Raw genomic sequence first — 111,510 nt, 5'->3', positions numbered from 1 at the left:
TATATCGGATAAATTACCACTCCTTATAAAATTTTAAGATACTCCCACTCATTTGTACCACTTCTTCTAAAAGTAAAATGACCCATTTAATTTTGGAATGTTGCCTAATCCGACTTCAAGACCCAGGGTTTCAAATCAATTAGAGTAATTCAAATACTTTTCAAATACGATTTTACAGTTCTCGTTTGTTATTATTTGGTTGCATATATGATGGTATGAATAATCCCCCATATGTGGAGGTCCGACTTTTTATTTTGGGCTATCATTTTTTTATCCTTACATGGATCACATGTAGTCCTAATCCTTTTTCGATTTTTTACATATATTTTTCTTTTTTGTTTTTTTTTTTATGGAGTAATTTTGATCCAGATTTTTCTTTTTGTTTTTGCGTGGAGTAATCTTTGATATAAAATTGAATTATTATTTTTTTTAAAAATTAAATTATTAGAATGAAACCATCATATATTTTATATCAATTTAACAACTTACAAATTTAAACATTAAAGACTATTGTTTTAACCAAAAGAAAAAACACAAAAGACTATTATTGGCAATAATTTCTAGTTTCCATAAACGTTTGTTTAAAAATTTATATGGTGAAATTTCTGGAAAAATAAATACATATATATTATGAGTAATATGGGATATTATATAGTAGGTAATAATTATTTATAGTCATCAAATCTCATAAATAATATAGATTTAATAATTATAAATAGTTGTTGCCCATCAAATAATGGATAATTTTTCTCGTAACAATATTTTTATTTATATATATATATAGGAAGAAATTATGATAGGCGTCCGGATATGTACAAAAAAAATATTGATTTTGATACGAATCCGCATACAGACAGACTGCTCTATAATTTCTCTCTCTCTCTCTCAAGAAAAAAAATGTTAAAGAGGAAATTGCAATGTTTAATTCCCAAGGGTACTTAAGTAACTAACGTTTTATTCATACATGGCTTGAAGCTAGAATGCTTGGAAGGTGATCTTAGGATTTTAAAGGTAAATTTTGCTTTGGATCGTTTTGTATTAAGGTCAAACATATAATTGTCCCAAACCTTTTTTAATTGCAACTTGCAAGCATTAAGCAAAAGATGAGCCCAGCTAAAGCAATCGTGAATGATGACAAAATGACTACCGAGTAGAGAATTCAATGGCACACAATAACACATATCAATGTCATTAAAAAAAGTAAAAATAAAAGTGAAAATATTTTCCACCAAAAAAAATAATAATAATAAAATAAAATATAAAATAAAAATGTCTCCACTTCCCATCACCTTTTTCTTTTTGGGAAAGCGTAACCGGAGAAGTTTCTCGGAATTAGGCATAAAGGTGGTTGGGCAAAAGTTAGGATAAGAGCCTTTGACCGATAAATAGAAGGCAGTACCTGGCCCAATTTTTGGAAAAACAATTTCGAAGTAACAAAAGGATCACTTATTTTCTTATTTAAAAATTAACCACGAACCACATTATGGTTTTATTTTTTATTTTTTAACACATTGAAAAGCATACTATTCAGTTTGCTTAACTTCCTTCTAGGTTATTCTTAATACTACATTTTTGGTTTCCAAATAACATAAGCAGTATCAATTTCACAATGAGAAAGATATATAAACTATCACTTTTATTTTTATCTGGTATCAAATTCTATCAATTAACATTGAATCAAAGCAAAATGAAAATTCATCACTGGTCGTTCTACAGCTCAAATTAATCAATATTTTGTAAATTAAAAAAAAAAAAGGGGAAAAAGTATAAGGATGACTTAAAAATAAAGGTGGTAAAAAGAGGGTCAATTCATATAGCTGAGAATGACTATCTTCTTGTCCCATGCTTTGCCATGTGTAGAAAAGCAATGCAATTTTCTCCAATGCCGTGTAAATCATGACAATGTGCAAAGGCGCAGAGGACGCCCTTTTATGTACATTTCTAGCTGTCATACTAAATAATGCCACACATCTGTGTAAACAGTGAATATGTCACACAAAAAGTTTATCCACAGATTTCTATATCACATTTTGTGTAATTTTTATATGACTGGTAAAAGTATAGCCGCCTCAGAAAAGAAATTTCATGTTTGAATAATTTAATTAAATCTGCCTAGCAAGTCGTAGATCCAATAACCAGGCTTCCATTGCATTGAACTTCTTAAATGACGTACGTATCGGTTTTTAATTAGAGGAACATGAATACAGATAACGAAAGGAAACATAATTAAGTTCAAATCCGTACCTTTTAGAAGGTCCCCCATCCTTTATAACATATATAATGTATAATTAAAGACTGGAATTATTTGATTGTTAGATAATATTAATTCATTCATCTACTATAGTAATAAATAACAATAATAATAATAATAATAATAAAAATAATAATAAAAATAATAATAAAACAGTAATAAATCGAAAGTTGTTTCTAACTATTTCTTGGATGAAATGATTAATTGATATTTTTCTTTCATAGGTTACAGCTTTAAGGGGCATGAGAGAGACAAATAGAGCACTAAAGAAAAAGATATGCCCCTTTCTATTTGGTATATTCCAAGTAATTTTATAAAGTCATTTAAGCAGCCAATGGAAACCTGACAAGTTAACAATATAAAGTAACAAGCTGCTAGATCTCCTAATCCATCCATAAAAAAATAGGAATTAATTCTCAATATTTATATTCAATAAGCATATCCAAAACAACTCAAAATGTAAATATATCTTGAACTAGTTTAAGTATTTTCCATGTATGGTACAATGTGGATTATAATATTCTATTTCTCTGTTTCTCATGCTTATTTCATGAATGATATAATATCATCTTATTTAAAAAGCATATATCAAAAAAACCAAATAATTATTAAACAGAAAAAAGAGAGTAATGTACATTTTCTCAGCAAGGGTGATATTTTATGGTTATAAGTTAGATAAAAATAGAAACCAGAAAATAAAATAGAAAATCTGTACCCATACAATAGAAACGTAGTCTTTATTTAATAAGACTTACTTTTTAAGTTGCACATCTAAGTACAACAGTACCCAAAAAAAAACACAAGTACACTAGTACACACATGACACACACATATATATATATATATATATAATATACTCCGAGAGTACAGTAACATATATGCTTCCACATACTCTTTCTTTTACTCAGTCATAGCTCCTACCATTTCCAAAGGAAAATGAGGAGACCCTCTGGGGCAGAAAACAACCCTGTAATTAGTCCCAGCAGGGCATGTAAACGTGCTTGTTGGATCATCTTGTGGATAGCTATAAGCATCTGGGCACCTATCTTTGAAAAACCTCGAGAAACGGGTCGGTCCGCAGCTTCCTTGCCCCTTTGTGCAGCAATATTCATTGGTCTTAAACACAGTGCACGGGTTTTGGCAACCTCCACCGGTTCTCAGTTCCTTCGGACACTGTCCATTGATATCAGCGGTGCACCGGATTCCTCTACACCCTCCTGATGTCGGACTGAAGTCCATCGGAATGTTGAAGCCGTCCACGAGGGAGATATCGAAGAAATCTTTGTTGCCAAACTGGTTGAGAGCGTACTCTGCCAAAGTGTTTGGTGGAGAACCCCAGCCTTTGCATTGAAGTACACCTCCACAGTCACCAGTTTGGCAATGGCCTCTGCCGCTTCCGTCAAAGTTACACTTTGTTCGGCCCCAGATACGAGCCATGGTGGTGCCTGCAGGCACGTTGAGAGTCCAGCTCTGACCTCGATCTAGACGCCTTCCACCTCCTGGGCTAGCAGCAGCCCAGACTGTGTAAGAGCATTCATTTTTGATGAGAAAGGTCGCTGCATGGGCTGAGATGAAGAAGAGGGTGAAGAAGAGGAGGAAGTGAGCTAAGGAGGTGATCATCATGATGATGTTTTTTGCTTAATTTATTTGTGTCTTTGAAATGGTAATGGATATGGGTTTATATAAATGGAGAGGGCGGCTCTTGGCTGTGTGTTCATAATGGCAGGTCTACATCTTCTTTAATAAAAGGTGGAGGCGGCTATTTCTATTTGACCACCTTATATTAGCTATGGTATCTAATTAATTACCTACGTCTAGATCTAATATAATATGACAAGACGTGTTCGATATTCTATATATATATGTATTATATCTATATATTAAGTTGTTTTCCCTTTCAGTGTGCAAATAACACGTATAAATTTAGAAGAGTGAAAAAGTCAACAAAATATGTGTCACAAAGTTAGTTTTAAGGAGATATTATGAATAAAGTGTTTGGGAAGATAATGGATGACATGGGGATGTTTCAGACCCAGTAATCATCACATATTCAGTCTTTATTTGGAAAAGTATTTCATATAGTTGGTATGAATTGTAGATGAGTTTGTGTCCCAAATATTTATAATTGAATGCTTAACAATTATTGTATGTAGGTCGTTTATATGCTTTATTTTGTGTGGTGCATAACTATAAATTATTTTGTTTACATATATTACTATATAAAATTATATTGAATGTGACATGGAATGACGTGACATATCTATTACGTATAATACATGCTCCTTCATTTGTTAGTGTTACATCAACACAAGCTGCTAGGTTGCTTCTTCTCTGTGAATTATTAATGTTATATGGTTTCAACTGCTTATGAAATACAAAATTAATTAAAATCATAATCAGAAACAGCCCCTTTGTCCCGAGACCTGCCTTCTAAATTTATATCTTTTGCTTTCGTTAGATTTTTAATATTGAACATTTAATTTTTTAATTTTTTTAAATTTTTTTAATTTTTTTAATTTTTTTTTTTTTGCTTGAATCCAATGAATTTTTCTTTTAAAAAAAAGGTTTATCAACTTCCTGTATATTACGTTGAAAAAAATTCATTACCTGGAAAGCATGATGTGTACATATGCATAAAGAACACCAGTGGATAAGTAACGCCTACTTGCTTTTTTATTCATAAAAAAAAAAGGCCCATTTGCTTTCACCAAAAATTAAAAAAAATATATAAAAAAAATAAAATTAAATAAGAGAATCCCTACCATTTATTTAGAAAAGTATCGAATTTTAAAAACTTTGCAAAAATAAAAAAAAATTATTTAAGTCTCATACTTTAAATGCAAAATGATATTAAAAATCAAATTTAAAAACTAATAAGTAATTTAAACAATTTAATACAAGAGTGCAACTTTAGGCAACTTATTCCATAAAAATAATTTATTATAAAATCTTCATAGAGTGTTGCCAAAATGCATCCCTATAGTCCGCAAAGACATTCAGAAAAGGCTTACTCATTGTCATTATGTGAAAGAAACAACAAATAAAACAGTGAGTTTAAAAATAAACTAGTAATTTCTGAAGCTATAAAGAATAGATGTGCACATGTCTTTCATTCAAATGTAGATGAATATCAGCAACATAATTTTTATTATATAATACATGCGACATTAATAATATCATGCAATAACCATAATAAGCTTATAACTTATTTCATATTATATGTACAATATCATATGCAGGAAATGTATTTAAGACATGCAAAACTTCACAATGCATATAACACATGTCTTATCATAACATAATCAAACTTATTGGATATGATATCATAGCATATAGTAAACTTAAAATTGAATTTTGCATAAGGTGTAAATTAAACACTCACTTATCATATCATATCTTTATTTCATCTATATTGACATACATAATCATTTCACCTTCCAAAACCTCAGTTTAAAAATAAAAGAAGCCATTAGTCAAATCATAATATTATTCCGTGCAACTTACATTATTGAAGTAGACATATTAGAGGTTCTATGTAAAAAAATTTAGTCCAATAAGAGCACAAAAACATACTTGACTCAAGTTTACAAAAAATAAATCGAAATCTGGAAAATAGGTTTCAACACAGAACATGTTGCTATAAAATCGATTACTCATAGAATAAGAATTACCTAGTTTTGAAAATTTAACACAAACTGATAAAAACTTTAAGCAACCAATGTGCTGAATTTCAAAATTTTTAAAGTTCAAAATCAGGTTCTTAGTTTCGTTGTAAAATTCCCATAGATACACACAAACTTGTAAAATACATTAAAAATCAAATATAAGTCCAAACAATGTGAAACATAATTTTAAATTTTCCTCATAAATGTCTAATTTATGCAATACAAAAATTAGGTTAAAATAAGAAGCATAAGAATGTCAAAAAAAAAAAAAAAAATCCTCAATACCAGTTACTATAGTAAAAGCAGCATCATTTCGAATTTCCTTGTAAAATAACCAAGTTTCAAAAATTGTAAACAATTCCACACAACTACCAATTTGATAAATTTTAACTCAGAAGAAAGGTTATAATTCTATTATAGGAAAATAATATGCTCATTGGTCAAAAATCAAATTTCAATTTAAATAAATTGAAATCCAAAGTTTCCAAATTTGATTCATAATTACAAATAGTGCAAAAACGAAAAATCATAATTAATTTTAGAAAAATCATTTGAAAGTGATTCAAATTGAAGAATGTTCATTGAAGATTCTAGTTGCTATAGTTAATATTAAGTGAAATTGACTCAATTGATAAGCTACTCGTGTCTATAGAAGGAAGGGCACTGCTATAGTTAATATTAAGTGAAATTGACTCAATTGATAAGCTACTCGTGTCTATAGAAGGAAGGGCACGGTTTTAAGACACCAATATTAGGGGGGAGGATTTTTGTAATTTGTGTATTGTAATTTATGTGTGTGTATGTAGAAAGTCAGAGTTTTGAGACACCGACATTGTTGTTGGGGGCGGGGGTTGTGTAAAATTAATAAATAATTTCTATGGCTAATTTAGTTTTGAAAAATAATTTATTTAGAGATCAAAAAAGAGGTCGAAACAGATTATGTTCATGTGAGACATAAAACAGTTTTTCATTTAAAAGCTTTGAACCCCAACCCATTTTGAAATATCTAATATAAATATCATACATATAGCATGAAGAAACACAGTAACATATAGTATCAAATCTCAATCCTTTCGTCATAAAACACAAATTTAATTGCATGCTTAACAATGATAAGATACTAGGTCAAAGATACATATAAAATCTAATCCTTTATAACAAGAATAATTACTTTGTTCACAATTTACAAATCAAAATCCCTTCCTCGGTTTTGATTTCCAAGGAAGAAACTAAGAAACAATAACCAAAACTAAACAAACCTTAGCTCTTAGACTAGATTGGAACATCTAGAACCTTAATTACAATTCCTCAATTTTCGATGATTCTTCAACCTTCTTTATTCTTCCATTGGAAACCCTCAAAGAATCTGTCAATATTTTATTTATTTATTTATTTATTTTTTCCCACTTCTGTGTAATCTTTTTCTTTTCCTCTTTAAGTTTTGTTTTGAATAAGCAAGAAAAACAAAAGGAATAAATCTTAAATATCCTAGGATTTTCTAACCCTTTTTCATCTAAACTAAGAGATAACTAAAAGAAAATAATAAATGTTTCTTTTTTATTATCTTATACTAATTAATAAAAATAAAAATTTAAAAACTTCTTTTTCCTAACCCAAAAATTGTCTAATTCTAATAACCATATACTTATGGGTTATCTAGGTCCAAAACCCATTCAAAATCAGGTAAACCTATCAATCATATCGCAATCACTAAAATTACCATAAATTTCTCTAGTAAAATTGAAAAATAGATTTGTAAAATTATGTGGAAAGTTGACTTCTGGGTATTTTTGTGCATATGTAATTTGATAAATTTGGAACACCTACCCACATTAGTGTGCCGCTGTCTTACTCCACTAATATTATCTTTAATTTAGCCACTTCCACAAGTGTGTCATTTTCTTATTTTACCAATATTGTCTCTAATTTAGCTATCCCCACTAGAACCTCACTCTCTTGCTCCATTGATATTGGCCCCAATTTAGCTAGCACAATTTAGATTATATAAGATTTTTGTTCAAATTTTCTAAAGGGTCATCCATCTTAGGATTACTCTAGTTGGAGCATTGCTTAACTTTACCATTCTTTCAAACTTTGAATCTAACCGTTTAAGAAAAACCTTGGTTATTAAGAGAGTGACTATTTTTTACATTAAAACTATTATCATTTCATATTTAAACGATGTGAGATAGGATACTAGGTTGCCTGGCAGTTTGATAGCCTATTAGTACCTCACACCCATTCATAGTTGTCATCACAATCCATCTTAGCATATTGTTTACTATATTGCCTCTTTTTGTCTCACATTTTTTTAGCGCTCACAAGTCTTACAAATTCTACTTTATAGCCTTTAGGGAAAATCAGAAAGTCAACCCATTTGCATAAACTTAATCTAAAACTATTTATAATGCTTATCTAGGTGCCAAGTTATAAAATCACTTGTCAAATCCAACCCCAACCACTTGTACATTTCTTTTTACATTAAGAAGTCTAATTTCTAGTTTCACAAAAATAAACACAAATAAATTAATAAAAAGGTAAAAGACCATTATACCTCTGCTATGTGCCAATAGGTGAGGGTAAAATCATCTTTTTGTAAAATCACACATTACAACACATAAAAACACTTCTAAAGTAGAAAAATTCACTAACATTCAATGCTTCCTTCTTGAAAACTTACAAGAATTATGAATCTTACAATACCCTCCCCCTAAAAAGAATTTTGTCTCCAAAATTACTTATTATGACCTTCTTCAAAGACTTGGCATGCTTAGTCCTTATTGCTTGTAGGTGCATATACTCAAGCTTGAGCTTGATTATCCTTTTTGTTTAACTAAGGATAGTCTTAGATTATGTGTTCAATCTTCCCACATTTGAAACAAGCTCTAATCCTCTCATAGCACTCTCCCTTATGCTTCCTTCAACAAGTAGCGCATAGAGGAATTTCAACCCAACATATCTTGGTTCCTTGTCAGTTGCACTCTCATTATACACCCTTTGATTGTTATTGTTATGATTTTGAGGCTTCTTTTTTTGCATTTACATTGGTCTCCTTCATTGCACGCTCGCTATCAGCAATGATTTAGGCTCTTTACAAAACATCCTTATAAGTTGCAACATAGCACTACCATAGCAGCATAGTTTCGAACCACCATGCGTTACTATCGTTTAATTGGGTCACATATTAGCTTTCTGTTTGGGTCAGATCCGTCCCTTAAATTTGCATTCAAGACTCTTACAGGTGATTCAATCAAAAAGAAGAAGAAAGAGATCACCATGCCCAAATGGTCATCAAAGCGACTTGCTGGACTTGAAACTGAATTGGCAATTGGCTCTCTTGCTGTGAAGGAGAGCTTAAAAATGCAACTAGAAAGTATCATAAAAATGAAGCCACTCGAGCTGTAGATTTGGCAAATGAAACAATCCATACGCTTGAACCTGTTCTGGAAACAGAGCTTGGGAATAATTTCTCTCCCAATAAAGAATCTTCAACGCATTCAGATCCATCTAGAAAACAGTTATATAGTAGAGCTTGCAAATCGTTTCTTTGCCAATACAGTCTCCTTGTGCAAGAAGAGCCGTCAAACAAGCAGCTTGATGCTGGTCCAGAAACAGAGTTTCCAAATTTTGATATAGAACATTTCAATGCAGGAAGAACCATCAAACAAATAGCTTGATAGTGGAAAAGATGTAGAGCCTGCAAATTATTTCTCTAACAATGTAGACCTTTCAATGCATGGAGAACCATCCAGAGGACCTTGTGGATCCTGAGAAGCAGCCACAAGCCCAAGGTCAGATTCCAGATGTTGAGAAGCCAGACCCACAAGTTGCCTTTTCACTTAGAGATTGTTGGTCCTGACCCATGTCTAGTTTTTGCGTTCAAGACTCTTAGAGGTGCAATACCCATAGAGGATAATTTGGTTCAGGGTTACTTCCAGGAACCACGCGATACCTCTCACACCCAAAGGAATGGTATCGAAGTGATATATCATTACACTTTGATTCACTCGAAAAATATGCTCTGGCCAGCAGTCGTCCTCGAATTCTTCATTCCTGCCTGCAGGAAATGCAAAATTGCCCAGTTGCAGTGGAGTTCATTATCAACAACATTGCTTGGAGAGCGTTAAGGATTTTCATGGAAATGTAAAATCCCAGAACGAAAACCCCATGATAGTGCCTGGATATTTATCAGTTGTACTTCTTTAAAATTTACCTGTAGTAATAAATAGCATCTAAGTCCCACCTTCTGTAAAAGTTACTGTATCTTGATTCTCATAACTGCTGCAATCTAGAGATTTTCCCTTCTGTCCTATTGACAATTGAAACTATCATATGCTTAACACTGAACGGAAACTAACGTGAAATGTAGTAATAGGTGAATGGGTAAGGAATATTAGTCTACTATGTCCATCGAATCTGGTTTTCTTGGTTCAATTTCTCACAAGTTTTGTGTTTCAAATAATGTATAGTTTGGTTTCTGATTGTTCGCTGGTTCATCAACAACAATCTGTAAATAATGTGAGGAAATTTTCTGATTGCATGGAAAACGGCAACCAAGTGAAATCTAAAAACGTATGCAAGTGAAATTTAAAAAAGTTTACACCCACGATACGTAACTCAATATAACTAAATTACAATTATTCTATGATGCATATATCTGCAAGTTTTGACTTGTGGATGTCCACGTCCGACAACATATTACCTGATGTTTATACAAGTTTTTAACCTGCGGATATCTGCATCTGCATCGTTGAAAGACTAAGCCAAATTAACTCCATATTTAATATAAATAAGTTCATGAAATCACGCCCTTGTAATAAAAACCCAAATAACCAAAGTCTGTTTATTTCCATTTCAACAACATATGATTTGTTTCATAAGGAGTCCCACAGATTTAAGACTACTCTCTGTATGCTGATTCTTTCCATCCGCCATAGCTTTGCTTTTCGATAGCATAATCCCTATCACTCTGTACCTAGATCAACATGCAACAACAAGCAGGTCAGTTCACTTATCATTACCAACAGACACAGACTTCAATCCTGATAAAATGGGAGAAATTAAATAAAATTTGATAGTAATTATTATTATTATCGTTATTATTTTTTTTTCATTTTTTACTTATCAATATATAGTTATTGAACTAATATGTTTTATCTTAAGTGATGGAGAATAGAAATACCATAGGCGTGAAAGTGAGGGCAAGACGAATCTCTCCACTGTATTGTTGTTCCTTAACAACATTATATGAAGTTGGTGGGAGGTTTCCTTTTTCAAATACAGGATTCAGTGGAATGCTGCAAGGTTTGAAAAAAAGATAATAAAATAAAATAAAATAACATAAAAGATCAAGTTACCGAAATGTCGAGCTACAGAGTCATGACATCTTTTTGCCACAAAAGAATTTGGGTAATGTATTGTTATATACAATTTACTTCATTAAGGAACAAAAGTCTAAGAACATGAAAGATATGCAAGACGAACAGAACAATGTAATAGCATCTAGAATTACAGAAATCATCAATCAAAGATATGCAGTTTTGACAAGCAATATCGGAAAAAAAAAAAAAATGCTGCAACCTGGTAGATTAGAAGTTAAAGATCTAATTTTGTAAAGAATTGTCATTGGTGGACTCACGTTGCTTCTCCCACAAAATCATCCTCGGTGCCACTGTCACTGTCCATTATTTTCAATGTAAGCTCTGAAACGCCATCTGAAATGGTGAACACGAAAGTCTCATTCCACTCTGGATCGGACCCTTTCCCTACATTGATAATATTTGTCAAAAACCAATTTGTTTCTTCTGATATACACAACATTAATCCCCACTTTAACAGATCAATACAAAGGATTATTTGGTAGATCATATGAAAAATATGTGATTATTTTCTTAAATTATTATGTGTTAATTACCTGATGCAACAGTGCTTTTTTGCTCCTGAGTTCTGCAAATGAGGATAACATAGGGATCCATATTGTTCCCTGCTCAAATCAAATATATAATTCAATTCAACGTTAATCAAGAAAATTGAAATTAGAACAATGGAGGAAATTTTTTTAATTTTATTTTTTCATTCTTTTTGCGACGATCCAACCATGTGCTGGTTAAATAATAGACAAAAATAGGTGATTAGGAAGACCATTTCACATCTAAATTCCAGCAAGAAAATCTCCAAGGATTTAATAAATCTTTTAACATTAATACTAGTATATATCTCATTAGTTATAGTAAGTGAAGTGGGTAGGACTAAATAATCACAAAACCAAAAAACGAAAAACTGATGATCATTATTTTTCATATATTTTTCCAGTGGTTTCCCAGCTACCAAACAGAGCCCAGATCTATAACAACAACAATTAGAATAAACCCAACCGAAAATCCGGTCCATATCGATCCATATCGATCATGATATGTATAATATGACAAATCCAAAAATGTTAAAAATGACGAGGCAAAACTTACATAGGAAATCGGTGTTTTCAAGACCCTTGGCAGAATGAAGAACAACTTCGAGGGTTCCTTCAGGCATTTTTTGTTTTTTTTTCGGTGGTTGAGGAAACCAAGGCAGAGATCCCAAGAGAGAAGATGAAAAAAGATCCAAAAGATGCAAATAGACTCCCAGTCTTTTTCTTGGACCTCTCCCTCTTCTGGTAAACGTGAGTGAAGAGGAATCAATACGGCTGAGAACAAATTTATTTATTTATACGACATTCCAAATTCCTAGTTTAATAATGCAGTTGGTTGGTTAGGTAAGTTTTCACTTCTAATACATTAGAATCGGTTCAAATAAAATCCAAACCCAAAAAAGTCCGTTTGTGAAGACCATAGACATAGGAAGTCAACACTTCATCGGCGGATCAAAAGTCATTTTTTCAATGTGGGTGAAATGGAAACCTCGATGTTCTTGGACCGATCGGGCGATGCACTAGTGAATTCATACACCCAGAAAACTTGACCCCATTGATATTCTAGACGCTATTAAATTTATAATCCAAAAATAAAGCTTTGCTATTTCTGCCAAAAGATCAAAACACAATTTGTTTTTTGATGTCAATTTTCATTTGGCTCCAAGCCAAGGGCTTCCAATCAACTAAAGCAATCAACTAAAGCCGACCAAGAGCATAGTTTCAGTGGTTGAGCATTTCTATGTATATTATACTATAAGTGATAGGACCCATCCCGGGAACCCTCTCTGGACCTCCCGGGTGATCCCGCCTAGTGAAGTCCTACTGGACAATCTCTAAAAAATACCCAATGGAACCTCACCTTACAACGTAGATAATCAACACCAGTATTAACATTAATACCTCAAATATAAATATATATATATATAAATAAGTCCACAACCGGTCTACTGTACTACAGGCCATAACAACACACATGAGTACTATGGTTTTTACTGAGTTCCATATTTAAAATCAGAGCATTCTAAGAGTGTCAACAAGGTCTATGAGTATAAATAAGAAATAAATAAGTCCAGAAGATAACAATAGGTAAAGAAAGGATAAATACGGCTGCTGTAGTGGAAGGAAACAAGCGGTACGCTGTGCGCGAGATAGACTGCTACTAGCTGCCTGGACCTAAGGGAACGAATTTAAAACAATAAAACGTGAGATAAAGAATCTCAGTGAGTGGCATAGTATAATAGAAAAATAATGATTTATTTCCGAAAAATCTTTCTCTCAAGACCTCTCATTCCAGTCGTTGAAAAGTTCCCCGTTTAAAAATCATTTCACAAAAACCCAAACTTGTACCCCAATTAATATCATGAAAACCGATGCTCAAAAGTATGAAGGAACGATCATTGTAATATTATGAAATGTCTCAAATCATGATATAAACATTTGGGCATAAAATATAATGAATACAGTTCCACCAAATAAATATGAAAAAGTAGAAATCACCACAATATTTGTAAGTCAACAATATATATAAACATATACAATGTACCATACGATATACCAATATACAAACCGTGGGATACACCCACCTCACGACCCTCAATATATGAACGGTGTTGTGGAAATAATAAATAACCGTCGGGACGTACCTAACCTCACGGTCCGTGGCAATAATAAACCGTTGGATGATACCAACCTCACGGCACCATGGTAATAATAACAAACCGTCGGATAAACCCGACCTCACAGTCCGTGGTAATAATAGATAACCGTTGGATGAAACCAACCTCACGGCACCGTGGTAAACCCAGCGCGCTGTAATATAATATAATATAATACTGATCCAAGGTATTGGCATTACACGGTATATCAATTTAAAATAACCAATACAGTATACATGAAACAATCTTGTAAGATTGTATATATACTTTTCCAAACAATACTGTATCATAAATCATAATTTAACATTTAAACTTCCACCGCTTAATTAAATCCTTCAAAATCTCAAAACATCATTTCATACGAAAACCAGAAATACCACAGTGAAATATATTCACCATAAACCAATTTTAAGCACATAAAATTATAAAATATTTGATCGTGCTTAAAATTATATGATTTTCAATCTGATTTCTCAAACCAAATAGTTTCCAAAATGATTTAAAATCTCAATTTAATTACCAAGATATTTAAATACCACAAGTTCATTTATGGACCTAGTAAAATTGAAAATCACTTAAAATATTCTCAAAAATCATATAAAATAATAATGCATATATGTGAAGCAAATATTTATATACGCATAAAACAACATTTCAACCAAATGATATATACGTAAAATATTTAAACCACATATATATTATACTATATACCCAAATTGTTTAAAAATAATATAACCTCTCACAGTACTATAGATGCTCACGCTTGCTCCTCTACAGGATCACCTCCAGGCTCAACTCGAGTGACTGTAATATAACAAAATATTCCTCAGGCTCCAAACAACTAAACCAGAGACACTTGTGTGACCCAAATGTCTCCAAATAATTTATAGTACTATAAAATTACATAAATTGGACGCCGGACAGTTCAATTATACCGCGTGTCCTTAGGATCCGGTACCCAAAATTGGGGATTTTCACCCGGAGCCTAATCTTTCGAAATTGAACTCCCAATTAGGTCTTAATATTATCCAATTTCACTAATCTAACTTCAATTCTAACTAGTCTATCCAAAATCGTACAAACACAGTCCCAATTTCTCCAAAAATTAACCAAATAACCCCAAAAATAGGAAAATTATCAAACGACCTTCAAAATTCACAAATTATATGTCAAACGAAAGCCCAAGAGACAAGAAGTTCACCAGTGGTCTTACCTTGGTCTGGTGACTCCTCCGGTGATTGGAAAATTGACGTAAAGGTTCGGCCGAACTTGAACTTGAGAGATCTCTCAAATGATGGGGATTTTGGCCAATCTAACCACGGAAATGGACTCAGAGGGGTCGAAAATAGTAGGACAGAGGTATGGGTAGAGCTGGGTTGGCCGGAAAACACAAGAAAAGAGGAGGGAGAAAATTTCCGGCCGTCGGGCTTCTCCGGCCCGATCTGGGTGCGTCCGGCGACCGGTGGCCATGAAATTTTGAGGCTGAGCTCGCCTCTGTCCCTCGCTTCTCTCTGGCCGGCGCGTGTAGCATGGTGGTGGCCGCCGATGGGTCAAACGGCGTAAACCCGGTTGGAGGTAAAAACGGTCGGTTGGAGCCCGTGGGTATGGGGTTTTTTTTTTTTTTCTCGAGTTTTTGGAGAGGAAATGAGTATTTTTGGGCTTTTTCTTCCTATATGACACAATTACCGATACGTATATAGAGCCTAAATCACTAACAGACAAAAATTGGGGACTGGTTTGGACACTGATATAAAACTTATGTTTAAAACTTCTCAGAACCATAACTTTTTATCCGTAACTCGAAATTTGGCGTGCCACCAGTCTATGAACTCGTAACGATGAGATCTATACAATGGTACCTTAGTCAAACCAAAAATATTAACTGTTGAAAAAGTTAACTCGGACCCATATATTGTTCACTTGGTCAACCTTGGTCAAACTTAGTCAAACTTATTTAATTATGTGCATTTTTTGGTACAGGGTGTTACAATAAGAGTATAGAGATATCAGAGATTTGAGATAATTTGTAATTTAAAAAAAAAAAAACTAAAACCAATATTTAAAATTTTGGTATTGATAGAAATATTGAAAGTTTAAAATATGACAATTTCTATGGAAATATTGGAAGGTATTGAATGTTGATAAAAATTCATAAAAAATGATGGAAATTTATTTTAAAAAATAAAAATTTTTGTTGAAACTTTATCAATAGCTTATTTAAACAATCAATTATCAAATTGATTATAAAAATTACAAAAATATTAAATAGATATTATATTTCTCTTAAATAATTTAATTTATAATAAGCTGTAATGATTATAAATAAACTATTATTAACAAAAATATGAAAAAAGAAGAAATAAATATTTGATACATTGTTTATTAATTAAAGTAAAACAATCATTACAATTACATTATATTTTATAAATATAATTTAAAACTCTAAGATAATTGAAAATTATTAGTATATTTTTTCATTCTCATTTTGAGATCTGAAATATGAAAAGTAATTATGAAAAAATATATCTCCTTAATAATTTTTTATGTAATTATTAATATGTTAACCATAAGAATCTTATATTAAATATATTTGTCTTTGATGTTTAGTATTATATATTCTATCATTTGTTTTATTTTTATTTGCTTAATATTATTAATTTAAATGTTATCAATATTAATTTTATATAATATTGTATTTTTCATTGTTATATAATTAATTATTAACTTATAATTATGGGATTCTAATGAATCAATCTTATACAAATTGTAACGCCTTGATCCGAGAAAATGTTCCAAATTAAATTTTTGACAAAGTTTGATTAAGGTTGACCGAGGTTAACTAAGTGGATCCTATGGTTGACTTTTTACTGTGGCAGGACTTTCATGTTGACCGAGGTACCATCGTAAAGTACTTCTCGACATGAGTTAGTAGATTTAAATAAACCATTGACTACATAGCCTTTTCCCACAAACATCCCAAATTTGGACAAAATAACCTTATCTAACTCAAACACTAAGCGAAAACTATGTTTTCTTAGCAGCGATCTAGATACCAGATTCTTGCAAATGTCTGGAACATACAGTGCATTATTCAGAGTCAGCTCTTTCCCCGAGGTCATCTTCAGGATTACTTTGCCCTCACCTTGGATTTCTGAGGTAGCGGAGTTACCCATAAACAGCTTCTCCCCATTCTTCTTTGGTTCGAAGGAAGTAAACATACTCCTATCCGAACACACGTGGCGGGTCGCATCAGTATCTATCCACCACTCTCTAGGATTAGATCCCACCAAGTTCACCTCAAATATCACAGCACTTAGGTCAATATCGTCAACCTCTTTAGTGATGTCCTCCATCACCTGTGCCTGGTTCCTCTTTCTCTTTGGCAGCCTACATTCAGTAGCTCTGTGACCCATCTTGCCACAATTGAAGCACCTGCCTTGAAATTTGGCCTTCTTGGAGATTCCTCCTTTTGGCCCCAGCTTAGAAGCTTTTCCAATTTGCTTCTTATTCTTGGAGCCTTGACCATACTCTACAACATTAGCCTTCAACACGGCCTTCGCAGTTCTCTTATCAGACTTCCTGTTGTCATCTTCTATGCGAAGCTTGCAAATAAGAGCCTCCATATCTATCTCCTTTCTCTTGTGCTTCAGATAATTCCTGAAGTCACTCAAACTCAGAGGTAGCTTCTCAATCATACAAGCCACTTGTAATGCTTCATTCATTATCATCCCTTCAGCAAGCATTTCCTGAATCAGCACTTGCAACTCATGTGCTTGATTCATTATTGGCTTCGCATCCACCATCATGTAGTCCAAGAATCGGCCTGTAATAAACTTTCCTGAACCCGCATTCTCGGTCTTGTACTTCCGGTCCAGTGTTTCCTACAGCTCCTTAGATGATTTCGTGCCACAGTATACACCATACAGAGCATCGGACAGGCCATTCAGGATATAATTCCGACATAAGTAATCGGAATTATTCCATGCATCCACCGCCATGAGAGTCTCTTTATCACTCTCTTCATTACTGGGTGGCGCATCTTCAGTCAAGTACCGCGCAAGTCCCAGGGTGGTCAAGTAAAATAGCATCTTCTGCTGCCACCTTTTGAAGTTTGCTCCATTAAACTTCTTAGGTTGTTCTGCATGACTAGCAGAAGGAGGCATCTGAATTCAGAAGTCTGAGTGGACACAGTCCTGTTGTCTCCACTTGCCATTTCTATAACATCACACAACAGAAATCAATTAGTTGTTATTTTCTATATTAATAAACTAATTATTAGCAATTTCCATAAGAAAAACACACTAAAAAGTGATTTTTAGGATTTCTGAATACACTACAAAAATTACAGTATACACCTAAAAATACTATTCATAGTTACTATTCATCGATACTCTTCACTGGTACTGTTCATGCCACGTGTCACTATGCTGACGTGGTAGGTCAGCCGCGTGGCATCATATGCTGACATGGCAATGCCATGTGGCATCTATGGCTGACGTGGCAACTACCACATCATCACGCGACTGATGTGGCACTCGCCACATCATCAATCTGCTGACGTGGCATCATGCCACATCATCACTGTGCTTATATGGCACTGCGCCATATCATCACTCTACTGACGTGGATATGCCACGTGGTGATCCTGTTGGCACTATTTCCGACACGTGTAAGTACTAGAGACAGACACGTGTCACCTGTTGCAGGTCGACATGTGGACTGTCCAGAGCGTGACACGGGGCCGTCCGAGAAGGAGACACGTGTAACACCCCATCTCAAATCACATCGGAATCCGTGCACGTTGATCGAGGTTGACCATTGACCGAGTGGATCAAAAGTTGACTTTTTGTTCCAGTTGGAATTTTTAGTTGACCAGGATACCGTGACGAAGTGCATGATGCCCTGAGTTCATAGACTAGTAGCATGTCGAAAACGGAGCTACGGTTTGAAAGTTATGGCAAAACAAGTCGAGGTGCAAACTGTCCAAAAGGTGCCGGGAGTTGACTTTTTCTTGTTGTGTAATTTTGTTTTGACTCTTGTATGGTTGTAAAGTACTCGTCGATATGAGTTCATAGACTAGCGGCACGCTTAAATCGGACATTTGGTTAAAAAGTTATGGACGTTTGAAGTTCGCCGGATACCGTAATATTTTATTATATCTGGCTTAAGTGCACAGTAACGCCACGTGTCGTCACCTGATTGGTCCATGTGGATGAACAGTGTCACCCACGGTGGCTTTTATTTGGCAAAAACGCTGGGGAAGAGAGAGAAAGAGAGAGAGAGAGAAGCCGACCGGCTGCCGGAATCATCCAATTTTTCGGCCAATTCTTACTACACGTGCCGGCCAGATGGGAGTGCCGTCCCATTTCCGGCCAAACCCCAAAATCTCACGACCGACAGTCGCCGGACGCGCCCGGATCGAGGCGGTAATTTTTCCCTCCACCGCTGGCAACCGTCGTTTGCCCAGTTTCCGACCATTTTCAAGCCACACGCGCCAGCCACCCCTCACCACCTCCTCAAGTCCGGCCTACCCACCAAATTTCACGGCCACCGGACCTCCGACGCGCCGGGATAGGAGCATTTTCCAGCGAGGCACCAAAAATCTTCAAACCCCGATTTCTCCTCCGTCCGACCTCCGTTTGCCTCACCGCTAGTCCCGTTGGATTCCTCTCCCCTCGATCTACAAAACCACCAAAAATCTCAGCCAACGGCCACCGCACGCGCCGCCGCCAGCGACAGTTGCCGGTGACCGCGGCTGCTCGCCGGAATTCACTGTTCCGGCGAGTACCCAGTTATACCGCCGGTCCCTGTCCACTGATTCCAACCTCCTGAATCTAAATCTGACATCCTTTTCCGCCAATTCGCGATGGTTTGAGAAAATTGAGGAGTCGAATCCCGAAAACTTTTCGACGATATTCCGGCCACCTCGGGTCCGATCTCCGGAAAGTAAGACCGAATCTGTGATCCTCATCACTCAAGTTTCGATTCGGTATATAACTCGTACCTTTTAGTTGTCGTTTGTGTTCGCTCCCCGGGTACCCAATTGGGAGTTACCCGATTAAAATATTAACATATTTGGTTGGTGTACTGTGGATGTTTTAGGTGCGCGTGCCAGTAGTGGAGTTGATCCTGAGGAGTATCTTAGCTGATATACGCGCTTAAGGTGAGTGACCCACCTTTAAAAATATTTTGGGGCAATCAATTATGTTTAATTGGTGTTTAATTGGTAGTTGAATTATGCTCATGTGGTACAATTTAATTATTATTTTATTGTGATTTAATTTTAATTATTATGCATGAGTAAGGTATTTTTAGTAATAAATTGTGTGTGGTTTTAAATATTATTTTTGGGCATAATTGGTTTAAATATTTTATGAAAATATTGGTTAAATTGGTGGTTTAATTTTATAATTATGCCCACGGTATTTTATTTGTTGAACCTCGTGTTACAAGAAAAATTATGGTTTTATTTGTTATCGATGTTTTCGTACCGGTTTGTTAAATGAAAATATGTGGGATGGTAAGTGTGAAAATTTAATATATTTCCCACGGTAATTTTGGAAAGAACGGTACGGTTGATTTAATAATTATTTTAGACGTATTCATACAGTATTGGTGTTCTGGTGTATGTATATGTGGTTTAGCGCGCAAGTATTATGTCTCCTGTGAGTTGCCATTGGACCGTGGGCAGGCAAGTTTGATATTGGCCACAGCCGCCCCCCTCCTTGGCCGGGATGACGGTTTCAGCAGCGGTACTATCGGGACGCCGAAGTGCCGTTTGAAGTTTCTCTCTTTAATCTCCCCACCAATCGGTGCTCAGGACGCTGGGTATCGGAAGGCATCACCGGTATATGGTGTGGTGCGTCAAGTGTAAATTTTCAAACCCCAAAAATGTTCAAAACTTATTTATTATAATTTAGTACATTTTAATTATATTTGGGGTATTTATTTATTATTGTTTATTAAATTGTTTGATCCCTTGGTTTTCGGGAAATACGAATATCGAGTTTTGTGAAAATGTTTTAAAAAGGGAACATTTCCAACGGAGTGATTAGTGAGAGTTTTGAGAGAAATTATTATTATTATTTATTTATTTAATTATCGGTATTAAATTAGATTCCCTTATTTGTTATATTATTATTATTACTATTAAAAGTGTTCAGTAGCTAGGGTCACTCATTGAGATGATTAGCATCTCACGTTTTAAAGTTCCGTTCCCTTAGGTGCAAGGGGTGGTAGACGTTCTTCTGGGACGAACCAATTCTCCGCCGCTATCGTGTTTCGAGAAGTACTTTTGTACTCGTTCATTTCAGCTGTATTATTTCTTTCTTTTTTGTTGTATTTTTTGTTGATTAGCACTTCATGAAGCTCTGTATACTATTTGGACACTTATGTTTTATTTATGCACTGGGCTGCTGTTATTGTTGTGAAGTGTTGTAAATTTTTGGAATCAGTTTGTAGTATTGTGGGAGGAATAAGGGAACGATTTTCAAAAGTGTGTTTTCAGTGCAGGTAATTTTTGGTAAGTCCTACCCTTAGGGGAGGTGCTGCCGGATTTTCCGTTGGAAGGTTCGGTGGTATTTCCTTGGGATCAGGACTTGTCTAGGGTTCCGGGGAAGGAATTCTAGGCGGGTCCTGACACACGTGTCACCTGTATCAGGTTGACACATGTTCCACCCGTTGGTCGACATGTGGCTCATTATTTTGCGACACGTGGCCTCGCCTCGGTGCGCCATTTGTCTGCACCTCGTTTCGAAACGTGGCTCTCTCTCCTTGCGACATGTGGCTAGCCCATTTGCCATTGGGCCGTTTCTCTTGGGCCTTGATCTCAATCGGGTCTGGGTCCTGGGGTGAACTGGTCTGGGCTTTAGAACTGGGCCTGACCCAATAAAATTAAAAAAAACTGGCCCAGTTTTTTAGATACAGCCCAAACCCTAATTTCCTTTCTTCATCAACCTTCAACCGGGTCGTTTTGACCCGGTTTCTCTAGTAAACAGGTCATACGACCCAGAATCAATTTTTCTTCTCTTTTTCACTCTTCCAGTGGCAAAAAAAAAGGCCAAAAATATACCAAAAGGTTTAGAAATTTATGGGCAATTCGATTTTGGAAAGAATTTTTGATTAAAAACATAAAAATTAATAATTACCCATAAAATTTTTTTTTTTATACCCACGGGTTTAATACAAAATTTTTTTTTTCCTTTCTCTTGTTTCAACAGTGAAACACACATGGAAATATATAATCAATATATATATATACACATAAAAATGTAATATGTACATAGCAATCAATAACATATTACACAATTTAAATTTCTAAATTATATTTACATATATAAAATTTGTAAAATGTCTTAAGATTGTTGCAAACATAATATGTGAATATATGTAAATACATATGGACAATTTAATACAAAATAAATAAAATTAAATACAAAATAATTAAAACATTATAGAACCTGTAGGTCCTTGAAGTTGATCTACTTTCTAGAAAGGTTGATCGAGGCCTGTGTGATACCACAGTGTCCTTAAGACGTTTTACGCCCATCGGTGCAGGAGTTTTGTAGCGAACGTCTCCCAGGATATAACGGCTGCAAAAGCTTTCAGATTCAGCACCTCTGAAGCTTTTCTCTTCGAACTATCTGAGTACCTTCCCTTTACCACTATTTTTTTTTTGTTCTCTCTCGTTCAACTCCAAAAAAAAAAAAAAAAAAAAAAACCCTTTTTTTTTCCTGTAAAAAACTGTAGAAACATTATCAAAAAACGTGTAAGTAACCAACTCGAAACAACAAAGAGTTGTAAAGCCTTCAAACTCTCAACTTTCCACGTTCAAAAATCTTTTTATTTTATTCAAAAATAATGTTTTTCCAAAACAGAAACAAACAAAAGCCCAAAACCTTTTGAAGCCCAAATCATTCATATATACATGGGCCCAAACTCTAACATTTGATTCTGAAGATCCACACTCCTGTCAAAACTCTGGATTTGGAGTCCAGGAAGATGAGGATATAGGAAAGATTCCTGTCAAAGCCTATTTTCTCTATACCAGGTTCGCCATTTCAGTTCTTTCTATAAATTCACATGTGGGATGGAATTTTTCTTTGATATATCCCTTTAGGTCTGTCTCCTTTTCTAACTAAAAAATATTTTGAGGGGTCAAGCTAATGAATTTTCATTTGGAATTTTGGCAAAGCTGACACGAGGTGGAGTAAGCCGGAATGCAAGCTGATAGGAGCAGGAAGGGGAGAGCTTTGGCCAAAATTTCACATGTGAGGAAGCCTTCAATCTGGGCGTTTCTATCGGCTGTGCAAATCGAAGGGCTGCCATTTTGATTACATTTTTGTCCGCACATAACTCATGCGGTCAGTCTTCATACTAGCCTCTGTATATATATATATATATATTACTAATATCTATATCGGCAGAGTAGTTCTGCACTACAGGACAGAAAAGGTTAAGATCTTTATGCAATATGCCGATGTTCCCATCTTTCTTGGCTTTTTGTTTTCATTGTGGAATAGAGTCAGCAGGATTGAGTTGAACTTGTGATTAAGCTTATTTGGTAGCTGCTCCTAAAATTTCCCCATATACTTTGAAAAATAATATCACATATATAATCATGTAATTTTTTTTTTTTTGAATAGTTAGTTTTCATAAACATTTGGATTTGTCGAAATATAATTTAGCTTAATATATATAATTGGACCTATTTCTTACCCGTTTAATTTTTTTAAAAAAAATAATAATCTAATATGATATTAGATGTTGATTAACCATAAAAGCTTTGTTTTGGTACATTTGCACTTGATTGGAAGAAAGTGTTAAATGAATATTAACTTGATTTACATATAGCACATGTGAAGGGTAAGGTTAAAGCATGAACATAATTGGACCAGTGTTTATTTGATTAAGTTTTTAATATGATAACAGAATTGGTGCTTTGATCCTGGATGCTAGGCACCAGCAAACCCAAGTGGGGCCATGCCCCCACCTCAATTTTTGTTCCTTTATAACATTTTTGCTTTTTCACCTTGGTTAGAATAGAAATCTACAATTGTGCTCCCCTCTCTTTTCCCTCACAGTCACAAGTTAACTGTTGTCCAAAATTTTATTTTTATTTTCTTTATTTTGATACCTTTTTTTTTTTTTTCACTTATCTCTCTCTCTCTATATATATATCTGTGCGTATGTTTGGCATGCAGTATTCATGGATATTGAATTGTATTGTATTATGTAATACAGCGTTTGGATGCATTTGGGTTGTGAAGGTATTGGATCATATAATACCTTTTCATGTTTTTTAATACAGCTCATGGTGTATTACTAATACATCCGATTTTCTTTGTATTATCTAATACAACTCTCCTTCATCTACAACTATCCCCCCTCTCCTCTCAAAAACTACACAGCCGACATGATGATTTTTTGAAGAGGAGCCACGAAAAGATTGAGATCCTCTCTTTGACTGATCTGTCCTCGGTCCTGGCTGAGATCGACGGACCTTCCATGCCAGACCCTGTAGTCCACCCTCTCTCAAGGATGCACACAGAGCCAACCCCATTGCTTCATCCTTTGGAAATTTACCCACAAACAAACACCTCCCAAAAGTCAAAATCAATCAAAAAGGAAAAAAAATAAATTTTCAATTCAACCACAGAAATTAAGAATACCATGGAGAGAGATTAAACGCATCCCTTCATATTCTCTCTTCTTGCAATCTAACCAAAAAAAAATAAAAAAATTCGAAGAGAAATTCCAACCCATTTTGCTGCAAATTAATAGCTGCCGATTTTATTTTATTTTTTTCCTCCTTGTAATCTGATAATGAGAGAAAGAAAAGGAAGAATGGTGCAGAGAAATTTAGGTGAAGAAGGCAAAGAAAGAGAGAGAGAGAGAGGCACTGTGAGAGAGAGTAAACGAAATGAGGAAAGAAAAAAATGATTTTGATTATTAAACTTGTGTGCGGTGAATTGGGCCTTTTGTGTGTGTGTGTGTGGTGTGCATCTGTCGTGCGTGTGTGTTTTGAGTATATATATATACACACATGTATATGTATATTAAATAGATTATATTGTAATATTTTGTTTTTTCTCTATATATATATATATATATATATATATATTTTGTAAAAACTGTTTTTTATTTTTTACAATTTAGTAAATTTTAAGCTTGTTATATATTTTTTTATTTTTTCTAAACTATATGATACTATTTATTTTTTTAATTTTTTTTAATATTATAATTTATTGTTGTCATGAATTATAATAATATAGGAAAGAAAAATACATAATATTTTTATAATATTTATTTTTTTCTAATAGTAATAATTTATGAAATAATAAATAATTAAAAGTAATATAATACAATACACTGTTATACCAAATGATATATTATTTTATATAATTCAGTACCAAATACAGTATATGTATAATATAATACATTCCATTACAATCCAATACAATACAATTTATAACAATACAATCTAATACTGCATATCAAACATATCCTATACGTATGTTTTTTTTTTAATCTACAATTGATTTCCAATTAAAATTACTTTATATAAATATAATACTTATCTACAAATTCATAGTAATATAATAGGTGATTAATTGTTATTTTTTAACATATAATCATGTACAATTAGTTAATAACAAAAGAAAAAATATAATTTAAACAACAATGCATTCAATATTCCTTTTTTCTAATTTTCAATGTCTTGTTGTTGATTAATTCCTAACTAAATCAATATATATATATATATATATATTTCTTTTGCGTCTAAGAGATTTTTTTTTTAATAATTTGTACTTAAAGTTATTATGAATATAAAATCATATTTTTCCATTTTTATAGAAAAATTAAAAATGTTTTCACCCTACCTACTTGTTTTTGTGAGTGCTCTTACTTCTTATTCCTTTTCCTTTTAAAGAACAACTTAGTGGATACTCTAATTGATTATCTATAGTATAACAAAAGAATGTTGCAATATGTGTATATATATATATATATGTATATAGTTTTGTATCTCTGACATTATAAAATGATGCCCTTAAATATTTTTTTCCTGGATCCACCACTGATGTCAGGTTAACATATGCACTAAATTAAGAATTCTCAGTTTACTTTTTTAATCATTAATTTTAAATGCCTGCATCTCATCTTAATTTCATATGGCACATCCAAATCTATCAGAACATAGTACCGGTTTCCTATGGGGAATGAAAAGCAATATTTAATTATTACATTAATAATTTTCTCCACATCTGTTACAGTTTATTTGTTATATGCTTTATGTAATCAAACATTTGTTATGTCATTCAATAATCAAACATGAAGGACGATCAATGGATTGAATTTCGTTATTACTATATATAATTTTTTAAAATAGAATAAATTTTGGTTTGAAACTGTGAAAATTTGCTTTATGATTATTGATTTATTATGATGTACTGAGATTGATGGAGGGTATAGTTATTGACTTATCAATTTCTTTGTTCCTGTGGTATGATGATGTTGTATGACCTGTTGTTGAATCAGAAAGAAGCGTCCAGGAAGACATTGAAAAGTTGACAAAATTCAAATTGAGAAAAGTGGGGAATAAGTTATTTCATCTGGCATAGGTCAAAGTTCGAATTCCCTCATTATTAATAAAAAAAGAAATGAAAAGTGGAGAATAATGAGAAACTCATTGATGAGACAAAAGGGCCCCTGGAGGTATAAAGACTGAATTAACGAATGTAGGGATAGAGTCACCCAATTGAATATGCCCTCTCTTGTAAAATAAATAAACATGTTAGTTTGTGGTAATGCAACGTTTTTAGTATTTCAGCAACAACCAAAAAAAAAAAAAACTTTTTAGTAAAATAAATCTACTTTAATTGTGTATATAATTGATTTGCATTTTGCACTATAAAAATACATAGTTAGGCTTGTCAATTACTACAAATTTAACCAAATTAGCTATAATTTTAAAGAAAAAAAAATTGAAAACCACTGTAATACTTTCTATAAATTGAAACTAATTTGAGCCTTTATTTATTTATTTTTTTTTTCTGTTTTGGATTTTTTGGTTTTTTGTTATTATTCTATTTTTTTGGAAAGATACTGGTCAGGGTTATGACCAGAAATATTTAGATTTATAAAATGATGACCATTCTCTCGTTAAAAAAAAAATATATGCATAAAGAATAAATAAAATAAATGATTGTTCTAACAACCAAAAAATAAATAAAAAATTAATATTTAATATTTCATTAATTTCATATTAATTATTTTAGTTTTTATATTTTTCAATTTCATAATAATTTATATTTGTCTCAGAATATTATAATATTTGTAACTTTAAATAAAAATTATAATATAATTTTCATATTAATTAAAATAATTCATGACATACTTTGTATGTCACTTTGAATGAAAGTATTTAAGTAATATATATATATACATGTATATATGACATAAAAAAGTAAATAATAATTATATCAAAAGGGTACTCCTGATATTCAAATCTATTGAAGGTATTTTTTTAAAATTACAAAATTGTCATTATGGTTCAATATTCATAACCAAGCATATTTTGCCCTAAATCTAAATATGAGAATAACAAAAATATATGGCCAAAAAAAAAAACAAATAACAAAAAAAAAAAAAATATATATATATATATATACATACAATTCTGGCTCCGCCGTTGCATTCCCGTTTTCCGTTCAGTTCTGTTTAACAAAACGTCACGCAAGTGGTCCGACAGCTAAAATCAGGACCAGCCGATAAAATCAAGAAAATTCGAATACTTGCAAAGAGGACCCACTTTTTATCTATTAAGATTTTCGACAGATCGGAGTAAATGTAATAATGCAATATACTTAGGACAGGCCAGCAAAGCGCACTAAAAAAGTTAAAAATGGTAGACAGTAAAAAATAAAATAAAATAATAAAAAATCAAAGACAAACAAAAATAAAAACAAACTTATTCATTGTACAATAACGTCATCGTCATCGTCGTCTTCGTCTTCGTTGTCTGTCCCAAACCTTCCATAATCTATACACAGTTTTTTTGTCATACAGAGCTCCAAAACTGTAATATTCCTTCTCTATCCTCTCAATTACTCTCCGAATTGTTTCAATTTTTTCGGTTTCAAATCTTTTTTATTTGTCTTGGGGGGGGGGAGTCTCAACGTTTTTGTATGTTTTGGGGGAATTTTACATGGCTTGAAATAGGTTTCAAATTTTCACAGGGTTAGGGTTTCAACCCAGCTGCCAAAAGAAAAAATTCTTAATCTTTGATATCGGAAAATGGCTTCGGAAAGGTCACCGAATCGATCCTCCGATGATATCGTGGATACGACGCCGTTGCTTGGAAGTCCAGCCGGGTCATCCGACGGAAGCAATTCGGGTCGTCGAAGCATCCAGAGGAGCAGCTTGCGTCAAGCTGCGCGCTTTTTCCGACAAGCTAGCAGCCGCCGCATGATGCGTGAGCCGTCGATGGTGGTCCGCGAGGCGGCGGCTGAGCAATTGGAATCGAGGCAGAGCGATTGGGCGTATTCGAAGCCGGTCGTGATTTTGGATATCATTTGGAATTTCGCTTTCGTGGTCGTCGCGGCTACGGTGATGGTTCTTAGCTATTACGAGTCGCCGAATACGCCTCTGAGGCTGTGGATTGTGGGGTATGCTTTGCAGTGTGTTCTCCACGTGGTTTGTGTTTGCTTTGAGTATAAGAGGAGGCAGAGACGGCAACAGGGGTTTAATTTGGAGGACGAAGGGATTGGGAGTAGTGGGAATTTGAGCTCAGGTGGGAGAGATGACTCAGGGCAGTATGCGCGACTTGGACAAGTTGACGAAGAGAATACCAGGTACAAAAATCTTTGATGGGTTTTTGAAAAGTGATATTGAAATTTTCACTTTGCTAAGATTCATAGTATTCTTGTTATGTTGAGCAGACATGGATAACATGATTTGGGGTTAATTTGTTTTTGTTAGCCTGTTGGGATGAAAAAAGCAGCTAAAGATACACATTTGAAAACCCATAGTGTAGGAAAAACTAATAGTAGCTGTCTAGAATAGTTGTTAGCCGTCTTATATATAGAACGACTGGGTTTGGAACTGGTTAAAAATGAAGCAAAAAGAACTGGGTTGGGAGGAAATTAACAACTCTGGACTTTGGGAAAAAGTAAGAGAACTGGGTGTGACTTACCAATATTGTGCATTATAATTATGCTATCATGTAATTCTGTACTTTGTAGACTATATTTGAATTCGTTTGACATCCTTTTTTCTTTTGTACATGAGTATAGTGGAGTACTTGAACTTTAAACTGTAGTTGAAGGAATACTTAGTTACGTTGAGTTTGATGTGATACTTTCCAAATTTCAGATTTTATCATCACCATCATCATTAATGTTGCTGTGGTTTTCAATAATGATGAGGATGATGATTACACTCATTATGTTTACTGAAGTTGTATCGTGTGTTTTTGGTGCTTTTGTTTCATCCTTCACAGAAGCAGACCACATGAAAGTGCGCACAATCATTTCCGTGCATCTTATTTTTTCTTTTATATCTTAGCAGCGTGGCAAAGCATCTCGAATCTGCAAATACAATGTTTTCATTTATCTGGTGGATCATTGGGTTCTACTGGGTATCTTCGGGTGGCCAAGCTTTAGCACATGAGTCCCCTCAACTTTACTGGTTTGTGCTATCCTTCTCTCTTAAACGACTATATTACTTGACAATTATATCTAACTTGGGATGCAATTTGTTATGCAGGCTTTGCATAATTTTCCTTGGTTTTGATGTGTTCTTTGTCGTTTTTTGTGTTGCGCTGGCATGTGTCATTGGGATTGCTGTTTGCTGCTGTCTTCCATGTATTATTGCACTTCTATATGCCGTGGCAGACCAGGTAAAGTCTTGTAACTGCTAATTCTGTGTGCACTCTTCTTGTTCATGGCCATTAATGCTCTTTATTACTAGAATGTATGGGCTTAGTGAGTTCTGTTCTACTCGCTGGGAAGACTAATATCTTTATGCAATATTGATTAAAATATGACACCATAACCTGGCTCGTGATCTTTTATAATATGTTTTGTGTTTTTGCCAACATAACTTACAAAAATAGTTGTCAATTTCAAATTTTTGGTTGCATAACTTAAAATCTTTGTTAAGCTCCAGTATCCTTGGTGGATCTTATCTACGAACTGTTTTGTTTACTTCATAGCACTCTTAGTGTAATGGATTCATTCAGGTTTAGTTGGTGAGTCCAGCTCATATGCTCATATCTTGGATTAGGTTGTAACAATGAAGAGTATCTAATCAAGGAGGCGAGTCTCCAAAGTCGTGATGGATACATTTTTTTCATTTGCTTCTTCATCTGCTGGGAAAAAGTGAAATATTTTAATCCTTTGGGGTCATCTAGTACCACTTCTTTTGATGAAGATCATGTGTGCTCAATCTTAATTTCTTAATGCACCACTTTTTTTATTCTTAATTTATTCCTGGGAGAGAAATTATGATATTCTGATGTCTAGTTCAGAAATGATAGCAATATTTTGAATGAATGTGAGAAATTGTTCTGACAATCAGAAAAATACCTCTAGTGGACTTGAAGGTTTTACGCTTGATATACGGTAGCCAGATTACCATGAAATTTCAGTGAGGTATTTGCTGATGATTGTGGGAAAGAAGATTGATTAGTAGTTTTACACAGAGGGCTTAGGCCTGAATGCTCAAGCAGAAAGCATATTTTGGGGTAGTGATTTGGAGAAACCTTGGCCAGAATCTGATTGGTTGATGGTCTCTCAGTTTTTGTATACTATTTGCTTCCTAGAGTGGAGCAAGTTGCAGAAAAATGTTGAACAAGAGAGAATAAACACCCTTTAGGAGGAAAAATGAAACTGGGACCTGCTATACTTAGCTGTAAGCATGTTAACTAGGAAAACATGCAAATTTGTGGGAATCAAGTATAGTACCTCTTGGAGTCTGAGGAGGAAGCATTTACTTACAATGATTACTTGTTTAATTTTTAATTTTCTTAATCTGGCTCTCTTTTAAGATTTTGTGAAAACATTTAGCATGATAAGCTTTTAAATGGGAAAGGATGCATAACTTGGATTTGGTACTCAATTAAGCATTTATGCCGATGATATCTAACGTTAGCCTAAGAAATTTGCCGTTTTGCTATGAAAAATGCTGAGACATAATCTGACAACCTTTGGTTGTCTTCCTGGTTATTTCAAGTATTTATGTCATTGTGATGGTAAAGATAATACAGATAAATATATATTTTTTAGCAGATTCATAGATATGCAAATATTTGATGGGGTAGAAACAACGTCTAAAAGAGTTGAAAGCAATTAGCTCCAGGTTGATCGACATAATCAAGAAAATTTGGCTGGTCTCTAAAAATGCTCTTTGCAACTCCACCCATAGTTTGGGGTTCTGACTTGATTGCATTGGATGGAACATGTGTAGTGATGAAATTATATGAATGTAAAACTGTTTTTACAATTTAGAAAGTGTTAGTTCTTTGTATAGATTTGATGGTATCCTGAGTAAAAATAATGGGCAGCCTTTTTGAACAAGGAAAGTGATTATGCAGGTTGTAAGATTGGCTAGAGGTTTTTCTGGATCAGAAATGTCCAGAGGAATAGGCTGTGATGGGGCTGTTGATTTAGGATGTCAATTGACTCTATTCAAATAGCTCGTGTTGGTATAGGCTGATTTTAATTAGTTGTTTGACTTCCACTATGTTTTCCTGCTTTTTGGAAAACTCTGCCGTGAAACCTGAATCAGCATAAGCATATTCATGGTAATTAGTTAGTTATGAAAATAATCCTACTTTACCACTCCATCCTCATTGAGTCCCTATTCTTATACTTCTTTACTTATGTATGGAAAGAGTTTCCTTTTTATCTGTGTAGCAATGTTATTCTTTCATTTTGCTGATGTTCCCATCTTTCTTGGCCTTTTGTTTGATCTGTGGAATATAGTCCGTAAGATCGGGTTGAACTTGACTTGTGATTCCCCTGGAAGTTCCTCATATACTCTGAAAGTGAAATTCATATTTTAATTTGTCACATAATTATGTACAGTTTTGCATGTTTAGTTTTCTATAGATGCTTGGATTACTGGTGGTTTGGCATTGGCCTTAGTCATCATATGAAGATTGAACCTTGAGGCAGCTTTTTCTTAAAGTGGCAATCCCGGAGGGATAAGTCGCAGCTTTTTAAGACATGTTTTCTTTGATGATCATTGATTCATCTAATTGTTTTTCTATTTGGTTTTCTACAGTTGTCACCACTTTTAATGAGCATAAATGTCCCTCCTTCTTTCTGGCAATCGCTTTTCATAGTACCTGCAATTAATGCCAAAGCTTTTTTTTATTATTATTAAATTTTGGGGATTGAACCTTGAGGCATCTTTTTCTTAAAGTGCCAATCCCGGAGGGATAAGCCGCAGCTTTTTAAGACATGTTTTCTTTGATGATCATTGATTCATCTAATTGGTTTTCTATTTTGTTTTCTACAGTTGTCACCACTTTTAATAAGCATAAATGTCCCTCCTTCTTTCTGGCAATCGCTTTTCATAGTACCTGCAATTAATGCCAAAGCTTTTTTTTATTATTATTAAATTTTGGGGTGGTGGGATTTGGTCCCAGGTGTTAGCTTAAGATTAGCAGTAAAGATATTTGCCTTTCTAATGGTTGCTTTTTTAATCATTAATCTTTAGCACCTGCATCTCATGTGTTCTTCATATGGCACATACAAACCATCAGAAAATGATACCGTTTTCCTTTGGGGTTGATTCAAGAAGGTTGGCTTTCTAGCATTTGGGAATGAAAGTGATTAATTACTACGTTAATAATTTTTTATTAATCTGACAGTTTATTTGCTATGTGCTCATGCAATCAAATATTTGTTATGTGATCCAATAATTAAATATGAATGGCGGAAAAAAGTATTGAATTTCACCATTTTTATACATACTTTTGTTCAATTTAGAAAAATTATGGTTTAAATTGTCATGTGACCTTCTAATTATTAATTTATTATGAATTAATGTACGAGACTGATTGGAGGGTATAGTTACTCACATGTCAATTTCTTTCTTCCTGTCGCCTTAATATTGATGTATGACCTGTTTGTTGGAGCAGGAAGGAGCATCTAAAGAAGAAATTGAAAAGTTGTCAAAATTCAATTTCAGAAAAGTGGGGAATAATGAGAAACGCATCGACGAGACACAAGGGCCCCTTGGAGGAATAATGACTGAATGTGGGACAGACTCACCCATTGAAAATGTCCTCCCACAGGAGGATGCGGTATGTGGGCATAATTTGTCCTTGCTAATAATTTTCTTTTCCAGTTGTCTAGAAATCGAATGCTTTCTGAATGCTCTGTCGTATACCACTACCAGGAGTTCCATGTGCATTCATGTTACTTCTCACAAATCTTGAAACCACTTAAAAACATGGTTGCACATCTGATATATATATATATATATGTTTGTATGTCCATGGTGATTTTGTAGGAGTGTTGCATCTGCCTTTCTGCCTACGACGACGGAGTAGAGCTTCGACAACTTCCTTGTGGTCACCATTTTCACTGTTGCTGCGTAGACAAGTGGCTCTGTATCAATGCAACGTGTCCTCTATGCAAGTACAATATTTTGAAGAGTAGCGGCCGAGGCGATGACTTAGCGTAAAAAGACTGTCCATGTAATCTGGCAGAGGGCTGTGTACTTATTTCTCTCAAGTGTAATTTAATACGAAGCTTGAAACAACTCAATTCAGATCTATTATATTTGATGTTGCTGTTTGTTTTGTTCCTGTTACAGCCAACCATTTTAGGTTATACAGGTTGTTGTTGTAGTTGTGCTAGTGTGACAACCATAGTGGTGCCTTCTATTTGTTTCTGCCCTGGCAACTTGAAGTTCATGTATATATGGTTTTCCGTTTTCCAAGGTAATACTGTCAATGATTATGTCAAAGGGCAGTTGTTTACTTCTCTCTGTATTCATCCACATTAACAACCTTATATTTTCCAATACTACTGGCCGCCTTATGTTTTTTTCCCCTCTCTCTCTCTCTCTCTCTCTCTCTCTCTCTCTCTCTCTCTCTCTCTTTCTGTCTCTGTCTCTCTCTCTCTCAATAACGTAATGGGGCCTCAGTTTAACGTCTGAAATTGCACTGAGAGAATGACTCTGAACTTGGGGCACGTTTGCATTGAGAGCGACTCTTTGAACTTTTAGGGCACGTTTAGTGTACTGGTTAAGGAGGAGGAGTGCTTAAATAATTGAAAACCGTTGTTTGGCAAAACAGCGCATGAATTGCCCACCATTCATACTCTGCATATCATGCTATATGAACTTACACCCCCATTCTTTCCACCGTATTAGCCTTTGTTATCCCCTTGCCAGGGCCTTTCCGTTGTATTTCAACTGTACTAGCATTTTTTCTTTCTTTTAAATCATTGTTTTTCTTTCTTTTTTGCCTTGTAAGGTTCTCTTCATATATTTCTGCTGTGTTAGCCTTCTCTCTCTCTTTTTCAAGACTTCTTTTTTTTTTTTTTAAAAGATCTGGATACATTTTTTCATGGAAAAATTTTAGGAAGTTAGTCAAATAGGAATAGATAAGACTGATATATGTTTTACAATAAATGAATGTGGGATTTTAGGACTAAGATATTTAATTATACATATGTATAAAATTTATTTTTTATATGTAACTGTTAAAAGTTATGCAGGTTATCTATGACTATAGAATTTTAAAAATATTTTTTACATTTTATGATATTTAATATGATATATAACCAGTTTTACAAAGAAAAAAAAATTAAGAAAAAAAAATTAAGGAAAAGAAAACAGCTACAAATTAGAATCACCACGAAAGAAATAATTTATAAAAATATATAATATCACAAGGATGATTCCTGTTGTAGCTGTTGGAAACATGAAGTCTACCAATCCCCCCAGTGCACATATCACAAGTTTGACAATTCATTTTCAAAAACAAGTTTTGAAAACTAATTAAAAAAAAAATAGAAAACATAAAAATTATTTTTTAAACATTCTAGAAGGTGTTGTTAAAATTTGATAGTTATTTTTATATTTACTATTCATTGAACTTCAACATTTTCAAATTAAAAAACTTTATTTTGCAAATAAATCAAAATCTTTAATTAATATATATAAAGGACAATTAATAAAATTTTAACTACTATATAACATAAAGAGTACATTTTTATGAATGGAATTTTATCAGAAGAAAAATGGATGTAATTATGAAAACATGAAAGTATTATGTTGTAATTAAGAAAAAAACTTTAAACGTGTACAATATAATTATAAAAATATAAAAGTATCCGATTATAATTAAGAGAAATTTTAAAAATATACAATGTAATTATCAGAAATATTAAAAGTATCTAATCATAATTAAAAAAAAACTTCAGTTTTATATTAAACTTGTATTGTGTACCGCGTATTAAGCCTACCTTGGAAATTTTTTTTTTTTTTAATTTCTTTAAAGTTATAAGAAATGTGATTCTGTCAGTTGCGTAAGCTTTAGCAAATTTTTCTTCCCTCTTTATGTGGGCGTTTGGAAGATCAAAGGAGTTGAACTGTTGAAGTGTAGTTTTCGTGGCTCGGAATGGTGGACAAAGTCCAAAATGGAGTTTAATAAATTCACCGTGCCATATCCACCTTTAAATATTTTCTTTTGCCACCACTGGTTGTCTTTTTTTTTTTGGGTGAATAAAAAAATGGGCCTCCTGGCCACCCCTGGTTGTCCGGTAGACTCGGCTGCTGACATGATAAATAATAGAGAGGATGGCATTCCCTTCTCTTCTGCGGCTCTATCACGATGATTATATGAAACCTTCGGATTTTTCACTTTATTTTTGTTTTTCAATATTGAAGATGGGAAATTGCGACTCAGGACTTTTTAACCTTTACTATTAGATTGTCTTTTTATTTATTTTTCTCTTTATACTATAAATGATTAGGTTTTTTCTTTTTTCCATTTAATTACTCATATATGTGGGATACTTATATAGAATTTTAACATTACATAAATTATACGGTATATTTAATTTGAAATTTAATAAATTTAAAATGAATTGTATATTTTAAAGAATTTGATAGATAATATAAAATTTAATAGATTTTATAAAAAAATTATAAAAATCTAACGAAATTTTAATGTTAATGATGGATTTTATATAAATATGTTTTTCACAAATTTATTTTTAAAATTTAGTAAAATTTATTATTTTTAAAAATCAATAATTTTTAAATATTTATATTTTTAAAAAATTTACTAAGTTCTAATTAAATATACATCTATTTTACAAATCTATTAAAATCAAAATTGAATATCATTAAATTTTTGGATACTTTTATAAAATTTAAAAATAATATTTTTAAATTTTTAAATATTTTTAAAATTTTTTAAATTTTAAATTAAATACATCTCTACATCTGAAATATTAAATAAAGCATGCATCTACTGATTTAATTCAATAATAAAATTATAAAAAAAATCTATATATATATATATATATAAACTCTTCCATACCATATGGTAATATGCTTGTTAAACTTTCAAATTGTTTATTAAATAATATAAATAAATAACGAAGTGATAATATTTTATTATTTTTTATAATATGCTCACAAATTAGTGTGATAAATGAATTTGTTACACAATTGTCTGCCACATTGGTGGTGATGATGATCCGCAGTCACAATTTACAAAAGTCTTCAAATTTGCACCTATCGAACCCTCAATATCGCAAAATCTCTTATTTATTTATTTATTTTTGTTGACATCATTGCAATTTCACCTTCGTTGTTTTAGATTTCCTTAAATTCCGGCATTATAGTTTTTATCCTCTATTTTAATTTTTAACCTGGAAAAGTATAAAAACTGAAAAGTTCAAATGTAATAAAATTTTAGTCAAATATTCAAAGCCATTTCTCGATTTACGTGTTTTCTTTTTTTTCAATATTCCATTCTCGGACTATTTGTCGTTCTTCACTTTCATTGTAATAATGTCCAGGTGAGAGAGCTTTCAGAGGGGCGCAATCGTAAATATAGACGAAAACAGCGTATATGGAAAAGTAGAGCGCGCAATCCAATTATTATTTTTATTTTTATTTTCTTTTCTTTTTCTCTTCTTTTTCTCTGTTTGGCGCTCCTCGAAATCTTCTCCTCAGAGACGGTGGTGATGAAGAAGAAGACGACGAATTGAAATTCAAAAAAAAAAAAAAAAAAAAGATTGAAAATGATGGATGAAGCTTCTCTTCTACAGCGATACCGCCATGACCGTCGAAAGCTTTTGGAGTTTATATTCTCGTCGGGTCTCGTCAAGGAGCTACGGACCTCGTCTGGCACAACCACCTCCGATTACTCTCACTTTCTTTGTCGCTCCGATTTCGATACTCTCAGCGCTGATTATATCCTCCATTGCCTTAATTCCGGCATGTGGTTTTTCCTCTTCTGCTCTCTTCTGAGAAAAATGTTGCTTTTCCTTTTCGTTTGCTAGGAAAAATCGATGAAAAATGAAAAAGGAAATGTTTTAAAATGAATATTTCCGTTGTCTGAGACCGAGAAAAATGTTAATTTCACTCGTCTGAGCTCAACTGAGATATTTGATCTTCTTTTTTTTTCCTGTAATTTTTATTGGTTTTCTCGTTTTGGTTCTTTTTTAACCTCTGTTTTCTCGGCGACCAAACGGAAAAGGAGATTATTAAGTTTTTCTGACATGGAGGATAATACAACGAGTTGATTAATTTGTGATTTTTTGTGCTTGCTTTTTTTTTGCTTTCTTTTTTTTTTTTTTTTTAACGGTGAATTTTGGTTTTTATTGGTTGAATGGCTTATCGCTCTTGTTTATTGTAGGTGGAGTGGTTGATATTTCCGAAGCACGTAAAAAGTACATGCATGAATCTACTGAGCCGCTCATGGTAAACTTTTCTGTTATATACCTTGCATGTTCGTATATAATATATTTATTTTATTTTATTTTATTTTTTCAATTCTATTATTTTGGCTGATTTGTATATTTTCATTCCCATGGATTCTTCGCATGGGCACGTTGTGTGTGTGTGTGTGTGTGTGTGTCTTTTTAATCAGCAAAAAAGATCCGTTGAACTGTGAGTCTTGTTAAGGATTGGAAATTTTAAAAATTTTTTGGGGTTAATTTGGGCGACAAAAGGTATATAAAGGACTCTAGAAATTAGCTAAAGGGGGAAATATAGGGAAAAGATTCAATTTAACACAGTGTGACCATGATGTTGATACATTAACGTAAAAAAACATTGACATTTTTTGAGTACCAAAATCTTTAGAGGAATTTTTATAATATATTAAAGCTTGCTTTGCTTGATAGCCAAAAAGGTATTGCATCTTGAATATGAAGTTTTTTTAATTGTCTCTTTTATTCACTTCAGATATTCTTCATATTTTTACCGATATATTCTCTGTTTTCACAGATTCATTCTCAATTGGGGAATTCCTATTTCCTAGTTTCTGATCCAGATTTGTCTGGATCACCTCCTCGGCGTGCACCTCCTCCTATTGATGTCAAACAAACCATTAATCAAGTATCGTCTTCATCTGAACAGATGGATTCTTTATATGTCGAGAACACTGCAACAGTTGAGGATAACTATGGTCTTAAATATAGAGCAACAACGGCCACGCGTTCAAAGCCTGTAGAAAATGTGAAAATTCCTTCTTTAGGATTGCCTAATCTGCACACAGGTATTTGCCTTTTTGGTCTCTCTTTTAAGAACAGGGATTAAATAAAGATTTTCTTTTGTTAAGTAAATTTCTGAGAGGACAGAAAGTCTCACACAAAATAAATAAATAACACACACACATGCACACAAATAGATGTTTACATATTTGGTGCCTTGGCCACTAGAAATATTGAAAATCCATTTGTGTATCTATGTGTTTTTGAATATTACCTCGTTTTGATATCTGGCCAAGTGGTCCTCTGATAATAATGCTGTTTTAGTTACCTATAGCCTTATATAACCTTAGAGCTTCAAGGCCCCTTCTAGGCAAATAATCATGGTTCTGCCCCTTGTTCACATAATTTTCCATAGATATTTTGCGTCAGGCAAACATTTATGATCTTTATTTCTCACTAAGACATAACTATTTGTCAACTGAATCACTAGCCTTTTGTCTTTAAGTAATCTGATACATAGCTTCAGGATTCTTGAAGGATTGTCAGATGATGATTTGCGGGAATCAGCATATGAAATATTGCTTGCATCTATGGTTTCTTCTGGGTAATCTCTCCTTCACACTGGGTATATGTGCTTGTAAAGCGCTTGTCCTCATTCATTTTTGCAATTTTATGATATAAATATCCTTCTTTTAATGAAATTATAGCATTCCAATATTTTGTTTGATGTGAAATCTGTGTCACTTTATCTTTATAGATCTCTTATTCTTGCTCTTCACTTGCCTAGGATTGATTTACATGTGGTTGAGGACAAAAAGAAAGAAAGAACTGCAAGATTCTTACGAGGATTGAAGAGTAAAAGGGATAAATCACAGACACAGTATCAATATCTTGAAAGAAATTCAGAGCTCATAAACATAATTAGAGTACAGATGCAGGCGAGCTATAATCTCCTTATTCTCAACTAATGTTAGCTCTAAGTCTGGTGTGCTGATTTGAAGCATGAATAATTTTCAGTGAATAAATAGAAAGCTTTCCAAGTTGATATGAAAGTGCATACATCAACTTTGATGTGGAAAAACGTTTGGTTATATTTAGCACATGTAAATATGGGCCTCATGGTAGATTATTGCATGTAAGAAATAAAAATGTTGTAAAATTATCTAATATTTTTGTTTTTGAGCGCTTTATTTAGTTTTAAATTACATATTGGGTATTATGGAGACAAGTTCTTTACTTTTGATTTGGTTTATTGATTCATTATATTTCTAGACTTCCTTTTAGATGGTTGTTTATTTATTGGTCTTCTTTTCAATTCTCTGTAAACTCTGGATTCTGTTTCCTAGGCATGGTTTAATGAACTTGCTTATTTATTAAACAAAAAGGTAAAGTGAGTTCTGATGAAGCATTATTGAAGTATAGTTTTCTCATTAGATATAAGAACCAGGTTGATTATTGTCATTTTCTAATTTTTCTGAGGAAGAAGTTATTCTTCTACTTCTTTCCCCACTTTGATAAAGTGCTAAAAAAAAGAAAAAAGCAATCCTTTTTTTTTTTTTTTTTTTCTTTTTAAATATGCATTATAATTATAATTGGTAGGTTCTATATATGATTTATTAGTGTGCACTGAAATTGAAACGTTGATTGATTATTGTTATTTTCTATTTTTTCTGAGGAAGTTATTCTTCTACTTCTTTCCGCACTTTGATAAATTGCTAAGAAAGGAAAAAAAATCCTTTTTTATTTTTTTATTTTTTTTAAAATATGCATTATAATTTTAATTGCTAGGTTTATATAATTCATTAATTTGCGCTGAAATTAAAACATTGATCGGTTGGTGATATTTCTGTTTCTGAATTTTCTAGATTTTTTTATGTGCATATTATGTCTTTGATAGATGTCAGAAGCAATGGATGCATGCATCAGGCGTAGGTTGATGCAATTGGCTACAAGGAGAATGTGTGAACTAACTGATATTCCTCAAATCTCCCTAGGGCTTTTGAATAGTGTTTTCAAGACTGATTTTTCACATGAAAAGTCTTATATACATTGGAAGAGCAGGCAGGTAATCATTGCCTTTGGGTTTCTTATTTTGAATCCTTTCCATAACATAATAGATTTTGGTAAGTAAGCATGTTATGGTGATTGGTGTAAACAACATAAATTCCCTTGAACTTGGTAGTCAGATGCCCCTTATATATGAGATATTGTGGTTTGAAATGGATGCATTGAATAGAATTCATTTTGGGTAGACACTACGTTGAAAGTTGATTCCATTTATGCCATAGTAAAGGATTTGGTTACGTTGTTATGAAGCAAATGGGTATTTAAAACCTTGGACTTACACGATGCTTTGCAACTAATTTTTTGTAGGCCCTTGTTTTAGAAGAACTTCTCTGTTATTCAACCAATGCTGTAGCACCTGAGCATCTAACTGCTAAATGTTCTCTCGAAAAGATCAGAAATTCAAAGGTGTTTCTGCTTATGATTTCGATGAACAAGAGAATAAATCTGATTACTTGTTGAAATGATTGCTTTATATTTTTTTGCCTTAAGTTTTCCGTAATCTGATAATGGACCTGCTTGGTTTTTTAAGTTGCAGGAATGGGACACAACGATGACCCCGTCTGAACGTGCTGAGGTTCTATCAACAATCAAACATGTGGCTTTGAAGCTGTCATCTTTGCATGGACACGTTAGCATCGAAAGCGAGAACTACTATTGGACAACCGGATATCACTTGAATATTAGACTCTATGAGAAATTACTACTTGGCATGTTTGATGTTCTTGATGAAGGCCAGCTCATAGAGGTATATGCTAATGTCAGATTAAGAACTTTTTATGTACAGCTTCTTTCAATTTTGAATGTGGCTCATCTAGTTACTTGCTTTTTTTTTAAGGAAGCTGATGAATTCTTGACGCATATCAAATTAACCTGGACTAAATTAGGCATCACTGAGAAAATTCACCATGCGATTTTTGGGTGGGTCCTTTTCCAACAGGTATACAAATGCTTGAGATTCATGGAATATGTTTTGTTGATGTAACCATATTACTGATTTCCTCATACATGAGTGACAGCAATCATTTGTCTTTTCTGGTCACATGAGCTAGGTTTCTACCATTTTGTGTTCACTGGTTGAAGATGTAATAGAGAAAGCCAAATATCTCCCTGGAGATAGTTGTTGATTGAAAGTTACCATTGAGACCTCTGTTGCAATATAATGATTTATTTGTCTAGGTCTTGTTTCTTGGGGTATCTTAGGCATTAAGATAGTTGGTCATCAGTGACAGTAAATGAAACTGCAGCTTCAGTGGCAGTTCAATTACTATTGTTTTGCAAGGGTGGTGTTTGGACTGGCTTGGTTATGTCAACACAACAATATTACTTCTAGATATATTTGTTCTACACATGATTTTGTCACTATTGCTTGCTGATTTTTGGTATTTTCGTGGAAAAAAGTCCAAGCACACTCACTAGGACTATTCTTTTTTTCTCTCCATATTGTCCTCATGGTACTGTAGATTATGGTTCTATTTTGCCTTTGTGTTTACTCTATCTAAAAATTTTTAAATTTGCCATAATTCAAAACAGTGCTTTTGGCACTTGATTTATTGCTTATTTAATGAATCTTCTCTTTTGAAGTTTGCTGCGACAGACGAGGCTACGCTTTTAGAACATGCAATTGTTGAGTTGCAAAAAGTTACATCAGCTGAAAATGACAATGAGGAAGAGAGACTTTATATAGATAGCCTGGCATGCTCAAGGGAATGTGATGGCGCTGAGATAAAATTAAGTTTGTTGGAGGCTATTCGCATCTCAATAAGCATTTGGTGTGACAGTAAGCTGCAAGACTATCATCTGCATTTTAGTCAGGTTAGTTGCGATTACTAATATTTGCTATGTTGTGTTCCATGCTCTAATGCTGTTTCTTTAGTTCTGTCTAACAGATGAATTTACTCCTTTGAATGTGTTAAAAGTTATTTGAGGCTTGAGCCTCGAGGCAAGGCATGATATAGCCTCAGCACAGGTAAAGTGAGGCTTACAATTCATACTATTGTGGCATAAGCGTTAGAGGATGACAGCTTGTGGCTATTGAGGCATAAGCCTCATTTTTGTTCAATATTTGGTTTCGGTCTGTAGGTTGGGTTGCAGGTGGACTTAATTTTGTACAAAGTTAGAGCTAAATAAGAGAGAACGGAACCAACTGGTTTCACACTGAGGAAGCAACTCTACGACCATCCATATCTTATAATAAGAAATAAATGGTTGCTGCAACAGAATTGCTTGGGCTTTTGACCATTTGCATAAACGGAAAACAAGAAAAAGATATGATAGCTTAAAGAAAGAATTGCTTTTGATGGCTGAAATATTTGTTGCTGCGGAAGCAATTGAAAAAGGAAATACAGAGAAGAAAAAGAGATAAGAGGAAGAAGGGATGTTGGAGAAGCTTTTTGCAGCTTGCCATACTGTTTGTGGAAGGGGAAAGAGGAATTCTGCTGAGATAAAAGGTTAATCCTTTTTTCTCTTTTATTTATATTCCATGAGTCATAATCTCCTCACTTCTATTCCATTTTTTTTTTTATTCATTTTTCTTTTTGAACGTATTTTCTAGATCTTTAATTTTCAAGTTTTCTTGACAAAATTCAAAATTTTTTTTTTCCATTTTTAAAATTCCTGTTTAATTTCATTACTTTTTTATTCTGTTATTTGTTTTCCTATTTATTTTTGTTATCTTTTTAATTTAAACTCATCTCTCCAACGCTTTATTGATTTATTAGTATTTCATTTTTTAGTCCCCTGAAAGTTTTTAGTTTCCCGTAGTCATCTCCTTTTTTCATTTTCTGGTAATGTCCTTACTTTTAATTTTATTTTTATTTTCCTGGTTGAGTTCTTCCCATTTGAAGTTTATTTGGCTATTGCGTGTAAGCTGTTCTACGTTGCTGCATTGATTCTTGTAATCTTATTTTCAAGTTTTCAACTCGTTAACATATTGGCTAAGCTACATGTGTTGTCATCTACATGCAAGAGTTGGTGGCTAGAAGAACCATGTGCTGCAGCTGATGATATCCCTATCAACTGTTAAGACTAAATGATTTACATAAAGCATGTTTATAATAAGTTGATAACGAGTACAGATAAAATGGACTATCCAATGAACATTAAAAGCTATGTAGAATGGACGTACTGTGGGTAAAGGTTGATTCTGCAAGATGTTTTTTTTTTTTTTTTTTTTTTTTTTTAAATTGTTTATTTATTTTATTTTATTTTTTTAACATTTGCATACTTTTTCTTTCCTAAACCAATTAAATTTTAAACAATTGTTTGTATTAATTGTCCTTTTGCTATTGAATTTGCTACAGGAAGCATAGTGAGACTATTGTTGGAGGATGAAGAAGAAGAAGAATTAGTAGTTATCATCATCCATTGATGGGGACGAATTAAAGATGAATCTACTGAAGCAGATAAAACAACGAATTTTCCTATAATAAAATTTATACTTCTATGGATTCTTTTTCTTTTTTTGCCTTTTTTTAATCTTTGGTGACTGCTAATATTTTCCTGTTACTTTTTTGAGATTATTTTGTGTTAAAGTTGAGGCTTTTGCCTCATTCTGTCTGGAGGCTTATGCCTCGCAATCATTTATATAAAACGTCTGAAGGATGCCTTTAGCCTTTTATATTTTCTCTTCTGCCAGAAAAGTCACTGAATTGCAGTTTCTGAATTTTATTTTTATATATGGATGTTGAGTAACTTGGTTGGTTATATGTTGAGTAATTTGGTTCATTATAGTAGTTATGGTACAACTTTTTAACTTTTTCAAAAAATTTAAGAGGTATCTTGTGAAATGTTTTTGTATTCCTGATATTATCTTTGTAATTGTGATTATTATTTCAGCAACCTGGTAACTTGAGGAGGGTGATGAGTTTGGTGTCAACGGTTGGGATTTTGACTTCTGATTCTAAGGTTAGCCTTGCTGCTACTCCTAGCTTTTTATATTAGCAACATCTCTGAACATCTTAGTCATTAATTTATTACGTCATATGGTAATGGGAAAAAGTAGAAAAAATAACTGGATAGATTTTGCTCTTAATCATTACTTCTTAGTTTTTGTCTTGCATTTCCTTGTGTTGAGGATGGTGTGTTCTTTGGCTTTGCTATTCCCATCTTTCTTAAAAGGTCTCTGTTATTGGATATGGCAAATATAGTAAAAGAGGTTGAATATGTGGCTCAAGAAAAGATGGTCTGCTGAATATTGTGCTCCATGTAGGTTTTGTCTGTGTTCTGCTGCTAGTAGCATGTACTTGCTTTTATGGATAATGGACCGAATGAGCTAGTACTTAACAATTACATGTTAATTTGAAGGTCTACTCTTGGTTTTTATCTTTTTAAGATTCATGTATGCAGTTAACCAGATCACATGTTTCAAGTGAAGATGCAGCTGTAATACTCAAATCATATGTAGAGAGATCCATTGAAGCTGCATATGGACGGGTGAGTCCTCTATCTGATTTTACCTCTTGTAATTTTGTTATTATTTTTATGCTAGAAGAAATTAATATGTATACTTTGTTAGGTAGCAAGTACCGTAGAGCTCGAGTCAAAGGTGGAAAAGAAACATCCTTTGGCTTTTCTTGCAAATGAACTTAGTTTGATTGTCAATAGAGAGATCAAAGTATTCTATCCTGTAATGCGTCAATGGTGTCCTGAATCTGGGATGATTGTGGCCAAGCTTTTACACCAGATTTACTGGGAAAGACTGGTTAGTTAGTTTATTTTTTTATTTTTTTTATTTGTGGTTCTTAATATCTACCTTGCAGGTGGTGGATCTTTTTTGATTTGTTGTATGAATGTACAGAGCATATTTCTCAACGAAGTATCGTGTCTTTCTGAAGATGTTAAACAAGTGCTTCCAGCTGCTGGTTCGTTGGATAATGACTTAAGGCAGCTATATGCTACTGCTTGTGAAGGAAATAATCAAGATCTGCAACATTATCCGGTTGGTTTTCTTTTTCCTTTCTTTTTTTTTATTTTTTTTATCTATTTTTTATTTTTTCTTTAAAATTTTGTTTGAGAAAACAATAATTTTTTGAAACTTCTACTTTTCACAGTGACAAAATGATATTGGTAATATTCCTGCTCTAAACATTGATTATATCATCATCAAATATAAAATGAAGATGAATAAAGAATTTCATATGACAACTTGTAGTCTTATAATTATTCGAATTCGAAAGTAATAGAGGATTATATGCTACCTTAGAATATTGTTATTGGAAATGCATATACGTATACTTGTTAATAATAAATATAATTTATTATTGTAATTATTACTTTTTGATAGGAAACATAATTGATATGGGAAAAAATGCAAATATTTAAGAGGATGAGAAATCCTCAATTATAGTCAAAAACTAAAATAACATTCTATACCATTTCCCTTGAATTTAACAAAATCAAAGAAACTGAAATATACTTGAACTCTTTTAAAATGGATGCCCATAAAGAACCTGAAACTTGATATGATCCTTATAAGATTCTCACATCTTAATTCCTCTCTTCAAAAATCCTACAATTTCCTACATAGGACAAATCCAAAGCACTTTCCCTCTTTTGCCACCCCCAAAACCTTCATATTTATTTATCATTATTGTTGAACAAGGTTGAGGAATTACCCATAAATATCCAGCCTCCTCCACCAACCAACACCATAGTTTAACAGCTACCACACAGTGAAGGAATAAATGCTCAACAGGCTCACTGTTTTTCTCTACATTTTCCAAAACAAGGAGAAAATAAGCATAAGGTCTTCTTTTCTGTAATATCACAAATATTTAGTTTACCATACGCCAGGAGCAAAACAAAAGTATTATAAAGTTATTACATTGGGTTTTTTCCCCTGAACTTTCCATGATTTTGCACTTAAGTCCCTGAATGTTTTTTCTTGGCACCAATACGTCCTCATCTTCATGAGCAGTGCAATTTTAGTACCTAACTGTTAAAGTCAGTGTATTTTAGCTGTTAAAGGTACTTTTTTTCATGCACTCAAGCCTCTGAACCTTTTCTCTTTTTCTTTCTTTTCTTTTTTTATTTTTTTTTATTTTTTATTTTTTTTTTTAAGTACCGACTCATCTGCATGAAGTGCAGTTTAGTAACCTAATTTGTAAACTCAGAACACTAGGTGGAGTCAAATTAATTTCGAGTCATTCATCTGAACTGCTAAAAGTACACTGGGTTTAAGGTAAAAATACACCATATTTCGGGGTTAGGGACTAAAACTCCATCCTTTATGAACTTTAGGGCTATTGATGCCAGAGACAATTTCAGGGACTAAATTGCAAAATTATGGAAAGTTCCGGGGCATTTATGCAAAAAAATTTGTTATTTACTATTAATATACTTCTAAAAGTATCATTATAATCTATTGGATAGCCCAAAAAAAAAAAAAGAGTAATATAATTTATTATTTTGGCTAAGAAGAAAATATAATACCGCAAATCTACCAGCGTACTTTGTTCTCACATGACAACATGGAATAGATAATCTTTTGTTTTCTATTGGTGAGATAGTCATTGAACAAACGACAATATGAAATAGACAATCCTTTGGTGTCTAAAGGTGAGATAATTATTATTTCCTTGAGATAATCACTACTGTATCCATTCTGCATGTAGCTTGGTGCTAGCGTAATGTAACAACCAGCATGGCAGTTTCAATGATTGAAAATAATAATTGTGTTTGGAAGAGTCCTTGTTATGTAGTGTGGTGAATATTGTGTGTCAGCACTGAATTAGATAATTTTAAAGAATGTGCTTGTTTTTGCAGATTGGAGAAATTGCAAAACCAATCATTCTTGATTGGGTGATTGCTCAGCATTCACGTATCTTGGAATGGACGGGACGTGCATCTGATTTTGAGGTTGGTTCCACATGTGGTTGGATGATGTTATTTGAAAATGTATTTCTAGTATTCTGTTATTGTTTGGTTCACTATTATATCATTTGAAACGATGAAGGAAAGAACCAACAGCATATTAATTTTCATTCACATACTGATTTAATGTTCTGCAATTCTGATTCTGAAAGGCAGGGTAGGCAATAATTAGGATTTTATGGCCAACTTTCTTGATGTCTTTATGGATGAACTGACAATGAAACTAGTTTCTTATTCTATTAATGTGTAGGATTGGGAACCTCTGTCATTGCAGCAAAGACAGGCAGCATCTGTGGTTGAAGTGTTTAGAATTATAGAGGAGGTATGTAGCAAAGCTAAAAGATTTAGTGTAGATCTATATTTTTTCTTCATGCTTTATTAGAGATTTGACTAATTAAGGGAGTTACTTGAGTAGTGGTTACTTAATTTAGCTTTTAGAGTCATATTGTCGCTTCCTCTTGGAAAGGCCTCCTTAAGTGCTCATATGTTCTGGCTTCTGTAATTAGTGAGAGACTGACAGTACATGGTAAAAAACCTACTAAATTTCTTTTATAGCAATTATATGCTTACATGTTGGTGCTAATTTTCTATATCTAGATGTTATCATTGTTATCTGAATTTTATTCGACTCATAAAAAGGTATATTTGACACCTGCTTTTTCTTGGTTCATTTCAAAAACCTGCAGACAGTTGATCAATTATTTGGTCTGAAACTTCCAATTGACATTACACATTTACAAGCTCTACTATCTATAATCTTTCACACCCTGGATGCCTATTTGCAGAAAGTTCTCAATCAGTTAGGTATAATTCTTGCTATTTACTAGCATATTTGATATTGGAGGAGCAATTATTGTATTTCTTGAGTTTTGCTTCGTAAACTTCACTTAATTTGCAATTGAATATAACTTCATAGTGAACTTTGTTATGATGCTAATTTTATTTATTTATTATCTTTTTGCTTATGAGCAATGAAGTTAACGTAATATATTGGTTAAATTACCCTGCTATTGCAGTCGAGAAAAATCATTTATATCCATCAGCTCCTCCCTTGACTCGATATACGGAGACAACTATTCCAGTGATGAAGACAAAGTTACTTGAGAGTAAAGTATTGGACAACAATGTGCTCAACAAGTTGGATCATTTGACAATATCCAAACTGTGTGTCAGACTGAACACTTTAAAAGTAAGTGCATTTTTTGGTTGATTTGGTTTAAGTTGATTGTGTAAATAATTGGTTTTATTGGGTCAAAGACATATAATTTCAATCCAATTTTTCTCTCTGCATTTGCTTGGTAAATCCAAAATATCAGATACTAAACTGTTTTGTTATAATTTTTGTTTTAGGACATCTCATGAATGACATATGCACTTGTTTTCTATTTAACTGCTAGTGGTTAGACCATAGATGTTAAGTGCTTGCCTGGAGATAGGTCACGCTGGCTCTGGTCCTGTTTAAATAGGCCTTACCAAATATCATAGGCTTGGTGGCATCTTCCTGGAGTGACCAGATCCTCAGGGCATAAAATATGTTGAGTCGGTAACAAGTCTGTTTTTAGCAAATTGAAATTCACACCTGTTGAGTTGGTAACAAGATAATTTGCATCAGATATGGGTTTACTTATGTGTCGTATTCTGGAAGATTAGGTTATTGAGGATTTCTCATACTCTAGACTTTTACCCTTTATATTGATTTTCTATTGATAGAAGGTTTTTTCTCATTATGAAATTAATAAATAAATAAATAAAATTTCTGGAAAATTAGAGCTTCAAGGGGTCTATCTATTACTCGCTTTTTTTTTTTTTTTTTTTTTTTGTTATTAAGACTGCGTGGTGGTAGTTTCTTAGAACCTCACTAGTTCTGTGGTACTGTTGTTTCTTCTTGCATTATATTTTATTCGATATAATATGTCCATTAGTTCTCTTCGTACTGTTTGCAGTATATTCAGAAACAAATGGATTTGCTTGAGGGTGGAATTAGAGAATCATGGGTGCGTGTCAGACACTATGATAATAAGAATTGTGGTAAGTTCTGCTTGTTTGTCATCAAACAAATCGTATTGGTTGATTTGGTGGTTAACATATAGTTTGTTAAGTCATAGGTTTCATGCTAGGTGGATATATTTCTAGGTTTAAGATGTGGGTATAACTTGAAAGTTGAAAGTACAAAAAGAAAAGTATAACATTTCCTGAAGGTGAATTTGGCATTCTCCAATGCAATGCATTCTTTAATCACACAAGCAATTGGAAGATGTTTTTTCTTGCGATTCTACCATAACCACTTCTTACTGGAAGTTAGGTCCATGCATATAAGGTGGTTACTCAATTTTGTTAGTGCCAAGACAGTTGTCCAACATATGTGATTCTCTCTGTTGAATTGCCATCTATCCCAAAAGCTCAAAGGCTTAACCTCTTAGGAAGTCGGCCCGGCTATGTGTATCAAGTGAACGCATAATTTATTATCAACACTCTATATTCTAACCTCAGGCAATACGTTCTATATATTGTAACGACAACTAGTTTTAAAAGACAGCACAAGTGAAAGAGAAGTCTTGTTCATATGGAAACGAAGTTAAGAGAAATGGAATTGCTTTCTTTTTTCTTTGTCTATGTTGTATAGTTTAGTAATGAAAGCTGTATTGGTAGAAATATATTTCAGAAAATGGGTGCTTTGACTTTTCTGGCTTTTAAATTGTTATGTATGTTGTGATATGTTGATCCATTTACAACTAAATTGTTTAGTGTTTCACATGGTTAATGGTCTTTTTCATTCCAACTAGCCAAAGAAGAGCGTCAAGGGACCACATGTAATGAAGAAGTTGATGAGCTGTTTGTCACCACCTTTAATATTATCAGGGATACTTCATCCAGTGCTATTGGCAAAATTTGTGAATTTATAGGTAAGTTAATTAAGTTAATTTCATTTACTATTATACTTATTAATGACTGGTATATTGAAGACCAATTTCCAATAATCTGAAACCCTTTAAATTTTGCATGTCTTCGTTAGATGCAGACTTTTGTTCATATGATGAATGCTAGTTTGCTTCATTTTTAAATGTTTTTTATTCCATGCACATGATTATACTATTAATATACTGATATAATAAGGCTGGGTAATGGATTTGCTTGTCTTTTGTTGTGTGCTCTGCTGCCTGTTGTTTCTTGTTGATTGGCTATAAAATTATTGCTGAAAGTGAGGTAGCTACAGTACTCAAAAGAAAATGTGGTTAATTTTTTAACCAGCCCACCAGCTTAAGGGTAAAGCTTGACTCATTGATGAACGCTATTAGCAAGATAAATTCATAAGACAATTCTCAACTCATGAGAAACTGATGTCCCTCGTCTTAAAAGTATATAAAGGTTCTTAGTTGTAAGAGGGATATTATATGTCAGGGTCTGAAAGATAGCAAAGCTTACCTGAATCGGTTTTATAGCGAATTAAAAGCACTCTAATTCATATTTGGTTCCTAGGATCAAATATCCATTCAGAAATATATTTTATTGAATATATTTTATGCAATGCAAAACACCAGAAAATGGGGACTTAAAACTGCAGACTCATTTGTTTTTGCAAGTATTGAAGTTAGTAAACTAGAAATTGTTTAATAAATTCAATGTCCAGGTGCAAGAATTGTGTTCTGGGATCTCAGGGATGCATTCCTATCTAGTTTATATCGTGGTAATGTTGCAGATGCTCGTTTGGAGAGTGTTCTTCCACATGTTGACACTGTAAGATATTAAAGTAAAATATCTCTCTCTCTCTCTCTCTCTCTCTCTCACACACACACACACACACACACACACACACAAACCTCTCAATCTCTCTGTTGCCATGTATGCTCACTAATGTATTAAACCTCATTTCACATTTAAATTTTCAGTTTTCTTTTGTATCCTTATAATTGTTGAGTAGATTTGTTTCATCATGTAGGTCCTTGATGATATATGTGGTTTAGTTGATGATGCTTTGAGAGACCTAGTGGTTTTAAGTGCTTGTCGTGCAACACTGGTATGCTTTTTGTCCCTTAGAATCTGATTAAATATTTTTTTGGGTGTTTCTTTATGTTTTACTTTTACATATATTTGTATTCCAGGAGGGCTATGCATGGGTGCTACTTGATGGAGGTCCTTCTTGTGCATTTTCTGATTCAGATATTGTACTGATGGAGGATGACCTTACAACATTAAAGGTATATGCATGTCTTATTTTTATTTTTTTTAGCAGGGATACTAAATTAGTCTTTACTCTTTATCTTTTTCCACTATATTGCTTAGGCAAAAGAAATTAATAAGATTTTTCTACTTTATGATATTTAACTTATTCAGAAAGCTAAATATTCTCAATATTTCATGTTACATTCATGTAAAATGATGAATTTAAACAAGGCGAATTCTTTTAAAGCATAGCAATTTTATTCTGTTCGAAACGTGTATATTAAAGTGTTTAACAAGATATTTCTACTTTATCTGAAAAAAAATTTCAACAATGTATCACTTTTCCAGAAGCTAAATATCCTAAATATTTCATGTTACCTTCATGTGAATTGATGAATTTAAAGATGGAAAATTCTTTTAAACATAGAAATGCTATTCTGGAATTAAATCATAGGGGAATACTTACCATTGTCATTCTCCCGTCAGGGTGTCTCTACAGAAGAATTGCTGGTACTTACTAAGTTATTTAAGTTTTTATTGATTTAATTCCTCAATATAATGCTTTGTTAAACCAATAATTAAGTCTCGTCCCTTTATCAAGGCTAAGCATATAGCTTATCTCATATAAAGATAAAAAATGGAAAAAAGAAAGGCTTGATAAAGGTATGACTAACTGATATGACTTGAAAACCATTAAATTACATAGCTCTACCAAGATATAGATCATTTAAATGGACTGCCATTTCCAAAACTATTTACATGAGTGTATTTCTACCTTATATGTGTTAGCTCTTAGAATTTTACTATTATCAGATTCAACCTGAACTTCTCATTAGCTCGGCATAATCACTTAAAAAACGAATGATTTGTATGTGCCGACCCTTCTGTTGACATGGATATATCTTGCAAGTATCCATGTTATAAAATTTAAATCAAGCATAAAATTTTAATCTTGTGGTTCACTTTAATCATTAGACAAGGAGGTAGCATGAAGCATGGCTTTTTGTATGCTTACTTTATGTTAGGCTCATATTACATGTCGTGAAGTTGTTTGTATAACTAATTATGTTGGTGGGCTTTATAGGAGTTTTTTGTTGCTGATGGAGAGGGTCTTCCTCGTTCCTTGGTAGAGCAAGAAGCAAAAGTTGTTGAGCAAATACTAGGCTTATACTCACTTCAGGTTTGGTTGCTTCTTGCTGATAATTTTCTAATCACCCAATTAATGGCTGAAACTGGCAGTTATGATAGAGTTTTGTTTCTGCAGACTGAAAGTGTAATCCAAATGCTGATGACTGCAAGCGAACAAATTTCATTGGGATTAGATTCCCATGAGCATGGCCGCATGAACTTGATTAATGTCCACACTTTAATACGGATATTGTGCCACAAGAAAGATAGAGAAGCCTCCAAGTTCTTAAAGAGGCACTATCAGCTCCCCATGTCCTCAGGTATTTCATTTTGTTCTCTTTTTCATTTCATAACATAGACTCTCTCTCTCTCTCTCTCTCTCTCTCTCTCTCTCTCTCTCTCTCTCTCTCTCTCTTCACTGGCCCTATATAGATGGATATCCTTTAACATATGCTACACTTGAACTTTTTTTTTTGGTTTGGTTGGGGATTGGACGTTTGGAGCTCAATTTGCAGAATGATAAAAGACGTATCCCTGCCTACAGTGTATGACGAACATTGGTTATAACCTTCTCAATAAATTGTTTTTCTGCAGATTATGAGGATACTTCATCTAGGGATTCAACTCCCAGATCACCTTATGTATCGGATTTTATGAAGCGAAGCACCTCATTTCGATGGAATACAAAGGGTCAAACTAGTTTCAAATCATTTAAGAAGAGACTTCAAGAAGCAACATCCGAAATCAGGAATGTAGGTTGGTAGTCATTTACCGTATAATGTTCCGTGAGAGGCCTCATTTTATCATTTTTCGGTGGAGGTGCATCAAGTAGGGTAGCTGCCTCTCTTGAAGGTTAGTATGACTTATTGTATTTGCTTTCTAAGAGAAAGCCAGTTTTGTTTTCTTGTATCTGTGAGTTTTATCAAAAACTACCCAAGGCTCATACAATAAAAGACATTCATTTTATTAGTCTAATTAGGAAGAGAAACCTGCTGATGTATCATAATTGTCCAATGCTAATACTTTGATTTTTGTAGACGAGGATAATTTTTCCCAAATTCTCTTTACAGGATAGAAATATACCCCAAGCATAAAACTAGCTTAGTTATACATGGGGGCAGAGGATCTTGACAGATAGAGACTAGAAAAAACGTGATGACTTATAATGATTTCTGGCATTTGTTTTATTTCGTGGTTCTTGATAAGCATCGCTGAATGAAATTTTCCAAAATATCGAAGTCACTAGAATGCCAAGCTAATTTATGAGTTAGCATGTTGATTTAGATTGTTACTTGGCATTTTGTCTTCCATTTTATTTTTCCAGTTGCTTTATTACTCATCGTTTAACAGTCACAATCTCAATCCACAGCACCTTTGTGTTTCTTGACAATAATGCTGATGTTGAGGCAAAGACAACTATACATGTTTGTTCAAAATGATTCATTTTTTGATATCATGATTTTTGAATGAGAAATCAATATATAATTAAATACAATTAATTAATAATAGATATATTAATAATAATTGTATTGTGATCATCACTATTCATGACAAATAAAATGGAAAGCATAAAATAGTTCAATGGGTGATAATAACCGTTAACGACAAAGGAAAACGTAAAGAATGGTTCCGGAGGAAAAAAACTCAATCAACCAGGTCAACTGGGTCCACTTCTTGGAAAGAGCAAATTCTGTCCTAGTAAAACCTCAAGATACTACAAAATGTCCATATCCAGCATCAAACTAAATAACGACCTTGGCTTTTTAGTTTCACTCATGACAAACTAAAACTAAAACAGTTGATTTAGTGGGACCCACCTATATATATTTGGACATGTTCTTATTTATTTATTTATTTTTTTAATACTGGGATGGGAATTCAAACTCAAAAATTTTACGTAGTAGTTTTGTTACTATTTGGCCATTTCGAACTTGAACATATTAAATGGGAAAGGATAATTTTAGTTAGATCCAAAATTTTAAAATTAAACATAGGTAATTATTATCATTTGAATTTTTTTCTAATAAAATGTACCCACCTGTAATATGCTCAAGTATTTCTATTATTTATTCCTTGGTGAATGAAATTTTTGACCCATGATCCTCATTATCAACTATGTAAAGTCATGCCTTCTAACCTCAGTTATTGGAATGGCAGGTAAGTTACAGGAAGAGAGCTCCTTTTTAGAGTTCCCCTAAGTTCAGAAAATTAAGATTTTTGTGAAATATTTGCTTATGGGCCATGTATAGGAATTTTCCATACAGTTCATATATATATATATATATATATATATATTTTCATCAATTTGATAAATATTGATTTACATGGGGTGCTTCTTGTTGACTAGAAGAAACAAAGGAAAAGTAGAATCTGGTTGGAGTTTACCATGTCAACTCGTCCGGATATTTCCAATGAGTTTCTGGTTTAACAATTTGCAGGAAACTACGATTCCACCTCTAATAAAATAGCTAGCAGAGACGGCACAAGTTGACAAATATACATTGCCACACATCCCAAAGCAATATAAAAGCAATGTCCTTTCTGTTTTCTTATTGCGTTATAGGGTCCATTATATTGGTCCCCTGGTTGCAAATATTCAAATGCATTTTTTTGGGTTTGTGAATTTTCGGTGAAGTGTGTGTATGGAAATATGATGCAGGACTGATACATCATTCTCCGAGTTTTGCCTATTCATCTCATGTATCATTTTTTATCCTATAGACTCAAACAATAGTACTTCAAAGACCTTATCTGTCAGATTCTTTTAAAGCTTAAATATTAGCTTATCACCCAATTCAATAATGCCTTTTCGTCATTTGTGATGAGAGGTGCTATTAGTTTAGGACCTCTCTCTCTCTCTCTCTCTCTCTCTTAATGAAAATAGTACCTCTCGAGTGATTTTTTAAAAATTAACCCTTTTTTTTATTCGAGTAGTCTTGTAGATCGAAATTCCTACTATGCTAGGCTTTGTGAGGTAGGTTTGAATTATTTAATGAACTAAGTTTGGTACATTGCTAAGAAGACCAAGTTGGAGATATTCATAAACGTAGTTTCTATCTCAATTTCGTGAAGCTCAGTCCAACCATTTAAGAGAGTAAGTGGAATATAATATCAGTATCAATTTGAGGCTAAAACCAAACTTCACGGAAGAAAAATTGATGAGACGAACCACTAGAAAATGACAATCACATACTATACAAAGTCAAGACAAATATATCCAATTTTTATATTTATCATATATTTTTGTTTGGTTTAAATTTTTAGATTTATCTATATGATTATATGTAGTAAAAGCAAGATCATGTTAGCGCGTAATATATATTATATCATACGAAGATATAGTCTCGAACTCCGTAGGTACCTTAAATATTTTCGAGTGGGGTTCAAACCTTCTATATATCGATGGTACTTACTTCACACCTTCTATGTATTAATAATACTTATTTCATCCTGGATATCTACGTTCACCAATATTGATATGATATAAAACAAAAACTTGGACCCACCAATATTGTGGAATAAGATTTTTTTTTTTTTTTTAACGTGGAATGCGGGATGCTTATTATAAAGTGATTATAAATTGAGCGTCTACATTTACTGTATCAAAATTATATATACAATATATAGAGATTTTACTTAAATTGTTACATTGACTTTTAGGGGGGAAAAAAAAGTGTGTATGAAAACACAATCTCCTATACATAGACAAAAAATATAATAACTGAACTAATTTTATTTAATAATAAAGTTAAATTAATCGCATTAACATGATAATATTTATATCAAAGAGTAATGGAATTAACTTTTAGATCTAATTTTAAAAGGTAGATTGAATCCAATTAAACAAAGTTATCACACTGAACAGTTGAGATAAAAACCTTTGGATAATATCGTTAGTATATTATCTTTAGGTTGAGCTTACAAGAGATTTGTTGTCCATAGATATAAATTTTGATTTGATTATATAAATATAATCACTGATAAGAAGTCTATTAATACATATAATGTTGATTTTTTTTTTTTTGTGAATTATAATATTGATTAATTACATATCTGATCTATTCGTATGAGCTTTGCTGTATATTATCATCTAGGTCCACCTAATCCACCGGACACAAAAGTTTTGAATATAAAATTGAATTTAGAATGGAAGATGGACAACTTTAGTGTACCCACCATGCTTGGAAAAATGAGCGGAAAAAACAAAAAAAGAAAAAAGAATTTTTTTTTATTTTTTTTCTCTTAATTAGAACCCGAGGTGTATTTTTAAATATGTGGACTTAATCAAATGCAACGGTCACCTAAATATTGGGTTACTTATATATATATATATATATATACACACATTTAATATTAAGTAATATATTGTGAAAGCCACCGCAACATATTATTTGATATTATTTCTTTTCCATAGCAAAATTCTTTAAAAGTGTATGTGTATATATATATATATAAGTGCTATTTTATGAAAAATTGCTTACTGAGTGGTAGACAATGCATGTTTTCGTTACATATTGGGAACGTACAATAGTAAATTTTTACTGTTGCATGTCTTGTAATAGTTTTTCAATATATTTCACTATTAGAATTGCATTGATAAATGATGCAATTAATGCATCGCACAAAATAAAAAACAACGTATTACACGGAGTTGCCTAAGGTCCTATCGCTAAATTTATAAGACAACACGCAACGCAGTACTAGAGTCGTCTATTTTTAAATTTTTAGCGATGCATCATAACGTTTAGCGACGCATTTACTAATCCACTTATAGCGATGCATTTTTTAGTGATACTGTACCAAACAGTAGTTAAAAAATCTTTTAGCGACTGTTTCGTAAAGCACCGCTAAATATATGCATCGCTAAAAACGGCCAATGAAAAGAGACTACACGCGACGCATTAATAGAGTCGCCTATTTAGCGACACATCGAGGCTTTTAGGGACACATTTTATCAAATGCATCAGATTATCCATGAGATTTTTAGTGATGCATTTTTAGTGACCCTTTCACCAATGTGTCAGATTTGATGATCCACTTATAGCGACGCTGTACGAAACAGTTGCTAAAAAATCTATTAGCGACTGTTTTGTAAAGTGTCGCTAAATATATGCATCGCTAAAAATAGCCAATTAAAGGTTGCCAAATATGTTAGGAGACGTTGTTATGTTTTAATGCGTCGCCCTTTATTTTTTTTAATTTGTTTTTTTAAAATTTTGTGAAAATTGATTAAAATAGTAAAAATATAAAAATAATTAAAATACAAAAAAACTAAAACTAGCTTCATCCAAAATAATTAGAATACAAAAATTTTAAATAAATATTTTTTCATAACAAAATAATTATCAAATAAATTAAATATTATCTCATTGATATATTTTTGCATAATTTGTAAACTATTGTATGTGCAAAAGCAAATTCAATATTAATTAAACTTCCATATATGGACGATATTACACCCTCATACTGTATATGGAAAAATTAAAAAAGTTATTACACTTATGCAAAATAAATAAATATTAATCAGTATTAAATTTGTAATTTAAAGATTAATATTACCATTATTCTTAAGATTTGGCGAGGCACATTTCTCCTAATTAAAAGTCGAAAACACATAATAAAGCGGATAAAAAAATAATTAAATGAATAATAATAAATGTCATAGATATTACTTAAAACATAAGTTAATAAATATATGTATTAATTTATCTAAAGATATTTTTTTGTCCATATACCCTCACAGTTATTACAAACATAGCCACTCTTACATTCATCCTCATTATCATTTTCATCGACACTTGACAACTATATGACAAATGGATTATGACCCATCGTAGTATCTCCAAGAACATCTTCTTCAACAAAAGTATGATATTGTGTTGAAGTTAAAACAGTAGACCATCTCGAATTATGTTGATCTTCAACATAAAATATTTGTTAAACTTAGCAAAATAATGTCAAGCAATATCACAAATAAAATATCTACAAAAGCAAGATTAAGAAAACCCAACGAACCTAACCTGCGGTTAAAATGAAAAAAAAAAAAAAAAAAAAAAAAAAACCTAACCCACCACATGTCTCCGTCAATCACAAAGAAAAGAGAAATTCACCTAAACGATGGAGACGAAGAAAGAAGAAATCCAGCTAATCACGAGGGCGACACAGAGAAACCCAGCTTCTCGACGGCAACGTAGGCAAATGAAAAATGAAACCTGAAATATCTCACTCTTCAAGTCTCTCTTGGATTGCTTCCAAATCTAATATCTATTAGGTAGTATACTTGATGTAGTTTTAAAAAAAAAAAAGAGATTCAAAGGTCCGCGTAAAAATTTTAAAACACGCCAAAAATTTTCAGAAAATGGCAAAAAAGAGACCGTTTTGAAGATTCTTAAAAAAAAAAAAAAAAAAAAAAAAAAAGAACAGGCGATGCATTTACATCTTAAAGCGTCGCCTGTTCCATCAACGTCATTTTTTTTTAATTAGTTTTTTATTCTTCATCTAAAAATAAATACTAAAAATATTTCTTATATATGTTAAACAAAATTACCAAAGTGGGAGTTTAATTATTTTGATTTCCAAGTACAGTTTATTTATTTTAAAATCTTATAAATTTCAAACTTTTGTTTTAAAAAAAAGGGAATAAGCGATGCATTTACAACAGACAACGTCGTTTTTTTTAAGTTTGATGGAACAAGCGATGCATAAAAAGCAAAAAGAGTTACTAGATACTTTTTATTTTTTTCATTTTTCAATAGTTGTTAATTTACTTTTGAAGTATATTTTATTTGCTTTTAAAAGTTGCAAGTATTAAAATATATATATATATATATTTTTAATTAAGAGAACAAGCGACACATTTACAATTAAAAGCGTCACTTGTTCTCTCAATTTCAATTTTTTCTTTGTTTAATTGTTTATTTTTCATCTACAAATAAACACTGAAAATATTTCTTAAAAATGCGAAACAAAATATTGAAGATTGTTGTTTATTTTTCTATTTTTGAGGTACACATTTATTCTTTATAAAATTTGCATGTCTTTTAAATTTTTTTTTTTTTTAAATTGAGAGAACAGGAGATTCATTTCCTTTAAGAAGGATCACCTATTCTTGAATTGTAGGATCAAGTGACGCATTAAGGTTGAAAAGCGTCTCCTGTTCCATTTTTTATATTTTTTTTATAATCTTTAAAAAGTTTTTTAATTGTTCATCTACAAATATATTCATGTAGCAATCCAATGAGCGTGAATTCCATTGATCAAAAAATAGAAAATAGTTTTGTTAATGCTCTTCTCAATTATTCACATATATGTGTAGAGATGAGACACATAATATCTCAAGACCTAATTTGAGATAGGATACCGAATATAGAATTCTAATTTAACAAGCATTTATTGACTAATTTATCTTAAATGAGCTTAACTTTCATGTATTTGTGTTCAATGATAGCTTATTTATTTTTAAAAATTGAAAGTCTATTAAATTGCTTTTTAAAAAAAAAAATAAAAAAACTGAAGGAACAAGCGACGCAATTCCATTAAAATGTGTCGTCTATTCCATGTTTTATTTTATTTTTATCTTTAATTAGTTTTTTTGATTGCTCGTTTACAAATTAAAAAAAAAAGTATATTTTCAAAATTAAAAAAATTACTCAAAACAACTTTCAAATTTATAAAAAAATAATAATAATAAAAATAAATAAAAATTGGTTAGGTGAAAAGGTGATGCATTTGTTGGAAAATACATTGCCTTTTAGTCTATTTTGTGACACTTTGTTAAAACAATGGGTCGCCTAAAACTATATTAACTAGTTCTTGTTATATTATTACATCCAACTCATTTGTTCTTGTGATGTGATGATTCCTTGAGAGTGTAAGAGGTTTTGGGTTCAATTCTTGGCATGACCCTATCTGGTTTTTTTTTTTTTTTTTTTTTATGAGTTTGTATACATGTAAATAAAAAAATTTAAAAAAAAGAAGAAAAGGCGACGCAGTTGTTAAAAAATGAATCTCCTTTTCCTCAATTTGGCGACTCTTTGTTAAAACAATGCGTCGCCTAAAGCTATATTAACTAGTTCGTATTTTATTATTACATCAAGTCATTTGGTCTGGTTGTGTGGTAATTCCTTTAGAGCGTAAGAGGTTCTGGATTCAATTCTTGGTATGACCCTATTTGATTTTAATTTTTTTTTATGGGTTTGTACACATGTAAATAAAAAAATTGAAAAAAAAAAAAAGAAAAGGTGACGCAGTTGTTAAAAAATGCGTCTTTTTTTCTCTACTTAGTGACTTTTTGTTAATACAATGCGTCGTCTAAAGCTATATTAGCTCATTCTTATTGTATTATTATATCCAAGTCATTTAGTCTGGTGGTGTGGTGATTCCTTAAGGGTGTAAAAGGTCTAGATTCAATTCTTGGTATCGCCCTATCTGATTTTTTTTTTTTTTATGAGTTTGTACATGTGTGAATAAAAACATTGAAAAAAAGAAAAAAAGGCGACACAGTTATTAAAAAATGCCTCGCCTTTTCCTCTAGTAGGCGACTTTTTGTTAAAACAATGCATCGTCTAAAACTATATTAGCTAGTTCTCGTTGTATTTTTACATCCAAGTCATTTGGTTTGGTAGTGTGGTGATTCTTTGAGAGTGTAATAGGTTATGGGTTCAATTCTTGGCATGACTTAAAAAAAAAAAAAGTGGTAACAGGCGACGCATAATGAAGATGTTGCGTCACCTATTTGCTTATTTTTACAAAAAACAAAAATAAAAAACCACTTCAGTTATATTACTTAAATATTTTCATTAGTTATTTGAGGTCGAAAGAAAATCAAATTGATAAAAAAAAAAAAAAAACAAAAAACCACTTCAGTTATATTGCTTAAATATTTTCACTAGTTATTTGAGATTGAAAGAAAATCAGATTGAAAAAAAAAAATGGAACAGGCGAGTTGGAATGAATCTATTGCGTCGCCTGTTCCCTTTATCTTAAAAAAAACAAAAACCATCTTTGTTATATTGCTCAAATATTTTGACTCGTTATTTAAAATTAAAAGAAAATCACATTGATTAAAAAAATCATAATAATAAGTGAACAGGTGAGCGGAATGAATATCTTGCGTCGCCTATTACCTTTATCAAAAGGGGACAAAAAAAAAAAAAAAACAAATACAAAAGATTTGCAAGTTTAATTAACAGAAAATAAACGGTAAATGAAAATTATATAATTGAATAACAACCTCGTATAATTAAATTTTGTTATTATGTAAACATAGATAAGTGGTTGATTAATCATTTTGCATGAGTTTAACATTTAAACAATACAATTCAGATGAAATATATGTACAGTATGAAAGGCGACTCTGTTCAACCGCATATTCAGCGATGCTGAATGGCAGGATCATGTGTTGTTGTTTTTAGCGACCATTTGACGTCGATAGTTTTTGAATGCAGTCGTATATTTATTGAATTTTTACTGATGCGTTAACCTCAAAATCGTAATTTTATTTTTTCAGACGCGTTTGTTTCGTAATATCGGTAAGTTAGTATCCTCACATCTCAATTTTTGCATAGTGTTTCAAGACATGCTGTATATCATTTATTGTGCGACATCCCCATAATAGCTAGGATAAGCTTGTCAGCTGTATAGCTATGGTATTGAGTTCAAGGGGAATATATATTGCTGTCCATGGGGACCAAGAAAAAGGGAAGAAGATATGGAGCTAGTGAGTGGCAGTTGATTTAGCGGTAATATTGCAGATATCATTTAATCTATTAACATATTTATTAAAATCATACAATATTATTATTAGATGGGTTTAAATTTAATAATATTTATCTATTTAAAAATTTACTTATTTATTTTCAAAATGTATTATTATATTAAACAATCAAATATTAATATATCAACTATTATAATAATTCTTATTATTATTGTTATTTCCGTTTTACTTTTATATGCTTTTTGTTTTATTGAGAAATTGGGATGATTAGCATGCACTTCTATTTCACAAAGAGGCAGACAGGTTTGATTGATGATAAAAAGATTGACATCAACTTTTTTTTTGTTTGTTTTTTTTATTTATTGGATAGACGACTGTAATTCACTAATTATATATATGACATGCTCAATTTTTAACTATCCACTTGCTCGCCGGCCACTTGGAGTCCGCGTTTCAAGTTCGTTTTCCTAACTGTCTTCTCTGCTCCACTAAGAGCCTCGACCCTTCTTTTATCGTATCTACCGCCTTGCTCCTCGGCTCCCTACAACCACAGCTGCTCACTGTAATAACTTATTTCTCGGGTGGCTTGCATAAAATTTATAAGAACAGATCTTATGTTTTTTTCTTGTCTCTATCAGTAATATGATATCAATTATTTAAAAATATTAATAAAAAATAAAATAAATCTAAAGGGTAAAAAATAATGTTTTTTAATATGATATATATTTACATATAAAGAGAGAGAAAAACCTACCACATATGGAGCGCATTCCACCACGTTAGGTGACACTTTTTCCCTTCTTTTCCACCAATCATATTGCTATCAACTCTTTGGATGTGCTCTATTACCAAAAAATAAAAAATAAATAAATTGGATGTGCTCCTAAAGTTTTTGCCTTTTCACAACTAATATTAGTATTTTAATTTTAATTTTTGAATTGGATTCAAATTAAAATTTAAAATTATATTAATTAGTTATTAAATTTTGATAGGATTTATTTTTTTAATAATATTTTAATATATCATTAGATATGATTATTTTGTAAATTTTAATATAATTCAAAAATAATTAAAAACAAAAAAAAATATTTGACATTAAAATTATGAGATCCTCCACACACACATATATATATATATATATATATATATATATATATATAAAAGCAATTATTATGAACAAAGTATGATAGAATATAGTAGGCTATAACCATCCAAAATTGTGAAATTTGCATGATCTGCTTAATCTAACAGTTTTTTGTGGATGTCATACATAAAATATTGAACAACTATTTTACAATAGTATTTTTGTATATGTTAAATATTAAATTTGAGAAATAAATATAAACAAAATCTATGATGGATTTTGCACTTTTGGTTATACGGTGATACAATTGTTGGACAATTTGTAATTTCTTATTAATATAACAAATAAATGGATTTTAAAATCATGAATAGCATTACTATAATGTAATTTATGAATAAACATGTATATATATTTATAAATTGGGGTGAAAGTGTTTAAGCTTGGATCATTGCTTGAAAAATTAATAGCTTTTACAACTGGGTTGTGGGACCAAAAAAAATATTACTTCAAGTATAACTTCTTTCTGTTTTGTTTTGTTTTGTTTTTCCATTTTTTTTTTTTTTTTTTTTTTTGTCCCCGTTCAAAAAAGGGATACCATAAGTCGTTTAAGAATTGGCAACATTAATTTAAACATTTAATATTTAATATTAGACATTTTTCGTTTAGACAAATATATTATCAATGTTGTTTTCTTACCAATCTTATATATAAAGATATGCTATGGTATAGTTGGCATATGATCCATGAATATTAATGATCATTTTTAAACAATTATTGTCAATATCCATAACCCACATGAGCACGTTCGCACCTAGCCTACCCTATATATATATATATATATATTATAATTTTGGATGTTTTTGATTGCTTCTACGACTTTAACAGATGTCATTGGTCCATCACAATCAAAGCACTTTTTTTTTTTTCAATAATTAAAAACACGTAGTGGGATTGCAATAATTGTTAGATAAGTGGACCATATAATATCCATTAATCGATATATATCACCAATTGTGGGTTAATCCACACATTAATATGGGACATATACATATAAGTGGCACACACGGGAACCAAATTAAAATCTTAAAAAAAAAAAGGAAAAAAAGAAAAACAAACAAATGAAAAACTCATAAATGTTTCATTAAGGTGATACTATTTTTAGTTAGTTAATTTAAATATATACTTCTTGCAAAAAATAAAAGAGTCTTTGGATATACTTGTGTTTCCGGTGGCATTACTTACACGGTTAATCTGCTTACATTATTATTATTATTATTTTCAATTGTAGAGGAGGCTATGTCATGATTTTCTAAATTTAAAGACCAGCTTTGTTTTCATCAAATGAGATAAAAAAAAATTCCTTTATATTTTTCTAAATATTATCTTTGCCACAAAATATTTAAGTTGCCGATCAAATTGAGATGAACAATCTGTCCTCCTCTTATCCTAAGAGATAATTTATTTTTTTATTATTTATTATTTTTTTGGGGCTGAACTCCCATTATTTATTTATTTATTTATTTATTTTGCTGAACTCCCAAAATTTTAAGCTTGACTTCAACTCCCAAAATTTTAAGCTTGACTTTACACAAACGTAGAGACGAAACGTTTCAGCAAGTTAAATTGGCTCATTCTAGGATATACAAAAGTGTAAGAACAAGAATATAAATATTTTATAAATAGAAACAACAATAATAATAAAGATTAAGAAAATTAAGGGACAAAATATTTTTATCTTTAAGCAGAAAATGGATTCTCATTCACAGAAGTATTGATTATTTGTGCGTCTCAAAAGTGGTAAGGAGTAAATGCTCTGCCTCTTGTCCCACTAATAACACTCAGAGTGGACCTCATGTCTTATGACTCAGGTCACTACGGAAATGGCACAACCATAAAAATAACTTTTACACGTAACTATTACATGGATATGGTGTAATAAATCATTATCATTTTATGCAATAATAAATATATAGAATTTATACCTTTTTTTTTTTTTTTTTGTGTATGATGTTGCATATGATTTGATTTCACGAAAAATTATAGTACAAATTTGTATACTTTAATATAATTTTTTAAAAAAATAATAAAAAATTTTCAATTATACCCTTTAATATTGCTTTAATTATTAGTAAATTCTATGCTTTTGAAAAATTATTATTTAAATACATATTTATAAGTTTTTAGCCTTATCTGACCATTTTTAAAAATTATTTTTAGTAGTTAAAAATTATAATTGTATTTTCACAATACTTTAAACTAACAAATACATCTATAAAGGTTATTATAATTTCATAAAAATATAAAATTTCAATGTATTTATAACAAAAATTGAAAAAGTCTAAATCAAATTTGCCACTAAAACGAAAAACAAAAGTCAGAAGGTTTTATAATCCTAGATCTCATATAAGCACTGTAGTTCAACAATCAATGACACTTGCCCTTAGATTGGCCCCCTATGGCCCACTAATAAGCTTTATGTACCACTTACATTCAATAAGCTAATGACAAATAGTAGTGAATCAACTATAAGTGGAAAATGCTGTAACCGGTATGCCAATCACTGTCTGACATGTGTCCAGTGTCGGTGAAATGGAATTAGTTAATCCTTGATTCTCAAGACCTTCAAACCTTATTGCAAGGTTAAGAATCCCATTTGTCCTTGAACCGTCCCTTGCCCGGAGCCGGTAACTCAGGTGCCGGACTGAACCCGCCGGCGGGAACCCGATATCGTGTGCCGGGATTTGACACCAACCCAATTGAGTCTGACCCAAAACGAGTCGTTTAGTGTAGAGCTGAAGATATATGGAGGAGTATCTGTTAGTGAAGAAAGTAGAGTCAATAGGGACATGGAACTTGTCACCCCAAGTAGGATTGACACCTCCTTGATCATCCACCCTTGTCTTGTACACGTGGCAGTGCTTGCCATCGTTGGATGGTGTGTATGGAGAAGTGGGTGAGACAGTGGTGAGGGTGATGAAGGGTCTGAGACGTTGTGAGAAGGGAATGGAAGAAGAGGCCTTGAGGCCCTTTGCGGATATGACTGTGATTTCCATGGTGATCAAAGGCTGGTGGTTATGGTGGTGGTTTTGCTTTAGCATGGTATGTGGTGTATGAAGAAAAGAATTGTTGTAGTTGAGCTTGAGAGAGAGAGAGAGAGAGAGAGAGAGAGAGAGAGAGAGGAACAGTTTGGAACTTTGATTACAACAGAGTTGAGGAATATTTAAAGAAGGAATTTAGTTTGGAAGTTGAGAGTTTGAGAGAGTTCATGGGAGTTTCAGGGGCTTTCCTTTGTGGAATAACATTTTTGGAGATAATGGGAATTTTAAGCGGTCGCAAAAACCATGAAATTTTCATATTTGATCTAGTCAATTTGTCTGTGCAATGATAATTATAACTAGTTTGTGACACGTGATAGTCACATGTCTTGATACATTTATTCCTACATACCATGTTAGAAATAAGGGCCATTTTGTTTGGAAATGACAATTTACCCGCTTCGAGGGCATCAGAGGTTGGTATGGAAACATAGGCTTCACCCCACTTAATTGGTTACCAAAATTTTGGTATCTATAGCATTGCTCTATTAATATCCACATCAATATTTTATATCTTTGGTGAGAACTATCTCCAAGATCATTCTATGAGATGGAGGAGACCATAAGGACTTGTTATGTTGGCGTGAAGAAGGGAATGTATGAATTTACTAACGTACACTTCATAATTTTTGTTTCGTTTGAAATATAAAGGTTTTAATCAAAGATCTATTTGTTTTTAATAATACCAAACGGCCATAGGTAAAGGTCTATTTGTTTTTAACAATACTAAAGGCCACAGGTAAGTGGTAAATATAGAATCCTACAAATACTAAAGTCTTAAGCTAATATGGCATATATAGAGTTCTCGGCCTGCGCTCTAAAAGTAACTTATTTAGCACTTTCAACAAAATATTCTATATGGAAACCATTTTTGGTTAAAACTGCTTAAGTATGAAATTTTTTTTTTTTTTCAACTTTTTCAGGAGATTATTCATTCTAAAGTTGTTTCCACTGGAATATACTTAATCTTAAAGTTTTTTTAAGCTTTAAGATCAACATCTTTTAAAATGTCTCAATTATTAAAAGAGAGACTTTTTATATTTAAGCAATCAACTTTTCACACTCAGGTAATTTAAGATTGGACACTAGGTAATTTTTTTTTCAATAAAGTAGTCTGCCAATGCATACAATTATCCTAACAATTTCATAGTGATTCACTTGTATTGGTCATCACAATTCATCTCCTTGAGATATAGTATCTTTGCCACCATATTTTTAATCGGATATAAGCTTTAATACCATCTACGACACCTAAAGACAGAGCTAGAGTGAGCTCAAGCCCACCTAATCCCAATTTAAAAAATATATATTAATATTAACATTAATATTAAATTAAAAATAGAAAAAAGAGATTAAGAAAGAAGAAGAAGAAGAGTAAGAGTGAGAAAAATAAGAGGAAGGGAAAAGGGTATATTAAGAAAATATATATTTTTGCAATTTATTTGGTAATATTTTTATTTTGTTAACTTGAGTTTGTGAAAAAAAAAAAAAAGGGGTGGAGACCAAAGATTATGAACACTTATCCACTTTTTTTTTTTTTAATTAAAATCAGTTTCACATTAAAATCAGTAATTTTTAGTCGCATTTACTATTTTGATGTTGAAATTTAAGGTTAAATGATGATTTAGAAGATATTATTTACTTAGATCGACAATTTAGTTAATAATTTATTACTATAATAAGCATAAAATTCAAAGTTGATTTGGGTGTTGCAATTTGATATTTATTTGTTATGCTTAGTTTATATTAGCTTTTCCTTTTTATGCACCTTTTAGTTCTTAAAGTTAATGTACTATAGTAATATATATCGATAAATAAAGGCTCACTGTGTCTCTTTCTAAGAAGGTATATTTTTACTTTACATTTATGTCTAAGTTCGTTTTGTTTTTCTTTTATACAAGCCACCTGTGACGTCGAATTTTGACTACGTCCCTCTCGACCCCATTGATGTGCTACTCTCTTACTTTATCAATATTATCCTTCATTTAGTTATTGCCCTATATACGGTATGGAATTTTTATTCAAATTTTTAGAAGGTTATTTATTTTAGAATTATAGTTTTAGTATTTTTTCGAACTCTGAAATTAACCGCTTTAAAAATATTTAATTATTAAAAGAGTGATTATTTTTATATTTGAATCATTACCGTTTCATATTCATGGAGATATGACATTAAATAACAAATAACATTTGCTAGTAAGTTAGCCTGTGAATAACTTGCATTCACTTACATTTATTTTGTCAATCTCATACTGATTCATCTACATTTATTATTATAGAAATGCTCCATGAAAATTGTCTGCATATGTTCGGAAACTATGCCAAATAAGGCCTAAAACTTGATAGGCTAGAATAAATGTGGCGTGTGGAAACCACCACAAACCATCAAAGTTTAAATGAATTACTAGATTGAGAAATCATTAAAGTCTATTTGAATCTCAAGCTAGCAAAGCAAGCGTGTTGCATTGTAGAGTCCCATATTGTATCTACATTGCTGGTGAATTGTAGACTTCCAAATCGCCCGTCGTTGGAGGATTATACAATCTTACATCACTCACAAACTATGTTTACACTGTTTGAAAATTATGGTGTGGGCTTTAGATTCCAAAAGTAGTTAGCACTTTTGCAAAACAATCGGTAAATTGTTACATAAACAATTTACAATATTTTATTGAATTTGCATTGAATTTTACTTATCCTTTTTAAAAAATTCTTTTTTGTTCTCTGTTTTTTTTTTTTTTGTTTTTTTTTTTTTTTTCTAATACCGTGTGCGGTAACATAAATGAAATATAATTTTTTCAACAAAATCCAACAGAATTAATGTCAACTGCAAAAATGGTAAAGTCCTCAGTCAGTGTTTGACGTTGTCAAAATGCTAAAAGAAGCGGTGGGGACCTAATTGCAAAGGTTGGCATGCTCCAAATTGGCAAAGGCCCGTGACTCATGGTTGAGCTGTAATTTATAATTATTAATGAATGCTTGTTGATTTCCATATATCTGCCTTTTAATTTTCCACAAAATTGGATTGTCATCGGTCAGCATACGGCAGTGTGGAAGTCTATTTAGTAGCTCAAGATTCTGGGTAAATGATTGCCACCTCTCCCTAACCAATAAATGAGTGGAGTGGGTAGTTCACTAGCAGTTCCTCATATAAACTACACTTTTCAAAATTGGAAAAGAGCTATTAAAAAGCGAGGAACAAAAATCATCTCCGGATAGGGTTTTTCCTCCTTTTTGCCTTTTTTTAATTGCCTAAAGCTAGACAAAGAAATGGAAGTCATACCAGATCAATTTACTTTGTTGGGAACCTCGTTTTTGTAATGAAAGTTAGGAAATATTCCACCTAAACTTTTTTGAGGGGATGCATTTGATTCATAGAGTTTAATGGATTTAAAATAAATTATAAAGTTTAAATGATTTAATGGATTGTTATGGAATTCCATAAATTTTATAAAAAATTTATATAAAATCCAACAAAATTTTTGGGTTTAAGGCCATATTTCACAGTTAAAATTCTTTCAAATCTATTAAAATCCATTATTTTTTAAAATCTTTTAAAATCAATAACTTTTGGAATACAACTAGATTTTAAAAGAATTCTATAAAATTTTAATTGAATACATCTGAATTTTAATACACTTTTATCAATTAAAATCTGAATTGAATATTATTGGATTTGTATATACTCCTTTAAAATTTAAATCGAATATCTCTAAATTTTTAAATATTTTTAAATATTTTAAACTTTAAATTGAATACACCTTCTAAATTTGTATTACTTTCAATTTAATTTTAAATATTACAACTAGAAAATATAAAAAAAAAATTATTTTAAAGGGTGAAATAACAAAAAAAATAAAAATAAAAACTATATAAAAACTCAAAACAAGTAAGTAATATTTTAAAACCTCAAAGATTAAATTTAAATTAATGCAAAATATAAATTAATGCAAAATATAAATTAATGCAAAATATAAAAATATTGAAACGAAATATTTCTAAAAGTTATGTATTTCCCTTGGAAACACAGCGGAAAAGTATAATTTTTCCTTTGGATCTTTACTAAAGAAAGCAGTGATGTTTTCTGTCTGTGTATGCCATGGAGACTACTTTGCAAAAAGATTTTAAAGTAAATGCATAAAAAAGAGAGCCAGGGTATCAAACGGAAAAAGATCCCAAAGATTTGAATTTAATTATGCTATAGCCAACCAACTTTATTTATCAATTAATATGATATGACATCAATTTTATTTATTTTTCACTTAAAATTAAGAACTTTTAATTAAGAATTTTTTATGAATAATATTTCATATTAATTTTTTAAATGATAAAATAATATAAAATAATATAATATTATTTTAATAATTATATGATTTGATAAATAATTTGGTATAGGAGACAGTATTAGTTGGAATATTATGAAACTAGGTTGTAATATGATGTAATTAGCTCTTTGATTATCAAAAAAAAAAAAAAGAAAAAAAAGTAAAAAGAGACTTCAATTATTCTCTTTACTAAGAGATGACTTCAAAAGCTACTTTTATATATATATATATATATATGGAAATTATATGATGAGAACGGTCCGTATGAGAATCGTAGTATTAGTGATGTTTTTTCATAATATTAATGACGGTTTTTTAGAAAATCGTCACCAATATTATGAAAAATCATCACCAATACTGTGATCCGCATGAAAACCGTCCACATCATAAACAGACTGTTAGAAAATCGTCACCAATACTATGAAAAATCATCACCAATACTGTGATCTGTATGAAGACCGTCCGCACCATAAACAAACTGTATATATATATATATAAATATATAAATAAATGTTATTCTATTAGAAGTACTTTCATAATAATAGAAACAACGAGTGTTAAAAGTACATGTTAATTAATAAATTAATCTAAATATTTTAATTTGATAACTACTAGATATATATATATTTAATACATCACTAGCAATCTAATATAAAATAAAAACCAGCATAATAAAGAACAAAACTCTCTCTCTCTCTCTCTCTCTCTCACTCTAATATATATATATATATAATTAGTATTTATTAAATAAAATCTTTTTTTTTTAACCCCCCATAAAATCATGCAACGAGTTCTTGAAGTTTTCCGTGAAAAGGGGACGCCGGTGGGAGGCAAATTCTTATAAATGGCCGTAAACTATGACAAGTTATGGAAACGTGTGCAACATGGGCTTTGTAAAAGTCAAAAAAAAATACGGCTTTCACTCTTACTTTATTCATTAACAGCTCAATGGCACAGTCGGTTGTGGAAAATGTTTGTTGAGGCTTGCAGGGGTCCTTCATTTTCTTTTCTGGCCATCAATATAAAATTTTTTCCACAGCCTTGGATTTACAATTTGCAAGAAAGAGCGGAGACAATTGTTTGTTAGGTGAATGGGAAAGTGGGTCAGGTTGAGGATGGACATCTATGGAGTTTATTAAAGTGACAGACTGGAGTGCACTGCATTGCCGTGGAAATTGGATCCAATGTTTCCCCACTTGTGTTTTATTATTTTGATATGGTATCTTCTTTCCAAATTCTCACCGCTCAGAGAAGAAAAGAAAAGAAAAAAGTTTAATTTTTCCACACCTAAATATAATTGCAATATATATATATATAAAGATTGTATAGTGCGGATTTCTGTATATTTTTATCATGTAGATTTCTGTAAAGATAATAATTTTGAAAAAGAAACCGTCATCAATATTCATGTTTGTGTTTCAAAAACCATCATTAATAAACCATCGTTTTGTAAACATTTACATGTTAGAGTTGGTGATCCGAATTCTTATCGATCCGACCTGAAAAGCTCGTTCTACTCGTTTGGTGAAATTTATTTTGAAAGAAAGAATTGGGGCTCTTGTTTGGTGAAATTTATTTTGAGAGAAAAAATTAAGGCTTTGTGATGGTGGGCTGGCCTTTCTAATTTTAAAATTTATCGTACAATATTTATATATATATTTTTAGGATTTTTGAATATATTAAGTCTTTTTTATCTCTCTGTTTGCTTATTTTTTATACCAATTTTTATCAATGAAAGTTTTACCTTTTTTCTGTCAACAAAACTATTTTTATTTTATTTTTTTATACCCTTTTGTCTTATCTCTATGACTTTATCATCTCTTTCGAGATCATGGTATTACATTTTACATCTAGATGTCAAAAAAAATTACTACTAAACCAACTTTATTTGTAGCAAAACCCGTTTTAAGCTCCAACTGGTAGCCTGTGGACTTCTCAACCCAATTGAGAGTGGGTGTTGGGTCTATGGCTTTGCCGAAACATTGTAAATCCACATTAACACAATCAATGCTGATTCTATATAAACCACCATAGAACCTACATACAGTCCCCGATGGTTGTCAAATTCCCAATATAACCCACCTGATTATATAGACATGTTCTTTTTTGGTAATTTGACAACTTTCGAAGTTTGAACAAGTTCGTCAAAAAAACTTTGTGACAACCCAATTTAATTCACGAGGCCCAATTTTTTAAGACAAAAAAACTTTAGGTCATTTTAGCCATGGGCCTCTTATCCAAAACTAAACAATAGTAAAAACATATCTACAGAAAAAAATAAAAATACGATTAGTATAAGAAACAGTTGCAGAAAAACAAGTTATTTGCGATAAGGATTGTAGAAAACAAATAAGCCTTCAACCCCAAATTTTCTGTCCCCTCCCCTTATTTAAAAAAATTAATTATTTTGAAATGATCTGATGAAAAAATGGGAATAGAAAATCTCCATAATATTTGTATAAAAATGGATGCAAAAAATCTTCAAAAATATGTAGTATTCAATACACACTTGGGATTTAATGACGGTAGCGGGCTCAGACATTAATGGAGACACATTTTCAAAACAATTAAACCATAAATTACGTGCAATTAATGACATACAGAATGGAATAAATGGCCAAATATTGATATACATGAGTATGAAGACAATTAGCGTCCACCGTTAGACAAGTGGTCAAATATTCAAATTATTTGAGAGTTATCATCCCCTTAGACTTAACTATGATCATCAAGTGCTTGGCATTATTACCCTTGAACACAATATAATGTCATCTGAATTACCTTTGATTAAGCAACAAAACCATTACTTAACCCAAAAAAAAAAAAAAAAAAAAAAAAAGCAACAAAGCCATTAATGGTAATGGTTTTTTTTACTGATGCATCACTTTTTCTAAACGGGACTCTTATTTAAAGTTAAGCAAAGCCAACTGCAAAGAGGCTGGCAGAAGCCGTACACTACGTATGAGTACTGAGTACATGACTCTGTAGATCTCACACAGTCCCAAATCTTACGTAGGATTCATTTATGACTTTTTTCGTAATTTCCTCTTTTTCAAAAATACTATTTTTCACATAAAGTTTACTTTTTTAAATTAAATTCTTAAAATAAATTTTTTTTTAGCTGAAATTCTTAAAATAAAAAATTAATACATAAGTAGATACACTAAATAATTCTTATGTCAATAATAAATTTATTAGTGATCATCAGCATTGGTCCACCGATGGCATATAGCAGGATTTTTTTTCTTACTTTTTACTTTTCATTCGTCATTTGGCATGTTATTAAAAAAAAAAAAAAAAAAAAAAAAAAGGGCAACTCTAAACTGCTGCTTAGTTTGCACTGTGCTATTTAAACCTCAAATATCACACATTCATTCTCCAAAACAAAACAAAACTATTATTTTTTTTTAAATTTTTGTTATTCAATTTAATGTTGGTTATGGATTTGGACAAACTGATATAAGAAAATATTACTTCATGAGGTAATATGGTAATTTTGACACAGGAGCGTCTCAAGAATTTTTGAGGCCATAAGCAAAAAACAATATTTGAGCCTTAATTAAACATTATTTTTAATAAAATAGATTTTTTATATAAAATTTATATATTTTTTTGCTTTTATAATGTAAAGTTACTAATTAAATTTTTATATTCAAGATTTGATAGTAAATCTTTTTTAATTAATAAAATTGCTAAATTGTTTAATTTTGTTGAAACACAGTTGAACATAAATAAAATTTTATTAATTTTAATTTTGAAAAATTTCTTTCCACTCAAACTATATTAACACAAAATAATAAATACATGCATTGCGAAAAGAATTTAATTTTTTTTTATAAAGTTTATTATCTCAAGTGCTAATTTTTATTTATTAATTTATTTTTCTTTTAGATGTTTAATTCTCAAAATAAATCTACTCAATTTATTCAAAGAAAGATTAGATAAAAGGGAAAAAAAAATGAAAGTAGAAACTATAAAAACATATAGTCTGATTTTTATAAACAACAAGAATAATTAGTAAATAATTAAAATCATGAATTCATAGAAAATAGAAAATAAAAATTAAAAATATTATGAGAATGAACAATATAATTTTATTAAAATAAATAATAATTTACAAGTTTACATTTTATTTTAGAACTATTTGGATAAAAATTTCAAATTATATCGATTGGATATCAAAATTAAACAAATATAAAAAATGAAAAAATAAAAAAAAATAAAATAAATGAGCTAAATGAGAAAAAATGCATAAACAAATGAAAAAAAGTATATAAACAAAAAAAATATTTAATATTTTATTCTTTTTTATTATTAAAATCTAATAATTATGAAATATAAAATATTTAATAGAACTTAACTAGTATTATTTTTCGAAAAATAAAAATCATTAAAGATAATAATTACAATAAGTGGTCAATAAAAATTCATCCAAAAAAATAAATAATCAATTAGCAATAATTAAAAAAAATTAAATCAAAATTTTTATATTTTTAAAATAAATTAATAATTATATTCTATTTAATAAATATATATATATATATATATATATTATATAATTTTCTTTTGGGCCCCAATAAAATGGGGCCTAGGCATTGGCCGGCCTATGCCTTAAGCCAGCCCTGTTTGACAACTTCAAAGAGCAAAATGAAAAACAAAAAATAGTCGAAGATTGACAAAAATGTACTTTACCCTAAAACGCTCAACATAGCTAAGAGCTTAAAAAAACAAACAACAACAACAACAACAACCCAAAAAAAAAAAAAAAAAAGGATAAGATAAGCTCGATGGCCATGACGTTAATGGGCTGGACAAGTTTTAAAGACCAAAAATATCTGTGGGCTGGACTTGACAGTCTTCCCCATTATATATATATATATATATATATGTGTGTGTGTGTGTGTGTTTTTGATTACTAATGTTTGATATTTGGAATAAAAAAATAAAAATAGAATAGCTACTCTAATCAGTTTATTATTATATTTGATATATTTTAATTTTTAAAAATATTTATTTTTTCATTTTAAAAATAACTCTTCTTTAAATAATTGAGAATTGTTATTTTTTAATTTAACAAATTCTTAAACTAAAATTACATAAATAATACAAATTCTTAAACTAAAATTATATAAATAATTATAAAAGTTAACATTTAATTAATATGGCAATGTGAAGGTGGGAGGATATAGAAGTGAAAAAAAAAAAAAAAAATGGTAGTTTTGGCCGGTTACTATTCGAGTAGTGGGACGTCTCCAATGCAAAAGGCCAACCCCACTATTGTCAATCACTTTTTTGGACAGTTTGGCGCCTTTTGCATTCCCTTCTAGAGCTTGCAGTTTTCTCTCTCCTCTCACCTTTCCAAGTGGCAATTTCTTTTCTCATACACCAAGAAGTTTCCACAAGCAACCAGTTTTATTTATTTATTTATTTATTATTATTTTTTTCCCCAATCAGGTGCACCTGGTTTCGCACGTGCACTCTTCCATTCTCGAATTCCCCATTCAACGCTTTTATCACTGTTCAAGGACTATCATGATACATCAGTTTCATCATTTTTCCAGCTCTCTTAGAGTTCAGTCCTTGATGATGCTCATGCTCGGAGTTTTATATCAACGATTCTGATTTCATTGAATTCCGAGCTCTCATTCTTGCGTCCGTACACGAATCTGACCCCCGCTATGGCTTCTTCTCCTCCTCTTCGTCTCTCCTGGTTCGCTTGGCACCAAGTGAAACACCGAACAATCTCGGCGGTGTCGTTTCGTCACCGCTCGTCGTCGTTCCGGCGGACTCAACCTGCTTACGTGGCATGAACTCCACGGACCTCGCCTCCGGTAGTTGGCCGATTTCCTGATGACTTGACGCGTAGTTAGTCATCAAGGTGAGTATGTTGTTGGATAAGCCTCTCAGCTGAGTTAACTCGTGACTCAGCTGTCTGTTTTCCTTTCTCAACCGCTCGTTTTCCTCTAGAAGCTCCGTAGTCGCACCACTACTACTACTGGTGCAGCAGCTCGTTGTGCGATGGAGATCTAGAGGTACGGCCATGGGCGATGAGTTGGACGATAGGACCTGATCGTCGTCCGAATTCGTCGGAGAAAAGGCGCGAGCTGCCGCCGGAACCGCCGCCACGGTCACCGTTGGCGCCTGGATGGCAACAGATGGAGAGATTTTCCGGCGTTGGATTTCGCGGAGGAGTAATTTCTCGCCTCTTTTGAAACAATCGTTCGCGAACTCCCATCGATCCGGCACAACCTTGCGAAATCCCTGCAAAATGATGTTTGGATAGCGAGAAAATATTTAAAAAAAACTCTGTGATTTCTGAATTATGAGTTAGAGAAAGAGAGAGAGAGAGAGAGTTACGTAAGTGTTGAGTTGGCGAACGAAGCTGGAGAAGTTGTTATGCTTGAAGTATTTAGGAAGCAAATCTCTGGCGAATTCAGCAGGTCGCCAAACAATGAAAGCCGATCCATCTTCGTTCCAGGAAATAAGATTATCGAAAGCTGGATCGTCAACGATTTGATAAGTCTTTGTTAGAAACGGCGTCGGAATAGATCTCTGTGACTGCAAATCTGATCCTCCTCCACCTCTTCCATATTCGGACTCGCTTGTCTGCTCTACCGGCAATAACGCCATTCACGATGACCACCACGACGTTAACGAAACCAGAGAAGAATTTTCGCGATAATAGAGTCCCTCACTGTCTAACTAGGCTCCTATTTCATTTAATCAAACTTACCTAAATAAAATAAATAATACAAAAAAACAATAAAATATTAAACCAAACAGAAGAAATAATAACAAACGAAAAAAAAAAAATTAAAAATTAGAATTACCTGTAAAGTGAAAAGAGTGGAAAGAGAGAAGAAAAAGAAAGTTAGAATTAGAAGGAAAACAAAATCATCATCAACATTAACACTTCTAACGGTGTAAAACTATGAAGAAGCACAAAGACTGCAGAGAAAGACAAGAGTAGGTTTTATTAATATTGTTTGGAGAAACGTTATGGGGCGGGGGTGGAAAGAAAAAAAAAAAAAAACGAACGATGAAAAAATTTTGAAAATAAATAAATAAATAAAATTTCGGGAAAGGCCTAAATGGGTGGACCGGAGCCCCACCCGAATAGAGAGAGAGAGAGAGAGAGAAGTGGGGTGGTGGGGGTGCGCATGTGTGGAGTGTTCCTCGACGTCTTTTCCAGAAGCGTCACTCCTCTTCTTCTTCTTCTTCTTCTTCTTACTTTGTATATTATTATTTTGTTTTATTTTATTTGATATTTAAATATTTTTTTTTATTTTTGCAATAAACTGCGTGTGGGTTTAGTCAAATTCTACGTGTCGGTGGGCTTTTGGAAAATCGGAGTCCTATCCATTTTGGTTGGGATAAGGATTTCTTATATTGATTGTGGAGGAACGAATGGACGGTCAAACTCCCTTCCCCACCCCCCTGCCCCCTTTTATTTGCCACTTGTCGTCGTTATTAATTTTGGGATCCTCATTAGTATTTTCGGATTTTTTTTTTAAATAGTATTTTGGATGTACAGTTTGTTTTATGTAAATTCTTATAAGGCTTATTTTGGCCTTCTCAAATTTTAATATTATAATAAACTTATATAAATTTTAGATAATTTTTAAATTTTAATATTTGAAGTACTCGAAAACTAATAACAAATATTTTAAAAGAAGACAATATATATATTTTTGATGCATATATTAAACGTAAAATTATATTTTCATCTATATTAAAGTTTAAATTATGGATTTAAAAGTAAATTGTGGCTATTTTACTATCACACCAAACTTAGGAAGATAATTAATGTATACTTATAATATGTGTTTCCTTTCAATATTAGATTGCTCCATAATAGTTTTTTTTTTTTTTTTTTTTTTTTGGGGCTAAAAGATTGCTCCCAAGTAGTTGTACATAAGTTTTTTTTTTTCCTTGTATACGGTTGTTGCAAAATCGTTTCTACATTAAATTCCTATATATTGTTGCACATAGAATTGAACTAAATAGGAATGTTGTTGTTGACTTTCCATTGATCCATCAATGTGGAAACTGAATTAGATATCCTACAAATTACATCCCAGATATCTGATTGGCCAGAACCATAACAACCATGCATATTCCGTCACGCAACTTCTTAATCAATGTTTGCATCCACTAACTGCCATATTATATTATATACAGTGACAGATTTTATCCTCTAAGCCTTTTGTAACTCAAGTAATGGAAGAACTATATTTTTCCTTGTTACGAAAAGATTACCCTCAATAATTCAAGAGAAAAAAAATGTTTTCCCTTCTTTAAAAAAAAAGATTGAAGGAATAAAAGTGACTATATGAGCTTTAAACTTATCTTTCCCTAAATTATATGAAAAACTATATCCAAAGCGAAACGGTACAAACTATATATACTGCAATATATATAATTAAAGATTTATTTTATTATTAAAATGCATTTAAAATGGGAATATATAGGTGAAGAATTTTAAGTTAGAATTGATAATTATGTACATCTATATTTTTTCACCAAAAAAAATTAAAAAATAATAATAATAATAAAAAAAGCTGCAAATGGACATATCCCTCAAGACCCAGAGGCAGTTTAAAACAAGCCCACTGTAACAAAGGTTTTGCTGATGACAAGCCCAAACACCCAAACCTCAAATTTGGGCTTTAAATTCAAACCTAGGATTAGTATAGTTTAAAATATTACAATTTTTGGTAAAATTTTTATTTTTTTAAATATTTAAAAAATAAATTTAAAGTTTAAATAGAAATGAATATAATTTTTATAATATATATCAAAATTTTGAATATTTTTTAATAATTTTTATGAAAATTTCTGTAATAATATTTATATTAAATATTTTTTAACTGGTTAAAAATTCATAATTTTCATAAAAATTTTAAAAATTTTCATAAGAATATTAGAAATATTTATAATTTTTTAGTTAAATTTTTTTATTAAAAATTTTTATAAAATTTTTTTATGTTTAGTAAATATTTTTTTTTGGGCCAAATTAACATTATTGACAGTATTTTTTTAATTTTGAATTACCTTTTAATAATTTAGCAAATAAAAATAAAAAATTTACATTTAATAAATAATATTTAAAATTACACTAAACAAGCCTGTTTATTATATTCATAGAGAAAATTAATGTCCTAAATTAAAAGTTTATTTATTTATTATTATATATATTTTTTTGCAATGATAAATTTAGTTTTTATATAAATATTATAAAGTAGGTAAAACTTAGAACATAGATAAAAAATTAAATATACAGAATATATTATCTGCAAACTTCAGTATTAAATGGTATATTAATAATTAAATACAAAATTATAAATAAGATACATCTTTTAATAATTATTTCTTATAGTTCATATCTTAAAATGAGAATGAAAAATATACAAAATAATTTTCAACTATCTAACAGTTCATTATGGTATAAAATGATATTTATGAAATATAATATAATTATAATAATTATTCTACATATCTTAATTAATAAATAATTTTATTAAATGTGTATTTTTGTTTTTTTTTTTAGTAATAACAGTATATTTATAATTATTAACTTTTACTATAAATCGATTGATTAATAAAAATATAATATCCATTTAATATTTTTTCAATTTTTATAATCAATATGATAATCAATTAATTAAATAAGCTAATTTTAAAATTTTATTATAAATTTATATTTTTTAAAATAAATTTTTCTTAATTTTTCTTAATTTTTTATGAGTTTTTATATATATTCAATAATTTTCAATTATTTTTATGAATATTTCTATCTATTAAATCCTCAATATTTCCATAAATTTTAAACTTAATTTAAAGTGGAATTTTTATTGCATATGCGACAATCCCACTTCTTTTTGGTTTGGTGCTGATAATCCCCACTTAACTCTCTCTGTAACCAAATGGTTATTATATATTTACAACGGTTTTTTTTTTTTTTTTTTTCCTCGGTAAAATTGTTCTGCAGTAAGTTGCAAATTGTAATAGGTGCAATGGTGTTTTTGAACTACGATTAAGTTTTCCATTCAGAGTTTTATGGGGAACTCTCTATGCTACACATTTATATGCTTTATATGAGCAAAGCTAGCATGAAGCATCACCAACTGATTCTTTTACAAAGCTTGTAACCTGAAAAGAGAGCACAAGTTGCAATGACAAGGAAATTTGCTAAGGAAAAGCTGGCAGATATGATAGTTGCTCTCCACAGTGGGGAAGATTTCTCAATCTCTTGTACAACAGCCACTGCTACCGAAGATGATGAAACCAGAAGGTAACCCACCAACTGTAAATATTATAATAACTATGATAATTAGCCTTTGTCACAAAAATATTTTATTTCTAACAAGAAATGAGAAATATTAAAAACAAAAGATAGGAGAAATATTTTTTTAAAAAAAAAAAAAAAAAAAAAAAGAAAACAAAAATTGTTCTTACTAAGACCTGGTCAAGAATGAAGCTGGTGTAGTCAGAGATGAGGTCTGACATGAGGATACCTTTATGTGCAATGTCAAAGATACCTTTGAAAAGTTGGAAAGCAGAGTATGCAAAAGCTAAGATTGTTACTATGAAGCAGTACCTACGCCAAGGACACAAATCATATATAATGAAAACCAAAAATACCATTCATCAATTGATAAAGAACTCATAATTCAAAGTTGTTGGATTTTCATTCATATAATAATCAATAGTGCTTAAAACAGCACTTTAAATCCTTCAATTGACCATCTACTTTAGGGATTGTCATTTGGTGATTACCTTTTAAAACTTTATAAAAACATTTAAAACAAATATCTCCTTCTTGCCATTAAAATTACCATCTATTCTAAAAGCAGCTTAAACTGACGGAAAACAGATTCAACTATATTAATAGCTTACAATAATTGAGGAGATTCAGCGAAGCTAGAAGGCCCTTCGTGTTTCTTCTTTGGCGATGAAATAATCACCAGAGAAAGAGCAGAGGAAAAAGAGAAGAGAAGCCCCACGAAGCGAAGGAAGAGATCCCAGTAGCTTATAGTAGGTCTGGAATTCCAACCAGAAGAGGCCACTGAGATTGAGAACGGAGATGGTGTTGGAAATGGAGTTTGGGTCGAGTTATTGGACGAGGCCACAGGTAAACCATTAATATTGGCCATGGTTTTACAAGCACTCTGATTCCTCTCTTCTTGCATTACTGATTTCTTCAACTCCTCCAAGGAAAAATGGTTTATCTTCTTTTTCTAACAAAAACTAGGCCATCCAAATTAATAAAACTACGTATTTTTGGAATATCCAAAAGCTTGGTTGTTGCAGTAGTTGACGGAATAATCTTTTGTAAACCTTCAAGGAAAGTACGTTGATAGTGATGATTATAAACTCCAGTTTATGAAAATGTAAGAGGTGACATTCTCTGGGATAAGTTCAGTCAAGGCCAATCAGAAGATGACACAATATTGTATCGGGAAGAGGGTGAGGAAATTGGTAGAGACCAACTCGCAACCGTATCAATTTCTCAAATTTAAATAAGGAGGCAGGTGAGAAAAATTCATGTCAACTCTCTCAGTCAACTTTATTAGTTTAAGTGGAAAGTAATAGAGAATTTATAATTGTAGAAAAGTTTTGTGATTATATGCATTAATTAATTCAACAGCTTATCCTTATCATGTCTTTTGAATAATAAAAAGTGTAAACAATTAGAATAGTAATAAATTTTAAGACTTTAAACATTATTGCATACTAATTGATCAAGGGTCTAAGTTATTAACCAAACTTCCCTCAATTTTAATGCAAAAACAAAAACATATTATAATAAACACAATTTTGTGAAGTAACATAAATAAAAAAAAAAAACTATATTATTTAAATGAGATTCTTCTGAGCTCATTACTTCTTGCGGGGCACGTAAAGGCTCTGCCCTCCACCACGAACCATTTTCAGTTGTATACTCGTGTATTTGGACTCTTCCCTGATCAATTTTATAAAGAACCTTTTGTGTTTTTTGGGTCAATAATTTTACAGATCACTATGAAGAGTCCAAGAAGACAGCTATAGAAAACACCAAAATATAAGCCTCAGTTATAGAAAACACCAAATCTATTTATCAACAACTTTACATAAAATTCATGAATATCTACTAAAGAGGTTTTACACCCGCCACGGTACATTAAATGGAGGGGGCAAAAGAATAAGAAAATGACAAATATAGAAAAGAACAATTACAGCATTAGCATGGTAATAATTTGTATCTTATTTTTCAAGGCAGGCAATCTAGCAGAGATAGTCCAGTAAATTGTGGGATTGAGTTTCTGTAGAGACTATAACCAGTACGCGATCTTAAGGGTTAGTATAACTCCTGTCACACGAGTGTATATTCTATTCAAGGCTTCGATTGATAACCCCATGGATTAGTGCTTGCCCACTTCCATTGATCCCTGCACATCTCCTCTATACCGTATTTTGCCCTGAAAAGGCAAAGAGGAAAGCTATAATTAGGCTCTAGGAACTAGAACAAGCAAAGATACAGCCTTTTCATACTTAGTTCATTGCAATTGCTTATACCACATAAGAAAGAATAGTTAATTGTACGTACTTCCAACCAAGTTCTTTTTCAGCTTTCTCCGTAGATGCATAAACAACTGTAGCATCTCCTGGCCTCCTTGGGCATAGTTTGATAGGGATTTTCTAAAGCATGGAATTAAAAAAATTTCAGCAGTGTGTAACTAGAAAGAGAGACAGAGATAGAGACAAACCTTGCCAGATGCTTTTTCAAATGCAGCTACCATTTCAAGCACAGATGAACCTTGTCCAGTCCCCAAGTTGTAGGCCTTACAACCTGAGACATGAAACCATAGTTAACACCCATATGCCATATGAGATTCTCATACATATCCTAGAGCATATAGTTAGATACATGGCAACCATGAGAAATTGTTCCCAATTTTTGCCAGATAATAAAAAATTTCATTCAGATATAATAAAGAAAAAGAAGCACCTATGTTGTCGGTCATAAAGAGCTTCCTTAGAGCAGCAATATGACCATCCGCCAAGTCCATAACATGTATGTAGTCTCGGATCTGTTCAGCAGCAAATATTTGAAATGTTAGGAAATTTGTGTAGATCGCCTTGATTCACTTTGTTTGATGAACCAGAGAGTCATGAATTGGCACCATGTTTAAGGATAATCCTATATGAATGTGCTCTATGTCACATGGATAAATAGGTCATACAATCAAAGACATGATTCCTTTCAGAAGATCATTCATATTATTTTTTGCCAAAGCTAATTGCTACCGATTTACTTACAGCAGTGCCATCCTTTGTTGGATAATCATGACCATATACATTAAGCTCAGGCAATCTTCCAACAGCCACCTGCTGGATGTAAGGCATGAGATTGTTTGGTATCCCCTTTGGATCTTCACCAATTTTACCACTTTCGTGAGCACCAACAGGGTTGAAGTATCTCAGTAATATAATTCTCCAATCTGGCTCAGCCTTCTGAATATCCCGAGCAATTTCTTCAAGGAAAAGCTGGTAAGGACAAATAAAAATACGTTGAGGATGAAAAGAAGCTGCAATTCTGAACCCACATACTCAATTAAATGGGTTTATCTAACCAAAGCTCTAAAGAAACAATTTTAGTCCATGCTAATACACACCTTTGTACGCCCATATGGATTTAAAGCTACCAACTGAAAATCCTCGACACATGGTATTTTTTCAGGTTGACCATAAACGGTTGCTGAAGATGAGAAAACCATCTACATGCCCACAAAATGACTTTCTACTGTAAGTATTAGGCAAAGCATGATAATAATTGATGAAATTAATGCAAAATTAATGCTCGAACTAATTCGGAAAAGGAAAGTAATTGCAAATTCTGATCTCTACAAGCTTCATATTAATACATGAACTAAGAAATAAACCAAGAGACAACAAAAATTCTCTTTAATCATATTCTTTACATATAAGAAAAAGAAAGCAAGAACATCATATCTGAAAGATTTCTTTTTATTTAGCATCCACAAAATGTGCTACTTTATCAGTCTCGATAAAAATGTGTTATACGACAATATCAAGAAGAAAAGAAAATGGTAGTGATAGTAATATTGATAAATGATATGGCCATCACACACAAGTTTTTTACAAATTATGTTCCCACAAAGATGAGATAGCATTGCAGACTGTAGACTAAAAATTTTGGGAACTAAAGTTGCGCTTTCTGCTAAAATCCAGAAAGTATACTTGTAAGATCCCTGCAGAGCTAGTTTCCCATTATTCTGTCTAGTATAAGTATTTAAGTACTTAAGAGGAACAACATAGAAAATGAGACGCACCATTTGCCAATTAAAACAACAACAAAGCCATACTTGACCGACCTGACTCAGAGAACGAGAAGCTGCATGGTAGCATTTCAAATTATTCAGTTTCTTAGAGAAACTGTATCATTAAACAATGAGAACAGCCACATGGTTAACAAATTAAAATATTAATCAAAGGTTCAGTAGTTTATAATACAAATATACAAATTGATGTTGACACGTGGTATATATAGTGCTATATTAAATTAAGAAAAAATATACAGATTCTGAAAATTTCACAAACAAAATCAAAGAAGAACAAGAATTACAATCTTGGGTAACCAACCTTTTTACAATTGTATTTTGCCATGATCTCATAAAGGTTGATAGTGCCAACCAAATTATTATCGAAATAGCGTCGAGGGTAGGCAACACTCTCCCCTACAGCTTTGAGTCCAGCAAAATGGATCACAGCATCGAATCTGTGTCAAGATCACCGACACACGCATTAAAAAAATAATAATAAATTAAAAAAAAAAATCAAACATTAAAACCAGGAGACTAAAATCCAGAAAATTTGAATTCCCTGCTAATATAAAATTGAAAGCCCCAGTAAAAGAAATAATTAAAATAAAAGCTGAATTAAAAGTCAAATACCTAGACTGAGAGAATAGCTTTTCCAAATCGTCTTTATTCCTGAGATCGCCCTGAAACACAGCAAAGCAAGTGAACTAATCAGAAATCACAGCCCAAAATCCCAATGCACCATTTGCAACCCAGAAACTGTTAAGTAGAAAGGAAATTCAAAAGAAAAAGAAAACTCGAACTCTCAACTGAGCTTAACAAGACTCAAACGTGAGCTCCATTTTACTAAAAAGAATTTAAAAAAAAAAAATCAAGTTGACAGTTCCATTTCCATTTTCTCGGGAACCAAACAGACATTAAAAAAAAAAAAAAAAAAAAAGAGTAAAGCAACACCATACAAAGTCCATACCAGATGGAATCGAAGCTTCTTTGAAAGCTGAGGTCCGACCAATTCCTTAACACGTTCAACAGCCTCAATGACGGAATTATCAAGGTTATCAATGATATGAACCCTAAATCCCTCTTTAAGAAGCTGAACCACTGTATGGCTTCCGATGAAACCCGCTCCACCGGTTACAAGAATCGTCTGCTCTTCGGACCCCATCGGAAATCGTACGCACAGAGAAGAAAATGCAAGAGAAAGAAAGAGAAAGCGAGAGAAAGAGAGAGATAGAGATGGAAAGACAATAGAGAGAGAAAGAGAGAGTATTTAAAAGGGAAAGAAAGAGGAAAAAAGAAAAAAGAAAAAAAGATAGTTTGAAAATATCAAAGGAAAAAAGAAAAAGCCGTTTGGGAAAAAAAGAAAAAAAGAAAATTGGATAAGAATTACAGAAATGCAGTGAAAATTAGAGATAGAGAAAGAAACAAAAATGAAGAGGAAAAAAAAATTTTAAAAGAAGGAAAAAAAATAAAATAAAAAAGTGAAATTGTTTGTTACTGAGGAATCTGTTTGCCGGTTTTCGTCGGATTTTCGTTGGCGCGCTTTTCTATTTTAGTTCCGTTTTAGTCAAGGACTCAAAACCAAATTAAAATAAAATCAAATTTAATAAAAATAATAATTCACTTTTTCAACTCGCCGGTTTTTGGCGCGTGTATTTCACAGTCAGCATTTATTTATTTATTTTTATTTTATTTGTTTGTTTTGGTTTTTAGAGCCACCGTCAAATAATTTTTTGGAATTGCCCTTTGTGAAAAGAAATAAGGATTTGCGTTGGGAAAAGCCGAAAAGGATGGGTGTGACGTGGCGTGGTTATCATTTATTTTGTTTATTTTTGGCGCGTAACGCGTCTATGACGTGGCTTTAATTGGCTTTTATCATTATCCTCCAATGATTGTAACGTTTTAATCCTAATAGATCTTCTTCTCCTCCAAGTTTAAACTTTTTTTCCCGATTTGCTGGCATAAATATTTCTAACAATATTTCAAAATTATAATCATGTCTACCTTTTTTTTTTTTTTTTTTAGCTTGTCTAATTTTAGATATCTATTTTGTATTCACTACAAAATTAAATCATAAAGCAGTTAATATATTTTGAACAATAAAAGTATTAATAATATGATATTATTTTATTAATTTATCTTAAATTAATATATATATATATTTTTAAGGATTTTATTCTTCCATTGTAACTCATTCTTTTAAGTTTATTCATTCACTTGACTAATAAAATAAAAATATGCCTGATGCATGTGGTATTACCGTACTTTGAGTATGTGAATCTAATAGCTCCCTGATCACATTATTTGTTGGTCCTAACTAGGTTACTGTATAGAAATATCAATGCTTTAAATTGGATCCAAATGATAATAAATACTTGTTCTTATTTTGTCGTTGGCTGATGTTAAGTAATCATTATAGTATATAAAAAATTACAAATTGAAAAAAAAAAAAACAAAAAAAAAAAGAATAGAAAAAATAATAATGCATGCCTTCGTTTTCAATATTTCATATTTATAGTTTTTAATTAATTTTTTTTAAAAAAATATAAATCATTATCTAAATGTAGAGTGTAGGCATCTCAAATGTGAAAAAAACAATAATGCATGAATTTAAAGAGAAAAGTGATGGTGAATGTTTAAGGAAAGGAAGGGAACAAATGACATCTTCTTGGTATCCATAATTAAGTCACATGTCATTTCATATATCTTGTTGATACGCATTACCCAACTATGCAACTTTGATTTCTTTTTGGGTCACAGCCTTGTCTTGCTGTCCCAATAAAAACATGTGGCTTATAATTATTAATCTTTGAATGGCTGTCCAAAGACCCATGTTTGTGGTTTTTGTTTTGGACTTGGGATCTTCTTAAAAAAGTGTTTTTAAGAGCCTTAATTATTTGATATTTTCCCACTTAACTATTTTGAAACATGCATCTAACAATTAGACCAACTAATCTGAACTGTCCCACAGCTATTAGAAACGTTAGAATAAAGGTAGATTCTTCAGGCATTTTAAGATTTAAGATACAGAACAATGGCAGCTGTTTTAAGCTTTTGCTTTTGATTGAGTACATGTATAGCTTGTGACCAGGAATTATGCACCACATAAAACTTTCACCAAGTACGTTCTTCATATTTTACTCAAAAAAAAAAAAGGGTACATTCTTCATATTTTCGTTACTGTTATCCATAATAAAAGTGGTCAAATAAAGATAAATATATTTATGAAATAACTATAGAGAAACACAGAGAACTTTGTAAGAAAAATATGTGTGATAGGGTTAACAACTGAACAAAGGCTGAGAACATTGGATTTGCCTCTTTCCAGAACTTGAAAAGTACTGTTTCAGGTTGTGTTTCATCTCTAATGAAAAACATAAATAAATAAAAACAGAGAATAAATCTAGTTGAATTGAAAAAAAAAAAAAAAAAGACAGCGTAATTACCCACCCTAATATTAAAAAAAAGATAAGGGGTCAGGCCTTCCAATATATTTAGGGGCATCTTAAAAGCTTAAGTATGCTTTAGACCATTCATAAATGGAATAGATAAAGTTGGTCCCCAGTGCATATTCCACATATACATGCATAATGCAGCGGATACTGCAACTCAAATCAAATTAAAGAGGGAAAAAAAAAAGACAAAAAAAAAAAGGGGGAGAAGAGAAGATAATGTCTTGGAAGATTTTAGGTATCTCCAAAGGCACTTTTTTCTATGTTTCGGTATACTGCAATGTATATCAAATTAAAGAGGAAAAAAAAAAAAAAAGAAAAAAAAGAAAAAAAAAGAAGAAGATAATGTCTTGGAAGATTTTAGGTATGTCCAAAGGCACTTTTTTCTATGTATTGGTATAGCATTCACAATCAAACATCAATTTGCAATGTCTAGACAACCGGCTGAAACCAACTTCAAAATGTGCCCACTTGATGCTGAAGTCATATCAATATAAGCTAGTTGCAAAATGTACTTCTTTAACTGATGCATTTATTGAGCCCTTTGATAACCCAAAAAAAACAAAGGAAAAAAAAACAAGAACAGGGAAAAAATTAAAAAAAAAGAAAAGAAAAAAGAAAAGAAAAGATTGTATGTCAATATCTATACATTGGCAGATGCAACTGCAGACACTATTTTGCAATACCAACAGCAGCTGATTCCTTTTCCACATCAAATGCATGTTCCAGGCACCTTTCTAAAGATTTAACAGCAACGGAGGTTTCAGGTCTATGAAAGAAAGAAATTAAACCTTGCTTTGAGTTTGGAAAGTCCTGGCTGTTGATATCTATTTCTTGAATGCTCGGAACTGTCCATCTAGGTGTAGAGGTTACATCAGAACACTTAGCATAAACAGCACTCGACTTTCTCTTTCTTATAATGGAAGGAGTATTTGTAAAAGTCATTGCAGAAAACCTCAATATGGATTCTGGACTGCTATAATTAACCTGCAAATTCTGTGCGCGTTCAGTGGGGGTAGAATAGCAAGATGGACTTTTTTGATCTGTACTGGAAGATCCTTTAAGGCCTACTGGGGTACCCAAATTCTCCTGGGACAATGGCTCATAACGCAAGCAACCATGATTTGTCTCCTCTGTACACACCAGTATTTCATGGCTTTTCTTTCGATTTCCAACTTGACCAGTGTTCTCATCAAATTCCCTTGTTAAAGAACTTGGATGGGGATTCACAGGTATGTTTCCCACTCCCAAATTGACAAGTCCTGGGTTATAATGATTAAGCCTTTTAGGAGATTCACTTGTACCGGAAGCAACAGGAAGAACAACCTCACCATTTAATCTAGTAGAAGCAGTTGCATTCAATGAAACATCCGAAGAAGAGACCACTAAAGAGCTGTCCTTGGCACTGTTATCAACCTGCATCTCATTTATCTTATTTGTCATTCCGCTTGCACCTTCTTCCGAAGATCTTAGACTTACTACCTTGTCAGTTTTTTCTTGTGAGAAAGTTGTCTGCCCTAAAGTATTTCCAAGACCTATCTTCATGAAACAAGCATAATCACCAAGTGGCAACTCCCAAGTTGGAGAGATGATTCCATCAGAACTTCTTCTCTGCATTCCAATCTTCTCGCAAGCTGGACTTATTTCGCAGCTAGATGAATCAGGAGATGTAGTTTGGCACATATGTACTTGACAACCATCATCAAGTGAGCATAAATCTGATTTCCTTTTCAGACTGCAATTCCAGTGGTTCTTAATTGCATTGTCGGTCCTGTCAATTTTGACCAGAAAGAAACTTAAAGCTGCATCCTATATGATGAAAAAATATCCCCACTTGACCAATGATTCCGATATGTAGCTAAATGCAGACATGTATATTCATTTATAACATATCTGCAGGAGGGTGGTGGAGTCCACCATAGAATAGTTCATGGGCAAACTCTAGGAAACCATGCATAGTTATGTTTCCAAACTTGGAATATCTCTATTAACGATCCATAATAACCCAAACATTCAAATCACCTTTCAAGTGATACATACCTTCCAGGTAGAAACCTTGCTATCTCTGCCCACTTGTTACCAAATATTTGGTGGTAATAAGCAAGAGCTGATTCCTCCTCTTCCGTCCATATATCTCGCTTTATAACAGGGTCTAGATGATTGTGCCACCTGAAAGATAACCATCAACTCAAAAACTCTCTTAAAGGAACTCCATTATGCAGAAACCTACATAGGCTAATCACTTTTAGCCAATTCAATTAGTTTATCATTTGAATTTAGCGTTTTAGAAAAGAAATGCGATTGCACTGATAACCAACAAATTCCACATTTCATGAAAGATGCATGCTAAAGGTATTCAGGAAATATGTCAAGCATTCAAAGGCAAAAGTTGGACCTGCTGAGCCCTTTAACTAAGGACTTGCAATTTAACTAAAAAAGTAGAAATTATAATCAATTACCTTTCTCGGCATTGCTTGCCTATGCGACCTGGTATGTACTTTGCAATAGTAGACCATCTCTTATAACCATATTTATCAACTAGTCGGATTATAAGATCATCCTCCTGAAAAGGGCGATGAATTCATATAAGTGTATCATAAAGATAAAGTCAGAGGCACTGTCTCTCTTAGGCTAAGAAAACATGCTAGGATAATCATCCACACCTCCTTTGTCCAAGATCCCTTGACAAGGTCAGGATTTAAAACCTTTTGCCAGCGATGAAAGCACTGAACATCTGTTCGCCCAGGGATATATGCAGCTGTACAGCGTTAAAATTATCTGAGTATCAGATTTTCACAAGGGTACAACAAATTATGCATGTATACCCTCCAGTAAGACCATAAAAAGAGGTTGCATTAAATAAAAAAAATTATTGATTGAAACTACTGGATTATGGAAATTCACTAAAAACAGTATCCAAAAAACGAAGACCTCTCATAATAGCCGTCTTCAGCTACTAATTGATGCAACATAAAGTAGGGTATTGGTTTGAAATGAACTGCTTTGATCGGCACAATTCAGACACTAATAGTTGCATCAATTTCAGGGCATTCAGGTTCATGAAGATATTAAATCTGCTGAAGCCCAATAACTAAACAAACAAACAAAGAACATATCTGTCTAGCTTTTTAAGGCATTATTCCCCCAAAAGATTGTATTTCTATAGTTGATATCAACTATAGGTATCATGATCCTCACCAAGTATTGTTAAGACATATATGCTCTACTTTGAAAGATAGAAGCATAATATCAAAAGTCAATGAAAGAAATAGTCATGCCTACCAATCTTTTTCCAAGTCCTCCCATTGAACTTTTTGACTATCGTAGTCAAAAGATTATCCTGTCCATAAAAAATGATGAGGATGAAAATGTTAGAAAAACTTGGGCAACCTTATACTCAAATTGCATGCACATGTAAGTACACACATAACTAGCAATGCATGTATATACTATCATATAGGAACATATGCATGTACTTACATATGTACATATTAAACAATTGGAAAACTGGCTAAATCGATATGAAGTTCCTAGAATCTGTAATGCATGTAAGCTATTCATCTTCTCGGCTTCATAGTTTAAAGAGCAGTAGCAGATTCCAACAATATTATTTTTGTCAGAACGATAAAAAATGCAGATAAAGATATCCAATGAGGTCTGACCTCTTCTTCTGTCCAGCCTCCTTTCCTGCGTCTAGTCGGACCATGCCTTCTCCTACAACAGCTTTCATTTCAAGTAAATTACGCCATAAACTGAGGATGTAAAATCCTTATTAAAAAACAGAAAAAAGACATTACCCAATTTGAGAACCTGTTCCAAAAGCAGGGGAAGCATAATTGCATTCAGATAGTGGGCATAAGGATGATCCAATTTCGTTTTCAGAATCAACTATGAAATCCTCCTTCTCCTCTTTTACTTTTTCCATCATATCTCTTGTAAAATCACATAAACCGAAACTTTTACACTACACATTGCAAACAAGAAAACCAGCACAGTATCAAAAAAGAGAAGATAATTGAAGTCGAAACCAGCCTCTAATGAACACATTTAACTAAAATTCAGAACCAAATAAATAAATAAATAAATAAATAAAAAATTATTAACTGTCAAAAAGTTTACTACTTTTTCTAACATTTTTCTCATCGACCAAAATAGGGCAATTGACTGTGTAAAAACATCAAGCAACGAATCGGCAACACTAATTCACAAGCAAAACACAACAAAGGACGATGATTATGCAATGTAAAACAATAAACGAACCTGAAAAAGGAAAAGAAGTTTCTAGGGTTTCAGAAAGCACAAATTCCACCTCCAAGCAATTCAGAAAGGAAACCGCAAAGAAAAGAGTAAATGGAAGACAGAAACAGTGAGCTGAAGCAAAATTAGGAAGCTTTTTTAAGCTTGTACAGCGAGAAAGCAGTGAGGCATTGAGAGCTTTGTTTGGTTTCTGAGAAAGTCGAATTTTTTTTTTCTTGGTTGGTTTTTGTGAATTTTGTAGATGTAAGAAAGACACAGCGTTTGAGCGCTTTATATACGTACAACAAGAAGAAGAAGAAGAAGAAGCCAGCAGAAGAAGCAGAGAGCAGCTTGCGTTGGAAGCTAACAAAATGGGCGGTCATCCAACATTTCGGTTTGGAAATGGAAAACGTTTCAAATACGTGTTGTTAGTTTACGAAAATGCCCTTTAATGTATTGGCCCGCATGGGTATGGGCTTTAATTGGGTCTTACCAAAATAACAACACCAGGCCCAACTTCATCATTAACAAACATGTCCTAATCACCGATCTTAATGATTTATATACAAATACAGTATTTAAAAAATAAAAAAAAATTAGTATTAGAGGATACCAGAAAAAAAAAAAAAAAAAGTAAGAAACTAAAAAAAACGTAATTTGACCTTGAGATTTTAACTTGTTCATAATATTAGGTTATATTGTAGGAAAGTTAATTTATTTTATTACACACTCTATCCAAATAAATAAATAAATAAATAAATAATGATTGAAGAATATTATTTTTATTCTTATTTCACTTTAATTTTTTTTATCAAATATTATAAAATTAAAAATATTTATTTTTTGTTTTATTTTTCTTTTCTTGTGTGAATTATAAATATTTTCCAAATATGATTTATTTTTTTAATATTACAATAATTTATATTCTAAATTGAAAGGGATGTTTCTCAAAAGCATATCACTAGCTTAACCTCACTTCACTCCAAATATAAAGTTTATTAAATGTATAATATTCATTTTCTTCCTTTCTTTCAAAATGCTTTTTCTTTCTGTGGGAGCTAGCCACATTGACCTACAACCAGGGTTTAAAAAAATATGAGACATGATAAAATGCGAGATTAAGCTTTCAAACCTTATGAGTTTAAACATGCTTATACAAAGCTCAGGCATAATAAAACCTTTTTGTATTGTTATTATTATTTAATTATTAAAGACCATTGAATCAATAATATAATATATACCTTAAAAGTTAAAATATATTTAGTAACTACTAATCATATTATATTTATATACTTTATATATATTTCAAGTTAGTAGAAACTTTATATGCATTTCAATTTAGTAGAACTTTTATTTACCTTTGAAGTTTCCCAGAAAAAGAAAAATAATGACAAATTTCAAAATCATAAATAGAACTATTATTTTATAATTTATGAGAATATTTAACATCTTAAAAAATAATATCTATTTAACTGTATCATTATATTTAATATTCAAATAATTAAAATATTTTTAAAAGGCAAGGCTTTTTTCCAACAGCTCGCACGTCTAGACCTTGCATTTTCTCCCTTTTAGAATAGTAATTATGATTAAGCTTCAAAAAATTGATATCAACATAAATTTGAAAATTTCAAATGTTTAAAATATGAAAACATAAAAAATTATTAGATATCAATAAAAATTAAAAAAAAAATAATCAAAAATAATAAAAATTTATTTAAATAAATAATATTTTTTATTGAAACTTTAGATTTAGCTTATTTAATCAAATTAATAATCAATTTGACTATAAGAATTACAAAAATATTGAATAGATTTGATATTTTTTTTAGTAATAATGTAGTAAACATTAATGATTGTAAGTATATTATTATAAATAAATAAATATGCAAACAAAATACATATGTGATAAAAATATTTATTAATTAAAATATATAAAACAATATTACAATTATATTATATGTCATAAAATATCATTTTAATACCATATAGAATTTCTGAATGATTGAAAATTATTAGTTTCTTTCTCATCCTTATTTTATGATGTAAAATAATGATGAGTAATTATTTAAAGTTATATCCCCTTGATAATATTATAAGTAATTGTTAATATGCCAACTATATGAATCTTGTATTAAATATGACTATTTTGTTGAAATTAGTATATGATACTACATTAATCTTATATTAAATGTGGTTGTTTTTATAGATAAATGTTATATGGTACTCTTCTTATGATTGAATTTGAAATAATAACCATGATATACTATTTGATGACATCCTATAAATATTTCATCAATTCATTTAGTTGCATTTGCGAAGAATATATTCCACACATTTTTATAATAATTATCAACTTTATAATGTTTAAAATATAATATTTATAATTTCTTTTACATGCATATTAGTATTTTTATCAATATTATAATTTATATCTACAATATAATATTTATAAAAATATTAATTTTATTATGATGAAAAAGGGTAGGTAGCTAATTAAATATCAGTAATATTGTTCATTTTTAATAAAAAAATTAAATCTAAAAAAAATGTTCATAGAAATTTTCAAAATTTTATGAAAATTTTCATGAAAATTATGAATTTTTTGACAAAATTGTAATTGATTTAATGTGCACATTTGACTGAAATTTCAATGAAAATATAGTGGAAATATTAGAAATTTTGGTGGAAATTTTGAAAATTTTACCGTTTTCATTTGAGACTAAGATTTCTTTTTTATCTTTTGAAAGTATGGAAAATTCGGAAACATTTTCATGAAAATTTCAATTTTTTAAACATTGATTCCATTTATGTTTAGTGATGGCTACCAATAGTGGCAAACAATATTTTTTTTATATTTTTTTATTGTGCATGCAAGGTTAAAAACATGAATAATAAAGATGTATAAAAAAATGATTTAATTTGACCAATCCAATCCAATCTAATATAATATAATTGTTTCAATTATTTGACTTTGACTAGGTTAGTTGATAAAAATGAAAACCATAATATGCGTTTTGAAGTTAAAAAAACTGATCTAATTGAATCATAATTTAAAATATCGAAACTTTATGTGAAATTTTTATTTTTTAAATATATCGAAAGAAAATTTAGTTCCTAAGTAGAAATGGGTATAATTTTTATAATATCCATTGAAAATTTCTGAAAATTTTGATATTTCTTTATAATTTCCATGAAAATTTCCATTATAATATCCACATCAAATCTTTCACAATCTGGTTAAAAAATCCATAATTTTTTTTTATGGAAATTTCTAAAATTTCCATAAATCTTTATAGAAATTTTAGAAATTTCTATTTTTTTTTAAATTTTTTTTATCAAAAATCTTTTATAAATATTATTCATATTTAGTAAAATTTTTTGCTAAATTAATATTATTGATATTTTTTTTACCTTTTAATTTTCTTCTAATAATTAGGTAAATAAAATAAAATAATTTACATTTAACAAACAATGTTAAAATATTAGACAAGTCTACCTATTGTATTCTTAGAGAAAATTAGTATCGCAAATTACAAATTTATCTACCTATTATTATTTTTTTATAATAATAAATTTAATATTTGTATAAATATTATAAAATAGATAAAAATTAGAATATAAACAAAAATTGAAAGATATGAAAAAAATAATTTTTTTCCAAATCAAGATTTAAAATTTCGGTATCAATGGTATTTGATATATGCAAATTCAACTTCAAATATTGATACCAATGCTATATTAACAATTATATACAAAATTATCCAGGAGATACATCTTTTAATAACTACTTCTTATATTTTACATTTTAAAATGAGAATAAGATAAATACAAATAATTTTCAACCACCCAAGAGTTATTTATAGTATTAAAATGATATTTATAAAATATAATATAATTATAATGATTGCTCTATATATTCTAATTAATAAATAATTTTATTAAATTTGTATTTTTTTACATTTTTTTTCATAATTGTATTTTTTAATTATCAACGTTTATTATAATATTGGTTGATTAAGAGAAATACAATATCCTTTTAATATTTTTTATAATTTTAATAATTAATTTGATAATTCAAATAAGTTAATTTTAAAATTTTAATAAGAATTTTTATTTTTTTAAATAAATTTGCATAATTTTTTTATAAGTTTTTATTTCGATAATTTCTGATGTTTCCATAGGTATTTTTATATTTTGAACCTTTAATATTTCTATTGATATCAAAATTTTAAACTTTGAATTAAACCAAATTATGTTATTCAAAAGTACATATTTAAAGGTGGCTATGGACTCACCATTTAATTATGATTATTAAATTGAAGAAAACTAAGGTTATTTGTAACACCCCGTCCCAAATCGCAAGGGAATCCGTGCACGTTGACCGAGGTTGACCATTGATTGAGCGAGGGTCAAAAGTTGACTTTTTGTTCCAGTTGACCAGGGTACCGTGGCAAAGTGCATGATGCCCCGAGTTCGTAGACTAGTAGCACGTCGAAAACGGAGCTACGGTTTGAAAGTTATGGGCAAAACAAGTTGAGGTACAAACAGTCCAAAAGGTGCCGGGAGTTGACTTTTTCTTGTGGTGTAATTTTGTTTTGACTCTTGTATGGTTGTAAAGTACTCGTCAATACGAGTTTATAGACTAGCGGCACGCTTAAATCGGACATTTGGTTAAAAAGTTATGGACATTTGAAATTCGCCGGATACCGTAATATTTTATTATATCTGGCTTAAGTGCACAGTGAGGCCATGTGTCATCACCTGATTGGTCCATGTGGAATGAACAGTGTCACACGGTGGCTTTTATTTGACAAAAATCTCGGGGAAGAGAGAGAAAGAGAGAGAGGAGAGAGAGAGAGAGAGAGAGAAACCGACCGACCGCTGGAATTTTCAAATTTTCCGGCCGATTCACCTTACACGGGCCGGCCAGAAGGAACCCTCTCCCCATTTCCGGCAGAACCCCAAAGTTTCACGGCCACCGGACCTCCGACGCGCCGGGATCGGAGCTTTTTCCGGCGAGGGGCCGAAATTCTTCAAATCCCGATTTCTCCACCGTCCGGCCTCTGTTTGCCTCACCGCCGGTCCCGTTGGATTCCTCTCCCCTCGATCTACAAATCTGCAAAAAATCTCAGCCAACGACCACCGCACGCGCCACCGCCGGCGACGGTTGCCGGTGACCGCGGCGGCTCACCGGAAGTTACTGTTCCGATGAGTACCCAGTCACACCGCCGATCCCTCCCGACTGTGTTCGACCTCCTGAATCCGAATCCGACATCCGTTTCTGCCAATTCGCGACGATTTGGGAGAATTGCGGAGTCGAAACCCGAAAGCTTTCCGGCGAGATTCCGACCACCTCAGGTCCAATCACCGGAAATTAAGACCGAATCCGTGATCCTCATCACTCGAGCTTCGATTTGGTATATAACTCGTAAATTTTAGATATCGTTTGGTGTTCGCTCCCCGGGTACCCATTTGGGAATTACCCAAATAAAATATTAATATATTTGGTTGGTACTGTGGATGTTTTAGATGCGCGTACGAGTAGTGGAGTTGATCCCGCGAAGGATCTTAGCTGATTTACGCGCTTAAGGTGAGTGACCCACCTTCAAAAATATTTTGGGCAATTAATTATGTTTAATTGGTATTTAAATTATGCTCATGTGGTACAATTTAATTATGGTTTTATTGTGATTTAATTTATTTATTATGCATGAACAAAGTGTATTTCGGTAATATTCGTACGAGGTTTTAAGTATTATTTTCGGGCATAATTGGGTTAATTATTTTATGAAAATATTTGTTTAAACTGTATAAATTATGCCTGCGGTATTTTAATTGTTGAACCTCGTGTTACGAGAAAAATTATGGTTTATTGGTTATCGATGTTTCGTACCATTTGTTAAATAAAAATATGTGGGATGGTATTTTGTGAAAATTTGGTATATTTCCCATGGTAAATTTTGGAAAACGGTACAGTTGGTTTAATAATTATTTTAGACGCATTCATACAGTATTGGTGTTCTGGTATATGTATATGTGGTTCAGCGCGCAAGTATTATTATTTCACCCGTGAGTTGCCATTGGACCGTGGGCAGGCAAGTTTGTTATTGGCCTCATCCGCCCCCCTCCTTGGCCGGGATGATGGTTCAGCAGCGGTACTATCGGGACGCCGAAGTGCCGTTTGCAAGTTTCTCTCTTTAATCTCCCCGCCAGTCGGTGCTCAGGACGCTGGGTATCGGAGGGCATCACCGCTATATGGTGTGATGCGTCAAGTGTAGTTTTCAAATAAAGTTTCAAACCCCAAAGGTGTTCAAAAATTATTTATTATAAGTTATTGCATTTTAATTGTATATTGGGGTATTTATTTATTTACTGTTTCTCAAATGGTTTGATCCCTTGGTTTTCGAGAGGTACGAATATCGAGTTTTGTGAAATTGTTTTAAAAAGGGAACATTTCCAACGGAGTGATTAGTGAGAGTTTTGAGGGAAAAATTATCATTTCCAATTGTTATTATTTATTTATTAATTGTTGGTATTAATTCAATTCCCTTATTGTCATATTATTATTATTATTATTATTATCATTAAAAGTGTTCAGTAGTTAGGGTCACTCATTGAGATGATTAGCATCTCACGTTTTTAAGTTCCGTTCCCTTAGGTGCAAGGGGTGGTAGACGTTCTTCCGGAGCGAACCAATTTTCCGCTGCTATCGTGTTTCGAGAAGTACCTTTGTACTCATTCATTTCAGTGTATTATTTCTTTCATCTTTATTGTATTTCTGTTGACTAGCATTTCATAAAGCTCTGTATACTATTTGGATACTTATGTTTTATTTATGCACTGGGCTGCTGTTATTGTTATGAAGTGCTGTAAATTGTGGAACAACTTGTAGTTTTGCGGGAGGAATAAGGGGGTGATTATAGAAGTGTGTTTTCAGTGCAGGTAATTTATGGTAAGTCCATCCCTTAGGGGAGGTTCTGTTGGATTTTCCATAGGAGGGTCCGGTAGGGTTTCCCTGGGATCAGGGCTTGTCTAGGGTTCCGGTGAGGAATTTTGGACGGGTCCTGACATTATTAATATGAAATTGGATCATTTATATATAGGATAAATAATTTGGCCCAATTGACCTATTTTACAATGGAAAAAAGAGTCCCAAAAATGAAAGCTCAATTCAATCCAATTAAAAATCTATCGTTTGGATTTGATTGAATATTTTCAAAATCGACTAATATTATAGATGGACTTGATTATTTCTCAAATAGATTGGTTATGGGAACGAGTTTAACATGTCATTATCTCAAAGCTAGGGGACCAGCAAGCCACGGGTTGAAGGCGTAGAGCAATATTGAGAAGATATTTTGGGTGCGTTTGGTACGCAGGACAGGTTCGGATCGGACAGGATAGAATAGTGCAGTCCTATGTTTGGTATAGTTCCGGACTAAATGGTGGACTGGTTGTTCCATGTTTGGTGCAGGATTAGACTTGATTAGACTATTTTATAATTTTTTTAATGAAAATTTATAAAATTCGATTTATAATTATAATAAAAAATAATATATTTAATTAATATTGTAAATTGATATATTTGTATTTACATATAAAATTTCAATTTTTATTACATCCACAAACTATATTAATTTATAATTTTAAAAATAAATTATAATATAATTATAACATAATATTTTATAAATAATAATTAATAAAAAATAAAGATAATTAATGAAATTTTGTAATTGTAATTTTTTATTTACATTGGAATTAAATTGTAATTTTTTTTATACCCACAAATTACTTTTAATATATGGTTTTAAAAACCAATTAAATTGATATTATAATATATTAAATCATATGTACAAATAAAAAAACATAACATCATATTTAATTAAGAACTTGTTAATAACTACGATTTCACATACTTGTCTGCATACAAATGTATATATTTGAGTTTACATTGATAACTAGTTATATGCGAAATAAATAAAAACACCCATTGATAATAATCCAAACAAATAGCCAATTATACAACCATTACGCCACTCATTGTTCAAGTTGGCACGTGTATGTGCGGTGATATGTTGTATTGGATTTACCTCATTTAAATTCCTCATCATTTGTTTTACATACTCAGCATATGCTATTTCAGCTTCTTCTGTTGTATTATAGGCTTGATATAAATTATCCTTAAATCCTTGCACTTGTTGATGACATTCAGGCCAAGAATTATATATCCCTGGTTGTCTACCTTTAAATACAACATAAATTATTCTCCTTACCATTGAATATTCCTGCATATTATATTAAATTATAACATAATATAATAATATAATTAAACAAAATGACAATGCATTAAATCAATCAAGTACATATTAATACACTAAAACATAACACATGCTTCATAAAAGTGTCTTTACATGCATAATTAGATACCAACATCCATTACCATACCATATATGTCCATAAACAACCATAAAACATATATCCATAAAGTTCAAATATAAGTGTTCCTAATTATCATCCCCTCATACATAGGCTTAAATATATGATCCACAACGATACTTAGTAATTTAAAAATTTCCTAGCAAATTCAATCTTGCTCGCATCCGTCCTAATAATCTTAAACACCTCAACATTCGATGGATCCAATCTCATTGTCTTAGAGATATCGAAATTGTTATCAACAGAGAAGCCTAACCTGTCAAGCTCCATAGCTAAGTATTGTGGATAATTGGCTTCAGATTTATCTAACTTCGTAGCCAATTTATCAAACAATTTCTCTGCTACATTACCAAACCTGCTCACAATATCATCATCCTTCAATCTAGATTTTCTCTTATCTCTTGATTTAGATCGGGTGGACGGTTCACTATGTATTTCATTCATAGACATAGGAGAACACACATCATTAAATTGTTCATTCCCACTATCCGAATTCAAATCATTGACCATATCAATCGGAGTTTGTGCTCCATGTCCTGTTGCCCGATCCTTTCCAAAAATTGTAGCAAGCCTCTCATACATCGGAAACGATTTACCTATCCATGCCTTTGCACTTGAATTACTTTGCACTTGAATTACTCTAAAATAAAAAAAAAAACAAACTTTTAATTGTAAACAATAGAAAAACATACTTCAAGTTAAAAAATTCAATGAAAAAAGATGTCCAATGTTTCAAAACCTGCACATATGCTTTCCAAACTTCGTCACTATCAACTTCCACACATTTAAGAGAGTCATTCCATCTAAACCTACTTTTGTTTAGCATATCGTATATTATACCGTATTGCTTCTTCCACTTTTTCAATTTTTACTTAATGTGTGGATTTGCTCGCAACCCGAATTAGGACATATCTCAGCTAATCGCCTCTCAATCATAGCACTTGTGCCAGGCTTGAATGATCCTGTATCACACCGTTGTCCACTAGCTACAACCTCATCTAAAATAAGCAGCAAAGCATCTTCCTCCTTTTTACTCCATATTCGTCTAGATTCGACCCCTCGGCTATCATGACTGCTACCTCCAACCTCCATTTCTATCGAAAATTCACATTTTTATGATTTCAACAATACAATAATAGCAAGCAAATAACAGCAAGCAAATGAGCAACAATCATTCACGGTTGACAACAATGGCACAAAATATATATTGGTTTTCATACAAATGATCCAAGATGTTTAACAAACAATATAAAATACAACAGTTAGAGAAGCATTAAAGACAACAATCGACCACTAATGACCACGACGACCTCTCCACTCATCAAACATTTGCTTAGCTAAATCATCTCTCCAGTGGGTCCATTGGTCCGATGAAGAAATCGATCCTATAAAGTCATCCTCCATACTAACGTCAACATCATCACTCCTATCAAACTCAACTTCCCCAGGATCAATTATCATTTCTCTTCTAATAAGATTATGTATAAGGCAACATGCGGTAATTATCTTGATTTGTGTTGCAATATGATAGAAAGATGGACTTCTTAAAATTGCCTACCGCTTTTTAAGAACCCCAAAACATCTTTCAATGACATTCCTAGTAGATGCATGCTTCATGTTGAAATACTCTTCATGATTTATGGGTGCACAACCATCTCTCCACTCAGAAAGGTGATATCTTGTTCCTCTATATGGTGCAAGAAACACTTCACCATTAGTGTAACCAGCATCCACTAAGTAATAACAACCTAAAAAAAGAAAAAACATATCTCCTATTAGTATATGAAATGTTGACTACTACAATGTAAAACTTGAGAATTAGTCTTACCGGTTTGTACCCTTAACCCATTTGGCCTACTTAATGCATCTCGAAGTACTCTTGAATCCAAAGCAGAACCTTCCCAACCAGGTAATACAAATATAAATTCCATATTTGGATTACATACACCTAAAACATTTGTGGCTATCTTACCATTTCTTGTTCGATATCTTGGTTTATTGTTTTCTGGGACATTCACCATAATATATGTTGCATCTAAAGCTCCCAAACAATTCTACGTCATTAACAAAGTTACTAATATCAGATAATGTTACAAATAATTAAACTATAATATAAATAACCAAACAATTCCACAAACGTACCGTAAATACTTTCCATCTATCATCCAAACAATTATCTTATACAGGTTCTGGTTGTCTCAATAAAGTCTTATGTAAGCGCAGTACTCCATGCAACACAAAATTGAAATATCTACTAATCGTCTCTCCCGATCTAAAAAATCTACTGATAATTATACGATTCTTTGTATGATGAGCAATTATGTGCAGAAATATACACACTTGCTCTTCCAATGTAACAATGCCATCACTTTTAACATATCCATCCTCGCGTAATAACTGACACAAAGTATCAAATGTTCTCCTATCCATCCTAAGCTGACTAATACAATTAACATCATTGTCTAACAGACTATTTAGAAATGACATACGCAATTCTGCATTTCTAGGTAATTGATTCCTATAACCTCTAGCATGTCGCCTTATACACGCCCAGTACATATACATAAACAAAAGCAACATAAATGCCGTCCAAAAAGACTCTAATTGTGAATCATTTGGAAGCAAAAAGAATGCAGTGACTTTTCTTCGATCCATATGTACTACAAAAAAATAATAATAATAAAAAAGAACAAATATATCAAAAGCACATTATATTTAAGACACATAATTTATTTTGGATGAAATAGAAACAATTATTTATGGAATTAAGAAAAAGATAAAAGAAACATAATCATTCCCAAACTTTTTTGTTTAATTGATTATAGCAATGAGGTAGGATTAAAGATTAAAAATATATATATATATATATATATGAACTGCATATTTAATATTTATTTACATTTATGTTCTACTAATATTTTTTTTTAACACTTGTTAATTTGTGATCAAATAATATACTTCATAATTGTTATATTTAATACGTATTTTATATATTTTTATTTGTTTATAACATGTTTTAAATAAATAAGGCATCAATTTCATAACCTCATTTCAATAAAATAGATCGGCTCAATAGGGTGTGTTAGACATTGTTGGAGTGGAGAAAATACGCAAAGACACTAAGTATGTATTGTTTTTAGATGATGATGTTAGGCTTCACCCTGGGACAATTGGAGCCCTCACTGCTGAGATGGAGAAAAATCCTGAGGTAATAATGCATGCTTCTTGCTGTTACCTAGATGTCTTCAACCCTGAAAGTTATTTCTATATACCTGCATACACTTTTTTTCGCCTATCTTATACTTCTAGTATTGGCTGTATACTCTTGATGGTTGTGGTCTATCAAATTTCTATTTTTGTGGTTCTTTAACTATTTTTCCAATGATTTGCAGATATTTATTCAAACTGGATATCCACTTGATGTACCTTCAGGGAGTTTAGGGAGTTATTGCATTTATGAATATCATATGGTATGGAAGCATCTGTTATTTCTTTTCCTAAGACTATTTGATATGCATGGACATATACTTCAAATATTTCATTCTGTATTTTAACTTATGTTTTGCTGATTTCCACATGTTGTATGGTGGGTATGCCATCACTGGTTTTACATGTTAACTCCTTCCCATTTTCTAGATTTTGGGTTTGACTACATACTATTAGATCACGTGAGTGGCTTTTGAGAGTTGAGACCTCCCCTCCAGTTATTGTATAGTTTATGTTGGAGTCATTTTTTGATGCCTATATGTGAACAAATTTTAAAATTACGTGTTTCATCATCCTCTAATGGCCAAAGAAGTTGATCCTTTTTTGAATTATAAGTAGACAATAACTAAATGCATAACTAAAAGACTTATCATTCAAAATTTAAAGCATTAACAAATTTCAAAATATGAAATACGAGCTCTCTGCTAACCAAGAGAGGAAAAAAAAATGGATTGTCATGTGATTGAACACCATGTTACTTGGACTTTGTACTTCATCATACCGAGATCCAATACCTAGATGCTGATAAGGATAGGGCTATTGGAACTCAAAATGCATGGTTGTACTTTGGAAAATAAAGTAATCTATAATTTTGACATGTACTCAAACCCAGATACTTGCACTTGAGTATGACAATGTAGATTGAATAAAACATTTCTAAGTTAACCTGCGATAGCATGCTAATTTTCTGGCAAGTACGGGATTCAGTATTTTTTTTTTTCCCTTTGAACTCATATTTCTTTATTTGTTTTTTATTATTCAAAAAAGCCGAGGAGGTTGCGATATGTTTATTTCTTCTTTTACTACATTTTGCTTAGTTGCTAATAAAATAAATCTTCTTAGTGTGTCTAGGGCGCACATGATGGAATTATATATATGTCATCTAATTTACCTTACCCTGCAGTTATAATTTTTTTTATATCTCAATAAGTGTTCTTTAACCCATAAATATCTGGATATGTTCTTTTTCCAGCCTTGTTCAATGGGTTTTGCAGCTGGTGGGAGGACATTCTTTCTATGGGGAGGTTGCATGATGGCAAGTAGCTGCTACCTAGTTATCAAATGCTGCATTTTCTGCAGTAAATTGAAGTTTTTTTTCTTTTTTCCTAACTATGTTCTGGATTGTTTGTAGATGCATGCTGATGATTTTAGACATGACTATTGTGGTGTGGTGTCGAGTCTTAAAGATGGTGGTTACTCAGACGATATGACTCTTGCGGCCATAGCTGGTAATATATTAAGTTATTTCTCTCTGTTAAGCTGTATGAGTAGATAGTGGAACTTATTGCTTCTACTATGTGACTATTTAGTGAAATTATTGTTCTTTCTTTGTTAGGCCTTTTTACTGTTTTCACTTTTAAGTTTACTGGTTAACTGAATCCTTGTGAACCTTTTCTTCACAAGTTTAGCATGCATGGGTGTTCTTTCTCTAAGATGGGGGATCTCTTGGTCATCATGTTACTTTGGACTGTGGTATAAAGAATTCTCCACAGTTAATTATTTTTATGTTATTAAATTCTCTTACTTCATTTTATGTACACATGAAAACTATGTAATTTTATACGTCTTGATCTTATGATAAATATCATATTTTCCCTTTTCCTTTTCATCGGATTATCCATCTGATTATTTTGTTTATTTATTTACCTCCTTTTATGGTTCTGATTGGTCAGGGTCTTTCTATTACCATAATTTTGGTTGACTTTTAAGAGCTCTTCTGATGTTTTATCTAGAAAGTATTTTTAGCATTGTCACTCAGTAACTGGCATTCAATTTCTTGACAAGATTTATTTTGTCAATTTTTACACTTGTTCATTGTTCATCTAATAATTCAGAATTGACAGACTACTTTCCTATTCCTGCTTAATATACTATTTATTTTCAATGAGCTTTTACAAAGAAAGAAATTATGATTTCCATTAAATGCAGAATTTGGTTTCACTTTCACTCAAAGTATTAACTGTTGACCCAAAAAAAAAAAAGAGTATCTATTCACTATTGGTTTTAATGATCTTTTCCAGGGGCTCATAAGAGGCTTATTACATCACCCCCAGTAGCTGTTTTTCCTCACCCCCTTGCACGTGATCTTAGTTTCTCAAGGTTTGTGATGCTCACTTATTTAAATTCAAATCCCTCACATTTCATGATGAATTTTTGACTTCTTTTTGTAGGTATTGGAATTACTTGAGAAAGCAAACATTTGTACTGGAATCATATGCAACAAAGGTTAATTGGGTTATGAACTGTGCATTGTTTACATCCCATTGCTACCTGTCATGGGGCTTTGTGGCGCCATATGTAATGGGCATGATCCATATAACAGCTGCACTACGAATCTTTATTAAAGGGTATACAGTTGAGGAAACTATGATTACTTCTGGTGGTGAGCACCCTTCTTTTCTTTTTTAGGTAGGTTGATAGTGTTCACAGGATTAAGGTGCAGGCCAGCTTGTGCTTTTTTATTTATCTTCCCGGTCAAATATTGGATTATCTCTGTTGCAAGTCCAATTATATTGCTTTCTTTTTTGATCTTTGGAGGTGTTATAGACCAATATATTGCATGGTGGCCCTATTCCATCTTCAGTTGGTGAAATTGATGCGTGCATTTTATATATATATATATATATATATATATATATATATATGTATTCATTGTTTTTTTAATGGGTTTCACAAGGTGAATAAATTCATCTTTTCCTTTTCCCTCTTTAAAAAAGAATTATGTTTGTTGCTCTAGTAATGTAGCAGGGAGTGGAATCTGTAGCCGGTATTCTTAGAGTATGCCACTCAAAGTTCTAATAAAATGTCTATATGTATAATGAGTTCTATTCTATTTAAATTTCAATTATGGGTTTCAGTTCATTTATTGAAATGCTTTCCTAGAATGAGAAATTGATGCTTTTCAGATCATTGAGAGTTGGATATTTCCTCAATCCGCAACTATGTATATATATATATATATATCTAATGGCACAAAATTGTTTTCCACACGGCTTTTTGACATGTTAGACATTGTTGGGGTACATTTACATTTAATAATAATAACAACATGACTATTCCATGATACTGGATATAAATTTGTGAAAGCTTAGTACCAGTGTCTTCAACACCATATGCTGATCTATCTATTAGAAGCCTAAAACATAGACACAACGAAGAATGGAAATCTGTGTTGTTATTAAACTGCTACTAACAAAACATATTTTCATATTCCAATCATGTGCATCAATTGGTTCATCATTTTCTTCTGCTATCTCTAAACCGAAGAACAAAACAGATATGTTAGCACTGCTGGCCTTGAAATCCAAAATTTGGTTGCCTCCAAATAGCCATATACTTAGTAGCTAGAACACCAACACAAGTTTATGCATATTTTCATACAGATATGTTACCACTGCTACTAGCAATACATATTTTCAAAGTATTATCACAAACAGATTGCAGATCTAATTCTTTGCACAACGACATTAACCAAATTAGATATAATTCTCAAACCAACATCACAAACAGAATTAGATATGCTAATTCTCAAAGTATCATCTGAAACCGACACAAGCAAGTAAAAAATAGTTTATATTAATCTAGCCAACACATCATAAGCAACACATCAACAATAGGCAAAAACAGAACACTTACCTTCCAAATCGGATGCTTTAGCTCTAGTTTAAGCCTCCAAAATTAAGCCTTCTTCCTCGTGAATATCAAACCCTAATTTTGCAGATCAACAAATGACATGAAAAAAAAATATAAGCCCTAATTTTGCAGATCAACAAATGACATGAAAACAAAATATAAGCCCTAATTTTGCAGGTAAAAAAATGACTTGAAAAAACGAAGAAGAAGATGATGATGGAAGATTGAAGAAGCAGAAGAAGAAGAAGAAGAAAAATGCAGAAGAAGAAGAAGAAGATGAAAGATCAAAGAAAAACGTTGAAGAAGGGGATGGAAGATCGAAGAAGAATAGATCGAAGACTAAGATTGAAGACTGAGAAGAAGAAGTAAAACAAATGGAATGCAGAAGAAGAACTGTACTCACCGGTAGTTTCCACTCCTACGAGAGACGCGAACAGTCCGGCAAAAATGATATAGCCAAAGACACCAGCGGGAGGGAGACACCAGCGAGAGAGACCGTCGATGAGCTTGGGACAAATATGACCCGCGGGGGGGGGGGGGGGTGGACGGGTCAATTGAGTCCCAGTCATTTGGTATTAAAACACTGTTTGGGTTAATTTGTCCCAAACTCAAAATTGCAAACCAAACACCACACTTGGGACACAATCCTATCTTGTCCTGGCCGATCCCATCAGCCAAACGCACCCTTTGTGTCTAACACTCTCCGGTGGCTTTTCTTCTAGGTGTGTGGCCCATTTTATTCTGGATTACATGCATGTTTTTGGGAACCAGTTTTGTATCATAATTTCACAAGGGTCCTTCCAATTTCATCTTGATCTCATCCTATAATCCATTTTTTGCTATCCAATTTTGTTTGCTGCTGCTTCGATCTTTTTACTATTTCCAAATATCCTTTCAACAATTGGAAGGCAATGTAGCATACGCCCTTTTCTTCTTTCTCTTTTCTTTCATTTCTTCTACTTGGTAAATCTAAGAACCCCAAAAATAAAAAAATAAAAAAAAATCCAAATTTGCTAAATTCCAAGGTTGATTATTGATGGGCAAGGCCAGGTGGCTAGCTTAAACTCTACAGCTTCATCTTTGGACTTGTCTTTTACTAAAGCCACCAAAAAAAATCTCTCTAAGTCTAAAACATTATCTTCCAAATGTTTTCAATGGAAAGATCAAATACGCAACCAAACCCTCCTTCCATCTCTATATAAACCTCATCATCCTCTTCACGTTTTCATTACACACACACACACACACAAAGGAAGAAGAAAAAAAATGAGCTCCTTCAAAACCCTTCCCGTTTTCTTCTCACTTTTTATCATCACTTTTGGCTCAACCTATACATCCAATATCGAGATCAGAAACAACTGTCCTTACACTGTATGGGCGGCAGCAGTGCCCAGCGGTGGCGGCCGGAAACTCAACCGAGGAGAGACATGGGCTCTAAACGTTAACCCTGGAACGGAAGAGGCTCATATATGGGCTCGAACCAAGTGCAACTTCGACAACTCCGGCCGGGGCACATGCGAGACGGGTGATTGTGGAGGTGTTCTTGAATGCAAATCCTTTGGCCAACCTCCTAACACGGTCGCCGAATACATGTCCGTTAAACAAGATGTCTTCGATATATCGCTTCTCAATGGATTCAACGTTCCGATGGAGTTTAGTCCCACGTCGAATGGGTGCAGTAGTGGTATCAAATGTACAGCTGATATCATTGGACAGTGTCCGAAACAGTTGAAGACCCCAGGTGGGTGTCATAACCCTTGCACCTTTTTTAAAACAGACAAATATTGCTGCAGTTCCGGTAGGTGCGGACTGACCGACTTGTCAAAGCTTTTCAAGGAGAGGTGCAAGGATGATTATACTTTCCCTAAGGATGATAAAACACGCATATTTACGTGCCCTCAAAGGACTAACTATAGGGTTGTGTTTTGCCCTTGAAGCAGTCATAAAAACGCATATATACAGTTATAGTTAGTTTGGTAATAATGGAAGTTTGGGGATTTTGGTGCACACGTAGAAGGTGTGCCCTGGCCTGTTATGCTTCTTTTTTTTTTTTTTTTCCAATAACCTTTTTATGCTACTTGAGACGTTCTAATAATAAGTAGATAGTTCTAATAAAATATCATATTATCTTTATGAAATTATGAGTGGTTTTTTTTTTTTTACACTGAAAAAAAAAAAAAAAAAGGAAAAGCACAAGCATGAGACGTACAATTTCATAAAATAGTTTTTTCTTTCTCATCGAAAAACTTCATAATCTAAAGGGAAAATGGGCATGCCATACCTATAATTTGAATGATTTGGTGTGAGAGGTATATCAACTAAGCCAGACTTATTTAACTAATTTCATCTTGAATTTGATAGAATGAAATATTGAGTAGTGTAATACATATATATATATATATATATATACATATATTTATATATATATTTATATGGAAAGAGAGGATTTCAAAGTAAGACTATTATACCAAAAAATGGTGGTTTAAACTACAATGTACTGATGTAGATTCTCTTTGTTGTTGAATTTTTATGCATACCAGATTAAATAATAATAAAAAAAATATTATAGATCAAGTTAAATTGGACAATGTCACTAGAGATAACCTCCAAGATTGGGATTTAAGACTTGGTGTTGATATTCCATTCTCAATTTATTGTAAAAAAAAAACAAAAAAAAAAAAATCGAGTAAATTATACAAACTCTTTATCTAGTTTTTTGTTTTGTTTTTTTTTTTTAATATACACCCTCTATTTTTAAAGAAAATTGCAAATGCTTCCTTTATATTTTCAAATTTCTTTCTCAAACTCTGACTTTTATAC

At 31.8% G+C, this 111,510-nt stretch overlaps 11 protein-coding genes and 1 long non-coding RNA gene across 24 annotated transcripts; 4 read left to right on the top strand and 8 right to left on the bottom strand.

Annotated features, from left to right (window-relative positions):
- Positions 1-2,969: 2,969 nt before the first annotated feature.
- On the bottom strand, positions 2,970-3,926 carry LOC107429926 (thaumatin-like protein 1). The gene has a single exon (XM_016040698.4). The coding sequence runs from the start codon at positions 3,872-3,874 to the stop codon at positions 3,152-3,154; it is 723 nt and encodes a 240-aa protein (XP_015896184.2). The 5' UTR covers positions 3,875-3,926; the 3' UTR covers positions 2,970-3,151.
- Positions 3,927-10,474: 6,548 nt separating this feature from the next.
- Positions 10,475-12,864, bottom strand: LOC107429938 (elicitor-responsive protein 3). 2 transcript variants are annotated; one of them, XM_025079224.3, is made up of 5 exons: positions 12,381-12,864; positions 11,831-11,899; positions 11,555-11,681; positions 11,099-11,213; positions 10,475-10,885 (listed from the first exon to the last, which is right to left on the bottom strand). In XM_025079224.3, the coding sequence occupies exons 1-5, from the start codon at positions 12,445-12,447 to the stop codon at positions 10,817-10,819; spliced, it is 447 nt and encodes a 148-aa protein (XP_024934992.1). In that variant the 5' UTR covers positions 12,448-12,864; the 3' UTR covers positions 10,475-10,816. The 2 variants fall into 2 exon arrangements, with proteins under 2 accessions (XP_024934992.1, XP_024934991.1); XM_025079223.3 differs by having other exon boundaries at positions 10,475-10,891; positions 12,381-12,840.
- Positions 12,865-24,240: 11,376 nt separating this feature from the next.
- Positions 24,241-24,970, bottom strand: LOC132804305 (uncharacterized). Its single transcript, XR_009639437.1, has 2 exons — positions 24,651-24,970; positions 24,241-24,550 (listed from the first exon to the last, which is right to left on the bottom strand). It is a non-coding gene; the product is annotated as an uncharacterized LOC132804305 (long non-coding RNA).
- Positions 24,971-27,908: 2,938 nt separating this feature from the next.
- Positions 27,909-34,048, top strand: LOC107429971 (E3 ubiquitin-protein ligase At1g12760). Of its 2 annotated transcripts, XM_016040754.4 has the most exons (6): positions 27,909-28,062; positions 28,221-28,835; positions 29,548-29,670; positions 29,749-29,881; positions 33,131-33,295; positions 33,505-34,048. In XM_016040754.4, exons 2-6 carry the CDS (start codon positions 28,279-28,281, stop codon positions 33,676-33,678), a joined length of 1,152 nt encoding a protein of 383 aa, XP_015896240.2. In that variant the 5' UTR covers positions 27,909-28,062; positions 28,221-28,278; the 3' UTR covers positions 33,679-34,048. The 2 variants fall into 2 exon arrangements, with proteins under 2 accessions (XP_015896240.2, XP_015896241.2); XM_016040755.4 differs by having other exon boundaries at positions 27,952-28,835; positions 29,551-29,670.
- A 2,953-nt stretch (positions 34,049-37,001) lies between these two features.
- On the top strand, positions 37,002-55,224 carry LOC107429969 (protein unc-13 homolog). Of its 9 annotated transcripts, none has more exons than XR_009639304.1 (27): positions 37,004-37,455; positions 37,877-37,941; positions 38,470-38,740; positions 39,213-39,279; positions 39,463-39,613; positions 40,573-40,740; positions 41,049-41,147; positions 41,272-41,487; positions 41,578-41,679; positions 42,324-42,554; positions 44,577-44,645; positions 45,087-45,173; positions 45,256-45,441; positions 45,538-45,678; positions 47,505-47,597; positions 47,863-47,934; positions 48,299-48,416; positions 48,629-48,801; positions 49,535-49,640; positions 50,396-50,515; positions 51,241-51,347; positions 51,550-51,627; positions 51,713-51,808; positions 52,858-52,953; positions 53,038-53,221; positions 53,496-53,753; positions 55,059-55,224. XR_009639304.1 is itself a non-coding variant. In XM_060818161.1 (26 exons), the coding sequence occupies exons 1-26, from the start codon at positions 37,260-37,262 to the stop codon at positions 53,663-53,665; spliced, it is 3,456 nt and encodes a 1,151-aa protein (XP_060674144.1). In that variant the 5' UTR covers positions 37,004-37,259; the 3' UTR covers positions 53,666-54,011. The 9 variants fall into 9 exon arrangements, 6 of the variants coding, with proteins under 6 accessions (XP_060674144.1, XP_060674143.1, XP_048319790.2 ...); XR_009639305.1 differs by lacking the exon at positions 55,059-55,224 and adding an exon at positions 53,972-54,160; XM_060818161.1 differs by lacking the exon at positions 55,059-55,224 and having other exon boundaries at positions 41,278-41,487; positions 53,496-54,011.
- Positions 55,225-66,028: 10,804 nt separating this feature from the next.
- On the bottom strand, positions 66,029-67,070 carry LOC107429968 (BON1-associated protein 2). The gene has a single exon (XM_016040749.4). It carries the CDS (start codon positions 66,796-66,798, stop codon positions 66,220-66,222), a length of 579 nt encoding a protein of 192 aa, XP_015896235.1. The 5' UTR covers positions 66,799-67,070; the 3' UTR covers positions 66,029-66,219.
- A 9,151-nt stretch (positions 67,071-76,221) lies between these two features.
- LOC107429964 (heat stress transcription factor B-2b) lies at positions 76,222-78,450 on the bottom strand. The gene is made up of 3 exons (XM_016040746.4): positions 77,951-78,450; positions 77,478-77,853; positions 76,222-77,381 (listed from the first exon to the last, which is right to left on the bottom strand). Exons 2-3 carry the CDS (start codon positions 77,748-77,750, stop codon positions 76,797-76,799), a joined length of 858 nt encoding a protein of 285 aa, XP_015896232.2. The 5' UTR covers positions 77,751-77,853; positions 77,951-78,450; the 3' UTR covers positions 76,222-76,796.
- Positions 78,451-81,140: 2,690 nt separating this feature from the next.
- On the bottom strand, positions 81,141-83,044 carry LOC107429961 (CASP-like protein 4A4). Of its 2 annotated transcripts, none has more exons than XM_048463952.2 (3): positions 82,020-83,044; positions 81,579-81,720; positions 81,141-81,426 (listed from the first exon to the last, which is right to left on the bottom strand). In XM_048463952.2, exons 1-3 carry the CDS (start codon positions 82,310-82,312, stop codon positions 81,241-81,243), a joined length of 621 nt encoding a protein of 206 aa, XP_048319909.2. In that variant the 5' UTR covers positions 82,313-83,044; the 3' UTR covers positions 81,141-81,240. The 2 variants fall into 2 exon arrangements, with proteins under 2 accessions (XP_048319909.2, XP_015896230.3); XM_016040744.3 differs by having other exon boundaries at positions 81,585-81,720.
- Positions 83,045-83,195: 151 nt separating this feature from the next.
- Positions 83,196-86,732, bottom strand: LOC125419031 (bifunctional UDP-glucose 4-epimerase and UDP-xylose 4-epimerase 1). 2 transcript variants are annotated; one of them, XM_048463950.2, is made up of 9 exons: positions 86,415-86,730; positions 86,078-86,127; positions 85,767-85,902; positions 84,779-84,880; positions 84,423-84,650; positions 84,112-84,193; positions 83,870-83,952; positions 83,710-83,801; positions 83,196-83,581 (listed from the first exon to the last, which is right to left on the bottom strand). In XM_048463950.2, the coding sequence occupies exons 1-9, from the start codon at positions 86,607-86,609 to the stop codon at positions 83,497-83,499; spliced, it is 1,053 nt and encodes a 350-aa protein (XP_048319907.1). In that variant the 5' UTR covers positions 86,610-86,730; the 3' UTR covers positions 83,196-83,496. The 2 variants fall into 2 exon arrangements, with proteins under 2 accessions (XP_048319907.1, XP_048319908.1); XM_048463951.2 differs by lacking the exon at positions 83,710-83,801 and having other exon boundaries at positions 86,415-86,732.
- Positions 86,733-89,411: 2,679 nt separating this feature from the next.
- Positions 89,412-93,504, bottom strand: LOC107408008 (transcription factor MYB3R-1). Its single transcript, XM_016015356.4, has 8 exons — positions 93,206-93,504; positions 92,694-92,860; positions 92,559-92,610; positions 92,179-92,236; positions 91,560-91,654; positions 91,356-91,459; positions 90,937-91,065; positions 89,412-90,667 (listed from the first exon to the last, which is right to left on the bottom strand). Exons 2-8 carry the CDS (start codon positions 92,822-92,824, stop codon positions 89,569-89,571), a joined length of 1,668 nt encoding a protein of 555 aa, XP_015870842.4. The 5' UTR covers positions 92,825-92,860; positions 93,206-93,504; the 3' UTR covers positions 89,412-89,568.
- A 9,928-nt stretch (positions 93,505-103,432) lies between these two features.
- LOC107435668 (uncharacterized) lies at positions 103,433-107,552 on the top strand. The gene is made up of 7 exons (XM_048464181.2): positions 103,433-103,480; positions 104,648-104,779; positions 104,964-105,041; positions 106,031-106,093; positions 106,190-106,286; positions 107,079-107,157; positions 107,229-107,552. The coding sequence occupies exons 1-7, from the start codon at positions 103,433-103,435 to the stop codon at positions 107,464-107,466; spliced, it is 735 nt and encodes a 244-aa protein (XP_048320138.2). The 3' UTR covers positions 107,467-107,552.
- A 2,395-nt stretch (positions 107,553-109,947) lies between these two features.
- On the top strand, positions 109,948-110,798 carry LOC107435672 (protein P21). The gene has a single exon (XM_048463687.2). It carries the CDS (start codon positions 109,957-109,959, stop codon positions 110,623-110,625), a length of 669 nt encoding a protein of 222 aa, XP_048319644.2. The 5' UTR covers positions 109,948-109,956; the 3' UTR covers positions 110,626-110,798.
- The last annotated feature ends 712 nt before the right edge of the window (positions 110,799-111,510 follow it).

Source organism: Ziziphus jujuba, chromosome 6 (assembly GCF_031755915.1).
Source record: "Ziziphus jujuba cultivar Dongzao chromosome 6, ASM3175591v1".
Classification (NCBI taxonomy): domain Eukaryota; kingdom Viridiplantae; phylum Streptophyta; class Magnoliopsida; order Rosales; family Rhamnaceae; genus Ziziphus; species Ziziphus jujuba.
Note: the sequence above shows the minus strand (reverse complement) of the source record. Positions and strands in the feature narration are given on the sequence as shown.

Bases quoted from the DNA above. Each gene is read 5' to 3' on its own strand.
- LOC107429926 (XM_016040698.4), bottom strand. From the start codon at position 3,874: ATGATGATCACCTCCTTAGCTCACTTCCTCCTCTTCTTCACCCTCTTC.
- LOC107429938 (XM_025079223.3), bottom strand. From the start codon at position 12,447: ATGCCTGAAGGAACCCTCGAAGTTGTTCTTCATTCTGCCAAGGGTCTT. The intron at 11,900-12,380 runs GTAAGTTTTGCC...TGATTTGAGCAG, and splicing joins TGAAAACACCGATTTCCTAT to GGAACAATATGGATCCCTAT. The intron at 11,214-11,554 runs GTGAGTCCACCA...CAAACCTTGCAG, and splicing joins GATTTTGTGGGAGAAGCAAC to CATTCCACTGAATCCTGTAT.
- LOC107429971 (XM_016040754.4), top strand. From the start codon at position 28,279: ATGGCTTCGGAAAGGTCACCGAATCGATCCTCCGATGATATCGTGGAT. The intron at 29,671-29,748 runs GTTTGTGCTATC...TTTGTTATGCAG, and splicing joins GAGTCCCCTCAACTTTACTG to GCTTTGCATAATTTTCCTTG. The intron at 29,882-33,130 runs GTAAAGTCTTGT...TTGTTGGAGCAG, and splicing joins TATATGCCGTGGCAGACCAG to GAAGGAGCATCTAAAGAAGA.
- LOC107429969 (XM_060818160.1), top strand. From the start codon at position 37,260: ATGATGGATGAAGCTTCTCTTCTACAGCGATACCGCCATGACCGTCGA. The intron at 41,680-42,323 runs GTATACAAATGC...TCTCTTTTGAAG, and splicing joins GGTGGGTCCTTTTCCAACAG to TTTGCTGCGACAGACGAGGC. The intron at 47,935-48,298 runs GTATGTAGCAAA...AAAAACCTGCAG, and splicing joins TGTTTAGAATTATAGAGGAG to ACAGTTGATCAATTATTTGG.
- LOC107429968 (XM_016040749.4), bottom strand. From the start codon at position 66,798: ATGCTAAAGCAAAACCACCACCATAACCACCAGCCTTTGATCACCATG.
- LOC107429964 (XM_016040746.4), bottom strand. From the start codon at position 77,750: ATGGCGTTATTGCCGGTAGAGCAGACAAGCGAGTCCGAATATGGAAGA. The intron at 77,382-77,477 runs GTAACTCTCTCT...ATCATTTTGCAG, and splicing joins TTCGCCAACTCAACACTTAC to GGATTTCGCAAGGTTGTGCC.
- LOC107429961 (XM_048463952.2), bottom strand. From the start codon at position 82,312: ATGCAAGAAGAGAGGAATCAGAGTGCTTGTAAAACCATGGCCAATATT. The intron at 81,721-82,019 runs GTAAGCTATTAA...TCCTTGGCGTAG, and splicing joins GCTGAATCTCCTCAATTATT to GTACTGCTTCATAGTAACAA. The intron at 81,427-81,578 runs GTAAGAACAATT...TAATATTTACAG, and splicing joins TCATTCTTGACCAGGTCTTA to TTGGTGGGTTACCTTCTGGT.
- LOC125419031 (XM_048463950.2), bottom strand. From the start codon at position 86,609: ATGGGGTCCGAAGAGCAGACGATTCTTGTAACCGGTGGAGCGGGTTTC. The intron at 83,953-84,111 runs GTGCTTCTTTTT...TTCATGTCTCAG, and splicing joins CTTTATGACCGACAACATAG to GTTGTAAGGCCTACAACTTG. The intron at 83,582-83,709 runs GTACGTACAATT...TTGCCTTTTCAG, and splicing joins GAAAAAGAACTTGGTTGGAA to GGCAAAATACGGTATAGAGG.
- LOC107408008 (XM_016015356.4), bottom strand. From the start codon at position 92,824: ATGATGGAAAAAGTAAAAGAGGAGAAGGAGGATTTCATAGTTGATTCT. The intron at 91,460-91,559 runs GTGTGGATGATT...CGCCCTTTTCAG, and splicing joins AGGGATCTTGGACAAAGGAG to GAGGATGATCTTATAATCCG. The intron at 91,066-91,355 runs GTAATTGATTAT...GTTATCTTTCAG, and splicing joins GGCAAGCAATGCCGAGAAAG to GTGGCACAATCATCTAGACC.
- LOC107435668 (XM_048464181.2), top strand. From the start codon at position 103,433: ATGCATCTCGAAGTACTCTTGAATCCAAAGCAGAACCTTCCCAACCAG. The intron at 104,780-104,963 runs GTAATAATGCAT...AATGATTTGCAG, and splicing joins AGATGGAGAAAAATCCTGAG to ATATTTATTCAAACTGGATA. The intron at 107,158-107,228 runs GTTTGTGATGCT...TTCTTTTTGTAG, and splicing joins CGTGATCTTAGTTTCTCAAG to GTATTGGAATTACTTGAGAA.
- LOC107435672 (XM_048463687.2), top strand. From the start codon at position 109,957: ATGAGCTCCTTCAAAACCCTTCCCGTTTTCTTCTCACTTTTTATCATC.